This window comes from Geotrypetes seraphini, chromosome 13, assembly GCF_902459505.1.
Source record: "Geotrypetes seraphini chromosome 13, aGeoSer1.1, whole genome shotgun sequence".
NCBI lineage: Eukaryota > Metazoa > Chordata > Amphibia > Gymnophiona > Dermophiidae > Geotrypetes > Geotrypetes seraphini.
Window position 1 is genome coordinate 18,298,183 of NC_047096.1, and position 144,179 is coordinate 18,442,361.

Here is a 144,179-nt window from a genome sequence, read left to right on the forward strand (position 1 = left end):
GGTGTGCCGCAGGGCCGCCGGGCCCGGAGCTGACAGGGGGCCCGAGGCAGGGGCGCCAGTAGCTCGCCAAGGCAAAGTGAGTCGATCACCCAGGACTCACTTTGTCTTGGCGATCTAATCTATCGAGACAATAAGTCTTCTTCTGCAGTCGGAGAGGAAGTTCGGGCCAGCCAATCGCTGCCTGGCTGGGCGGAACTTCCTCTCCGATTGCAGAATTGACGTCAGGGAGAGCATGCGTCGGCGTCGGCTTTGGGGCCTGTTATCCATTGGTGGGTCCTGTTCCCCGATGGCAGCGGCAGTGGCAGTGGCTTGGGGAACGGCAGGGAGAAAGAAAGAAAGGGGGCAGGCAGGGAAACAGAAGGAAAGAAGAGAAACAGAAAAAAAGAAAGAAAGGTCAGGGAGAGAGGAAGAAAAAGTTGGGGGAGGGAATGAGGTGTGGAGGAGAGAAAGCATACAGGCTGATAGAAGGGAAGGAAGATTGGATGCACAGTCAGAAGAAGAAATCACCAGACAAGGTAGGAAAAATGATTTTATTTTAAATTTAGCAAAGTGGAGGCAGTATTACCACAGTTTTCAAAGGAATTTGCCCAAATAACTTAATAGTTAACTGGGTAAATTCCCAGAGATGAAAACTTCCCTTCACTTACTATGCACAGTTCTGAATTTATATCTGCTGTCTATATTTTACAATATGGTCACCTTTTACTAAACCGCAATAGTGGTTTTTAGCGCAGGGAGCCTATGAGCGTCAAGAGCAGCGCTGGACATTCAGCGCAGCTCCCTGCGCTAAAAACTGCTATTGTGGTTTAATAAAAAGGATGGAGGGTATATTTGTCTATTTTTGTATGCTATAAAAACCAAATACAGAGAGAGACTGAGAGCTGTTGACGAAGAGCTACGTGTGTGTCTTTCTTCCATTCCAGCCAGAATATCAGCTTTGTGTTCAGCCAAACAGGCCCAGGTTTCGCACTGAATAAAGTATTTTATAATTTTTATTTCGTAATAAAGTAATTATAAAATACTTTCTTTGTGTTTATTTGATTCCTATTCAAGAGAATTACTTTATATATAGTCAATATAGGCAGAGAGTTAAATTTTTTAACATTTTCTAATGGTGGTGTGCCTCGTGATTTTTTTCATGAAACAAGTGTGCCTTTGCCCAAAAAAGGTTGAAAAACACTGATCTAAAGTATCAACTGCAAGAGACAAGATTTCAGTGTAGTCCTCTAGGCTTTTTTTGTAGAGGGGAGAATCAATATCCAACTTGTGCCTGGAAAACATGTGCATTAAGTGTCCGGTGGTTGCGTCCACAACTGCCTTCAGCTCTCACCTCCTCCAGCACCGGACACAACTGCCTTCTTACATCAAGAAGTCACCGCCAAGAGAGGTGCCGAATTTCACGAGAGTTCACAAGATGATGTACCCACGCACAAGCTGCACGGCCTCCAATGGTTACCTTAAGTTCTGGAACGTTGTCCACCTCACTGCTGTAACCTCACGCGAGCACTTTCCTGCATCTGTACGCGATTGTCCTCTCCACTCCTGTGGGCCGCGCGTTTGAGACCACTGATCTATATCTATGCTATATGAATGTTCTGATATGTTTCATTTGTATTTTGCTGTCATTGTACCGTATCTATGTTATATGAATGTTCTTTCCGTGCTGCCTATTATGATGCATCATATTTTTATTACACAATTAGAAACATAGAAACATGATGGCAGATAAAGGCCAAATGACACATCTAGTCTGCCCATCTGCAGCATCCACTATCTCCTCCTCTTCCTTTAAGCTAAGGCTCTTTACACCTGCATTGTGATGTCATAGAGCTTTATGGTTATAGAAACACAGTAACATGATGGCAGATAAAGGCCAAATGGCTCATTCAGTCTGCCCATCCGCAGTAATCATTATCTCTTTCTCTCTCCGAGAGAACCCATGTGCCTATCCCAGTCTCTGTCTCCACCACCTCTTCTGGGAGACAGTTCCGTGCATCTCCCACCCTTTCTGTAAAAAAATATTTCCTTTGATTATTCCGGAGCATATCACCTCTTAACTTCATCCTATGCCCTCTCATTGCAGAGTTTCCTTTCAAATTAAAGAGACTCGACTCATGCACAGTTATATTATGTAGGTATTTAAACATCTCTATCATATCTCCCCTCTCTCGCCTTTCCTCCAAAGTATACAGATTGAGATCTTTAAGTCTGTCCCCATATGCCTTATGATGAAGACCACACACCATTTTAGTAGCCTTCCTCTGGACCGACTCCATCCTTTTTATATCGTTTTGAAGGTGCGGCCTCCAGAATTGAACACAATATTCTAAATGAGGTCTTATACAGAGGCATCAATACCTCCTTTTTCCTACTAGCCATACCTCTCCCTATGTCACCTAGCATTCTTCTAGCTTTCGAAGTCACCTTTTCAACCTGTTTGGCCACCTTAAGATCATCACATACCATCACATCCAAGTCCCGCTTTTCCGTCGTACACATAAGTACTTCACCCCTAAACTGTACTGTTCCCTCAGGTTTTAGTAGCCCAAATGCATGACCTTGAATTTCTTAGCATTAAATTTTAGCTGCCAAATTTCAGACCTTTCTTCAAGCTTTGCCAGGTCTTTCTTCATGTTTTTCAAGTTCAAGTTTATTAAAATTTGTTATCCCGCCTTTTCTGTAATCAAAGCGGCTTTACATAATAAAAATTGTAGGGTGCAGGGAACAAATAAACATCAGATACATTACATCATGGAAACATCAAGAGACATACTTTCCAGACTAACATGACTAAACCCTAACTAAAGAAACGGGCACATGAGGAAAGGAAAGAACTAAAATAGGGGAATACGAGAGGGTGGGGAAACAGTAAATTAAAACCCGGTAAAGAATACTGGGTACTGAAAAGATTAAAAAATTAGAAACATCCTTAAATGCATCTTTGAATAGCATAGTTTTCAAACTAGACTTAAGGTTATCTAGGGTAGTAATATCACGTAAATAATTTGGGACCGAATTCCAAAGCGATGGGGCGGTGACTGAGAAGATGTTATTTCTCATGAAGTTGGCATGATTTCAAGATGGGATTGCGAGTAAGTTTTGATTGGTTGATCTTAGAGTGCGGTTAGTGGAGTAGGGTATAAGATCTGGTGTGTCTATTACAGATTTTGGTATCATCCGCAAAGAGGCAAATCTTACCCGATAACCCTTCAGCAATATCGTTTATAAAAATGTTAAAAAGAACAGGCCCAAGAACAGAACCTTGAGGCACACCACTGGTAACATCCCTTTCTTAAGTTCAGAGCGATCTCTATTGATCGCTACTCTGCCGCCTTCCACTCAACAAGTTTTTGACTCAGCGCGTCACTTTGGGACCCATCCCGAGGACACTCAGTTTATTTATTAGCCAATTGTTCTTATGTGTGTAATTGTGCATATTTCTGATACTATATTATGTTAGTTCTATTTCCAGGATTCTATTTGCTGTCTCTAAATTTAACCTCATTTATGGTTTATGTTTGATCATTTCACTATTGGTCTGCTGTTAACAAAATTGTAAGGTTTAAGTCAAGCAGAATCCTGCTGTACACCACCCAGGGGGAATGTCTTCATAAAGGCAGTTAAGAAATCCTAATAAATACAAAGAAGTTGAGAAACTCAAGGAAGCATGCTAAGATGAATGTGAGATACCTGAGTGTGTAGAACATCTTATACGCTCCAGTGGGTACTTACAAAACTGCTCAGTGGGATACATGCATCAAAGGAGGCCCTCAGAGAACATAGCACCAACGTTTATGATCTATATCTACTCTGTCTGAATGCAGCTCCCCTTGAGCGACCAATGAAAATGTGTGAAGGTCTACACTAAGGGCTCCTTTTACGAAGGCGCGTTAGCGGGAGGGGTGGGAAAAAGGGCAGGGGAGAGACGCCACCACCACCCCGGGCACCTCTCACCCTCATATGCCACTGTAGGGGAGACCAAAGCCCATTGGCTGGATACCATCAAGAATCAAGTTTAAGTTTCAAGTTTATTAAAATATTATACCGCCAAATCAGACTTCAAGGCGGTGTACATACCATATTAAAAGTACGTGTAATTAAAAAATACAGGGTACAACAAAGGAATATCTTACAAAGACTTAACAATTCAAGACTGACGGACAAACTGGTACAGAAGGGAAGTGGTAGAACTACATTATTTATAGTGAAAGAACAAGTGGAACGGACATTAGGAAGGGAGCAGATACCACATGAATCAATCAAGTTCAAAGAGAGAGAGCGTCCTTAGCGAGACGGTTAAACATTAAAAGCGTCCTTAAATAGATAGGTTTTAAGTTTTGACTTAAAGTCTGAAATAGTCATGTCTTCTCTTAAATACTTCGGAGCGGCGCTCCACAAAGTGGGAGCGGTAATTGGAAAAAATGTATGGGCGCATTGTATTATGTCTCAAGGAAGGTACAGCAAGGAGGTTTTGGGAAATGGAGTGGAGCGTTCTTTGGTGATCATGAGGAATCAGTATTCTAATCAAGAAATCAGGGGTATTGGAAAAATGGATTTTAAATGTTAGAAGAACTTTGTAAGCTATTCTGTGTGCTATTGGACATCAGTGGGCCTTAATAAATAGCAGCGTGACATGGTCGTAATTTTTGTTCTTAAATATAACCTTAATAGCTGTGTTCTGCACGATCTGCAGGTGCCTAAGAATGACAAGGGAATGAACATCAAGCAGTTGAAAGAAGCCTTGGAAAACAGGGAAGCATGACGAGGACTGGCCTACAGTCGGACATGACGGAATGAATAGTAGTAGTAATGATGTACTTCTAGTATCTGTAGCCTTTTTTGAAGCTTCGGATTTGGTAAGCCTTCCTTCCTAATTCAATGTCTCAGTGATATTAGGATTTCCAGAACAGCCTTCACCTGTTGTAAATTATATTTAACTGATAGATCCTGTTAAGTCCACTGGTCCAGTTCTGTTTCCACTCCTCTCCTGTTGCATTGTGGAGTCCCCCAAGTATCCATACTTGACTCTATCTTTTTTTAATGTTTTCTTTTCCCTACTTGCTCTCCTTATCATTCTCTTGGTTTTATTTGCTTCGTTTACACTGATAATATCTAGCTTCTGGTACAGGTGGATTCACGATGCCTTGCATTTATTCTCAGGCATTTCCTCCTCCCTTGATAACTGATTGACTTGCTATCAATGGGTTGAAATTAAATCCTTCAAAATCTGAGTGTATGGTTCTTTGTTGGCACCAGTTGCCTTCCTCGATTTGTTCACCTTCAAAACAGGGCACCCAGTTGCGTAGTAAGGGTGGGAGGCACACAGGGTGGTGCATTTTATGGGATTTTGTCTTTCCATCTTGTTGGTTGAATTTGAAAAAAAGGTTTTAATAAAGATACTGCTAATGTTTTATTGTGTTTGTTCTGTCGAAACATGTTTTAGCATTTTTAATATGTATGCATGTAATTTTGTAAACCGCATAGTATTTATGCGGTATATAAATTTTTAAATAAATAATATAAATTCCCCCCGCCACATTCACACCATCCCTTCCCCCTCCCCTCTACAACTCCCATGTCTCACTCATGCCTTCCCTTCCCCTTACCTCTTTAAATCTTCACCAGCCTGCTGCTCATACCGGCGTTGGCTTTCCCTCTAACATTACTTCCTGGCCCTACGACCCGGAAGTGATTTCAGAAGGGGGCCAGACCAGCACAAGCTGCAGGCTGGAGAAGTTGCTTGCATCGGTGAAGATTTAAAGAGGTTCTGGGGTGGGGGGTGGGTGGAAAAAGGGAGTGAGCATGGCATGGGGGGCGGAGAGGTGCCAGCACCCCCACCAAGACAACGCCAGGGGCGGTCTGCTCCCAGTACCCTAGAAAGATTCAAAAGGAATAGAAGGGAGGAACCATTAAACAATAGAATTCAGTTAATAAAATAAAAAGAATGGGGTAAAAACAATGGAATAAAATTTAAAATAATTCATAAACTAGAAGAAAAACTTGAAAAACAAAATCAAATAAGTCTGGCAGAAGTCCAATTTCCTGAAGCAGCTCTGTTGCCTCAGCATATTTTAAATAATCCCAACGGCGAAAGTCCAGATGGGATAGATATCAGCTCGGGCTTTCCAGCTGCTGCAGCCCTGACTCATCGTTTCCAGGCAGAAGATGCACAGAGATAGAACAATCTAGCGCCGGGTTGCACTGCTCTCGGTGGGCGGCGGATGCTCATGGGCAGCTCCCAAAAAATAGAGCACTCTGCCTCTATCGGACAATCGGGAGGAGGAGTCCACGGCACGGTCCCACTCCACGGATCTGGAGACACCACCAGCTCCTCCCCAATGAAAGAGCAGATGCCGCCCCATCCTAGGCAATCATGCCTCCACTGGTCCCGCCTCCAGAAACGATCTCCCCGCAGCGAACTCCAGTCACCACACCCAGGTAGGAAGGGCCTCTGCTGAAAATGAACCGTTCCAGGCCTTTAGGTTAGTAGACAGTTATGCTGTGATTCTATAACTAATAAATAATATATGAACTGACTTCGCATTCAACACAAACCTGTCTATGAAGTGTAATCAATATGTTTTAAGTTGCTCAGAAATGTGAAACTCAACAAGGGGGGAACGCACCCCCCTAGAATGGGAACAGAGTTTACCTCCCAGTCATTGCAACTGTTTCTGTAGCGATCACACTTCAAGCCAGGATGTTAGTTAATAAAAAATTGTTACAATCCTTGAAATGATATAAAGTATAGGATTTTCTCCTTTCTTCTTATGCTTGTTTTATACTTGTCAGAACATCACTTAAGCATGATTAATAGAATCATAACTTAGCTCAAATGAGGGGTTTGGGGTCCCGACACCACCCCCTTTATCTGCCGGACGGATAATGATACTTTGATCAGAACTCAAAGATTGCAGGGCTATCTGCTGGGCCCGTGATAAATTGTGTTGGATCTTATAGGGGTTCTTTTCAAGAGAACTAATATCTCTAAGTACCAAATTCTCAAATGCTTGAATATGGGAATCCACTGACCCTGGGGGACACCATGTAGATTTAATTTTTAATGCATTGTCACTGACAGATGGCAATGCATCAGAAGTTGCTTCTTGATGAAAAAAATGTTTAAGTTTACATTTTCTTATGAACTTAAACATGGAGACTCTGGTGTCAAAAGAATAATAAGGGTTAGAGGGCACAAAAGATAATCCTTTATTTAATACAGATAGTTCTACTGTGGTTAAAGTCCTATGTGATAGGTTGAACACATTTGATGCTATGGTTGAATTCTGCTGTTTTTTGTCCTGGCTGGTCTGCGAGTGCCCAAAAATTGTCCCAAAAATTCACAAGTCCCTTCAAAATCCCCCAGGTAGACCCATTGTGTCTAACCCTTATTATTCTTTTGACACCAGAGTCTCCATGTTTAAGTTCATAAGAAAATGTAAACTTAAACATTTTTTTCATCAAGAAGCAACTTCTGATGCATTGCCATCTGTCAGTGACAATGCATTAAAAATTAAATCTACATGGTGTCCCCCAGGGTCAGTGGATTCCCATATTCAAGCATTTGAGAATTTGGTACTTAGAGATATTAGTTCTCTTGAAAAGAACCCCTATAAGATCCAACACAATTTATCACGGGCCCAGCAGATAGCCCTGCAATCTTTGAGTTCTGATCAAAGTATCATTATCCGTCCGGCAGATAAAGGGGGTGGTGTGGTTCTTCTTGATACTGAGCAATATGTGGCTGAAGCAGATCGTCAGTTGTCAGATCAAAGTTATTACACTTTATTGCAAGAAGACCCCACCCCTTTCATACAAGATGTGATATCACACCTTTTAGTTCATGCATCAGAAGCAGGGGTCATCACGGACAAGGAATTCAAATTTCTTTCATGTAAACATCCAAGAATTCCCGTCATCTATTTTGTCCCAAAAATTCACAAGTCCCTTCAAAATCCCCCAGGTAGACCCATTGTGTCAGGCATTGGTTCCATTTTAGAACCTTTATCTGCTATGCTTGATACTTACCTTAAAGACAAAGTTTCTTTAGCTTCTTCATACGTGCTTGACTCCGCCCACATGATCAATATTTTAGCGCAATACCAACAAGTTCCTCCACAAGCTACGTTAATAACGTTAGACATATCTGCCTTATATACTAATATTCCGCAGTATGCAGCAGTAACAATTATTGAAGAGGAATTGCGCACCTTGGAGCTTTCTCAAGGCAGGGTTGAATTTTTAACACAGCTGGCGCGTATAGCTTTAAATATGAACTATTTCCAGTTTGATATGAAGTACTACAAACAAATCAAGGGCACTGCCATGGGGGCTAAGATGGCACCCTCTGTGGCGTGCCTATACGTATCTAGATTTGAAGAAACTTTCTTCTACATTTCTGAATTTTGGAAGGACTTTTAATTTGGAAACGGTATATTGATGACATCTTCGCTGTATGGACAGGTCCCTCTGCAGATTTACAGATATTTCTAGCCTGGCTGAACTCATGTGATAGTAATTTACAATTTGTTATGCATACAGATTCACAACAGGTATCTTTTTTAGATATTCAAATTTGTTTACATCATGGACATTTTTCTACCACCATTTTTCGTAAGTCTACTGATAGGAACAATTTACTAGAATACAGTAGTTTCCACCCCAGACATTTAAGAAATAACATTCCAGTGGGACAATTTTTACGTCTCCGAAGACTCTGCACCACGGTCCAGGAATATATTATAAAAGCTGGTGAAATGAAATTCAGATTTCAACAAAGGGGGTATCCTCACTCAGTGATACAGAAAGCATATAAGCGAGCTTTATATGCAAATAGAACTTTATTACTGTCTTCACCATCAAAATCAGATGAGAACTCTCTAGTATGTGTCCTCCCTTATTCAGTTCGGGCGTTTGATATTAAACATATCATTAAACAACACTGGGAATTATGCAATTCCATGAGGCATTCCAACAGGTGCCCAGATTCGCGTTCTCCAAACAGCGCAACCTGAAGCAGCATTTGGTCTATTCCCAGTTCATTAAACAACCACATCCCCGCCATCTCATAAGGAAAGTGATTCTATAACTGTCAAACTCCTCCTATCCAAGATGTTTTTTGACTCGCCCGAGTGAAAATTAAAAGAAAAAAGGATAGAACCCTATGAATCAGGTAGACGAAAGGAACAAAATAAAGTAGAAACCAACAAAATAAAACTAAATAGAACAAAAAACTTAAGTTACGGAATGAAAGAGAATTATGCCAGGCACTAGGACTACCACCCGCTGACCAGCTTTCTCAAGAGGGAGAGGAGGGGAGGGTAAGTGTGGCAGGCATGGACACTGAAGCCCAGGTCTTACTCAGGCAGTTCTAGAACAGTATCATCCTCCTATGAGTTGTTTGGGCTCGTGTTTGCAGGTGTTTCCTGGTAACTCACTTCACTAGTTTTGTGGAACTGCACTCTCTTTGACCTGTGTGCCTCCTACTTTGAAAAATGTCATTTTATTAGCCTATTGGTTAACTATTTCTGATGTTATGATTGTGTACTGCCCTTTGTGTGTTTGTCTTCCTTTGTACCCCACTTTATTGTACACCACTTAGATTTTTTTATTTTTACAATTCTGTGGTATATCAAATAAAGATGACAATGATTATGGCCGTTGATAGATTAAGATGCGACAGATAGTTGTAGGGGAGAAAGAACTGAGAAACAGTGGAAATGGGGTGAGGAGAGTTTTTTCATAAATCAGTGATGATGGGAGTTGGCTCGGGTACTTGTGTAGTCCCGGCCTCTCGCAATTGAGGTTTATTTTTCTCCGTTGTTTTATACTTTATTATATTGATGGTGTGATGTCAAGAGTTTCTGTTAATGTGGTATGAATGATTCCCTGCTGCTAAAACACTATTTTCAATACGTTCCATATACATTTTGATATACACGATTGAATTCCCTTATACATCTAGTTGGACAAAAAAAAACCCAAACATTGCTCTGAAGCATGCAGGGTAATGATACTCAACTGATGCAGAGCTATCTGAAATTTGCATAGCTTCGGGCAAGACAAGTGCTCTCATCTTAAGTAGTAAATGGAAGTTAGAGGAAAAAAACAGCTGAGTCACATGAGAAAAGGAATAGGAGAATAAGAAAGGAGCCCAATTAAGATTTTTCTCACCTATCTCCCCCACACCATCAGAAGAGAGAGATCACTGGAGAAGGACATCATGTTTGGGAAGATCGAAGGAACCCGGCGAAGAGGGCGCCCTGCAACCAGATGGCTGGCCACGTTGAAACCAACCACGGGGATGAAGCTGGAGGACCTTTCTGGACTAGCACAAAAACGATTTCTTTTTAGATCTGCAATTCATCAAGTCGTTAGGACTCGAGCATGAGTCGATGGCACCTAATACCTCTCTCTCTCTCGGGTTCAGGTTCAGAAATAGTCTTCAGACCTATTACTCCAATAAGAAGATATTGTGTTTTAGTTTCATTTATTAACCTTTATTTTGAAACATTGAAGTGGAGTAACATGACAGCCACACTGCTTTAATCAGACTCAGAAAACGTTACCAGCATGTCAATTTGTTCATGTGGTGCCAAAGTTCTACATGAAGTTGCTAAGAAAAATGCGCATCGGCGGCGAAGAAGGCAAACAGGATGTTGGGCATGATAAAGAAGGGAATCACGAGTAGATCGGCGGACGTCATAATGCCGCTTTACAGAGCAATGGTCAGACCATACCTGGAGTACTGTGTCCAGCACTGGTCTCCCTACCTAAAGAAGGATGTGACCCTGCTGGAGAGGGTGCAGAGGCGAGCTACGAAGCTAGTATTAGGTTTGGAAAATTTGAGCTACAAAGAACGCCTCGGAAAACTGGGCTTATTCACTCTTGAGAAGAGAAGACTGCGAGGGGATATGATAGAGACTTATAAGATAATAAAAGGATTCGACAAAATAGAGCGAGAAGCATCGTTATTCACGTTGTCAAATGTGAATCAGACAAGAGGTCATGGACTGAAGTTGAGAGGCGACAGGTTCAGGACAAATACCAGGAAGTTCTGTTTCACGCAGCGAGTGGTTGACGCTTGGAATGCTCTCCTGGAGGAGGTTGTGACGGAGACCACCATTCTGGGTTTCAAGGGCAAGTTGGATGCACACCTTCTTGCAAATCACATTGATGGATACGGATAAACAGGTCTTCATCGGGGAACACCTGGCTTGGCCTCCGCGTGGGCGGGTCACCGGACTGGATGGACCAAAAAGGTCTGATTCGGTGAAGGCGCTTCTTATGTTCTTATGAAACAGAGAAAAAAGTTGTTTATATTTATTTATTCAATTTTCTATACTTTTCTATATATATTAATTCATTCATTCAATTTTCTCCCAGGGTGCTCAGAACAGTTTACATGAATTTATTCAGATACTGAAGCATTTTCCCCTGTCTATCCTGGCGGGCTCACAATCTATCTAATGTACCTGGGGCAATGGGAGGGGGGATTAGGTGGCTTGCCCAGGTGTAGGACAATCCAGCCATTGTGACATCACTGATGATGCTGGCTCTAAGGCATTGGTAGAATGAGATATTATGACATCACAATATCAGCTCTGATTACCTGAGGCAGAAACTTTTCACACCATTTGTTTATTCAGTTTTCTATACTGCTCTCCCAGGGGAGCTCAGAATGATTTACATGGATTTATTTAAGCACCAAAGCATTTTTCCCTGCCAGTCCCAGTGGCCTCACCATCTATCTAATGTACTTGGGGCAATGGGGAGGATTAAGTGACTTCCCAGGGTCAGAAGCAGCATGGGCTTGAACCCATAACCTCAGGGTGCTGAGGCTGTAGCTTTACCTCTGTGCCACACTCTCCAGTAGTGACAATTGTAAAATAAGATTTTGCAGAAAGGACAGTAATGAGACAATTGCCAGGTTCCAGTGCTGGTAAGTCATGTCTCTGGTCAGGCTATGTTTTTGGTTTGGAGAAAATTCTATAAATGGTGCCTAGGTTAGATCAACCTTAATGCAACCAAACCAAAGAAATTGACCCTGAGATATCCATAGAGAAGAAAATCCAGAAGAAACCAAAAAACTCTGTGGAGTGACGATGTTCCTAAAATGGACTGTGTTGAAAATTAAAAGTTCCATAAGTCAGTGTAACCAATCCACATAGAAATAAAATGATCCACATAAAAACCTTGAGGACCTAATTCGCCGAGAGCACGGGATCAACACAATCTGTGTTTCGACAAGACAGTCTTCATCAGGGGTCCCTGATAATCCTAAGGTGGTAGATATGTGGAATAAACAGCCTAAAAAATACAAATGCGTGGAACTCTGCAGAGAACGTGCTGCATAAATCAAAAGCAATATGCCACTTAGCGACCTAATTGGTGACACCTAGTAATGCCTTTCAAAAATCTGAACGCCGCTTAATTTTTTAAAATTAGTTTAATTAGTGTGGTAATTGACCACGCCATTAAAAACAAATGTTAAAAAACATTAAAAAAATAATTAAGGGCCCCTTTTATCAAACTGCGCAAGAGGTTTTTAGCGTGAGCCAGCATGGTAAATGCTCCAACGCTCATAGAATTCCTAACCACGCCCCCTTTAGGCATGTCACATAGCACATTGTGCTATGCCGCCTGCCAAGTTGTGTGTGTAACTTTCAATTAACTCCAATTAGCATCAAGTATCGACGCCAATTAGGCCTATTAATCAAGTAATCTGTGCACATACATCGGCTATGCACACCAATGCATGTACACAACTTTGGGCACCATATACAGAATTTGGGGGTTTTATATAACCTGGCTTTTCTCAAAAAATGTAAGTCTCCCTCCAATTTAGGAATCAAGGAAACTCTTATATCTTGGCATTCCAAGTCCTGTAAATTTTCTTCACACTTCTACCTCTAACCCTCTGTTGTAGTTTCTTCCAATTTCTCCTACTGTCGAGCTCTACGAACGTGGAGATGATGCGGTATACAAACCTAAGGATTAGATTAGATTAGATTAGATATATCTGCATTTGGATGTGTGCATTTGTGTGTCTATGTAAGTGTGTTCCCATACACTTATATTAGAGCCTGTAATAGTGGGGACCATGGAAACAAGCCATTATGAGTTGCTTTGAGCATGAATACTGCTGATTCTCCGTTGACATACTGGCATTGTATTGGATGACTGGATGACCAATAATAATGAAGGTATTTAATGAAATGCAGGGAAGGTGGAGTCAGGTTTATAAAGTGTATGAGGCAGTAACTGTGGTTTCATCCCTGATGTATCTCCCCCATTCACTGGCACTGGGAAGGATGTGGGACAGCAGAGCAGCAGGTGAGTCCATTTTCAGGGATCCAGGTACAGAAGGGAGGAAAAAGAAAGGCCAACAGAAAAGCTTATGAGTCAATGCCAGGAGACCAGGGGAGAGTGAGAGTGAAGACAGCACCACATGGCTGGACAACATAACGGGCAAATGTCATTCAAGGAATGCAGGTGGGACTAAGGGCTTGGGCAATGGGTTCAGCTTTAGCTCTGTAGATTGCTGCAGGCAGGCATTGGTGTAACCTTTAGCTCTTGAATGTCAGGCATGTGTGCATAAAAAGTACATGTCTTCTAAGGAGGGGTCCCAAGGTATGGAAGCAGGATTTTGAGCTCCAATATGACTCAGAAGTGCAGAAATCTTATAGCATAAGAACTTTGATTACTTGAAAGGATTTCCTTTGTGCCAAGTTCCTACTTGGACCCTTGCATGGAAGGAAGCAGTAATGACTTGGGTGGAAAGATACAGAGATTAGTCAGAGGAAAGAAAGCACAAGAGAGCCCAGAAGCTCCATCTACCCAGAACTGGACATTGTAGGGTTTACACATTACACATAACATGCTGTTAGCTCCTTCGAGGACCTCACTCTGGAAACACTTCACTTGCAGAACCAGAGGGAGCAAAAGCAACAAAATCTTATTTAGAACAGCACAGATAAGGACCACAAGAACCTGACCACTTACAAAGATCCAACAGGTTACATGTCTGGTGCACAGCAAAATCAAAACCCCAGGACAGAATTTATCTTACAGATAGCAAAAAGTGAATACAGCAGGCAGAGAACGAGGGGAGCATGGAACACATATAGATGGATAGAGAGTCAAAAAAATAGAGATACCTCAAAGAGAATTGAAGTGATTAAAAAAAAAAAAAAGGAAAATAATGGAACAGGAGAGGAAGGGCTGGGGAAGAGTGACAGAGGGATAGAGAGTGTACGAAGGGGAGAGGGAAAGTGATAAAGAAGAGAAAGTGATGGAACAGAGAAAGGGAGAGCCAGAGGAGGAGTGGAAAGGCTGGGAAAGAGGGACAGAGGGATAGAGAGGGACAGGGAAAGGGGAAGTGCTAAAGAAGGGAGTGTGATCTGTGCTAGAAATAAGAGTGATGGGTGAGTCAGGAGGGGGGGGGGGGGAGAAGAGGGAGAGTCTGAAAAGTAGATGGGTGAGTGAAATAAACAGGCAGAGGTGGAAGAGATGCCAGAGGATTTCGCTATCACATGCTGAGAACGTTGAGTTTTTTTCACCCCCAGTAGCTATTTGACGTGAGTAAACACACTGTGGGAACAGCACGGAATGCCAAAGCTTTTGCAAGGAATACAGTCCTGGGGAGAAGCAGAGTTTCAGATCTGACTACCTCAAATACATTAGTCTATATCAGTGGTTCCCAACCCTGTCCTGGAGGAACACCAGGCCAATTGGGTTTTCAGGCTAGCCCTAATGAATATGCATGAAGCAAATTTGCATGCCTATCACTTCCATCATATGCAAATCTCTCTCATGCATATTCATTAGGGCTAGCCTGAAAACCCGATTGGCCTGGTGTTCCTCCAGGACAGGGTTGGGAATCACTGGTCTATATAATGAAAGACAACCGATGGGGTGTGATTGGCTTTAGGTGAGATCTTAGACCGATGAATGTTACGCACCAAACAAGTTACTTAAGGGCAAATTCTACAAGAAGCGCCTAAAAGTTAGACGCCTACTTAGGCGCTGTTCAGCGCGATTCAAGTAAAATCGGGTGCCGTTTAATGAATCACGCTGAGCGGCACCTATTTTGGAGGCGCCCAAGAAATAGGCCAGCTCTAGGCACAACTAAAAGTTAGGCGCCCATGCGAGCGCTTAAGCACGCTTAAGAGCAGGGATTCTGTAAGAAGGCGCCTAACACCTAGCCACGCCCACACCTAACATGCATAGCGCCAATTTTTTTGAAGGCCGCCTACATTTTTAGAGGCGCCTTCTTACAGAATAGCACCTTCTTGATAGGCGCCTGTGTTTAATCAGTGCTGATTAAAAAGCTTAATTGAGCATGTTCTCCATTTTAGATAGGCGCCTATCTAGTTGGGTGCCTCTGAAATAGGTGCCTAACCTTAGGCGCTGGTTACAGAATTTGGGCCTTAATTGCAAAATATATTTATTAATTTGAAATAAGAAACAGAACACAGGACCAACCAATCCATCAAGCAAAGTAACAATGATCTCAGCCCCAACCCATTCACCCCATCCACCCATCCACCCACCCACCCACCCACCCACCCTCCCAGGGAAACAGCCTTGAACAATAATCAAATCAATTCAGCAATCTACTGCGTACAGTTGGCGTCAATGTAGCACAGAATGGTAACCAACAGCGTAAATATAAAGAGCCAGATTTAGAGTTCATATCTACAATGGCCAGACGTTCATATCCCGCCAACTGTATCATCTGTGTGCGCCAATGAGAAACAGTTGGGGGTATGCGGAGCTAGCCAACATTGAAGGATAGTTTTAAGTCCCATAAAAATAGTTTTTTGAACAAATGCAGCAGCGCCTGGATGGGTAGGCAACAAAGTAAGTTTTAACGTAAAAAGAAAGGTATTAGTTGGCACCCAGGTGCAGTTCCAGATGGATTGGGCATGCAAGCAAATGCGTTTCCAATAAGCCTGTATGCCCGGACACAGCCAAAACATATGTCCCAAAGAAGCCCTCGGGGCCGCACACTTCGGACAACAGTCAGTGGGGCTCACATGTGCCCTAAAGGCCCGAACAGGGGCAAAAAACGCCCGGACCAAAAATTTGTAATAGCGCTCCTTTTCTGCAGCAGATACCAATAGTTTCATCCCCAAGGAAAAACTCCGTTTTAGCACATCCTGCGAAATAGTAAAATGTAAGTCTTGAGTCCATTTAGAAGCCAAAGTAGCATAGTCCAACTCACCGGCCAAGTCCTGTAAAAAACGGTGATGAAAGCGCAATGGTATGGGCATTTAATGGCAAAATATATATAAGTACTGATAAATTATATTTATATATCATTTATCAGTACTTATATTCCACATAAACTGGCACATCTTAATGGACAGAACTTTTAAGTTTCAAGCTGGTAGACAGCAATCCTGGCTAGGCAACTTCATTGATAAAGCCAGATCGACCTATGGCGCTTTCCGGAAAGAAATTAAGACCGCTCTGTTCAATAGATTTATTACCGAGTTAGACAACTCCCACCTTTTTTTTTAAACCTAATACTCATCATGTTGATACTGCGTATTCTCTCTAATTGTACCTGTATTCGCTGAACGTTCATTGACTTCCTCACCAACTATATTCTGAAATTCACTGGCTATCCAGCCCCCTTCACTGTAACATGTTAATATTATATTGTAACATACAAATATTATAATTCTTACTATTCTGTACTCTATAATCACTGACTGCTCAGTGACATCTTTCCCTATTTGTACCGTAATTCGCTGATTGTACAGCTCTCTTCACTGTGAACCGCCTAGATGTCGCAAGATTATGGCAGTATAGAAAAAATAAAGTTATTATTATTATAATAATAAACTTCCCTGTATTATGACAGGGGTTGCCATACAACTTATTTTGAGGAATTGGAAAAACTTGGATCGGTTAAATTATACTTTCTGGTGGGAATCTCTATGCCACATTTTGAAAATGGAGCGTATGATGGCCATACAACAGGGACATTATAAGAAATTTATGGATGTTTGGGAGCCATTGACAGAATTCTGTAAGGAGTGATTGTTAAACTAAACTAAACTAAACCTTAGGTTTGTATACCGCACCATCTCCGCAAGCGCAGAGCTCGGCACGGTTTACAGAGGTTGAGAGGAAAGGAACTACAAAGAAGGGATATAGGAGAGGGACTGAGAAGATAGAGAGGGACAGGGTGCTAGAGAACGGGAGGTGATTAGATTTTTGAAAAGAGCCAAGTTTTCAAGTGTTTGCGGAAGGATTGGAAGGAGCTAGAATTTCTGAGCGGGGATGAGAGGTTGTTCCAGAGTTCTGTGGTTCTAAAAGGGAGAGATGTTCCAAGTTTTCCTGCGCGGGATATACCTTTTATAGATGGGAAAGATAGTTTCAGTTTTTGGGAGGATCTAGTAGAGAGCGGGTTTGAGGAATTCCAAAGGAGTGGGATAATGGGAGGAAGGACGCCATGTAGAATCTTGAAGGCTATGCAGGCATATTTATAGAGGACATTTTTGATCATACACGTCCAGAGTGCAATTGTTGGATATATATAAAGGGGGGGGGATGATATATGTATTTGTCATAAATATAATTTGATAGACGTTAAGGGCTCTTTTTACGAAGGCGCGTTACGGCCTTAACGTGCGGAATAGCGTGCGCTAAAATGCCGCACACACTAGCCGCTACCGCCTCCTCTTGAGCAGGTGGTAGTTTTTTGGCTAGCGCGTGCTAATCCGGTGCGTACGCTAAAAACGCTAGCGCACCTTCTTAAAAGGAGCCCTAAGCGTTGTTAAAGTGTAAAATGTCTGTAAAATACATTGCACTTATTTTTGGCTTTAAAATGAATAAAGATATTAAAAATAAAATAAAATAATATTACATATAGCATAAACGCTTTCATGGTCAAGAAAAACAAAATAGCTGCAGCTAGAAAAGGGTTGGGTCTGGAGAAATTATTTGAAAAACCCATTTATAAATGGTGTTTCACCTGTCCAGTAGTCTGGAGATTTTCAATCAGGAACACAGATTGTTTTAAAAATAATTAATGTGGCACGTAAAACAACATTACATTACATTAGTGATTTTCTCTTTTCCGTCAATACCTTGCGGTTCAAGGCGGATTCCATGAAAGTTCTCAGAAATTACATAAAAGTTTACAGGAATAGCATAAGAGATGTCATAAGAGTTACATAAGAATTACCAAAGAGTTGTCGAGATCTTAAGGTGCTAGGTGTTGGGTAAATAAAGGTATTTTGGCATTGGTTGGGTAGATAGAAGCATATTATAATATGCTATTAAGGGTATAGAGTGGATAGGTGGGGTTTGGGTAGGAACTGGTCTTGTTAGATAGGTTTTATGTATTTTTTGAAGAGTAGGGTTTTAGTATCTTTCTTGAAGGTTTTGTAGTATGTGGTTGGTGATTTCCCTTTTTTATTCCTAGGGCATGAGTGCTTAAATATTTGGAAGCTCCTCCCCCTACTTAGCCACACCCATTAAGACCACCCTACTTAGCCACACCCATTAAGACCTCCCCCTACTTAGCCACACCCATTAAGGTCAGGGTTATTCAGAGAGTAAATGGAGTAATAGAACTTAGGCACAGGGGTTCATCCAAGGTGAAAAAGATAATCAGCAAAAAGGGGGAATTGAAATCATACCTCCAAATATCTCTTGAATTCCAGTGATATGTTCTTAATGTCATTTTGTAATTGTAATAGTCTTGCTGCTAACGAGGAGCACTGTAGTGGTTTTCTTAAAAAAGCAAAAAAAAAAAGTAGCAGGTCAGGACCAGTGATAGATGTGGCTGCAATAAGCAAAGTCTCCAGGTTGACAATAAATGGTTCTTTGTCAAATGCTTTGATATCTGCTCCTGAAAAGGAAGTGAGACAGCAAATGAGAACTGGATTAACTAACAGGCGTTCTGCTCCAAGTGAGGCAGGAAGCTAGACAAGCAGGAAGACTTTGGAGGAAAACTAGGGATATTGATGATTGGGAAAGTTTGGAGATACGCTTAAGAGAATATTAACATTTATGTGAGAATGAGAAGCGGAATTACATCCAAGGGAAGATTAAAACAAATAGTAATGTTCCTAGGGAATTATATTTTGTTGTGCGACAATTGACTACTAAAATAGAGGGTGATATGTGCCAAACAGATCCTCCTGCAAATAATTTTGCGGAGTATTTAGAGCAGAAAGCATGTAAAATCAGTACTCTTCAAAAAGGAGTCATTGTTGCTAGAGATTTTACTAATGTTAATGAGATGCATTGGGAAAAATTTGAAGAAATCTCCGTTAAAGAAGGTAGGGAGAACGAGAGGGCACTCTCTAAAGTTGAAAGGGGATAGATTCCGTACAAACATAAGGAAGTTCTTCTTCACCCAGAGAGTGGTAGAAAACCGGAACGCTCTTCCGGAGTCTGTTATAGGGGAAAACACCCTCCAGGGATTCAAGACAAAGTTGGACAAGTTCCTGCTAAACTGGAACGTACGCAGGTGAGGCTGGACTCATTTAGAGCACTGGTCTTTGACCTAAGGGCCGCTGCGTGAGTGGACTGCTGGGCAAGATGGACCACTGGTCTGACCCAGCAGCAGCAGTTCTTATGTTCTTATGTCATATAATACAGGTGAGGCTGGACTCATTTAGAGCAGTGGTCTTTGATCTGGGGGCTGCTGTGTGAGCGGACACTGGTCTGACCCAGTAGCGGCAATTCTTATGTTAGAACAGATCGTCCGATCTCTAAAGAACACGAAGGCATGTAATGAGCCTTGCTCATCTGGGGTATTGAGCCAAATTGCTGGAAAAATAGCTCAATTCTTATTTACTTTCCTTACAAAATGGTTGGTTGCCCTTACAATAGCTCCTTTCAGTTTTGCCCACTGCTTTCCTACTTCTTCCAGATGTTCCCATCCAGACAATTCCTTGACGTAATCCCCTATCTGAACAAATTTAGTTTTTTTTTAAAAGTCTAGAACCTTTGCTTTTGACTGAGCCCTCTCTACATCTGTTTTAATACTAACTACACTATGCGGTGATCACTGGATGCCGGTACACTGTTGAAAGTGCGCAGGACATTGGTGCGCCAACAATCCCGCCCTGACATTTGCGTGCAGGACAAATGCGCACCGCTGCTTCCGCTGGTTTGAGGCCTTTCCATTTGCATTCTGAAAACTCTTTGCACTCCCGTTGGGCGGAGGTTGGGGGGAACCCTCCTAGTACACTGAAAACTCCCGTTCTCCTTCCTGTTTTTGGTCTTCAGGAGTTTTCAGTGTGTGTGTGTGTGTGTGTGGGGGGGGGGGTGCTTCCCCCCCACACCCCCTAGCGGGAGCGCAAGGAGTTGTTAGTGAAATGGGAGGTTTCTCCCCCACACCTCCCCTCAGATGCAAAGGGGAAGGCCTGAAAGTGGCGGAAGCGGCAGCGCGCATTAATCCTTCGCGCAAATGTCAGGGCGGGATTGTCAGCGCGCCTACCTATCCTGGTCAATGCATGTGCAGTCCTGGGCCAGAAGCCATGCTCTTTTGGAACCTTGCATGGGCCCTGAATCCAGGCACCAGGTATCACAAAAACTGTGATCTTGAGTTTCTCCTTCCATATCATTAGGGGCTGTGACATAGGAGCCAGTTCTGAGGGTGCTACTGGACACTGAGCACCCCCCAATAGTAAGCAATAGTATTGTGTTTGACACACCAATCTTTTGGAAATGTTGGTGTCTATGGGCTGCACCCCTAGAGCCAGTCAACCTGGGGAGTAGAAGGTGCTGCACTGTAAAATTTCTCACTGCACCTCCTGTGACAGTACAAGTTTGAGAGGATCTGCAGGAGAGCGATATAGGGTCTTTTCTGCTTTTAGACTGTTCATGAGATCAATGAGGAGAATTTGCATTTTTATGCTCACATAAGAATAGCCTTACTGGGTCAGACCCATGGTCCATCAAACCCAGTAGCCAGTTCTCATGGAGGCCAATCTAGGTCACTAGAACCTGGCCAAAACCCAAAGAGTAACAACATTCCAGCATCTCAAAGAATAGCAAGATTCCGGAACCCCAATGAGAGCAACATTCCAGAGCTGAGATTGTGATGTCATAATGCCTCATTCCACAGTACCTCAGAGCCAACCTCATCAGTGATGTTACAATGGCATTATTGTCCTCTATTTGGCTCAGTTAAGAACATACAAATAACTTTACTGGGTCAGACCAATGGTCCATCAAGCCAGTAGCCTGTTCTCACGGTGGCCAATCCAGGTCCCTAGTACCTGGCAAAAACCCAAGGAGTAGCAACATTCCATGCTACCGATCCAGGGCAAGCAGTGGCTTCCCCCATGTCTTAATAACAGACTATGGACTTTTCCTCCAGGAATCTGTCCAAACCTTTCTTAAAACAAGCTACGCTATCCATGTTTACCAGAACTTCAGGCAATGCGTTCCAGAGCTTAACTATTCTCAGAGTGAAAAAATATTTCCTCCTATTGGTTTTAAAAGTATTTCCCTGTAACTTCATCGAGTGTCCCCTAGTCTCTGTAATTTTTGATGGAGTGAAAAATCAATCCACTTGTACCCGTTCTACTCCACTCAGGATTTTGTAGCCTTCAATCATACCTCCCGTCAGCCATCTCTTTTCAAAGCTGAAGAGCCCTAACTAACCTTTTTAGTCTTTCCTCATATGAGAGGAGTTCCATCCCCTTTATCATCGTTCAGTTTCTCAAAGATTTCTGAAACCGATGCAGAATAAATGTAAACTATGAAAGTTACAATTTTCTAGAACTTTGATTCAAAATGCAAAATATTCACAAGCTGACAGTGTCGTGATGCAGCAAATACCAATGCAAAACGCAGCATAGACAACTAGTCATGCTTCCACCCAAAAGCTCAGGATTTTGTAGACTTCAATCATATCTCTCCTTAATCATCTCTTTTCCAAGTGGAAGAGTTCCATCCCCTTTATCATCTTGGTCACTCTTTGAACTTTTTCTTGTGACGCTCTATCTTTTGAGATAAGGAGACCAGAACTGAACGCAATACTCAAGATGAGGTTGCACCACTGAGCAATACAGAGGCATTATAACATTCTTAGTCTTGTTTACCATCCCTTTTCTAATAATTCCTAGCATCTTGTTTGCTTTCTTGGCTGCCACCACACATTGGGCGGAAGGTTTCAGTGTAATGTCCACGATGACACCTAGGTCTTTTTCTTGAGCGCTGACCCCCAAGGTGGACCCTAGCATCCGGTAACAGTGTTTTGGATTAATCTTCCCAATGTGCATCACTTTGCATTTGTCCAGAATTGCTACCATAGTATGTGCTTGAATGTTTGTGTGTATTTGAGTAGGTTTATATGCCATGATCTGTGCCTGTGAGATAATCAGTACTGAAAGAGTTAATTTTATGCTGGGATACTTAAACACCTCCAACTGAGGTAAGCACACACTTTGGTGTTTGTTCAGGTAAATAGGGAAGGATCATATATAACTCAGGAAAGCCAATTCTGAGTACACTTTCCCTGCTGGGAGCCTGAGGAACAGGGGTTTACGTGGCACTTATCCCAAAGCCTGCAGAGCTGTCATCAGTCCACCTGCAGCATCTTTCTCTGTGAAAACCTCTCCTTTGTAAGCAAGTGGGCATAGCAGGTGCCAGGACGAAAGAGACGTAGTGCAGCTTTTCTGCCTTGTAACAGAGAGTGCAGGCAGGTGCCCCTGCCATCCTTAGCGCTGGCATCGCTACGAGCCACAGCGGTGGGTGAGAGCTCCCTCTCCCAGCAACTCACCGGCTCCTGTGCCCCTGCCACCGTTGATGCCCGGCTGAGAAGAGACGGGGGAGGCCATCTTTCAGTGCCCGGTGCCTCCCAAGTCGGATTGGCACATCGGCTGAAACCCCACCGTTCTAGTGCTCTCCGAGCAGGTGAGAGAAGTTTTGAAAAATTTTTAAAGGAGTTTCTGTGTTTTCTTGTCCTAGTCTTGCTGGGTTTTCTCATTCCAAGCTGAGTCGTCTTATTTTGAACTTACTCTATTATATCATGGTTTGGTGTCTCATCCTATGCCAAGCTGTCTTATATCATGACGTACTGTCTCTTATGATGTGCTAGTTATATTCTGATGCATTATTTCATATCATATGCTGACTTATTCAGCGATACTCTGGCTTATATAATGGCAATCTCTTTCACTTCTTAAAACACTATCTCGCTCCATATAATACTCATTTTGTAAAGTGGAGTCTTGTTCCATCATGTGTTGCTTCAACCTGAGTTTCACTCCCTCTATGACTTCAGCGACTTGCTCTTTCTCCCTTCTCTTCCTCTCCAATCGGATCAGGAGGGCAACAATGTCCACGCAAAGGGGGCTATATGTCGTGCAGTACCTCCATAGATCAGCTCAAGCCAGCAACATTGGAAAGGGGAGGGCAAAGGGGACCTCTTTCCCAGTAGACCAGTGCAAGCACTGTGCCAGTTGTATCATCAGGATCTTGTCTTTTAAGAACTCCTCCTTAAAGAGGACACTAATGCTAGTCTCTATATTAAGGACAAGCACATTCTTGTACTCAATATATTGTGGAAAGAATATGAGCAACAGCCATAATAATAATAATTTTCCTGCACTTGGTGAGCCGGTATATTCTAATATTGAGGGAGCTAATACTGTTTTCTTTACAAGACCTGAGAAGAGCCAGGGAGCTGCCTTTTTATATAAAGAAAACATTAAAACCTAACAAACCAGAGTGGAGAAAGTTTATTCTGTGATAGATCTTGTGCATTTGTCCCTGCTGTAAAGCAGAGACAAGATAACAAATTAAATCCAAACCCTTGAAACACCACGAGGCGGAACTGGACACCAGGAACCACAGCAGACCCAACCATGAATGACATGCACGAAGTCAGTCTTCACCACTGATCCCAAGGCTGCTTTTCACAGACTAGGTTCTTCATGGGAAACGTGCTCAGATACTCAAGATGGTTGATGTCCAGAATGCCCTCCCAAGGGAGGTGGTGGAGATGAATATGGTGACAGAATTCATGAAGGCATGGGATGAACACAGAAGACCTCTAATTAGAAAACTTAAATTGTTGCATATGGGCTTGATGTGTCGAGTGGTGCTCAGCTGTGAAGAACATAAGAATTGTCGCTGCTGGGTCAGACTAGTGGTCAATCGTGCCCAGCAGTCCGCTCATGCGGCGGCCCTCTGGTCATAGACCAGCGCTCTAACAGAGACTAGCCCTACCTGCGTATGCTCCGGTTCAGCAGCACTGGGCACACTTGCACGGTCTGTGTTTAGTTTTGGATGGGCTGGAGAGGGCTTCGAGAGAAACTCCAGTAATTTGGAATGTGAGGGCCGTGCAGGGCAGACTTTTGTGGTCTGTGTCCTGCAAATGACAAGGTGGTTTGGATAGGCTGGAGTGGGCTTCGATGGTAACTCCAGTAGCTTGAAGCTAAGGACGGTGCTAGGTGGACTTCTATGATTTGTGTCCCAGAAGTGCAAAAAGAAAGACAATTTAGTCATGAATCAATAATAAGTGTGACTGTTGGGCCCAGACTGGATGGACCACTCAGGTCCTTTATCTGCTGTCATTTACTATGTTACTATAGGGCTCATTTTCAAAAAAGGAAAATGTCCACAATGTGGCACAAGGGGGCAGATGGACATTTTTTTCTCACCAAACCCTTCCAATTCGCTATTTTCAAAACCTGTTTTCTAGAAAGATTTCCATGGTGCTTGTCCGCAGTGCATCTAAATCTCAAGGAGGCATACTAGAGGTGTGGTTGGGGTGGACCTACGACGGGCTTGTGATCTGGATGTTTTGCTGCAATAATCAAACATTTTGGAAAATGTCCAGGGCACAGTTTAGATCAGTGGTCTCAAACTCGCGGCCCCCCAGGTACTATTTTGAGGCCCTCGGTATGTTTATCATAATCATAAAAGTAAAATAAAACAGTTTCTTGATCATATGTCTCTTTAGCTATAAATGACAATATTATTATTAATACTTAGTCAAAAGGAAAGATTTATAAACTATAAAGAGTTTTACCTCATGCAAAATTGTTAATTCTTTAATAAGACATTAACTATTTTTTTTGCGGCCCTCCATGTACCTACAAATTCAAAATGTGGCCCTGCAAAGGGTTTGAGTTTGAGACCACTGGTTTAGATGGTTGAGGCTAAACCTGTTTTAACAACACGTAAGCGCCAGAAAGGTGCCCAAACTGAGGGATGAAGGCATGACCCCTCCACACTCCACTAGTGGTCATTGACCCCCTTCCCTCTCTCCATAGATGCGAATGAACCAGCACATACCTGCCTGTAAGATAGTTTCAAATGTTATGGCCAGTCCTCGTAGAACAGCAAGCAGGTTCCTGGAGTAATCTGGTAGGCAGTGTCGTCAACTATAGAGATGGGAAAGCTTATATCCCTTTAACTACTATACTCAGGTTGGGCAGACTGGATGGACCATTCGGGTCTTTATCTGCTGTCATCTACTATGTTACTATGTTACTTATGGTGGACTATGTGAGCCTTCCAAAACCCACCCTAATCTCACTGTACCTCCATATAGGCATAAGGGTTATTGTTATGGCGTACAGTTGGGTTCAGTAGGTTTTGATTGGGTTTTGGAGGGCTTACCTCACAATATAAGGAGGATATTGTAAGATGATATGTACCTGGGACCTTTTATTTGAAGTCATAAGAACATAAGAATAGCCTTAATGGGTCAGACCAATGGTCCATCAAGCCCAGTAGCCCATTCTCACGGTGGCCAATCCAGGTCACTAGTACCTGGCCAAAACCCAAGGTGTAGCAATATTCCATGCTACCAATAAAGGGCAAGCAGTGGCTTCCCCCATATCTTTCTTAATATCAGACTATGGACTTTTCCTCCAACAACTTGTCCAAACCTTTCATAAACCTAGCTACGCTATCCGCTCTTACCACATCCTCTGGCAGTGCGTTCCAGATCTTAACTATTCTCTGAGTGAAAAAAAGTTTCCTCCTATTGGTTTTAAAAGTATTTCCCTGGAACTTCATCTAGTGTCCCCTAGTCTTTGTAATTTTTGAAAAATCGATCCACTTGTATCCGTTCTACTCCACTCAGGATTTTGTAGACTTCAATCCTATCTCCCCTCAGCCATCTATTTTCCAAGCTGAAGAGCCCTAACTGTTTTAGTCTTTCCTCATACGAGAGGAGTTCCATCCCCTTTACCATCTTGGTCGCTCTTCTTTGAACCTTTTCTAGCACCACTGCAGTGCCTCCTGAGGTGCTCCCACTGATATTCTGTGGCCAGTTTACTAAAGATGCTGGCCCAATGGTTTGTTTTCTGCATTTTATTTTTGGATGTGGGTTTTGGTTGTTTTGTTTCCCCGAAAATGGTTCAAAAAGATAGATGCACATCTGAATAAAAACATGGCCATTTTCAAAACAACAAGATATACGTTTTCAGTTTTGAAAATGGGCATGTTTAGTACTGGATTTTTGGTGCATCTCCTGCAAAACATCCAAACTCAGATTAGTTCATCATATTGAAAATGGCCTTCCACATTACTATGTATTCTGTGCAGTTCTAGAGCTCCCAGGAGAAAATGTTCAAAGCTAGATTTGGAACAGCTCACACTTAAGGTTTCTCGTCAACTCAATGGATAGAAAAGGTGATGGCCAGAAGGTTTCTTAGGTGTATAGGAAAAGGAATGACCAGCTGGTGAGACCTCATTTAGAGTACTGTGAGTAGAGACAGCACCTTCAAAAAGACATAAACAGGATGGAATTAGTCCAGAGAGCAGCTATTAAAATGGCCTGTGGTCTTCATCATAAAGGGTTCCTTTTTCAAAGCCGTGCTAGGGCCTTAACGTGCGGAATAGTGCGCGCTAAATTGCCACGTGCGCTAGCCGTCACCGCCTCCTTTTGAGCAGGCGGTAGATTCTCGGCTAGCGCACGCTAATCCTGTGCGTGTGCTAAAACACTTAGCGCACCTTCGTAAAAGGAGCCCAAAGTGTTTGAGGACAGACTTAAAAATTGGAGAATGACATGGGGACAAATTTTTCCTTGTCCCCGCGGGAACTCATTTTCCCATCTCGTCCCCGCAAGTTCTTTCCTGTCCCTGCCCCATTCCTGCAAGCTCAGTCCTCCTCTGCACATGTCTCAAACACTTTAAAATCATAAGTAACAACATTCTAGAGCTCAGATTGTGATGTCATAATGCCTCATTCCACCAATGCCTAAGCTCCGTCCTCATCTGCACAAGCCTCAAACACTTCGAGTCTTGTGCGGTTAAGGCAGAGCTTACAGGAGAATGGGGCAGCGACAGCGACAAAACTCACGGGGGTGGGAGGGGAAAATTGAGTTCCTGCGGGGACAGTGCCAAATTTGTCCCCATGTCATTCTCTATTAAAAATCTCAATATGTATACATTGAAAGAAAGACAGGAAAGGGCAGACATGATGGCGACATTTAAATACCTTAGTGGCATGGAAATTTCTCTCTTGCATATTTATTAAGGATATTCTGAAAACCCAACTGGCTGGTGGACTCCTGGAATAGGTTTGAGTTCCGCTGGCTTGCACTGCCCATCTTCCTCTCCTTTGAGATTCACTGTGCCCTATATGTGTTGGCATGCTCTTCTGTATATAAATATTGTCGTCGTTCCCCCCTCCCCCCCCCCCCCCCCTTTTATAAAGCTGCATTAGGATTTTTTATCGCTGGCTGCTGCGATAAAATCTCCTATGCTCTTAGAATTCCTATGAGAGCTTTAGCGCAGTGGCTGGCGATGAAAAACCCTAACACGGCTTGATAAAAGGGGGCAATTGTTAGGACCAGAAAATCTATTTGGGCACATGGGTTTGTATGTGTTTACACTATGCGTGTTCTGAAATGCTACTTCGTCTATATGCATTAATGTTACTCTGTGGATATACTGTATATCATATTTTAATATCAAAACTTTACTGTTTGATATCAAAACTTTACTGTTTGTTCTAGCACACCTCCTTCTCAGCAAATTATCATTATTATTCTTCATCCTCTTTAACAAAGCCAGACAAAGGTTGTGGGTCCTTCATGCTCCCAGTAAAGAGAAGCAAGCATGAAATCTCACTAATGCTGGCTGCAGAATGTGCTCCCTGTCCATTCCTCCTCAGACCTGGCCTTGAAGCTCTGGCATTAGAAAACCCTGTGCTCAGCCTTCAGGTCTTCTGTGAATGTCTTTGCATAGCTAATACTTTCGTTATCAGGGGTTTTAAATGAGCTGTACGCTGAGGTCTATTGGAGACTTTGCGTACTCTTTCCTCATGTGTGCAACTTGTTTGAACACAGGGCACCCAGGGTAGCCCAAAACCTTGTATGTAGAGGCTGCACAAAGCCTTCTGCGCTTTATTTTATTGGTCTTCAAGAGTAGAAGAGTGAGGGCAAGGAGACTTGTCATTCCTGAGGCTGGGGATACCCTAGTTATCTCGCCTCCCTTCCCACCTGCTTTTTTTTTTTTTTTACAGCTTCAGGGAAAGTTAATTACTCCCTGCTGTACAAACCAGAGGCTTCTACAACAGCTGTTTGCTGGTATTTTATTTCCCTACTGACAGCAAGTAGGCTGGGCACCCTTAACAAAATAAATACTCCAAACACAAAGCTGCACAGAAAAGTGTTGCTGGTGGGGGTGATGTTCATAGATGGTGATTTGATTTGGAAAGTCATGTTTGGTGTTAGGAAAAACCTTTTTGTTTCTTTCTAGAAATGGCTACAGATACACAGAGGTGGTGTTTGGGGGTTTTTTTTGCCTTCCCCTGGACTGCCACATATGAAGAGCTGTTAAGCAGCCAGGAGGCTGGATCTTTGATTATCTGGTCATTCTAACGAACCCATCTTGTGTTTCAGAATTTAAACTGGAATTTTGTGATTCCTATTGCTGGTTTTAAGAAAGATTTGGACAAGTTCCTAGACTCTAGAGGAAAAGCCCATAGTCTGTTATTGACAAAGACAGGGGGGAAGCCATTGCTTACTCTGGATTGGTAGCATGGAATATTCCTTGGGTTTTAGCAAGGTACTAGTGACCTGGATTGGCCACCATGAGAGCAGGCTACTGGGCATGATGGACCATTGGTCTGACCCAGTAAGACTATTCTTATATTCTTAAGTATTAAGTACTGGGAAATAGGGAGTTTTAGTCCCTTCACTGTGTAAGACCACTGATTCAACTCAGATTACCTCATATTATCGGTGTTTAAGGCAAATGTTTTGTATTTAATGTAGTATTCAGCTGGGTTTGTTTTTTTTTGCTGGAGTGGATTCCTGCAGTCTTTTCTGGTTGCTAATCTGCTGAGTCCTTGGCCAGTGTACACCGTTAGATGAAGTTTGGAGAATCTGAAACTATTTGTGGGGAGCTGAAAGTTCTTTTGAGAACTGAGGGTCTGGAGCCTTGGGAGTGATTTTGGGATTCTAGGAAGTTCTGTAGTGCAGTGTTGTTTCCAGTCAGTATTCCTGATATACAGCACTATCAGGCTCTGTGTGAGGAAGCTGTGAGACTGTGAGGTAATTACTGAAGAGTTTCATTATTTATGAATCAAAAATACTTGGATATATAGATAAAGCTGAGGTTGCTCAGATATTCCGTGAATGTGTGTGTTGAAACTCTGTGAAATGATTTCATATCAGAAGCATTTTGGGGGGGATTCCAGGAAGGGATAAAAAGAATTATCTGTTCTTTTGCACAAGTAGTTAGAAATACATGGCCTTAGCCTAAGAAGACACTGACTTTAGCCCGCATTCATCCAGGGAGGTTAGGGTTTTGCTTCCTTTCATTTGTGTACAGATAGGATAGTAGCAAATGTTGGCTCTTCAGAGGAGCTGCCAGTTTCAGACAGGTGATGGGATAACAACTCAGCAGTACCCAGCACAAGAAAGTGGCAATGCCAATGAAAACAGTTTTTTAAATACTTTATTTTTGTGTGCACAGATATACACTTTTTGTATTTTATTGAACTTTGGGACTGAGAAATACTTTCTGGTTTTAAAAAAGTCACCTATATACTGACTTGTCTTTTTGGATATCCTAGAACAAAGTTGGTATTAAGCTGAAAGGCATAACATATTTGTTTGAGGTTTGAATACTATTACTAACTATAATGGTATAATAAATGTAAATTTGATCACAGTGAAAGGTAAATTAGCCTTGCTATTCATTTATATATTTAAATTGAATTTACCTTGTTTAAACAACATCTGGTAACAACAATTGTTGAAAATACTTATTTAGTTTTCTTTCACCCATAATTGTTATTGTTATTTTTAGTTGCAACAAAAAAATACAAATATTTAAATGTTTAACCTCTGTGTTGGTGTGAACTGAAGGGGAAACCTATCGAAACATCTGACCGTAATTATAACATCTCATATACATAATTGTAATAATTAAATTGTAATGTCATTACATCACATCATCATTAGGGAGTTTTAAATTCTGACTGAGTATGTAGCTACTAACTATAATAGATTCTGTTTGTAGTATAGACTCTTCTTTCAAGAGAATAATCCTGCTTTCCGCTATGGAAGGAATTACTTTAGTAAGAACATTTGACTTTTAAGGATGTTTTAACCAGGGTTGCTGGATGGCTCTAGGTCAGGGAACTCCGGTCCTCGAGAGCCGTATTCCAGTCGGGTTTTCAGGATTTCCCCAATGAATATGCATGAGATCTATTTACATGCACTGTTTTCAATGCATATTCATTGGGGAAATCCTGAAAACCCAACTGGAATACGGCTCTCGAGGACTGGAGTTCCCTACCCCTGCTCTAGGTTATGAGGGACAAGCTGAGCCCTGTTGCATCTATGAACTTGTAGTTCTAGATTCAACATAAGAGCACTTTAAGCATTGCCATACTGAGGCAGACCAAAGTATCCTGTTTCCAACAATGAGCAATCCAGATCACAAGTACCTGGCAAGATCCCAAAAGAGTAAAGCGGATTTTATGCTGCTTATCCTAGAAATAAACCAGTGGATTTTGCAAAGTTCATCTTAATAATGGCTTATGAATTTTTCTTTATGAGGAGGAAGAGGACTATAGGCCAAAGGAAACAGTGGGAAAAATCTAGGGCTGGATCAAACATGACCCTGCTAACACTGGGGCTGATGTAAAACATGTTGGGAACCTGGGGTGAAACACCCCCTTGTCTGGCTGGAGCACCCCCTGCACGCTGCTGTTGACTTTGCTGGTCCCCTGCCCCTGAACAGGAAGTTGACGACAGAGGGGGCATGGCCACTGTGGGGGTTTACATGCAGGTTACGGATTGCAATTGACCCTAGTGTGGGGTTTTTTTTTCATAACAGTGCCTGGGCTCTTTATTTGGTCCTATTGAAAGTCCCATAAGCAGAGACTCAAAATTTCAGCATGTGTTACTACAGGGGGTAGGTACCCCGATCCTCAAGATCCATAACCTGATCAGGTTTTCAAGATTTCCACAATGAATATGCATGAGATAGTTCTGGAAGCAGTGCATGCACATCTAGCTCCTGAATATTCATTGTGGATATTATGAAAACCCGACTGATGAGTGGGGAGCCTCCAGGACAGATTTGGGAACCACTGGATTAGCCTGTCCTATAGGAATGGAGCTGCTCGCTGTTCTGCAGAGAAATCTGTGCTTGATTCCTGGCTGGGGCTGGGATGCTGTGGAGGCAACACTTACAATCTCTGAGTGATGGAAATTGCAATAATACTTAACTCTATCCTTTTTTGCATGACTACGGCATGATGCTGTGCTATATGGTGGGCATACGTTTTAAGGTGCAATAGTGTTTTCCGAGTCAGACCTGGAGTACCCCCTTGCCAGTCAGGTTTTCAGGATAGCCACGATAAAAATGCATTAAAGAGATTTGTATATATTTGGGGAACACTGCAATAGTCCCTTTTTTGAACAGTTTACAGTCTTATGTAGGAGTGGGCAACCCTAGCTATGAGAGTCTAAAGAAGCAGCACAGGATGAGTAGCAGGAGACCACTGGCAGATTTGGGGATGGGGGAGAAGGGACATGCTGCTTCACAACTCTGTGTGTTTCCTGGCTGGCTTTCTTCTTGCCAAATCCTTGCTCCCCTCTTTGCTCTTGGTAAAACTCTGCAACCACCTCCCAGGTCTCAACTCGGCTCCTTGAGCTGGATGTTTGTTCTTTGGCCGCTGGAGCAATATCCTGCAGGAAGCCCAGAACACAGCAGCTTAGTATGAGTGCAAGCTCCCATGGCCCGGGCTGCTAGAATACATTCTCCCAATTAGCATGAAATCTTTGAGGTTTCAAACTGTGGTCCGTGCTGGGCTTCCAGAGCTCAGGGTGAGCATGTAGCATCATAATACCTGATGTGGACTCTGCAGGCCTGGAATCTGTGAGTGCCAGGGGAAGTGCTGCAGTGCCTCTAAAGCAGTGATTCCCAACCCTGTCCTGGAGGAACACCAGGCCAATCGGGTTTTCAGGCTAGCCCTAATGAATATGCATGAGAGAGATTTGCATATGATGGAAGTGATAGGCATGCAAATTTGCTTCATGCATATTCATTAGGGCTAGCCTGAAAACCCAATTGGCCTGGTGTTCCTCCAGGACAGGGTTGGGAACCACTGCTCTAAAGGGAATGGGGGGACCAGTCCCAGAAAACAGGAATGTGCCTAGAGCCAGGGAGAGCAGAGCGGGGGGATGATTCAAGCCTGTGGTCAATAGGGAGTCACATACTGAAGATGAGTTAAATTTACAAACATTAGAATCTTTATCTGTAAAGGTGAGTGAGAAGTGGGAATCAGTAAATGGATAGGTGAGCATTACCTGCATTGGACAGCAGCTGACTAGGGAAAAGTATATTGGAGCTTGTTAGGGAGTGGAGGGAAATAGAAGGCTGGTTCAAGGGAAAATAAGAAGCAGAACAGGCTAAAAGGATTTAGGAAGTGGAACAGGAAGAGAGCTATTAAGCTCCCTGTCCCCAAATATAAAACATCAAATTACATCTATGCAGGAGGAAGACCAGGAGGCGTGAGGGGGAAGAAGAAATACAGGGAAATGAAAAGAAATGGGGGAAAAGTGTGGTGTAGATGGGCTGAGGGGACTAGGTTGAAGAAAAGTGCTATGAACGGCTCGAAGGGGGAGAGAGAGAAAGTACGATGCTGACAAGCTGCAAGGGGGAGGACCCTAACTTTCGATATGTCGACATTAGCTGCCCTGCTTGTGACATTTAGATACAGGCTGGTCACCCACTACCAGATGTACTTTGGTTTTCCCTTTCTTTATGAGGCGAAATTTGTTGCGAGCTACGAGTTAAGCACCCCCAATCATTTTCAAAAGCTGGCTCCTAGGCCCCTAACCAGAGTATGACCAACACGATCCTGTCTAAAGCAACAAGTACTCCAGTTCATCAGAGAATGTATTTAGTGCAGTCATGACAGTGGCAGACCTTGGTTAGGGGCCTAATATGTGGAATCTGGCCTATTTTCTGCATGTTTGGTAACAAGAGAATGCTGTGTGCAACATTACAGCTTGTTCTATCGGACTCCTGACAATGTCGCTCCAATGTAGTATGAGTAGATGAAAGAAGCAGGGCCTCTTTCATCTCTATCTACTTCTACAAATGAAATACTACAGCCAGAGTGTAAAATTACTAATGCTGCCTCTTGTAGTCAAGAACAACAAAAACACAAGAGGCACAGGAGATGTCTGAACCATCATGCACTTTTATGAGCATTTTTTTCAGAAGTCCAAAAGCAAGTCCTTGATATATAAAATGAATTTGGTCCCGACTAGGATCCAAGTTTCGGCGACAACGTCGCCTTCCTCAGGGGACAATGAAGAACTTCCACTTTCTTGCATGTAAAACGCTGTGGTGCGTGGGCGTCTCTGCCCGAGCACTTCTTCCTCGAGCAGAGACGCCGACGCGCCACAGCATTTTATGTGCAAGAAAGTGGAAGTCCTTCATTGTCCCCTGAGGAAGGCGATGTTGTCACCGAAACTTGGATCTTAGTCGGGACCAAATTCATTTTATATATCAAGGACTTGCTTTTGGACTTCTGAAAAAAATGCTCATAAAAGTGCATGATGGTTCAGACATCTCCTGTGCCTCATGTCTTTTTTGTTCTAGTTTAACTCCGAGTCTTGGTACCTTCTTTTCTTCCCTTTTTATGTGCCTTTTGTAGTCAAAGCATCACATCCCAAACAGCACAGTCATTTCCAGAGCTTCCAGGAGGGAGATCTTAGGCCAGTCCTGGATTTCTTCATACCTCACCCTGAGTCATTATAGGACCTGCAGCACTGAGTTCAATGGATAGCAGGGGGTGGGGTCTGCCCCAGACGCCGTCTTGGTGGGAGTGCCTGCACCTATCCTCCTGTCTGCCCCTGCTCCTTCTCCACCCCCTCCACTACCGCGTGCAAGCACCCCCTTCCCTTCCCTCGCACTTCTTTAATATTCACAGCGCATGAAGCAGCCCGAACCTGCTGCTCGCGCCAGCTTTGGCTCTTCCTCCGACATCACTTCCTAGGCGAGGGTCCAGGAAGTGATGTCAGAGGAAGAGCCGATGCTGGTGCGAGCAGCAGGTTGGGGTTGGTTTCGTGCCTCAAACATTAGAGAGGTACGAGGGAAGGGGCACGAATGTGCGCGGCAGGAGGGGGCAGGGAAGGAATAGATGGAGGTGAGAGGGGGTGGGGTGGGCGTAACATGATGGGAGTGGGTGGAATTGGGCGGGCCTGGGGGGTGAGTCTAGGGGTCTAGGGGTCCGGATTTTATATAAGTAAAATCTGGTAACCCTAAACAAAGGGGACAGGTTTCTTAGGGCTAGACGCCACTGGTTGCACATGTAGGAGGAGCACTGGTTTTGTGGAGATACAGGTGTTGGCGACACAACAGTGGCAGGGAGTAATGGGTATGCAGGCAGTGGCGCAGTGAGGGGGGCGGACCACCACAGGTGTGGTCTTTCTTGGGGCGCCGGCATCCCTCCTCCTCACCGCCTCCTTCCCCTACCACACACTCTCCCTTCCCCGTACCTTTTTAACTGTGGCGAGAGCAGCCACAAACATGCTGCCCGCGTTGGCTTCGGCGCTTTCTCTGATGTCACTTCTGGGAAAGGTCACGGGCGCGCATGAGCGTGGCAGGGGGGTGGAGAAGAGGGCAGGAGAGGGGCGCCACCACCCCGGACGCCGATCACCATCACTACATCACTGTATGCAGGGACAGGAAGTACGACTGACTTTCAATGCACAGGGTAGAGAATGACACGGGGGCAAATTTGTCCCCGTCCCCACGGGATCCATCTCCATACCTGTCCCATCTCCACAAGTTCTGTCCCTGTCCCATCCCTGCGTGCTCTGTCCTCATATGCACAAGCCTCGAACACTTAAAAGTGCTACCTATACCTATAATTTCAGCTTCAGAGAAAAACAGCCGACATGGAGTCAACAGTCTGTGTCTGCACAGCCAGAAGAATCTGTGCCTTCCCATGGCTAGTGCTCCCTGTTTAGCAAGTTGGCCTAAGGCAGCAGAGGACAGACAGTACTGCCAGTTTCTTTACTCCCATCACATGCCACTAAAGGAAATGTCTCCTCATACTGCAGGGACTGGGTAATTTTGTACCTCAGAATGAAAGAAAAAGGAAGAGTGTATTTCAGCTTAGGCAAAACGAGCTCTTCTTACAGAAGAGAAAAGTCTGAACTGAGAACGAACAGCAAGAAAACATAAGAGCATAAGAATAGCCTTACGGGGTCAAACCAATGGTCCATCAAGCCCAGTAGCTCGTTCTCACGGTGGCCAATCCAGGCCACTAGTACCTGGCCAAAACGCAAAGTGTAGCATTAGCAATATTCCATGCTACCAATCCAGGGCAAGCAGTGGCTTCCCCCCATGTCTTTCTCAATAACAGACTAAGGACTTTTCCTCCAGGAACTTGTCCAACCCTTTCTTAAAACCAGCTACGCTATCCGCTCTTACCACATCCTCTGGCAACGCTTTCCAGAGCTTAACTATTCTCTGAGTGAAAAAAAGAGGTTGTAGGTTGGACAGGAGGAGACAAATAAGAGGGAGAATAGACCCCCCCCCCCCCCGAGAAAACATTTACATTAACTGCTGTTACCACATCCTCTGGCAATGCATTCCAGGGCTTAACTATCCTCTGGACCGATTCCATCCTTTTTATTTTTTTTTTTTGAAGGTGTGTCCTCCAGAATTGTACCCAATATTCTAAATGAGGTCTCACCAAAGTCTTATACCGGGGCATCAGCACTTCCTTTCTCCTACTGGCCATACCTCTCCCTATGAAACTCAGCATCCTTCTAGCTTTTGCCGTCACCTGATATAATAGTACAACCCACGATATAATTGTACAACCCCTCAAATATACAGTTTCAAATGTCCTTTTTAAACAGTTCCTCAGAAGTACCTCTCATGAGCCATATTTTTCTGCTTCATAAGAATCAACGCACTATAATCGTCATCCATCTGTTATTTTTTTTTGAAACTTTTGAAACTGTCGTTTCTTTTGAAAAAAATCTTTCTGTAAACTTAATTCTTTTATATTTGCACTTTTTATATTTGAATTTTAGTTATAAATATAGCTACTTAGCTTATATTTATGCTGCTGCAAATGCCAACATTGGATGGGGGATGAGGTTTTTTCCCCCCCACCTGTTTCGCCCTGAGGCTTCTTCAAGAAAGTCCCCTGTAAATGAAAAATTTCATTTTACATACAGCATATTAAACTTATGGACTTAAAATGAAAACTATTATATTCAGTTTACCTTATCTATTTTACTCTGTGCCATCCAGATGCGAAGCCTGTACACCAAAGATGACGACGGCATCTATTTGCTGCAATTTAAATCTCCCTCATGCTCTACGTCATGGTTACCAACCAATCACTGTTTAGATCAGTGTCATCCACTCTATTTCCTGATTTAGTCCCGCCGGTACCATTGATTCTTATGAAGCAGAAAAATATGGCTCATGATAGGCACTTCTGAGGATTTGTTTAAAAAGGACATTTGAAACTATTGTTGGTTCTCTATATTTGAGGGGCATTTATTATACAGCATTTCTGTTATATGACTGTTTTATTGTTCGGTTAATGTAATGTAATGTAATTTATTTCTTATATACCACTACATCCGTTAGGTTCTAAGCGGTTTGAAGAAAGTATACATTAAGATTATAAATGAGAAGTAAGAAGGTACTTAAAAAATTCCCTTACTGTCCTGAAGGCTCACAATCTAACTAAAGTACCTGGAAATTAATAAAGAAGAGAAAATAAAGATGGTTGAAAAAAGAAAAATTCTATATGAACTTATAGGATGGAAATTAAACTGACAGTGAAGAACTGTATAAAAAATACATATGGAATGCAGTTAGAGAGGGTAGGTTACAATCTATGTTTACATTTCTAATACCATTTCATGTCAGTCCTATAACTACTATTTATCATTTCTATAGCGCTGAAAGGTGTACGCAGCTTTTACATTTAACATTCAATAGATGGTCCCTGCTCAGAAGAGCTTACAATCAAATTTGGACAGACAGATAGGACATCTCAGGGTTGGGGAGTTTTTGGCAGAAGGAATGATACGATGGGTATAGGTAGCTGATGGTGAGTGGGAGTTAGAAGTTGAAAGAAGCTTCAAAAAAATGGGCGCTTAGCCTGAATTTGAATGCCACCTGAGACGGAGCACGACGCATTGACTCCAGTATACCCTCTCCAATTATATTTCATTGATTGCATTCATGCTTTTATTTGGTCATTTCATTATCATTATGCTACCAATAAAATTGTAAGTTTTATGTCAAGCTGCACCTACTGTACACCACCCTGGCTGAGTATTAAATAAATAAGTTTATGTATTCATCATCATGTCACACTGAAATTTAAGCCTAAACCTCTGATTGGCCAGGACGCCTAAGGCCACACCCATAGGAGGGGCCTTGAACAACCTGGGCCAATCAGAGCCTCAGGATGCACTGGAGAGGGGAAGGCCTGCCATTTTGAAGAACGGGCCTGCTGGCTGGAGGGAGTAGGCATTCCTCTGGCCATTCCAAGGGCTAGATTTTTTTTAGAAAACGCGTAAAAAACCGACGGGCTGCTGTAGCAGCCATTAGAGTAGCGATTTTAAAAAAGTGAGTCATTCTCCCAAAAATGCTCATGCAAATGAGGTTGGCGGAGAGTAGCAAAGACTCGCTAAATTAGCATGTGTCCATCGCTAGTTTTAATTATGGGCATATGCGCAGAATAAACAAAAAACCAAAACCAAACCACAACAACAGTGGAAGAGATGCCCAGTGTCTCCCACCGACCGACACACCCCAAGGCAGTGGGAGGGATGCCCAATGTCTCCCACTGCCAACCAACACCCCCTTGGTAGCGGGAGAATTGCCCACACTCTCACGCTGCCAGGCAACCACCCCAATTCTTCCATCGATCCCCGCCCTCTCCCCCTTACCTTATTTTCAGATGGCTGGCCGGAGGGATACCTACTCTGTCCGGCCAGCAGACCCACCTCTTCAAAATTTGTTGTTTTTTTGCATTTATTCTGCGCATTAGCGATGGGCACATACAAATTTAGCGAATCTTTGCCAACCTCATTTGCACGTGTGTTTTTAAGAAAATGACTCGCTACTATAACAGTTGTCAGTTTTTAATGCAAATTTTTGAGAATCTAGTCCCGAGCGTTTAAATTCTAGTAGCTTAATTCACCTTCCCACTTCACCTACATTTCCATCTCAAAGAAGAAAGCAGTGAATTGTTGGCACGTCGCCTGTGTGCGTGACACAGTTTGTCTGCCTTGTCGCTCACTGCATGTACTGACTCACTTTTCTGGCATTGCCACCTTTCCTTGTATACATTTACAGGAACAAAAAAAAAAAAAAAGGTTTTACAGGGAAGATCAGCTTGGTTGTAACTTCTTTGAGCATTCTTGGAAGCTCACAGCTCCAAACACTGGATTCTATAACAAGGAGCAGTGAAAACTCATTAGCTGAAAAGTCTGATCTGTACTGTTGCTGTAGGATAACCAAAAAGCTGAGTCTGTCCTGATTTTAACCCATGGGCCATGCATGAACTGGTAGTTCAAGTTTTCCTGTACTAAGCTAGACTCCGTCCATTGATACAAGCAAGACTGGTTCAGCCTGCCCCCCCCCCCCCCACCCCTCATGGCATGGAGCAGTTTGGTAGCCCCTTGCTGTTAGATACTCAAAAAAGCTTAAACGCCATTTTCCTCTTATAGGGGCCTTTTTACTAGAGCAGTAAAATCTGAGATTAACGCATTATAACAAAGGATTTTTCTGTGCACGATGTCCAGATTACACAGGCCACTTTTAAAGGATTTTTTTTTTCTTTGGTGATTGTGTGCTAATATTCTCATTACCTTACCTGCAGAAACTTAACGCGGGAGCACATAAGCCCTGATGCTATAAAGTCTGCCTATAATTAGGCGTTGATATCGGCACCGATTCTATAAAAATCAGGCGCCCATTATAGAATCATGCTCAGTGTCACCTGAGCGTGCTTAGATGGTGCTCAGCATCCTAACATTTAAGCGTTGCCAATTTATGCCAGGGGTTTCTTCGCCTAATAGTTGAGTCTAACGAAACCTGATTCAGGAAGAAGCGCCTAACTCAAAAACATACCTATGATCTGCCCCCCCTAACCACACCCACTTTTAGTGTGGGTGCTTTGGGCTAGGTGTCTACTTTTTATAGAAGAGTTTTGTGAGCTAGGCACCTGCTTTCAATTAAGTCCAATTAAAGCCGATTGTGAGGCGTTGAGAACATAAGAATAGCTATACTGGGTCCGACCTGTGGTCCATCTAGCCCAGTTTCCGGTTTCCAACAGTGGCTGATCCAGGTCACTAGTACCTGGCAAAAATCCAAATAGTAGCAACATTCCATGCTACCGATCTAGGGCAAGCAACGGCTTCCCCCAAGTCTGTTTCAATGGCAGACTATGGACTTTTCCTCCAGGAACTTGTCCAGATCTTTTTAACGTTTTTCCAGTCGGTTGATTTTACATTTTTCAAGGAGCATTTTTCAGAGGTATGTTTTTTACAATGCTGGCCTTTGCGCAGGGCAGGACAATTTTTAAGTAGATGATCTTCTTCAGTAGACACTCCAGGAGGGTTGATCTAAAGCAGAGGCAGGGAACTCCGGTCCTCGAGAGCCGTATTCCAGTCGGGTTTTCAGGATTTCCCCAATGAATATGCATTGAAAGCAGTGCATGCAAATAGATCTCATGCATATTCATTGGGGAAATCCTGAAAACCCGACTGGAATACGGCTCTCGAGGACCGGAGTTCCCTACCCCTGATCTAAAGGAATTTGTCACTATTAAACCAGTAGTGTTTGTGTTCAAGCATTTTTATCATAATTATAGTTCTGTTGAAGGATAACATGTATTCCACCAATCAATATATGTTTGGCCTTCATTCACATTTTTTTTTTGTGTGTGTCTGTTTCGTTTTAGCTTCATTGCTCAATCATTTTATCACGAGCAACAACTCTTACTGTTACATTGCCACAGTAGGTCAGGTAATTTCTTGGACTTCCGTGCATCCATTAGGCACCTTCAGTAATTTATTTGGTTGAGCACCTTCACTTCAGTATTTGCACTTAGATCTCGGTTCTCATTGTCTCATTTTTATTTCCATTCCTGCTTGGATGTTTTTCCCAATTTTTCATTTCTCTTTCTTTTACATATCTGGCACTTTAGCACTTTGCAAATCGTATTGCACTCACAACACATTTGCACGGAGAACATAATGCTCTTTTCACATGCACGTACATATTTAATCAACATCGCTAACTTTTGGTCCAAATCATTTATTTCATTTTCACTCATCATTCACACAATGTGTACTTAGCACAATTCGAGTTTCAAGTTTATTTGTTATACCACATATCGTAATTTTAAGCGGTGTACAAGCTTCATAAAAATGGGGTTATACATACAATTAAAAACAGTGGACGTACAAAAGACTAACTGACATGCAACAAACAATAGGGTAGAGGGAGAACTCCATTAAATCAATAGGACAGTTGGACTATTAATGATAGGACAATAGGAAGTGGGGGAGTCCCGTCTGGAATAGTCAATTAGAGAAAATTTTCAAATTTCAAAGGCATCTTTAAATAGAAAGGATTTCAGTTTTGACTTGAAACGATCAACATAACATAACTTTATTCTTCTATACCGCCAAAATCAAAACAATTTCTAGGCGGTTTACACAGAAGAAGGCTGGACAATCAGTGAAACACAGATAGTTACAAATAGTAGACCTTACTTAGCAATATTTATTTAGTTTTCTATACTGTTCTCCCAGGGGAGCTCAAAACGGTTTACATTAATTTATTTAAGGACGCAAGCATTTTTCCCTGTCTGTCCCGGCAGGCTCACAATCTATCAAATGTACCTGGGACAATAGGGGGATTAAGTGACTTGCCCAGGGTCACAAGAAGCAGCAGGGTTTGAACCCACAACCTCAGGGTGCTGAGGCTGTAGCTTTAACCACTATGATGCTCTAGAAATCAAAATGTGGTAAAAGTGAGCCAAGTATAGGACAATCAAGCCATTGTGACATCACTGCTGAGGTTGGCTCTTAGGCATTGGTGGAATGAGGCATTATGACGTCATAATACCAGCTCTGGTTATCAGAGGCTGAAACTTGTCACACTATTTACTTATTCAATTTTCTATACCGTTCTCCCAGGAGAACTCAGAACTGTTTACATGAATTTATTTAAATACGCAACCATTTTTTCTTGTTTGTCCGTGCGGGCTCACAATCTATCTAACGTACCTGGGACAACAGGGGGATTAAGTGACTTGCCCGGGGTCACAAGGAGCAGTGTGGGTTTGAACCCAAAACCCCAGGATGCTGAGGCTGTAGCTTTAACCACTACGCCACACTCTCCCCTGATTTCCACTTTAGGAAATGAATTTGTCAAACAACGCTGATTTGATTACTTTTCGCAATGCACCATAAGACATCATGACTCCACTGATGTAATTACCCCACCAGGACTGCTGCTTACTTGCTTGGAATGCAGGGGTCCTATCCAATAGCAGAGGTTTTCTCTAATGTAGATTGGGATAGAGTTCCACAGTGAGGGGGCAGTTACAGAGAATATAGAAGATCGGGTAGAATCGTAATTTATGTGACGTAATGATGGAATCACTAAAAGTTTTTGAGATTGTGATCAAAGTGGTCTTAATGGAGTGTAAGGGATCAGAAGTCTATTAGGGTTAGGGGAGGGGGAATTCTGGGGCATTGGTGGCTAAGGACTTAAACAACTCACTCCATGCACACATTTTTTTGGCATGCTTTCACTTTCACTCAGTATTCATGTACCATTTTGTATTACAAATTAACTTTCCATGAGATCCATTTCTATTTCATAAGGACCCCTGATGAAGGCTAAAGAGCTGAAACACGGACCGTGTCGGGCCTGCCACGTGTTATCATCCGTGTGAGCTATTGGCACTTTGAGCAATGTGTGGTCTATATATGCTTTGATTTTGGACATTTATTGAGAATAAACTTTTTAATCACCAACATTTCCTGTGACTTCCAGAGCCTATGAGTGTCAGGAGCAGCGCGGGGCATTCAATGCAGCTCCCTGTGCTAAAACCCGCTATCGCAGTTTAGTAAAAGGGGAGGGGGGTATATTTGTCTATTTTTGTATAGTTGTTACAGAGGTGACATTGCATATTTTAAAGTCATCTGCCTTGACCTCTTTGAAAAAATACCCTGAATATAAATGATAATTAACATTTTCTCTGCGGTACAGTGTGCTTTGTGTTTTTTAAAATTTTATTGTTGGTAGATCATTTTGATTTGGTCATTTTAAAAGTAGCTCGCAAGCCAAAAAAGTGTGGGCCCCCCTGTGCTAGACTATTGGAGCCTAGGAGGGGGATTTAGGGTGCAAGGGAGAGAGGTGTTGGATTTAGAGGGAGGGGGAACTGCAGTTAGAGTGAGAGAGGGAACTGAGGAGGATGGAACCTGAGAAAGAAAACGGCAGGAAGGAATTTCAGGCCCCAGGATAGGAGAATAGTAGCGGTAACCATAGAAATGTTAGATGTCTGCTACTTAGCATTCTGCAAAACACAACAAATAAACTTGGCAGAATTTTGAAATATTGTGCGCAGAATGTTCAGACTTTTTGCGCAGAATTCCACCAGGGGCATCATTTGCTGCTTTTGCTGCGCACACGGTGGCAGCCATGTCACCCTGTTGTGTTAGTCATGTGTTTGCCACCCGTGCCTGCTGGTAGGATTACCAGATCATTGTTTGCGAACACCAGATCTCCTGACGTGTGTACGCGATCCTCACGGAGACGGGCAAGTGTGTGAGTCCCAAACTGCTGCCGTGAGGTTTTCTTTCGTTCAGACAAATGATCGGGTTATTTATTTGTGAAATGCTTTCTTCTGTCCCTACACAAGCTCAGTTTGACTCCCGACCCTCAGCGCCCATGTTCTTTGGCTCTGTTCCTCTCTCGGTAGGCTGCCTTCTGTTGATATTACTCAGTGTAACTGACTCACTGCTGAGTAGCCGAGCGAAACGAGTTGGGTCGAGCTAACCCCTGGCTCGTATTCCCCAGGGAGCCAAAAGCTTTCTTTCTCTCCCCTGAGATTGGTTCTTGGCTATACAGCACCCAGCTCCATCCCTTCTTCTCATAGTATTAAAAGGGACGAGATCACATGGCAACAACTCCCTGTGACAGCAATGAGGAGCCGGTTCCTTACTGAACTATAATTGCGGCCTACAGGGCTCACTCGCTGGTGCCCCCTACCTCACCTGCTTTGTCACCCCTAATGAGAGGAACAGGAACTTCCCAAGCCACAAAGCAGTATGCCCCCAAGTGTAGGGTTGCCAGATTTACCAATCGGAATATCCGGACCCCCTAGACCCGCCCCTAGGCCCAACCATTTCTGCCCATCACCGCCCTGCAATGCCCTAATTCCGCCCCCCAGTCCCGCTCTAGCCCTGCCCTCCACTGCCTGTTCTTGTCGGACCCGACACAATTTGAGATTCTGCATGGAATGTTGCTACTATGGAATCTTGATACTCTTTGGGATTCTGGAATCTTGCTATTCTTTCAAATTCTGCATGGAATGTTGCTACTATGGAATCTTGATACTCTTTGGGATTCTGGAATCTTGCTATTCTTTCAAATTCTGCATGGAATGTTGCTACTATGGAATCTTGATACTCTTTGGGATTCTGGAATCTTGCTATTCTTTCAAATTCTGCATGGAATGTTGCTACTATTAGGGTTTCTGTCAGGTACTGTGACCAAAATTGGCCACTGTTGGAAACAAGAGACTGAGTTAGATGAACCATTAGTCTGCCCCAGTATGGCTGTTCTTATGTTATGTTCTTTATCAGGGGTTTATTTTATTTCTTCCATTTGTGCATTGCACATACCTATACAAGCTCTAGGCGACATTGCAGAGGAAGGGGTTAGAAGAGGGTAGGGAGGGCTAGGGAGGGCAGGAAGGAGTGGAGAGGAGAGAAGCATGTCGAATAGTTCATAGAAATTCCTAACTTGACAGATAGGAGCATCTAAATGTAAAAAGGAATAGAAGGGAGGAACCGTTAAACAATAGAATTCAGTTAATAAAATAAAAAGAATAGGGGTAAAAACAGTGGAATAAAATTAAAAATAATTCATAAACTGGAAAAAAAAAAATCAAATAAGTCTGAGAGAAGTCCAATTTCCTAAGCAGCTCTTTTGCCTCGGCATATTTTAAATAATCCCAACGGCAAAAGTCCAGACGGGACAGATATCAGCTCGGGATTAGTAGTAGAATGGCAATTAATTGTACTGGTAGATTCAGTTCCTCCACTGTCTAGCTTGTGCAGGGTTGTCCACCGCTGAGCTTGGACAGCACCATACTTAACTGGTTAGCAGCGATATTCAGTCCACTAACTGGCTAAGTGAGTGGGTAAAATTAGGTCAGCAAAAAGGCTGTCCTAACTTTAGCCACCGAGCTAACAGCACACTGGTTTGAATATCGATCATTGCCTGGTTAACTTTTGGCTGGTGTCGCTTTAACTAGATATAGATCCATGGTGAGGCCCCACCTGGAATACTGTGTGCAATTCTGGAGGCCGCATGATCGCAAGGATGTGCTGAGACTGGAGTCGGTGCAAAGAATGGCCACCCGGATGGTCTCGGGACTCAAGGATCTACCATACGAAAAACGGCTTGACAAATTACAGCTATACTCGCTCGAGGAGCGCAGAGAGAGGGGGGACATGATCGAGACGTTCAAGTATCTTACGGGCCGCATCGAGGCGGAGGAAGATATCTTCTTTTTCAAGGGTCCCACGACAACAAGAGGGCATCCGTTGAAAATCAGGGGCGGGAAACTACGAGGTGACACCAGGAAATTCTTTTTCACTGAAAGAGTGGTTGATCGCTGGAATAGTCTTCCACTACAGGTGATTGAGGCCAGCAGCGTGCCTGATTTTAAGGCCAAATGGGATCGGCACATGGGATCTATTCACAAGGCAAAGGTAGGGGAGGGACATTAAGGTGGGCAGACTAGATGGGCCGTGGGCCCTTATCTGCCGTCTATTTCTATGTTTCTATGTTTCTATGATATGCAGTCCTATAGCGTGGACATGGCACAACATTGAATATCTGGGCAGTTTGCTGACCACTGAGCTTAGAATATTAATTTATAAAGCAGCCTTAGCACAAAGAGTATAATGCAGTCCCTTCTGGATCTCCAAAAACAGGATCTGAAAATGGCTAGTAACTAAGGGCTCCTTTTATCAAGGCTAAGGGCTCCTTTTATCAAGGCACGCTACGGACTCCTTTTATCAAGGGCTCCTATTATCAAAGCACGCTACGGGGGTTAGCGTGTTGGACATTTCATCACACGCTAACCCCTGCGGCAAGCCCAAAAACTAACGTCAATGGAGGCGTTAGCGACTAGCGCGGCAGGCGGTTTAACGCGCGGTATTCTGTGCTTTAAACCCTTACTACAGCTTGATAAAAGGAGCCCTAAAAGAGCTAGTGCTAACTTTCTATAGATAAAAAAAAGGAATTTGGGTCAGGTCCACCAACGTTTTTCACCCTTCTTTCCTGCTACATTGGGGAAATAGAAACAAGTTGAAAAGGTTCCAAGGTGGTGACTTGGCAGAACATCCACAGGAATAAGGAGGAAATATTTTTTTCACTTAACAAAGAGTTAAGCTCTGGAAATCATTGCCAGAGGATGTGATAATAGCGGTTAGTGTATCTGGTTTGCAAAAGGATTGAACAAGTTCCTGGAGGAAAAGTCCATAGTCTGCTATTAAGAGATATGGTGGATTGGTAGGATGGAATGTTGCTACTTTTTAGGGCTTCATACTGTTGCTACTATTTGGGTTTTTGCCTGGTGCTTGTGACCTTTATTGACCACTGTGGTCTGAGGGATTATGGTTATTCTCATGTTCTTAAAAGAGCTCTCCTATTCTTTGTTGTAACCTAGAGCCCCTCCAGGATGACGTATGTCACATTTCTTCTCTGACAAGAAATACTAAGAATATAAGAATAGCCTTACTGGGTCAGACCAATGGTCCATCAAGCCCAGTAGCCTGTTCTCATGGTGGACAATCCAGGTCACTAGTACCTGGTCAAAACCCAAGGTGTAGCAATATTCCATGCTACCGATCCAGGGCAAGCAGTGGCTTCTCCCATGTCTTTCTCAATAACAGACTATGGACTTTTCCTCCAGGAACTTGTCCAAACCTTTCTTAAAAATCTTACCACAACCTCTGGCAATGCGTTCCAGCGCTTAACTATTCTCTGAGTGAAAAAATATTTCCTCCTATTGGTTTTAAAAATATTTCCCCGTAACTTCATCGAGTGTCTTTGTAATTTTTGACAGAGTGAAAAGGGATGGAGTTTAGTTACTGGTTTCTGTGCATGTCTTTTTTTCTTTTCAGCTGTGCACTGGTACTTAGGCTTTGTAGTAGAAGGTTCAGTCTCAGGAGCTAACTGGTCTTGCAGTCCCTGGAAGCAGTCCGTGTGCCTAGTTCTGCTCTACAGCCATTAATATTACTCTGTGCATGGCAGGCTCTCTCAGTTCTCTGGTCTTACTCTTTTCCTGCTTATTTTTTTCTCGGTATCTTTCTCACAGGTTTTTGTTTTCGGATCACATTAATATTGCAAGCTTCTTCTGCTTCATCCTTCTCTCTCTTTCCTCCCCTTCCCCCTTCTCTCGCAGTCTAGCCTCCCCTCTCTCTGATTTTGCTCTCTCCTGTCACCATGCTCTCTCCAAGGTACTGGGACCGCTGACAGGGAGGTAGTGACCACACCTTGCTTTTGATTAAATACAACTAACAGCTGTTTATTTTGCCAGGGGCAGTAATGCTCCCTCTGGCAGCAGCCCAGTTTTGTCAACTACCTATAGCAGGCTCTACCTACGATTGCAGCAGATAAGGGACAGATGCCCACAGAAGGAGGATAGGATGAGATTCTGAGCTCCTTGGGGGGGGGGGGGGGACCGTGCTGTCCAGCCTTGTCATCATGCTACTGTATTATATTGCCAAATGTACTGTCCAATGTAACATACTGTGAATGTTAGCTTGTAACCCGTTCTGAGCTCCTGGGAGGACAGGATAGAAATTGAAATAAATAAATAAATAAATCTTTAGTAGTCTCTCTGTGGGGATAATTTTATAAACCATCCGGATGCTTTGTGGGATTTTCAAAGGACAATAGAAGTATGTAGGTGCTTTCTTTGAAAATGATCCCAGAAATAGTGCCTGCAAATTTTTCAGATAATAATAAGCACATCCTATCGATCACTGAAAAAGTATTCATGTAGTTCCAAACCCCACTGCTGGGAACACCTCTGCTAGGTCATAATGTGTAGTGAAAATTACACCATTCGTATAGAAATGGCTTTCAAAATGACCCTCTCTGTGAGTAACGTATGGGGGCTGATTCTAGTCCAGGGGTTCTCAAGCCAGTCCTCGGGGCACACGAAGCCAGTTGGGTTTTCTGACTATCCACAATGAATATGCAGGAAGTTATACCATGAAGACAATGCATGCAAATTTATCTCTTGCATATTCATTGTGGATATGTTGAAAACCCGACTGGCTTGAGAGCCCATGCACACTGTGTAAGTTCTCAAAGGAAAGTAATGTGAAGTGTTTCCCTCTGAAAATGAAAAGATGCAATGTGGGGGCATTAAAATCGCCCCAAAGGAAGGAGCATATTGCACGCCGTTTTCCACTCCTGACCTAAACATATCCACAGGAATGCCCAGAGCCATAATTATGAGGCCCTTTTACTAATCAATGCTAAAAAGTAGTCTGAACTATCTCCAGTACGGATCTTTCCAGGGCTCTATGGCCATTTTTACCACTGCTGGCTGATTTTTCTATGTAGGCCAGAGGTATCAAAGTCCCTCCTCGAGGGCCACAATCCAGTCGGGTTTTCAGAATTTCCCCAATGAATATGCACGAGATCTATTTGCATGTACTGCTTTCATTGTATGCTAATAGATCTCATGTATATTCATTGGGGAAATCCTGAAAACCCGACTGGATTGCGGCCCTCGAGGAGGGACTTTGACATCCCTGATGTAGGCAATAAATGGCTCATTCGTGTGTGGCCATTAACACATGAGTACTTACAAACCCCTATTTTGTAGGCTAATCAGTTAGTGCTTGGCAGTGGCATAGTAAGTGTGAGCGGCGCCTGGGGCGATGGATCCCCCCCACCCACCCTCTTCCCCGCTCCCCCCTGCCTCACATGCACCCCTTCCCTTTCCCCATACCTTTTTAACTTCTCCGGCATGAGCAGCATGCTCATGTTAGTGTCAGCTCACCCTCTGATGTCACTTCCTAGGCGTGGGTCCCGGAAGTGATGTCAGAGAGAGTGCCGATGCCGAAGTGGGCAGCCACCTGGCAGAGCAGTAAAAAAGATATGGGGGAAGGCAAGGAGAGGAGCGGGGGTGGGGTGGGGGGCCAGAGAGGAGGAGGGGTGGCATGCCCTTAGCAAAGCGGCACCTGGGGCAGCCCCTTACTTTGCCACTGACTGTAAGCTCTTCTGATCAGGGACCGTCTATTAAAAGTCAAAATGTGCAGCACTGCGTATGCCTTTCAGTGCTATAGAAATGATAAATAGTAGTGGTAGTATTTGGATTGTTTTTACGTGTCTAAAATTACAAGCACTATCAAACTAGCATATACTGTTGAGGAGGGAATTTTTACTAGGTAATAGCTTTGAAATTTGCCTTTTAGAGCCCCCAGGAAAGAGACTTGGGAGCACTTGTAGACAAGTCAATGAAGCCGTCTGCGCAATGTGTAGCGGCGGTGAAAAGGGCGAACAGAATGCTAAGAATTATTAAGAAGGGGATCACAAACAGATTGGAGAAGGTTATCATGCCGCTGTACCGAGCCATGGTGTGCCCCCACCTGGAATATTGCGTCCAACTCTGGTCGCCGTACATGAAAAAGGGCATAGTACTACCCGAAAGAGTCCAGAGAAGAGCGACTAAATTGGTTAAGGAGCTGGAGGAGTTGCCGTTTAATGAGAGTCTAGAGAAACTGAGCTTCTTCTCCCTTGAGAAGAGGAGACTGAGAGGGGACATGATCAAAACATTCCAGATATTGAAGGTTATTGACTTAGTAGAGAAAGACAGATTGTTCACCCTCTCCAAGGTGGACAGAGCGAGAGGGCACTCTCTAAAGTTAAAAGGGGATAGATTCCGTACAAACGTAAGGAAGTTCTTCTTCACCCAGAGAGTGGTAGAAAACTGGAACGCTCTTCCGGAGGCTGTTATTAGGGAAAACACCCTCCAGGGATTCAAGACAAAGTTAGACAAATTCCTACTGAACAAGAACATACGCAGGTAAAGCTAGACTCAATTAGGGCACTGGTCTTTGACCTAAGGGCCGCTGCGGGAGCGGACTGCTGGGCACAATGGACCACTGGTCTAACCCAGCAGCGGCAATTCGTATGTTCTTATGATCTAAGGAGACACAGAAAGATCTGAAAAGAGGCGAGAGAGGGGGGTAACCTCTGAGAGACTACAGACAGAAGGAGTAGGGGGACCAGGCTTTGAAGGATGGGGAGGAAGAACTGGAGAAGAAAAAAAAAAATGTATCTGAGGGATGGGAGAAGTGAAAAGGGGTGGAGGTGGAGGTGGCGGGTTGCAGAAAACCAAATCTAGACATCAGAAAATGCCATTTCTTGTAGATTCTCTTTCTTGTGCTTCTTTGTTTGAAGATTTACTCTTTTATGGGAGGGTGGCTTGTCTGAGTAAACACTCCCCACCTAACAATAAAGAGTTGGGTTTCTGTGCCAGCAAAGGACAGAATTAATCAAACAGTCCCACCCTCTGTGTAATGTCAGTAAAGGACTGGGCTTACGCTCCCTGTCTGTCAGTGCTGAGCAGCATACACCTTCATTACTTACAGTCTCGAGCCCTTGGGGACACAGTGGTAGCTGAGTAGCATGCACACTCAATACTTACTCAGAGCTTGGACCCTAAGGGTCCCTCTAGTGACAGCAGTGAGTAGCACACTCACTCATTATTGGAGGGGCCTTGGACCCTAAGGGTCCCTCTAGTGACAGCAATGAGTAGCACACTCACTCATTATTGAGGGGCCTTGGACCCTAAGGGTCCCTCTAGTGACAGTAGTGAGTAGCACACTCACTCATTATTGGGGGGCCTTGGACCCTAAGGGTCCCTCTAGTGACAGCAGTGAGTAGCATACTCACTCATTATTGGGGGGCCTTGGACCCTAAGGGTCCCTCTAGTGACAGCACTGAGTAGCACACTCACTCATAGTGTTCACAGACTGACTGCTACAGTGTTTTTGATAGTGCATCATTTAGATTACTGGTACAATCATCCATTTTGCCCATTCTGGATTATTGTAATATAATATATTTGGGATCTCATAAAAAGCTTCAAAAGAGATTGAGACTTATACAGAACACGGCGGTCTGTCTAATTTTTGGGTTGAAAAAATATGACCAAATTACTCCATCTTATCGACAGTTCCATTGGTTGCCTTTTGAGGCTAGAATATTGTTTAAGTTTGGTTGTACCTGTTTTAAAGTCCTGTTTGGAATGGCTCCTATTTACTTGTCTTTATGCTTTGAACGATACAAACCTAACAGAATTACTCGAGGGCAATATCTATTTGTTTTCCCGACTATCAAGCCTTGTCGTTACAAGAGATTTTTCGGTAAACTGCTCGGTTTTCAGGCAGGTAAGATGGATCTATGGCTAAGTACTATTATTTCTCAGGCCCATTCATATATGTCCTTTAGGAAACTACTAAAAACTGATTTATTCGATAAATTTGTAAACTGATGTTCCAGAATATTGACTGGTAAATTGCATATTGATCATATAGCTAGTACTTCTTTGTGGGATTTTATTGTATTTTATTCATTATAGTATAATCTTAGCACTGTTTTTTAGTACATTGTATTTTTATTCATTGATTGTATGATTTTAGTACTATATGTGAACCGCCTAGAACTATGTGGTAGGGCATCACCATAGATTCATCATTATCCTTCAATGACCACCTCAACTCCCTGATAAAAAAAATGCTTTTGCAGCCTTCACATGCTGAGGAAAGTGAGGTCCTGCTTCCACCAAAAACACTTTGCCGTCCTCGTACAATCCATTATCCTCTCCAGATTGGATTATTGCAATTCCATTTACCTAAGCTTAACAAAGAAAAGCCTCCACAGACTCCAACTAATCCAGAACACCGCGGCCAAACTTATCTTCTCAAAAAGTAAATTTGACCATGTCTCACCGCTCCTATCCAAACTCCACTGGTTGCCCGTTATTTCCAGGGTCCACTTCAAATGTGCCTGCCTAACCTTCAAGATCCTCCATGGTATCCTTCCTCCTTTTATCCCTCTATCCTGGAATTCCTCAAATCCAACCTCCACTAGATCCACGCAAAAATTAAAACTATCCTACCCCTCCTTAAAAGGCATCTCCCTTGTTGGTAAACTTGGCTCTTCCCTCCCTTTCAGAATCATTCAGCTCTGGAACAGTCTCCCTTCCCCTCTCCGCAATTTGAGCCCCCTTCAACCATTCCGTAAGCTTCTGAAGACCTGGCTCTTCTCCAAAACGTAACCCCGTCCCCTTCCTGGCACTCTCACACCTAACCTCTCTTCTCTCTTACTTATATAATTCCACTGGAGTTCCGTTCCTTCCCTAACCATGTAAACCGTGTCGAGCTCCATCTGCGGAGATGATGCGGTATATAAACCCAAGATTTAGTTTAGTTTAGTTTAGTTTAGGGCAGTATATAAAAATAAAATAATTATTATTTATTATTATTATTAAATAGAACATACACACACACACGCACATTATATTGCTCATAGACTGACTCCTCTAGGAAGATCAGAGCAGCTTTCACACTTACTATATTGCTCACAGACCAAGTCATCTAGAAACAGTCCTGAGCAGTTTGTATACTTATTACATTACTCATGGAGTCCTTTAGAGACAGTGCTAAGAAGAACATACTCATTATTTTATTCATAGACTGCGTTCTTTAGAGACAGTATTGAACAACACATTACATTACTCACGGACTGAGTCCTTCAAGGACAGCGCGTATTAACAGCACACATACTTTGGTTACTCTTCTGGCAGATTATGTTATTGCTGGTGCCAGCGTTAGCGATTTGCAGACTTAGGCAAAAATAGAATTAATAGTCACTATTTAAAAATCTTCAGGCTAATCATATGAATACTTTTTATTTTCCTCCAAACCTGTTCTGCCTGTTAATATGTATTTATTTAGCAGTAATTAGATGTAGGCTTTCAAAATTCAGTTATGGCAGCTTACAAAACTACACAGTTACCATAGGACAAGTAATAACATAAAAAAAAAAAAAAATCAAACCAGTAGCCTGGTCAAAACACAATCAGAATATCAAGAAATACAGAAATAAAAGTTACAACTTGCCATGGATACTTCCACTTTTTCATAATATATCTCGATGGCATCCTCTATAATAAAACCCTAAGCGTGCATGCGCTCTTAGGGTTTTCTGATCGCTGCCGCTGTAATGTGTCCCTCCGTGCCGAATTCCATTTTGGAACACGGAGGCAGGGAACACGCCGGCGACTCTCCCCTCCCGCCCTCACTCACCAAGTGCTGCCGACGGCGCTGCTCCTTTTCAAAGCAGCCTACTGAGGATCGCGGACGGCTGTAGCGAACCTCGCAGGTCGCTCTGCACCTCAGTAGCATGTTCCCTCTGACGTATGCGATCGCGTCAGAGGGAATGTGCTACCGAGGTGCAGAGTGGCCTGCGAGGTTCGCTACAGCTGACCACGATCCTCAGTAGGCTGCTTTAACGAAGAGGAGGGCAGACACAAACGACAAGGAAGCTGCATGCTGGACAGGGGTGCTGCTGGACAGGGGGAGCAGGCAAGGAGTGCTGCTGGACAGGGGGAGCAGGGAAGAGGGACAGGGGAGCAGGTAAGGAGAGCTGCTGGACAGGGGGAGCAGGCAAGGGGTGATGGTGGACAGCCGAGGAAAAAGAGAGACAGAAAGAAAGAAAGACAGACATACATCTATTCTAGCACCCGTTAATATAACGGGCTTATAGACTAGTAAGTATATAAGTGACTTGAGCATATAGAACAGAGTTTTACAACCTCTTCTGCTCAGCATGTAAGGGGGGCCAAATAGCGAACAGAATCTTAAGAACCATTAGGAAAGGAATAGAGAATAAAACAACAACAAATATTGGCCCCCTTTTACTAAGGTGATTAGTGTAGGCCGAAGCCCTTTAAATCCCTATGGGCTTCAGTGCAGTTGTCTCACGGTACTCCCTAATGCCACTTAGTAAAAGAGGGCCATGATAAAGGGCTCCTTTTATCAAGCCGCGCTAGCGGGGTTAACGCGCGTGACGTTTCATCATGCGTTAACCCCCGCGCTGGCCTAAAAACTACCGCCTGCTCAAGGGAGGCGGTAGCGGCTAACAGGGCTGGCGGTTTAGCGTGCGGTATTACGCGCGTTATACTGCTAGCGCGGCTTGATAAAAGGAGCCCAAAGTCTCTGGAAAAACATTATGAGCGGATGCTGAAAACGAAGAGGCGCTCTAAGACCAATGAAGATAAGAATGACATTGATACAGTTCAACTGATGATCTTAAACAATGTCAAAACATAGAATCTGGTGTCTGCAAATTGGCTTAACGAAATAAGAAAACACTCTTCTCAGCTACAGTGGCAAAATAATGCTCAGAATTTAGAAAGTTGGTTGGATGGGCTGAGAACTTTTCAGCACCCCCTTGTATGTACTATAATAAAAGTGAGCCAAGTATAGGACAATCAAGCCATTGTGACATCACTGATGAGGTTGGCTGTTATTGGTGGAATGAGGCATTATGACATCACAATCTCAGCTCTGGAATGTTGCTAGGAGAGGGTGCTGAAAAGTTCCCAGCCCAACCAAGAAGAGAAATGACGTGGATACGGTTCAATCAATGATTTGAAACAATGTCAAAAACATAGAATTTGGTTTCTGCAAATTGGCACTTAACGAAATAAAGATAACACTCTTTTCAGCTACAGTGGCAAAATAATGCTCAGAATTTAGGAAGTTGGTTGGTTGGGCTGAGAACTTTTCAGCCCCCCCCCTCATAAACAAGAGTGCATAATGATGTGTTGATTCATAATGGGCAGCATCAAACTGGAAAGACCGACCTGTGCTGTGTGATCACTGAGGGATCGCAATGTACGATGTGGTGTGAAACGTATGCTGTAAATTGAAGCGTTGCAATGGATAAAATCATGGTGTGATAAAAGTCACTGTACTGTCTTGTCTGTTTATATTCTGTTAGGTATGCAATAAAGAATGACACGGTGACAAAATTCATCACTGTTCCCGTCCCCGCGGATAACCGCGGGAAATAATCCCATGTCATTTTCTAGTGTCTATTTCAACCTCAGTCCTTCTACACCAGCATTTTTCAAAGCAAAGCTTGCGGGTCAGTGGTTGTGCCCAATTATACTCTGATTCTTCCCTCTCTCCTTAAACAATGACATGAAGATGGTTTACCACGGTTATCCGCGGGGACGGGGACTGTGATGAATTTTGTCACCGTGTCATTCTCTAGTATGCAACTTTGCACCTTGCCCAAAATGGTGAATATATATTTTACATTACATTACAGATTTCTATTCCGCCATTACCTTTCGGTTCAAAGCGGATTACAAAAAGAGTTATGGAAGAAGGGTTACAACGTTAGATCAGAGAAGGTTTCCAAGAGAGGGAAAAGTAGGATCTGGGGTTAGGGAGGGGATGGTAAGAGGGGGGTTAAGCTTTATTAAGGGATTTCTTGAAGAGTATAGTTTTTATTTCCTTTCTGAACATCTTGTAGTCTGGGGTTGTTGTCAATAGGTTGGAGACTTGGTTGTCTATCTTCGCTGCCTGAGTGGCCAGTAGTCCGTTGTATAGTTTTTTCCGTTTTACTTCTTTGATTGGGGGGTAAGTGAATGGGGTGTGTGTTTTTCTATGCCTGGTAGAGGTGGTTTGGATGAATAAATTGATAATAAATTAATTAAATTAAATAGGTATCTCTCCATGGTGGAACCACACCTTGAGTATATGCAGTTCTTAATTCTGCATCTCACAAAAGATATAGCAGAGTAAGAACGGTACAGAGAAAGGCAACCAAAATGATTAAGGGGATGGAAGGACTTTCTCATATGATGAAAGGCTCTTCAGCTTGGAGAAAAGACAACTGAAAGAAGATATCAAAGAGGTCTATAAAATACTGAGTGGAGAAGTTGACCTGAATCAATTGTTTACCCTTTTCAAAAAAAAAAAAAAAGACACTCAGTATTTTATAGACCTCTATTATATCTCCCTTCAGTCGTCTCTTCTCCAAGTTGAAGAGCCTTTCCTCATATGCCTCCTCCTTTACAAAGACGCACTAGCGTTTTTAGCATCGGCCAGGGCAGTAACAGCTCAGACGTTCATAGAAATTCTATGAGCGTCGGAGCTGTTCCCGCAGCGGCCTCTGCTAAAAACTCTAGTGCGACCTTGTAAAGGAGGAGGATGAGAAAGTCCTTCCATTCCCTTAATAAGAACATAAGAATTTGCCTCCGCTGGGTCAGACCAGAGGTCCATCGCGCCCAGCAGTCCGCACCCACGGCGGCCCATCAGGTCCATGACCTGTCATGTTATCTTGATTTAGCCCTATAGCCCCCTTGTTTTTATCTATACTCTTTCCATACTCTTATCTACCCTTATCTGTATCCCTCAATCCCCCTATCCTTCAGGAATCCATCCAATCCCTCTTTGAATTCCCGTAGCGTACTCTGCCCGACCACTTCCTCCGGGAGCGCGTTCCATGTGTCCACAACCCTCTGTGTGAAGAAGAACCTCCTGGCATTTGTTCTAAACTTCTCCCTTTCCAGTTTCTCTGAGTGCCCTCTTGTGCCTGTGGTTCCCCGTAGTTTGAAGAATCTATCCTTGTCTACCTTCTCCTTGCCCTTCATGATCTTGAAAGTTTCTATCATGTCCCCCCTAAGCCTCCTCTTTTCCAGGGAGAAGAGCCCCAGCTTGTCCAGCCTGTCAGCGTATGAACAGTCCTCCATACCATTTATCATTTTCGTAGCTCTTCTCTGGACCTTCTCAAGTATCGCCATGTCTTTCTTGAGGTACGGCGACCAATATTGGACGCAGTACTCTAGATGCGGGCGCACCAATATTGGTCGCCGTACCTCAATCTCGGAAATCTCGGAAAAGACCACGGTAAGCCACTAAAATACATGGACGCTAAACCGGCTAGAATCAGTTTCGTGACCACGTTTTGAGAATCTTCCACCTAGGAGTCTTGTTATGCAATTACACTCTGTGCCTTTTAGATTTGAGAATCAGAAAGAAGAAACTTAAAATAGCCGTTCACCAGGGTTTCCAAAAGCTCATTAAAGGTCATAGATCTCTTCCAAGAGCTGGGAATTGCCAGTGAGAATGTGCCCTGCATATATATATATATATATATATATACACACACTTGAGGAATCTTCAAAAAAAATTCCGCATTTTTATTTTTTGAAACACTATTAAATAACTCAAAAGCACTTAACTTCACTTTTCCACATAATCACCCTGTTGCCTGACTGATGAGTCACATGACATTCTATGACACACCCTCTTACTACTCCTCCCGCCCCAACCATTTTCCCGTGAAAATATGAAAGTGCAGAAACTTCTTGAAGAACCCTCGAATATTGCACTGATTATACATATCGTATTAATGGTTCCATTGTACATATGTCTTCCCCAGCCCCACTCAAGATTGCTGTTATGGGATTTAATGTTGGCTCCCCTTAAAAATCTTCATTTCTAGTGCACTTGTCAAACGGATACAACTCCCCTCTCTCTCTCCTTAACTTGCTCTCATGGGATTGTCATATGTAGGAAGAAGAGAGGAGAAGGACAAATAAAGTAAATGAATACTGACGGATAGAGGGAAGGGAGAGGAATTAAAAGCAGACAGAGGGAGGGGAGACAATGGGAGGGGAAGGAGAGAAGGGGAAATGACAAGGACAGGCAGAGGAGTTAAGCAATACAACTTAATCACTTTCCTGGGAAAGCAAAAGTTATGAAGGGATTTGTCTGCAACGCTGGAGGCTTTGCAAGCTGTTACCAGTCTTCCTTTTGTGCCTGGAGTGGGAAAGGAGATGCATGTGTGCTCATCTCTTAAGCTAATCCTCAATTAAAGGGGGGGGGGGGGGAGAAAGCAGCGCATCAGAGAGCAGCCGCAGCATCTCTCAGGGAGAGCAGGAGATGCTTGGCAGCTTTGGAAACCCCTGTTGCTAACTCGCTATTTTCCATCTCTGAAGGAAGCTGGCCCGAGGAGGAGAGCGCCAACGTAACCAGCAGCTTGAGCAAAAGTAACCTTGAGAAATAAACAGGTTCCAGTCATCTGAAAAAAAAGAAAAAAGGCTAAAAATACAGCAATCTGGGTACCTTCATCTGCTGAGTATCAAAGAGAAGGGAACTACTACTACTAATACTACTACTATGAATTATTTCTATAGTGCTACCAGACACATGCAGAGCAGCACAGAGTCACAAAGAATAAGAAAACAGTCCCTGATCAAAAGAGCTTACAATCTAAACAGGCAAGACAGACAAACAAAATGTCATGGATACAGTTAAGGGGAACGGTTAATCATCAGGCTGGGTTGGAGGGCAGAGGGGAGTACAGGACAATGAAGCCTTTGTGACATCACTGATGAGGTTGGCTCTTACTAGTGGAATGAGGCATTATGACATCACAATCTCAGCTCTGCTGCCCAAAGACAAACATGATGTCATGGATACAGTTAAGGGAATCGGTTAATTAGCTGGCTGGGTTGGAGGGCAGAGGAGTAGGGTTAAGGATTGAAAGCTATCGTACATAATTCAGTAGCACCCTGAGATGTCCAAAGTATGAATACAGCATGGAGAACTGAAGAGAGACCTCAGGGGAGGCAAAAACAGCACCTTAGGACACCCGAATTATGAATACAGCATGGAGAGCTGAAAAGAGACTTCAGGAGAGGAAATAATAGCAGCACCTTAAGAAGGAAGCAACAGATCCCTGAGACAGTCAAAATATAAATGCAGCATTGACAGCTGGAGAAAGATCTCAGGAAAGAAGATGTTCAAAAAGCAGAAGAATGATAAAAGAAAAAGTGTCATCTTTCTCTCACCCAGTGAAGCATCTGTAGAACAGCTATGCAGAAACAAGACCAGCAAATGATGGAGAGACCAGCATGCTGATACTATGGCACATGGGGTACTTTACAGTTTTAACTCCTTCAGAACATCAAGGGTTAATCATAGCCGAACAGCTTCCCTTTGGTGAAAGTTAATTACAAACTGTGTACAGACTGGCAGTGCCTTCCCAGACTGGAAGCAGGTGGGGCAACAGCGCCACCAGCTCATCTTGCTTCCTCCTTGGCTTGCTGGGCTCTCACCTGGTACTGCCAGTTCGGAACATCTGACTAAATAAATATCCACTGCAATACTTTCTTGAAGTCTGGAAGGGATTTAAGTCAGATGTCATGCAAGCTTCCTCTGCACCACGAGATGCCAAGGCTGGCCCACCTCAAAGAGTGGGATTTACTGCCAATAATGGATGAGAATGAAGGCCAAACAGTGAGGTTTTTCCAATGGAATTTCAGGAGTATAAAGCTACACACATACACCTGTCCCCTAAACAATCCCTTCTCTTTGTCCTCGGTCAATCAAATTTCCATCTTCCCTCAGCTTCAGTTACTTCTGCTAATTCTCCTAGACCACTAACCACCCTGCTACTCTCCAACTCTGCAAACCTTTTCATCGGACTGACAGCAAAGAATATGCAGTGTCTTTGACGTATACGCAGCAATCAGATTTCTAAAGAACCTCCACGCCCATTATCCCGTCTACCAAGCTCTAACATCAGCCCACTGGTTACCCATAGCCAAATGCTGCCTCTTTAAGGGCTTGACGCTAGCGTACAAGTCCTTGCACACCATGGCGCTCGGTTACATGTCAACTACGCTTCCTCCATATGTTCCAAACAGGCTGCTCTGCTCCCAGGAGGAAATAGGTCTCCAAATAGCCCTTCAAGTACAGAATGCCAGACGACGAACCTACTCACCAAGCTACTGGAATCAACTGCCCCTACAGATCAGATCCCTTGATGGACTTCTGAACTATAGGAAAGCAATAAAAACATATCTCTTCACCTAATCCTGTTTAATGCCTTATGGCTAAAAAGAAGAAATGTATACTAAATGTATGTCAAATTAGATCCTCTGTATATGTCAAGCTAGGATGAACATACTATATATTATAAGCATGGCAGATTGTAACCCGATTTGACTATATATTATGTATGTTAATCTGTAACCCGTTCTGAGTTTGGTGGGAAGAATGGGATAGAAAATGAATTTTAAAAAATGCTCCCCTCCTTTTAACAAATATCTCTCTGCTGGTTATGATCACTCCTTCCTTCAAAATCATCACCCACCCTCACTTTATTTTCCCTACTGAGTTCCTGCTATATATCCAGGCACCTTTTTCATGTCTTCAGAGCTGGCCCTAACATCGAGAGAATGTGTTTCTCACATGTGACAGCGTTTTTTGGCCCTGCTTTTCAGCCCCAATGTTCCAAGGGACACCTCTACATCTCATGGTGGGCTGGGCTGGCGCTGGGCCTCATGAAATCCACAGCCTGCTTTCAGTGCTACAGTTCTGGGATTCCGTCTAGAGAATGACACGGTGACAAAATTCATCACCATTCCCGTCCCCATGGATAACCGCGGGAAATAATCCCATGTCATTTTCTAGTGTCTATTTCAACCTCAGCCCTTCTACACCAGCATTCTTCTGAGCAAAGCTTGCGGGTCAGTGGTTGTGACCATTCATACTCTGATTCTTATGTGAGCCAAGGATAATGAAGCCATTGTGACATCACTGATGTGATTGGCTCTTAGGCACTGGTGGAATGAGGCATTATGACATCACAATATCTGCTCTGGATACCAGAGACTGTCATTCTGTAGTGTCTGTTTCAACCTCAGTCCTTCTACACTAGCATTCTTCAGAGCAAAGCTTGTGGGTCAGTGGTTGTGGCCTACTCTGATTCTTCCCTCTCTCCTTAAAGAATGACATGAAAATGGTTTCCCGTGGTTATCCACGGGGACGGGAACGGTGATGAATTTTGTCACCGTGTCATTCTCTAAAGTCTAGTATTCTGCCACTTTCCCACATCAAAACATTGGCTACAGGTCCTGGGGAACCCTATTGCTAGTCTACGTCGTTATTCTGCCTCTGACCTACAGAATACAGTTACAGATAAATCATTTATACGCTGCTGTTGACAAGAAATAGTTCATAGCGGATTACATACAAATAGGGTTACCAGATTTTCGGGAACAAAAATCCAGACACATGGCCCTGCCCCAGAGTTACACCCTGTTCCACCCCCCCAGTCCTGCACCCTCAATCTGGTCGCTTGTCGAGAGGGCATGCTCTGGTGTGACGCAATGGCATTGCGCACATGCGCGTGACATCACCGCATTGCATGCACAGAAGCCATCCCGATGTGGCTACTACCTGGAAAGCTCTTCAGAATCCGGACAAAGTGCCTGGTTTTGAAAAGTCGTCCGGACCCCTGGACATGTCCTCGAAAAGGAGGACATGTTTGAGGAAATCCGGACGTTTAGTCACCCTACATACAAAGAACTAGAATAATTAAACTGGGATATACATAAATAACAAGACATTATCCCATTATTAACTACTAAGATTGAATTTATGAAACAAAAATTTTTAAGTGCTTTTTTTAAAAAAGAGGAGGGGGTCTTTCCCTTCAATTGCATGTATCATATGCGTGATATGAGTTACTTAGTATGTCTGTGCATCATTCAAGTGTGTCATTATTACATTACATTACATTAGTGATTTCTATTCCGCCATTACCTTACGGTTCAAGGCGGATTACATCCAAACTAAAAACAAGAATTACATTTCAACTTTGAAGTAATAGAATAAACGATGAGATAAAATTTTAAGGGATAATTATGGGTTTTAGATAATGTTTGGTAATTAGAAAAAAATTAGAGAGTACTAAGGGTTTATAGAGTGTTGGATGTTGGGGGTTAGGATTGTTGTGCTGGATAGGTTTAACGTGTTTTTTGAAGAGTAAGGTTTTAATTTCTTTCTTGAAGGTTTTGTAATCTGTGGATGATGATAACAGAGTGGTGAGTTGTTTGTCCAACTTAGCTGCTTTGGAGGCTATTAGGTTGTCATAAAGTTTTTTTCATTTGATATTTTTGGATGGTGGGTAATAGAATAGTGAATGGGTTCTTCTGTGTCTGATTGAGGAGGATTGATTTAGTCTGTTATTCATTATGTTGGTCATTATTATTATTATGTTATTATTATGTTAGTCATTATGAAATAGTGGGAGGTTCGATGAGGCCTGAGTTGACAGACTGTTCATTTCTCCAATAGCCTCAGTTCTGACGGCGCCGGTTAGAACTGCCAATGCATCTCAGTCCTTCCCTGGAGCAGCCCCTGATGCCCCATTACTGAAACCTACACCCTGCATGGATGCCAAGCTGAGGTTAACTATCTTAATGCATGGCCATAGTGTCTGCGTTCCCCTTTATCCAGTGGCGTAGTAAGGGGGGGGCAGCACCTATCCTTCTCTCCGCTCCCCCGCTCCTTAATGTTCCTGGTGTGAGCAGCAACCACAACCTGCTGCTCGTGTCGGCTCTTTCTCTGATGTCACTTCCTCGACCTAGGAAGTGACATCAGAGGAAGAGCCGATGCGAGCAGCAGACTAGGGTTGCTGCTCGTGCCAGGAACATTAACGAGGTACGGGGGGAAGGGAAGGGGCGCGCATGCATGCACGGTAGGAGGGTGCGGAGAAGGAGCGGATGGGGTGGGGAGCCACCTCCTCAGGCGCCTCTCACCCTCGCTACTCCACTGCCTTTATCCGCCTTGGCGAGCATGGAGTTAGGCTGTACTGCTCCTCTCTCTCCATGGGGCTGCCCCTGCCCAATGCTGTGCCAGTGTGCGCCAGTCACAACCTGCAGCCAAGACAGGCAGGGCAGCAAAAACGTTGCCAGAACCTTCCGCTGTTCCTTCCACCATTGTTCAGGGCCAGATTTATGTATAAGCGAAACAAGCTATAGCTTAAAGCCTCACATTTCACTGCATGGAAAACTATTCAGAATACAATATACTTCTTAGCTAGGGTTACCATAAGGCTCCAGAAAAAGAAAAGAAGCATGGGTTGAGACATCCGGGTTTTACTTCCATTGAAAGCAATGGAAGTAAAATCCAGATGTCTCAGTCCATCCTCCTTTTTCTGGAGCTATATGGTAACTTCCTACTTTCTTACTCTATAGAAATTTCATACCATTAAACAATACTTCGATTTCTTTTCCTTTCGACTGCTGGTTCAATCCCTGATCTTAAGTACCTTAGACTACTGCAATATTATATACTTGGGATCTCTCAAGAAAACCATCAAACGACTGAGAGTCATCCAAAATGCTGCAGTCCGTCTCACTTATGGCCTCAAGAAATCAGACCATGTAAGCCCATATTACAAAAAACTGCACTGGCTGCCTGTGGAAGCAAGGGTCTTTTTTAAGTTTGCTTGCCTTTGCTTCAAAACCATGACAGGTTCATCCCCATCCTATCTGTCTCACCAGTTCAAATTCCCAGGCCCAACTAATACACGCAGTACCTACTTGTTTGCTTTTCCATCCCTAAAGGGCTACACCTACAAGAGATACCTAGATAGAACACTATCATTCCAAGCAGGCAAATGGAACAAATGTTTAACCAACTTCATCTCAAATGCACTTTCGTACCAAACATTTAGGAAGTCAATAAAAACTTATCTCTTTGACAAATTTCTCTGACCCCACTTCAACCTGATGTACCTCAACCTGATGTACTTCCAAAACACTTCCAGATAAACCTAACTAAACTTAGCATGCCAATGTAATTTCGAAAGTTATCTGTAATGTCGCAGTCTGTATACAGTCTCTTCCCTTGTAAACCGCTTAGAACTGTTTGTGGCATGGCAGTATATAAAAATAAAGTTATTATTATTACATAATCAAGGAGGGGGCTATTAAATGTTACAGCTTAGGGAGGCCCCCAATATGAATAAATCCAGCCCTGCCACTGCTGCCCTCCTCTATACTGATCCTTCCCTGGTCTCCGATCTCCTTGCTGTCCTCTTTGTGGCAGAGATACTAATGGCGGGGCAACTGATAGCATCTAAATGTAGGCGCACAAATGCCCGCTGATGCTCTATTCTATAAAGGAATCTGGGAATCCGGATGTTATTCGAAAATACGCACTCAGCGCCCTGCATTTTAGTGGCCATATCTGGGCGATCTTTATAGATTTAGCCCCCCTGGTCTCTCTCCAATAGCCCAAGTCTGTTTTGCCTTACAACTACTGAAGATTGGCCATGCAAATTCCTTCCTCTGGATGTCCTGTGATGCAACCAGGAACAAGGAAAAGTGAGCGTTAGGCCGTGCAGTTGATGCAATGGCTCTGGAGAAAGCTCGATTGGTTGTAAACATAGAAACATAGAATATGACGGCAGAAAAGGGCTGTAGCCCATCAAGTCTGCCCACGCTAATGACCCACTCCCAGACTTCACCCAGCTAGAGATCCCACATACATATCCCATTTCTTTTTAAAATCGAGCACGCTGCTGGCGTTAATCACCTGCAATGGAAGTTCATTCCAATGATCGACTACCCTTTCGGTGAAGAAATACTTCCTGGCGTCGCCATGAAATCGCCCGCCTTTGATTTTCAGCGGATGTCCTCTTGTGGTTGAAGGTCCTTTAAGAAAGAAGATATCGTCTTCCACCTCGATGCGGCCCGTGATATATTTAAAAGTCTCAATCATGTCCCCCCCCTCTCTCTACGTTCCTCAAGCGAGTATAGCTGCAGTTTATTCAGTCTTTCCTCATATGGAAGGTTCTTGAGTCCCGAGACCATCCTGGTGGTCATTCGCTGAACCGACTTGATTCTCCGCACATCTTTTTGATAATGTGGTCTCCAGAATTGAACACAATATTCCAGATGTAGGGTGTGATACCTTTACTAGCTCAAATTGTCCAGGTTTGTACCAGAAAGCCTGGAACAAGCAGAGAGGACAATTAGTCACAAGGAACAGAAGGCTCTTTCTGATCAAGTGCTTGTTGTAGCATTGTTCTAGGAAGTAAATTACAGAGACTGGCCTTGTTTGCTATCAGAATCCATTGTTGTGTGACCAAATAGGCTCCTTTCTTCTTATTACTGACAACAGACATCCAGAAAATTTGCTTCACGAGCTATCTGATACATGTTGCATCGACAAGGCTAGGCTTTGCCTTGCCGTCCCCTAAGCACAAGTTTTATTGATGGCCCTCAGGTTACACTTTTCTCACTCGGAGAGCAGCACATCTGAAGTGTTCCCGATGGCTTCGATGGTGCTGTAGGCTCAGCAGAGTTATAATGTTATAAATCTGTCTGTGCTCTTGCTTCTAATTAAGGCATGATGAAAAGGGTCAGGACCAGATAGTAAGCCTAGACAAAAAATACAAATGGGGAAAAAAAAAAAAAAAATCACCAAAAATGCCCTCTGGGATAAAATCTACACAGATCATTCTACATTTCTTAATTATGGTGCAGTTGTGAAGCATGGCCCGCTTTTGCCAAAGCAAAAATCTGGTGCTAAAAAAAAAAAAAGATTATGTGCATTGATTCCAAACTGATCTGCAGAACCTCCGACTTCCCCTCCTTAAATCATTTCTTTTTGCTCTACTGTGTTAATACACTAGGGGCTCCTTTTACGAAGGCGCGTTAGCGGTTTAACGTCCGTAATAGCGCGCGCTAAACTGCCGGCCGCGCTAGCCGCTACCGCCTCCTCTTGAGCAGGCGGTGGTTTTTCAGCTAGCGCGGGGGGGTTAGCGCGTGATTAAAAGTCACGCGCGCTAAAGCCGCTAAAAGGAGCCCTAGAAGTTTATTTTTTAAAGAATTATTCCCTTTTTTTAAATAAAAGATCTCTTTAGTAATTGGTTTTTGTGGGGGGGGGGGGTTAGTTCAGATCTGTTTATTGGAAAAAAAACCAATCCCTGAGCTACTTCATTTGGAATTTGCCAAAGCATTTGAAATTGAGAGTAACTGGTTTTTAAAAATTTTTTATATTTAGCTCACACCTTTTCATTGGCAGCTCAAGGTGAGTTACAATAGATACAGTAGGTGTTTCCCTGTCCCAGATGCCTTACAGTCTAATATGCTTAAGTAATAAAATACATCTTTATTCTGGTACATATAAGAGCAAATCTTCAAAGATTTCATGTCTCTGTGATTAATACAAGGGGCCGCTGAGAAATTCTCAGCCCAACCAAGAAGAGAATGATGTGGAGCCATGAAACTTCAAGTTATTACACACTTTTCTCGACACTTTTCATTTAAAAAAAAAATTTTTTTTTTATTTATAAATTTAGTGATTTACAATATCAAAAGATACCAAGGATAAAGGTTACCTACACCAAGTTTTAACAATACTTATACAACACAAACATTGCTTTTCAAGCCCGCAAAGAATGGGGAGGCATACAACTTTCCGACTAACAAAAATAAAGAAAACTAAGAATTGGTTCTTGATTCATATGAATCTTGACCATGCCATACTATATGGGAATCTTACATCCACCAATTTCTCAGTAATGAGTCATTTAGAACAATAAGGAAAAATCATTTCTGTTCTCGAGCTATTAGAAATTGTTGCAATTGAATAGGATCCCAAAATACATATTCAATGTCTTGTAATTTAACAAGACATTGACTTGGAAATTTTAGGTAAAAAGATGCCTCAAGAACTAAGACTATTGTTCTTAATTTGAAAAATTCTTTCTTTCTTAGTTGCGTAGCTCTTGAGACATCAGGAAAAATTCTGACCAAATCTCCACAAAATTTTATCAACCTATTTTTAAAGGGCTCCTTTTAGCGACACTTTTCGTTTTATTTCATATTGTTGAATGAAGTGTCGAGAAAAGTGTGGAATAACCTGCAAGTCTCATGGCTCCATATCATTCTCTTCTTGGCTGAGAGCTTTTTCAGCGGCCTCTTGTATAAAGGCAGACACTTGGCTACATACGTGGACTTTTGATTTCCTGCACCTAAGTACCTGCAGTTTGATGGCATGCCTACTACAAAACAAAAATTCGGCAAAACTTCAAATCCCCACGGCAGTAACAGAACTATTAATAATAGGACAAATCAGTATGGGCCAAAAAAGTTAAATAAATAGTACATACTTTTTAAAGCCCCAGGCAGGAAACTTATAGGTTGACCAGCACCAGGTTAATAAACCTAAATAAGTCTCAGTGAAACAAACGTCCAGTGTAAGTGCTGGGAGGGGAGAGAAGGGGGAAAAAGACGTGGTAAAAACCTGTCCCCTTGCAATCAATTCAAAAGTTCAAAACTTTGAGAATAAGCAATAGTGTCCATACAATATCCAACAAAGGGAAACTTATCTGGGTCACGAAGGGTTCCTCTCACGCCTACTTTTATCCACATAGAATACAGGAGCTCTGGGGGCATTTCCAGGATTCGACTGGAAACTACGCACTTACTTAAAGGTCAGCTGTGTTGGTGAATACTGAATTGTGCATGAATAAATTGTCAATTAAGAACCCTGCTGCAAATTTACTTCATAAAAATATTAAGGAGTTGTGTGGACATTTCATGATGCCTAATGTTCTCGCTTGACTCCAGGAACTAACCAATGACGAGTAATCTTTCAAAATACTCAATGACATCACAATGAGCTCTGCCATCCCTGAGATTTTAACCGAACCTTTTCTCTCTAACAGAAATAAAAGACACACAGAGAGGTCAATATTCAGCAGGGTGGCCACTGATTAAAAATATACAGAGAAACCCATATATCTTTTAGGTGGATTTACAACTAGACCAGGGGTGTCCAACCTGCGGCCCAAGTTCCCCATGCGGCCCCATGAAGTATTTTGTGCGGCCCCGGTTGAGGGCGATGCAGTGTTTTCCTCTGCTGCCTCTGGGTGTTTACCGTTTTGCCGGCTCCCTCCTCTGTCTTGCTGCAGTGTTTGCGCATTTGTGCGGCCCCAGAAACATTTTTTTCAGCCAATGCGGCCCAGGGAAGCCAAAAAGTTGGACACCCTTGAACTAGACTGTCTAATTTATTTATTTATTGGGATTTATCAAGTGCCTTTTCATGAAGAGATTCACCCAAAGCAGTTTACAGTACATTGAATAGTAATCAGGTACTCTTAAGTAAAAAGTAGAAAGTCAGACTACTGAATATGTGTTCCTTTGGCCTGCTACACATTCAGTCCACCTAGGGATGAAGTTATCTGGATAGTTTCAGAATATCAACACGATCTGCAACTCCTGTGCTCATTTCATTAATTAAACTGATATATTTTATAATGACCTGTACAAACAAAACGTATCTGCTCCTTGGAAGGAGATGTGGGCTTAGCACCCGATGCTTGCTGACTGCGTTAGTGCTTGTGAATATCATCCTAAGAGAGTCTAAGTTCAGGGGAGCTTTGAGAAGGTGTCCTAGGGCTTTCTACTATCTATGGTAGAATGTTGAACTAAGCTGGACAAACTTTTCATAGGTCTTAAGAAAGAGACCCACTTGCAGGAGGAGACAAATAGAAAAACAAGCATGACGAATTTATAAGACCAGTTTCCCTGTAGGAGTCTCAGCCGATAGGTTTGGAAAGGTTGAAGATCCAAGTGCGTTCTTTGCAGTCACATCCAGCTCTTTTTTGAGCTGGTCTCAGGATCACTTTCCTGCTACAGGTCCTTCATTGTGCCAACACTTGTACAAGGATAGATGGTTGGATGGAAGTTGTGCTTTGTTGTGTATGCTGTTTTGATTAAGATGTGAGATAAGTGCGTTCTGTCTATTACATGTGGTGCGTCTCTCCCAATGTACTGTACAGAATAGCCCCATTTTGATCAGAATGCTGAGATAGGCCTAGAGTTTGGTTTTGGCGCTGTGACCTTTTGCTTTCATGCTACCATTGACACACTTCATCATTTTGATGCATTCTTTAACCACTGGCTCTCTCCCTCTGATCTGATTAAGTGATCAGGCCCAGCTCCCAAAGGGCAGCCCTCAGCCCAGTGACCCAGAAGTGACCAAATGACAAGAGCCCACAGAAGAAGTATTTAACATGCTTTCTTGTGTGAGGTTCCTGGCTGTGAGTTGTCATTGGCAATTCTCCTGACTCTGTTCCCTAGTAATAGGCTTAGTTTGTCCTACACATTGTGTTGGTTCAGTCAGTGGAAGGAGAAGAATTACTGTTTATTAAAGGCCTCTTTGCATTGTCCATTTTCTTTTTTAGATCTTGAAACGGCGCTCATTAGAGGAATGGGCAGTGCTGGCCCCGGGCTGACTGCTCTGCAGCACGGACGGATTGCTTTTCAGGACTCTGTGTTGACAACTCTGGAGAAACCCATCAAGGACCCTGAGAACAGGACTTGGAGCTCTCTGGACAGTCCTAGCCCTCCTGCCACCCCAGAGCAAGCCCTGCCTACGTTCTACCTCTCCTACTTTGACATGCTCTATCCCACCGAAGACCCTAGCTGGGTAGCCAAGGGACTGCTAGAGAGCCCACACAACAGTGCCCACGGGGGCAGAAATGAGGGCCAGAAGGAGCCAGAGCAGTGCCCTGTGATTGACAGCCAGGGCTTGGGGCTGAGTCATGAATTGGACTATCATACATCATTACACCTGGAAGAGCACTCACTGGAGCAGATGCAAACCATGGTGGTAGGGGAGGTATTAAAAGACATTGAAACAGCCTGCAAACTCCTTAATATCTCTGCAGGTAGGTATCTTTCTTCCCACCTCCTCATCTCATACTTCTTGCCTTTAACTCCTATGTCTCTCTCATTGCCTGTGTTCTACCCTCCTATTCATCTCCCTGTCTTCCCATTATTGCAATTCCCTCTTTCCATCCCCTGCTCCTCTGATCTTGTGTCCTTGTGTCCTTGTTTTTTCATTCCCTGCCTCCTTCACGCCTACCTTCCATCTCTCCACGTATTTGTCTCATTTATTGACTGATGTACTTGACCACCTTTAGTCCTACTTCTCTGAGGGGCTCTAAAAATCTTGAATTATCCATCCCCGTCCAGCCTTTCACGACCTTCACCCTGTCATCCACATTCTCTTCTTTCTCACCTTCTTCCATCTTGCTCCCTCTATATTCATCTGCATGGTGCAATATCCAGCACAGGTAAGAAGATCCAAAGCTGAGGGCTCTGAATGGTGAGTCATAAACTACAAATTCCTGCTATATATATGATAAGACATACGTGTCTTGTGGGAGACCCCCTTGAGGGCAATGTCTCCAAATGCATTAGTTTAGGCATCCCATAACAATAATGAACCTCATTCCTGAGTCAGGATGTGAGGAGTATGATCTCAGTCTCTCAAATTTCCTGTTCTCTTATAAGCAGGCATGCCAAGTGTTGTACCTCAATTGCAAGCCTATCTTCTCCTCCCTCCCCTGGTTGTACTGGAGGAAAGGCTAGATGCCTCTTTTGAGAGCTGGGTTAAGAAGGAAGATACCTGAGGTGAAGGGAGGTATTAGAACTGAGGCCCAGGAAAATAGAAAAATTTATGGCGGTGGCACTCTTCCCCATTATCTCAGGATGCTGTTAAAGAGCCCTCTTACTTTTTAATACTTCACCAATACCCAACCACTACATTAGAGAGCCATGTTTCAAATAATTGGAATGGGATTTGTATATTGCCTTTTTGTGGCTTTGGCATTTCAAAGCTGACATTCAAAGCAGTGGGCACTGAAGGATTAAGTGAATTGCCCAGGGTCACAAGAAGCAGCACTGGGATTTGATCTCACAACCTCTGGGTGCAGTGAGCCACACCTTCAGTCTATCCCAGTATGGCAATTCTTATGTGAGCTGAGTATAGGACAATCAAGCCATTGTGACATCACTGATGAGGCTGGCTCTTAGGCATTGGTGGAATGAGGCATTATGACATCACAATCTGAGCTCTGGAATGTTGCTATTCTTTGTGTTTCTGCCAGGTACTTGTGACCTGGGTTGGTCACCGTTGGAACCAGGATACTGGGCTTGATGAAAGGGAAAGTGAATGGGGACTTGTATACTGCCTTTTTGTGGCTTTGGCATTTCAAAGCTGACGGCAATGGAGGATTAAGTGACTTGATCAGGGTCACAAGGAGCAGCACCAGGATTTGATCTCACAACCTCTGGGTGCAGAGGCAGAAACTCAACCAGTGAGCCACACCTTCCCACAGACTTTAAATACAAATCTTGCCCCTTTAGTGGGTGTGTTATAGTTGGTGGCTATGTGATAGAGATTAGAAAACCAATGGATCTGGCTTGATGGTTGCACCGAAGTATAAGGACCCCAGTTACCAATAGGGATTAGAGCTCTGCTAGGAGTGGATGGCCTCTAACAAGATCCCTAGTGTTCCTGGAAAGGGTTCTTGCTGAGTTAAGGCTAGAAGCCAACATATTCAGCCTTTTCAGCAGCCTCTCTGGTAAACAAAATCTATTTTGTCCCCAAAAACTGTCTTCACCCAAGGTTAGCAACTATATATCCACCCAGAGCATTCGACCCTATTAAGGACATAAAACCTAAGAGTTGCCAGACTTGGACAGACCAAAGGTCCATCAAGCCTGCTATCCTGTTTCCAACAGTGGTCAGCCCAGGTCACAAGTACCTGGCAAGATCCCAAAAGAGTATTGCCCTCCAAAACCTTATTTATCCAACCTTCTCCTCGGCGCTCGGGTTGCCGTCTGTTTTTTTGCTAAAGGTGGCCCAGCAGTTGGAAGGACCTTAAAATAAGTAATGTAAGTGCTAGTAATCCTCTGGCCATCAGCCTTACCTCCACTCCACACAGTTCTTTTCCAGGCCAGAGACAGTTCTATACCATTATACTTCCCCCACAACTTCCAGAAAAATATCAGGCATGCAAAATCATGTACAAATTTAGTCCCCGGGCAAAAATCACATAATACTTCAGGGATAATAGATCTTCCAACTCCAGTATTCAAATATCACTTTCTCCCCGAGGCTATAACAGGGGCTTGGGAAGCTGACAGTTTAGAAAAAGCTGCTCCCTCCTCCACTGCCATCACCACTGCATTTACATTATTCAAATCAGCTAAACAGTAGCTGTGATTGACAGGTGTTGAAATAGAATATTCTGTAACAGGACAGGACTGGAATAGGAAGGATCAGGGGAGATTACAGAGAGATAATGAAGAAGGGGGGGGGGAGGGAGAGATAAAGTAGAACAGGACAACCAGAGAGGGAAAGGAGAATGGCGGGAGAATGAGATTTAAAAAAAAATGAATGAAAGTGGCATAATTTAATGAACAGGAAGACACAGGAGCTCAGTACCTGCAGTACAAGCATTTTGCAGCAGGAACTCAGTGCCTGTGAATGGTCTCACAGCTGGGATAAAATGGTTTACAGTGAATAGTTACACAGCTGGGATTCAGTGGCTGTGAATGGTTTTTGCAGCTGGAGCTCAGTGCCTGAGAGGTTTCACAGGTAGAGCTCAATGCCTGTGAGCATCTCACAGCTGGAACTCAGTGCCTGTGAATGGCTTCACAGCTGGATCTCAGTGTTTGTGAACAGTTTCACAGTTGTAATGCAGTGCTTTTGAAGGGTTTCAGAGTTAGAGTTCAATGCCTGTGAACATCTCACAGCTGGAGCCCAGTGCCTATGAGCATGTCACTTCTGGAGCTCAGTGCTTGTGAGCATTTTCACAGCTGGAGCTCAGTACTTCTGCATGGTTTCACAGCTGGAACTCAGTGCCTGTGAATGGCTTCACAGCTGGAGCTCAGTATTTATGAGTGGTTTCACAGCTGGAGCTCAGTTCCTATGAGCATTTTCGCAGCTGGATTGGCCACCGTGAGAATGGACAACTGGGCTTGATGAACCATTGGTCTGACCCAGTAAAGCTAGTCTTATGTTCTTACATGAGCCAAGTATAGAACAATTAAGCCACTGTAACATCACTGATGAGGTTGGCTCTGAGGCACTATGACATCACAATCTCAGCTCTGGAATGTTGCTCTCATTGGGGTTCCAGAATCTTGCTATTCTTTGAGATGCTGGAATGTTGCTACTCCTTGGGTTTTCGCCAGGTACTAGGGACCTGGATTGACTACCATGAGAATGGGCTACTGGGCTTGATGGACAATTGGTCTGACCCAGTACGGCCATTGTTATGTTCTTACGTGAGCCATTATAACTTCAGCGATGAGGTTGGCTCTGAGGCACTGTGGAATGAGGCATTATGACATCACAATCTCAGCTCTGGAATGTTGCTCTCATTGGAGTTACGGAATCTTGCTATTCTTTGAGATGCTGGAATGTTGCTACTCCTTGGGTTTTCGCCAGGTACTAGGGACCTGGATTGACTACCATGAGAATGGGCTACTGGGCTTGATGGACAATTGGTCTGACCCAGTACGGCCATTGTTATGTTCTTACGTGAGCCATTATAACTTCAGCGATGAGGTTGGCTCTGAGGCACTGTGGAATGAGGCATTATGACATCACAATCTCAGCTCTGGAATGTTGCTCTCATTGGGGTTACGGAATCTTGCTATTCTTTGAGATGCTGGAATGTTGCTATTCTTTGGGTTTTGGCCAGGTACTAGGGACCTGGATTGGCCACCGTGAGAATGGGCTACTGGGCTTGATGGACCATTGGTCTGACCCAGTAAGGCTGTTCTTATGGAGCCCAGTGTCTATGAGCATGTCACAGCTGGAGCTTAGTACTTGCGCTTCTTCATGCAAGGAATAGGTACAGCCCATTTTGAACAGGGGCTCAATGTGGGAAATGGAATATCCAAGTTAAGATGCTCACGTTTCCCAAGTATCATACAAAAATTCTTACAAAGTTAGAGCCTTTTGTAAAATACATAGGATAGCAGAAAATGCCTGTGTTGTTAGCACACGCAGCAGAAGCAGTTATTTTTACAAAGCTGTAAGGAGAAAAAAAAAGCAGCATCTCTCTGCAGCCTCTATGTATATGTGTCGGCACTTATATATATATACTCAACCTATTTAAAAAACAAAACAAAATACATATATAAGTGATATCAATTATCAAAATAAACCACAACAGGTTTTCTCTTTCAATTTAAAGACACAAATAGTGCACAGGGGATTAAGGACATGAACTCTTCGATCCCTCACCGTAAGCCCTGGCTGGATCAAGCACTTTTAAAAAGTTGTGTTTGCCTCAGAGCAGGAGCTAAAGTCAGTGGGGATGGGCTGTCATTTTTTAACAAAAGAGAGCGAGCAGGAAATAAATATGATATTTTGGGTTGGATTCAGTAAATTGTGCCCATGTTTGGTCGCTTGAAAAGGCCATGCAACGCTATTCTACAAATGGCGCTCTGAGTTGGGTGCCATTTATAGAATAGCGTTTAGTGCAGGGGTTCGTGCCTAGTTGTGGGCATTAGGGTTTACATCAACTGAAAGCTAATATAAATTCTCATGCCTAAATTAGACACAGATTTCCTGTATTCTCTAATATGAAGGACCGCTGAAAAGTTCTCAGCCCAACCAAGGAGAGAATGATGTGAAGCCATGAAACTTACAAGTTATTCCACACTTCTCTGGGCACTTTTTGTTTCAATGAGGCAAATGCATCTAGCAAATGGACACAACTATAGGGAAACCAAGCCATTGTGACATCACCGATGAGGTTGGCTCTTAGGCACTGGTGGATTGAGGCATTATGACATCACAATAGGAGGGGCCACTGAAACGTTCTCAGCCCAACCAAGAAGAGAATGGTGTGGAGCCATGAAACTTACAAGTTATTCCACACTTTTCGTTTCAATGAGGCAAATGCTTCTAGTAAATGGACACAACTATAGGGAAACCAAGCCATTGTGACATCACCGATGAGGTTGGCTCTTAGGCATTGTGGAATGAGGCATTATGACATCACAATAGGAGGGGCCACTGAAATGTTCTCAGCCTAACCAAGAAGAGAATGATGTGGAGCCATGAAACTTACAAGTTATTCCATACTTTTCTTGACACTTTTCGTTTCAATGAGGCAAATGCTTCTAGTAAATGGACACAAGTATAAGGAAACCAAGCCATTGTGACATCACCGATGAGGTTGGCTCTTAGGCACTGGTGGATTGAGGCATTATGACATCACAATAGGAGGGGCCACTGAAACGTTCTCAGCCCAACCAAGAAGAAAATGGTGTGGAGCCATGAAACTTACAAGTTATTCCACACTTTTCGTTTCAATGAGGCAAATGCTTCTAGTAAATGGACACAAGTATAAGGAAACCAAGCCATTGTGACATCACCGATGAGGTTGGCTCTTAGGCACTGGTGGATTGAGGCATTATGACATCACAATAGGAGGGGCCACTGAAATGTTCTCAGCCCAACCAAGAAGAAAATGGTGTGGAGCCATGAAACTTACAAGTTATTCCACACTTTTCGTTTCAATGATATGAAATGAAACATTAAAAATTTAGGCACACATCTTTATAGACTAGCACTTAGCTATATGTGCACATAAATTTGAAATATTCTCAATTAGTGCCAATAATTGATTGTTAACATCTGATTATTGGTGCTAATTGCCTTATTATTCAATAAAACTATACATGCAAATTGGGTGCACACCCAAATTTGCGCACACATAATAGTGCACCATCTTTGCACACTATTTCCAAAAAAGAGCACGCTTTTTAGAATGTGTGAACCATCACGCATGCATGTCGCTATCAGGAAACAGTGCACACTCTCTCTGAACTAACACTCTATTTGCACAATATTTTGAGAGTACCCACTCTTAATGACAATAATAATGAAAATAAAGTCTAACCAAGAAACCCCCAAAAAACAAACACCACCAAACAATGCTGCAAACCACATGGGAAACCAAATGCAGCCCTACTACCGCGTTTCCCCGAAAATAAGACCTAGTGTGGTCTTATTTTCCGGGTAGGTCTTATTTTGTTCATGTACAACAATCATCTCTCCCTTTCTCTCCTCCATCCCAATTCTTCCTTTTTCTTTTCTTCCCCCCCCCCCCATATGCAGCATCTTTCCTCCCTTCTCACCCATCCCCTTGTGCAGCATCTTTCTATCCCTCCCCCCCTTCCATCCAGCAGAACCCCACTGACCCTCCCACCATGAGACTGACATACCTCCGCTCCAAGGCCTCCTAAAGCAGCAAGGGTGGAGGTTGCTGAATCGAAAGTCCGATTTTTTCAGCAAATCAGGCAGCACTAGTGTCAAGATGGAGTCAGAGAGTGTGTGTGTGGGGGGGGGGGAGGCTTCAGGGATCAATCTTAACTAGGGCTTATTTTTGGGGTAGGGCCTATATTAGGAGCATCTTTAAAAATCATGCTAGGGCTTATTTTCGGGATAGGTCTTATTTTCAGCCAAACAGGGTAGCAGCTCCAGCTCTAAATATGAGTTCTAAATCTAGCTATTCACATTTTGACTGGGAATATTGATATTGATATTCCGATAAGTGGTGCTGAATATCCACTCAAGGATAACCACTCTGCAGGTATTTCCAAAATTGACCTTGAAGTCTGGCACAACCTCATAATAAATTCATTTCATAGTGTTTGTACACCATATTCCCTGGAACTAATAATAATGAAATGCTTGATGAATGTCTTAAAAATGGTGATACTTGTACTCCAGGTTCTGTCCCTGCCAATAGAACAGTGTTGTGGCAAGCAAAGGAGACTCCCCTGTGACAGTGATCCTGTCACACTAACAGTCTCTCTGTGTTGGTTATGTTATCTGTTAGAGCAGGAGAGCTTTTGGTGCTCCCTGAGGCAGTAGCAGAAATTAGGGCCTGTTTTACAAAGCCGCGCAACAACAGCCCCGAAGCCCTTTAAATCTCTATGGGCTTCGGGGCCATTACCGCGCGGCTTTGTAAAACAGGCCCTTAGACTTATAACAGTGATTCTTTTACAGCGAGGGTTCTCAACCCAGTCCCCAGGACACACCTAGCCACTCAGATTTTCATGATAACCACAATGAATACGCATTCAGTGGCATAGTAAGGGGGCGGACAGACCACTCCGGGCGCTGTCTTCATGGTGGGCACCTGCGCTGGCATCGCTCCTCCTCTCTGCCCCTCCGCATACCTCATCGTGGGACCAGGATGTGATGTCAGAAGGTAGCCGAGACCTGCACGAGCAGCAGGTGGAATATGCTGCTCGTACCAGTGAAAATTTCAAGTGGCGAGAAGAGTGGAGAAGGGCATTCCAAGTGGCGAGCAAGAGTGTGTGGGGTGGGGGGGCACATGGTGCGATGATGCAGGATGCCACCGCCCCGGATTCTGACCTACCTCGTGTCGCTGTATACATTTGCAAGCACTACCTCCATTGTATGCAAACGTATCTCATGCATATTCATTGGGGATATCCTCAAAACCTACTGGCAAAGAGTATCCCTGGGCCTGGTTTGAGAACCCCTATGATGGAGTGATGGAGTTTATACATGACAGTGACAGACGTTACTGTGAGGACATTAATCTCATTTGGACCTAGCTTTCTGGGGGAGTATAGAATTTGTTTATGATACAAATGGTTCTTGTAACTCTGCTGGAACAATAAAACAGGGGAAACAAATCCACAGAAATCAAACAGGCAAGAGCAAAGTGGAAATGTCCAATCAGAATGGTGCACCAAAAAAGTGTCTTTCAACTCATCTGATAAATCCAATGGTCTTTATTCATCCAAAATAACTCATACATCCAAAGCAACTCAATGACCGTGTTGTTTTGTAGCTTTACAGATTCGGAGCAACGGTATGATCATTTTACTTTAGACCATTTGTTACCCAAAGACCACTTGATACCCAAAGACTCCTAAGACTCCTGATGCAGGCCGGATGGCCGAAACATGATCATGTCGAGTCATTGAGTTGCTTTGGATGTATGAGTTATTTTGGATGAATAAAGACCATTGGATTTATCAGATGAGTTGAAAGACACTTTTTTGGTGCACCATTCTGATTGGACATTTCCACTTTGCTCTTGCCACTCTGCTGGAATACACATCTCTGTGGCTCAACAGCAGAAAGAGAGAAGGACCATCATCCAGACACCTTTAATTGGACCAATAAATGAAAGATCCAAAGAAATAGTTTCAAGTTTATTTAAAATTTGATTGGTCGCCTAATCAATATATTCAAGGCTTTGCACAATTCTAAAACCAGTTTACGACGATGTACATCGAGTGGAAGCCTAGGGAAAAAGAATCCTATCGATGAAAGCCGGGGACTTATAAAGCTGAGCCTTAAGCGATAACAAACATATTTTGTAAATTATTCTATGCGACACTGGAAGCCACTGAGATTTTTTTTAAGAATCTGCCAGGGATCTTTTGTTGGCTGCTGTAATGCACCCTGTGTTATATTTCTTCACTGGCGGTTTGTTTTCATATTATTCTATTTAGTAACGTTCTAACAAAATAAAACAGCAAATGATGGCAGATAAAGACCGCCATAGCCCATGCAATCCGCCCAGAAAGGCAGCCAAGGTTGTGCCTGTGACTATGGGCTCCTTTTACGAAGGTGGTTTAGGGCCTTAACTCGCAAATGCCGCATGCGCTAGCCGCTACCGCCTCCTCTTGAGCAGGTGGTAGTTTCTTGGCTAGCGCGCGCTAATCCGGTGCGTGAGCTAAAAGCAGCCCTATGTGGGTTAGAACCCCCCCCCTTTAAAATCTTTAGGGTTATAACTGACACCTTCCTCTATGACTTTTATTTTCTTTAAAGCGTGAAAGTAATTTAAGTGTGATTGCGAGTGGAAATGTTTTATGCGTTTATTCCATCTTCCTGCCATACAGGGAACCTCTTTGTAGAGTAACTACTTACTTTGGAATACTGCTTGTTAATTAAATTGTGGTCCATCTACAGCAGTGGTCTGAAACTCGCAGCCCGCCAGGTACTATTTTGAGGCCCTCGGTATGTTTATCATAATCACAAAAGTAAAATAGAAGTTTCTTGATCATATGTTTCTTTAGCTATAAATGACAATATTATTATTAAGACTTAGCCAAAAGGAAAGATTTATAACCTATAAAGAGTTTTACCTCATGCAAAATTGTCATTTCTTTAATAAGACATTCACTATTTTTTCTGAGGCCCTTCAAGTACCTACAAATCCAAAATATGGCCCTGCAAAGGGTTTGAGTTTGAGACCACTGATCTAGAGCACTGGATTTCTAAAAGTGGCTAATCAAATTTAAGTAATCAGATAATAACAGCTTATATTTAAGAGCTTTGGATAATTCTTAGGTTAGAAGCAGAATCTGCAGAAAATTCACTTTTCTCCCAGCTTGATCCAGTTAGTAGAATTCTGTGTTTCTATACTAAACAGCATTTTTGATTTCTTTCACATCTTCCTCTGCTGCCCCACCCTGATTGTCTAGTTTGCATGGGATATGGGACACCAGGCCTCTTGAAATGTCTGCTACGAAAACCTTTATTTCCTCCCCACACTGATCTGGACCTCTTTCCCTTCCTGCTTGGTAGATCCCATGGAGTGGAGTCCCAGTAATGTCCAGAAGTGGATTTTATGGACCGAACACCAGTACCGATTGCCACAGATTGGGAAATCCTTCCAGGACTTGTCTGGGAAAGATGTGTGTGCCATGCCCGAGGAAGAGTTCCGACAGCGCTCTCCCATCTGCGGAGACGTGCTCTATGCCCACCTGGACATCTGGAAATCAGGTATCAAAGACGCCAGAAAGTAGCACGTTTCGGGAAAAGGACTTCACAGTGCAGGACCTGGTATGATGTCTGAGGGGAGCTGCAATCTCTGGGCAGAGACAATGAAGGAGAGGGCTTGGGGGATTCATAGGAAAGATTCTGGGCATAGTGACTCCTAGGTGCCAGAGAATGCATATACGATGGCTCCCTGATGAAATGATGGATGAGGATGAGGAATGAAAGTGGCTGTGCTTAATTGGTCTCTGGTGAAAGCTGAAGAGAAAGGCTTGTGAGTTTGGCAACACTTCCGCCCTCTACTCTTCAGTAATTATCAGAATAAGTCACTCTTCTCCTCCATAACTGTGAACAAGACACCCTTACACCCCATCCCTGTTGGACACACACCTCTCTCCTTTATTATGAGCATGGCACACATACCCCCTTAGACAATCACCCTAACCTCACCTCTTCTCTGTATGATGGCTGTAGTTCTACTTGTGAAGCTATGAAATTACACCCTGCACAACTTTATGTTGAGGTATTTTTCCTACGGAGCCTGTATTGAAGCAATGCAAATAAGGACTCTAAGGCCTATCTGATCTGCCCCTTCCTGCTGCTTTCTGAGCCGGACCAATGCTCTTCTCTCTCTTCACTGGGGTCCTGTTTTGTTTTGTTTTTCCAGCTGCCTGGATGAAGGAGAAGACACCTTCTGCAGATATACGTTTCTACGGTAAGATCCTCTGCTTTCCCAGCTCTCGCCTGTATTGTCATTGTCATCTGCCTGTTTTCCTCCTCTTATTTCTACCTGCTCATAGGTGCTAGGTTTAAGAGGCTTGGGGAGGTTAAGTCTCCCCAGCCGAATTGTAGCCTTCCAATCCACAGTTTCCCTCTCTCCCTCTGCCACTCATCTAAGTTCCATTGTTCTCCTGAATTGGCGGCAGCAGCAGCAAAAGGAAGGTGATGATGTGCAGTACCAGTTTCCTGTGTACACTACTTCTAGCTCAGGGATCTCAAAGTTCCTCCTTGAGGGCCGCAATCCAGTCAGGTTTTCAGGATTTCCCCAATGAATATGCATTGAAAGCAGTGCATGCACATAGATCTCATGCATATTCATTGGTGAAATCTTGAAAACCCGACTGGATTGCGGCCCTCAAGGAGGGACTTGGAGACCCCTGTTCTAGCTGTATTGGTCATGCGGCATGCCCCCCTCCGATGTAACCTTCCTGGCAGACCTAGCAGTGACGCATGCAGGAAACTGGTCCTGTGCATCTTCATGTTGCTTTTATTGCTGACTTTCGGCCTGCCCCGACTAAAGAAGGAGGTAAGAGGAAGACCAAGGGGTAGGGTTACCAAACATCCAGATTTACCCGGACATGTTCCCTTTTTAGAGAGCATGCCCGGGTGTCCAGACCCAAGGGAATGCCGGACAGGGAGGGTATTGGACTGAGGAGGGGTGGGCACACACAAAGGGATCCGTCTTGGTCCTCCTGTCCAGGATAAGGTTACCAGATTTTCCTGAAGGAAAATCCGGACCCATGGCCATGCCGCCAGGCCCGCCCCATTCCACCTGTGTCACGCCCCATTCTGCCCCCCCAGGCCTGCCCCCAGACGGCAACCATGCATGCGCGGACGTGGCACAATGACATCACGCGTCACCACGTTGTGTCCGCACATGAGCGGATGCTCTTTTCCGTTGCGATTTTGACGGGAAGCTTTTCAAAACCTGGACAAATTGCCGGGTTTTGTAAAGCTGTCCAGACCCGAAAAGGAGGACATGTCCGGCGAAATCCAGACATCTGTAACCCTAGTCCAGGATCTACTGGACAGCTCCACCACTGTCTGGTCTGGTGCCCAAATGATCTGCTATAAATGTTATTTTAATTAAGGTGAAAGTAAGTAATAAATAATAAATATTCAATGTAGGTTTTCTTTAGGTAGGGCACAAATGCTCAAACCTCCTCCACCAACATCATCGGCGATAGCTATTTCAGTCCTGCATTAAGAGTTAAATGCGGTAGTTTGCACATTCTTTCCGGAAGTGTTTTTTTGCCGATGATGTTGGTGGAGGAGATTTGAGCATTTATGCCCTACCTAAAGAAAACCTGAGGCTTTTTCTTCCGTTGAGAGTGGGCTCTCTAGTTTAACTAGTGGAGCATTTACTACATTGAATATTTATTATTTTAAATAAGGCACACGCCCTTTATAGAACAGCACTTAACAGTGAATTATTTCAGTGCCACAGTTTCATCGCTGTTCATTGAATTCCCTCCTATGTATTATTAAATATTCTTACAGTCCACTGCAAATAAACTGTAAGTCACAACTTCCCAAAGCTATCTCAAGAACGGCCAGTCAGTTTTTCAGCATATTCACAATGAACATGCATAAATTAAATCTGCATAAGTTGGATCTGCAGATTTCTCTCATGAATATTCATAATGGACATCCTGAAAACCCGAACTAGCTGTGGTCTGCCAAGGACAGATTCTGGAAGCCCTATGATAAGAACATAAGAAACGCCTTCACCGAATCAGACCTTTGGTCCATCCAGTCTGGTGACCCGCCCACGTGGAGGCCAAGCCAGGTGTTCCCCGATTAAGACCTGTTTATCCGTATCCATCAATGTGATTTGCAAGAAGGTGTGCATCCAACTTGCCCTTGAAACCCAGAATGGTGGTTTCCGTCACAACCTCCTCCGGGAGAGCATTCCAAGTGTCCACCACTCGCTGCGTGAAACAGAACTTCCTGGTATTTGTCCTGAGCCTGTCGCCTCTCAACTTCAGTCCATGGCCTCTTGTCTGATTCACATTTGACAACGTGAATAACGATGCTTCTCGCTCTATTTTGTCGAATCCTTTTATTACTTTATAAGTCTCTATCATATCCCCTCGCAGTCTTCTCTTCTCAAGGGTGAATAAGCCCAGTTTTCTGAGGCGTTCTTTGTAGCTCAAATTTTCCATACCTTCTACTAGCTTCGTACTCGCCTCTGCAACCTCTCCAGCAGGGTCACATCCTTCTTTAGGTAGGGAGATCAGTGCTGGACACAGTACTCCAGGTGTGGTCTGACCATTGCTCTGTAAGTTATTACATTGACCATTGCTCTGTAAGTTATTACATCTGCTTAATACTCTCCCTTACTGCTAGAGCTATAATCCTGCCACTGTCCCGGATTAATAATTCTCACAGAACTCCAAGGCAATACACTAAACCTACTCTAATTGATTCGTAATACTCCAACAGCACTTTAAAAACACCTGTCAGCCACAGAGGAAGACTTTGATCTTCGGCTGCTTTTGAAAAGGTTATCATAACTCTGCCACGCTCCAGGTCTGTGCAGTACATTATAAAAATTAAATCATTTATCCACCCACGCAAGATATCATCCCGTGTAGCAGCAAGCTTGCGCCTTTTAAACAGGTCTGCTCTTTGTTCAGTGCTGTCAGCTGCATTCTTGTTTAGATAGAAATGACATCAGTGGTATGTGAAACATGACAAAGGCTTTACTCCACAAAGAAAGAGACTTCTTTAATCATATAGGGACAGTTTCTGTATAGGATGCTCACATTAGGTGCCACATGGCACCCTAATCGAGGATGCCTAGCGATGCTTAACTTCAGAATGTGCGCGCGTCTTTTTTTTTAATTGGTGTGTTAATTGGCTGCACTAGTTTCCAGTCAATGAAAAAAAAAAATTAACCAATTAGGAGTTCGGTGCCGCACTCTTAGAACCTGTAGCGACACCTAATGACGCCTACCTGAAATGTAGACATGGTTAGGGGTGGAGAATAGGCACGGTTGACCCGGTACACCGAGAAATCCGCGCAGGACAATAGTGCCCCGACAATTGTGCGCACGGACATGTGCGCGCACGACAACCATTGCGGCCCGTGACTGAATCTGCCATAAGTGGTTATCTGGAAGGCCCTGATTTGCTCAGACTCCTCAGGCCCCGTCCCGTCCCCTTATTTTCCGTTTTTTGCTTTGGTTTGTTTGACTTTTATTTATTAACATTTAAAGTAGACTAACTTAGCAGTCACAATGGGGTCCTTTTACTAAGGTGCGTTAACCGATTTAGCGCGTGCTAAAGGATATTCTGTGGGCGCCTTAGCATTTAGCGTGCGCTAAATCGGTTAGCGTGCCTTAGCAAAAGGACCCCGATATGACTTTCAAGTTTATTTAAAATTTCTTATACCGCCCAATCAAGCCTTCTAGGCGGTGTACAAAAACGCTAAAACAATGTGCTTAATAAAATACATTTTAAACATAAACAAACCGGGAGTAACAATTATTAAAGACGTTGACAAACGGGAACAAAAGGGAAGGAAGGGATAGAACTACAATTGATAGAGAGAAGGAGAACATGCAAGGGGTAAAATAACAAAAGGGAAAGGGGGCTTGCAATGCTTTTCTCTTCACTGAGTATATAGTGAAATATTATAATTGTTCAAAATTAAAGGGGGGGAGGAGTTACTAATGTGCCATAAAAATCGGAATTTTATTGCGGTTTAATCTACCTAAAATCTACCTCACAATCTGTGATTCTGTTCCCTCAAAGGATCGGGCCTCTAACATGCAGTTAGTTCAGTGCTCCCAGGGAGCCATTTTAAGGGGCCAGAGCACTAGAAATACGTTTTGTTTATAGGTGGTATATAAATGTTTTAAATAAATAATAAATAGCAGTAGGAAACTAATTTTCTCCACACCCCTACCCCCTACCCTCATGAAAGGCTTTCCACCCCTCCAAATAGACCTCCCACCCCCCAAAAGCATTCTTCATAACCTTAGTCCAAGCCCTTTCCCTTCCTCCAGAACCCAATCAGTGATTCCCCTCAAAGATCTCTCTCCTGAAAGATCCACCTGCACCCCTCCCAAAGACCTGCCCACACCATGTAGACCAATATACTATATTGCAAACTGTGTGCCTTGGCAGAGTCCAGGTGTGCCCCGAGATGCCGGTGAAGAGGAGAGATACCAGGAGAGGTACTCTTGTGGTGAGAGGCACGTCCTGTAGTCAGTCAGCCGGCACCTGGCTTCTCCTCCTCGCTGGTGCTTCTGCTCCTTTGCTAGTTTGCATGGCATTTTAATATTAATGACCTATTTACATGGCCAGATTGGAGAATGAGTGATCACCTGAAAAAACACACAGTGAGCCATTTTGTGCATTGGGTCAGCAAATACGATCAGTCACTAAACCCGTCAAACCGGTTTAGCCACGATCGGAGACTTTAGTTCATCTAGCCCTCAGTTGTCATCCTCTCTAGTTCCTTACCGCTTTGGTCAAGGACAAAGTTGAGCTTCACTCTCTTGTCATGTATATCTAAGCTCTCAAACTTATTTCTACTACTGCCTTCTTTATCCACCCCAAGCATATTTAAATTCTATGCCATTGTTGATCTCCACCAGCTCTGGGTGTAATGTCAAGAGACAAAAAGGAGGAAGACAAGGCCTAGAAAAGTCCAAAATTCTGTCATAATTCATACAGCCACCAAAATCAGTGAGGCTGTTGTTGGCTCATTGATGTATCAGCACTGAATCGGAAGCCAAGGACAGGCCTCAATGACGAGACGAGAACACACAATGAAGGAGTCATGAGGACAAGATGTCAAAAGATCAGCCAGGGGTGTATAGTTCAAAAACAACTTTATTGAAGAATATGCCGAAACACTGCCAGTGTCGAGTCTTTGAGCTATTCATCAATAAAGTTGTTTTTGAACTATACACCCCTGACTTATCTTTTGACATCTTGTCCACACGACTCCTTCGTTGTGTGGGCTCATTGATGTATGGCATGTAACTATAAAAAATTCCGTTTACTGACGAATTACTCAGATTGATTCAGTTTGCTCCAGAAGTACATTTTGATTTCTTTTTTTTTATTTCTTTATTAATTTACATTTGTTACATTAATAACAAATTACAAGAAAATAAATTTAAGAAACATTAAAAAAAACACAAGAAAAGGAAAGGAAATAAATTCTTAAATCATCATATAGTCTACGTCCGTTTCATAAGAGGACTATGAAAATAGAATAGGAAAAAAAAAAAAACCAACTCAAAATATTCATTCAGGTCAAGCAATAAACTTTTTAATCACTTTTTATCTTGAACCAACACATTAATTTCTAAATCTTTCTCTAACACAGGTTTATCTTTCAGAAATAACTCCAATTGAGATGGATCCACAAATACGTATCTATTATTCCCAAAGGAAACTAAACATTTACAGGGGAATCTAAGGAAGAAGTAGCTCCCACAGCCAAAACCTTAGGTTTTAGCTGAAGGAACTGTTTTCTCCTAGATTGTGTCTTCTTGGCAACATCAGAAAACACTGTAGAGTTTCCGTTTTAGGCCTTGGATTATTTTAGTAGTCTTTTTTTTTCTCAAGTGTGAATACTGTACGGAACTTACTGGAGAAGGGAGAAAGAATACCACAGATGTGGTTTGCTGAAATTTTCCACAGTCCTTTTCTGGCTGACTGTTTGGTTTCCTTCTTTTTCAGGAAATGATGAGAACTGGACGGACAGTGAAGCTGACTCTTCCTGCTCAGGGCAGCCGATTCATCTATGGCAGTTCCTAAAGGAACTTTTACTGAAGCCTCATAGCTATGGACGCTTCATCCGTTGGCTCAATAAAGAGAAAGGTAAAAAATATGTTTTCAAGGACTGTGCTGTTGTCACTAAGAATAATTTTCTAAGAATGATATTATTTTTGATTTTGGTCACTGTGGGGCTTAAATGGGAAATCAAAGCTGTCACTCATTCCTCCCCTGTATTGATCCCCTTCTTCCGTGCAGGATAGCAAACATTGGACCTATTGTAACAGATACATAAAAGGGCCAAAATTATCACAAGTGTTAAACCCATGAGCTGTAGCAGCACAGTAATCTTCAAGCTCCAGGTACCTACCTCAGTCCCTTAATATTTGGTAATTCAGCCCTTCTTTGTGTTTTCTTGCTCATGAAATATTTCTCTATTCTGTTTCTTAGCTTAAAACATTGTGTAAATGAGGCCGAAGCGCCTTTTGCAGTGGGATTCTCTCTGGTTTTTTATTTCATTTCCAGGAGCTTGACTCAATTTATCCAGAGCTTCATTTGAGCAAGCAGCAGTATTTCTCGTGTTTCCTGGTATATGGAATCCTGCAATTTGCACTACAAGATCTCAGACAAACTAAAACTCCTGGCTCACAACTCACTTTTTCTCATGTAGTACTCTCTCTGTCCCATACCAGAAAAGATGTTTCTCTTCCATCCAGAGCTTACTGCTGTCCCCCCACACACCTGCCCCCCCCCCCCCAGAGACTTAGTTAGGTGGAGTGCAAGGGGAGCAACTGCTCCCCCAAATAGATTTTGAATAAAATGGCGCCTCTATGGCTCACTCCTTCAGCTTCATACTGAGGCCTATTTTATAAAAGTTCTGCTCCCCCCTGACATCAAAACCGGGCTACACTTCTGCTCCCTCTCCCCAATGCTCCCTGCAGGGTTCCCTTTGTCCTACACTGGAACGAGGCTGTCTTCATCCTTCTGACTCCAGTGCTTCCACCATAACACAGACTCTCTTCCAGTTCATCCAATCTCCCGGGTCCTCCTGCCATGGGCCTCTTATGTTCTCTCTCGAAATCTCTTTCCCTTTGAAGGCACCCCAGTCAGGGGAACGCCTCTTTGTGGTAAGAATGGAAATGTTTGTTACATTAATTTGAAAATGCAAACATAGGAACAGCTCATCAGGAAGCAGTTAAGCCCGTGCCCCAGGGCTTGGACTTGGATAGAGGATTCCTTCCTGCCAGGCTGGATTCCAAAGCACTGATGGCACAGGTGCAAAGATGGGAGAGGAGATGGGAGAGGACAGTGCCACAACAGCCTTTCCAAAAAAATATCAGTTACAGTTCCCAGCTCTTGTCACAAATACCTCATAAAGCAAATTAACTGCTTCCAGTTAATGTGGCACAAGAAGAAAACACTTAGCTCAGTCTTTTTTTTTTTTAGTCGAGGCAACTCTGGATTTTAATAATCCGAGGGAGAGCTGCCAAACATCTTCCCATTCAGGGCAATGACACGGCTGACCAGTGTGTGCAAGTGACATTCATCCCTACCAGCCCACTGGTACTATTATTATGAGGGCAGGGTCTGGGGCAGAGCTTGGGCAGGGGTACTCGGTTGATATTTATTAGAATTGGGGTACTTGGCTTGAAGAAGGTGACACTAAGCGTGATTCTAGATAGATTTTATAAAATCAAGGCAAAGTAAAGACCCCCTCCCCCCCCCCCCCCCGAGTTCACTGACTCTGTCACACACTCACAAAGTTCAGAATAAAACCATACATATCTGCATCCGGAACATCAGCACTTGGCATAAGAAAACCTAGTAGAGCTGCACAGAGGTGGCTTAAGTAGTCTGGGGGATGGGCTAGTGAGCCATAGAGAGGAGGACCCAGTCCCATAAGCCACTCTAACCACTACATTTATGGTGGAACATGCGAGTCCACAAAAAAAAAAAACCCAAAATCTTACTGTACTACCATATAAAACTAACACAACATAAATATATACAAAATTACAATAATGTATGCAAATATGGATGAATATGTACCTACTTTTACATATCTTATATAAAAGATTATAAAATTCATCAGTTAAAACAACTCTGCAAAATCCACGTTTTTAAATAGTTTTTTTTTAACGAATGATGGCGAATCACTCTAAAGTTTATGGGAATCTCATTCCATACTTTAGGACCCATATAACCCAAAAATATAATTCAAGGTAGATACTAGTCTGATTTTACTTGGCAACTGAAGAAGATGTTGTGATGAGTTTCATAGGATGCCAACACCTCTTTTAAATAAGCCATCAATGGTAAAGAAGGAATGGGAATAACTGAAAGATGAGTGCCATATATACATATATCTATATATCAGGGGTCTCAAAGTCCCTCCTTGAGGGCCGCAATCCAGTCGGGTTTTCAGAATTTCCCCAATGAATATGCACTGAAAGCAGTGCATGCACATATATCTCATGCATATTCATTGGGGAAATCCTGAAAACCCTACTGGATTGTGGCCCTCAAAGAGGGACTTTGAGACCACTGATATATAGATATATATATAGATAGATAGATATATTCATTATTTTTATTTAGCTCTCTACAATATTTATGGGGTTGATTTTTTTTTTGGGGGGGGGCAATCTTCTTGAAAAAGGGCCTTCTTGAATTATAAAACATTACGTCCTGGAATAAGAGGGTCAGTTCCCTTTCCTGTTCAAAAGCATTGGAAGAAGTGAATTATCTTGGGATGAAGGCAGCAGCTTCTCTACCACCTATAGAAACCTGGCAACTGTGCATATACATATTCCAGAAAGCCTTCAGAGCTCATTATAGACTACTGGATGTCCCATGACAAGACGTACCCATGGTAATGCCATTCTCTTTCCAATAATGACATTAAATGGCAGTTAAATTAACCCCAGTTTTTGTCTGATCTTGCATTTTTTCTTGAAGAAGTTTTGAAAGCTCTTTATACTTAACCTTTTCCTGTTATTCAGCAAATCAGGCTAGTGTTGTGCTCAGAGGTCCATTGATAGATCTAAAGTACATACATAACACAGACAGCCAACAAGTGGACTTGTGGAAGGAGCTCCACTGATTCATTTAAAGCACTGGTTCCCACCAGGTCAGTTGGGTTTTCAGGATAGCCCCAATGAATATGCATGGAGCAGATTTGCATGCCTGGCACCTCCATTATATGCAGATCTCTCTCATCCATATTCATTAGGGCTATCCCAAAAATCCGACTTGGCTAGTGGTCCTCCAGGACAGGGTTGGGAACCATTGATTCTAAAGCATGCACACAATCAGACCGCTGACAAGGGGAATTGTGGAAAGAGAATTTATGAAACAGTCAATATGGCTGTAATAAAATCTGAAAAAAAAGTTCCTTTGTCTTTCCCCCAGAATTAACTCTATTAGCATGAAAGAAAAATATAAACAAATAAAGGAGACCTAAGAATAAGACCCAAACAGGATGTGGTAAAGATCCAGAAGCCAAGAAGTAGACATTATGTAGAATTTCATGCTCAAAGAAGTTATAATAGACACTGCCACAGCATTATGACAGACACTGGCTACCAATAAAAGCAAGAACACAATTCAAACTCTACTGTCTCATTTTCAAAGTAACCCATGGCACGGCACCCAATTACCTAATTAATCGTTTCCATCACTATCAACCACCAAGAAGAAGGAGAACACAGAACCTTTTCACCTATCCACCACTCAACGGAACTTGTCGTAAGAAACTATACGACAACCTCCTGGGGACACAGGCAGCTAAAATAGACTCTGACATCTCAAAATTACTGACCAAAACAACAGACATAAAAGAGTTCCGCAAAGAAATAAAAACACTACTGTTCAAAAAATATCTCCCATCACTCTAACCACCACCCAATGAGTTCCCAACCAACAACTTCGGAAACACCCATCTATACTATCTCTTTGTCTGTGACCTAAAATGTAATGTAACTCTTCTACTTTACACCCGATTTAAACGATCGAGTTGCCATGTATTACCTCTGCAAAATACACTATCTTCTGTTATATGTAATAACTTATGTGACAAGTATTATCTTCTGTGAACTTGAAGTATCATAACTCTTTACTGTTACTGTAATATACTCCTATCCTGAAATGTAATTCTACTGGAAATGTCCAGATATCTTCTATAATGTAATCCGCCTAGAACCGCAAGGCACAGGCGGAATAGAAATCCCTAATGTAATGTAATGTAATGTACTCTTCCTGAAAGTAGCATAAATGAAGACTATCCTGTTGACATCTCTGGACTATAATTTTTTTTGCCCAAGACCCCTCTGATCTCTCTCTCCGTGGTTTCTCTCCTAGGTATCTTCAAGATTGAGGATTCTGCTCAGGTAGCTCGACTGTGGGGCATCCGGAAGAACCGCCCAGCCATGAACTACGACAAGCTGAGCCGCTCCATTCGGCAGTACTACAAGAAGGGGATCATCCGGAAACCAGACATCTCTCAGCGCCTGGTCTACCAGTTTGTACACCCCGTCTGAGGCACTGCCGGCTGAGGGGGGGGGGGGGCAGCAGCAGCAAAGGACTGACCTAAGGGGAGGCCGTGGGACCCCAGCCACAATCCAACAAGAACAAAAAAAATGAGAATCAGAGCTTTAAGGAAGAGAGTCTTGGATTGTGTAACATGAGAATCCCAAGAGTCTACCCGATAGGCCTCAGCAACAAGGAATGCCTTAATGTGAAGGAAAGAGAATATGAGCGGCAAGCAAACAGCTACCAAAGTATAGTGAATAGAATGGCTTTTAAATCTAGTAACTTAAGTTAATCTTGAAACCGAAGCATGTGCATTAATTGTAATCGTCCTTTCTGTCCAGCAGCCCGAGAGAGAGGAGGAAGCAGAGGACTGGTGAGCAATGATGGGAGAAATGAATTCAGAGGAATCTATGGAATATCTTAGTCAGCTAGAAAGTCTTAGGGCTCCTTTTACTAAGCTGCGTTAGGGCATTAACACGTGGAATAGCGCACGCTAAGTGGCCCCATGCGCTAGAAGCTAACGCCAGTATTCAGCTTGCGTTAGTTCTAGCCGCGTAGCGTACTAAAACCGCTAGCGCCCCTTAGTAAAAGGAGCCCTTAGTGAACCTATGGGAAGCTCCATAGAAAGGAATGGAACTTCAGTGGTGTTCCTGCAGAAACCAGGAATTCTTCAGCATTGTCTTAAGTGGTCTTGCTGAAGTTTTCCAGGTCTGACTGGGCTTAGCATTTCCGTTGCTGCCACACAGCATGACTGGGCGCACAAGGTTTTCATGCTCAAAGCGTAGCCAGTTTTCAAAAGATAAAGAAATAGGGAGGCAGCTGAGGACTGAAGAGGTCTCCTAAGGGGTCTTTTTTCCTCTCAGGACTCTGCTGCCATGAAGGACCCCCTGAAGGGAGGTGTGCCTGCTTCCATGTTCTAGTGACCTTGCCCTGCCCCAAGAAAAAATAACTGTACACAAGGCAAGACCACAGACTGGCTGCGTTTTCAGACAAAGTTCATATCAGTAATGGTCAAAGGAGGCCCCAGTGAAATAATCTTAGAAGGATTCCATTAAAATTAGCCTTAATTTTACCAGGCTGAGCCCATCACACGTAAACCTTTCTTTAAAAGAGGGAAAGAGTAAAAACAAAACAAAAATTAAAGAATTAGGAAAGGACACAGAACTGAGAAATACCAGTAGGTGGTGAGGACCGACTCCTGAGTCTCCTGAAGAGAAGCAAGTGTGAAGCAGTGTTTTTCACATCACTGCTGACATTTCTCAGCTCAGTGGGGGATTATGAACATCTGTATAGACGGATGGGAAGGATCAAAAGAGCATACGTGAATGAGGGTTTAACTTTATTTAGTAAAAATATTTTTTGTTTGACAGAGGGCAAGAATAAAATATGTTCAGTACTCACTTTCTATCCATACATGATCCTGAGGAGTTTAGAGGTTACACCCTGAAACCAGATTAATTCTGTTCTGGATTGATCAGCGACTTCCCTCGTACTGTGGCAATGTCTCTCAGAGAATGTTTGTATACTGCCATGTTGAATTCTTTAGTCACTGCCTGTCTGTTCCTGTACTCCTGAGTGACCACCTTTATACAACTGTAATGTCTTTCATTGACTGCTCTTTGTACTGGCAAAATTTTCAGTCACTGACTGTCTATGTACCACTGTAACATCTCTCACTCACAGACCTTGCACTACTGCTCTTAGTTTCAAAATTTGTTTATCCGCCTATTGAATTTCTAAGTGGAGTATATATAATTTTTTTTAAAAAAAGTATTACATAAAATATAACTGAACAGACATACTGAGACAAAAGGGAGGGGGGGTAGAACTACATCAAATTATAGAATGGTGACAGGTCAAAACCGCGCAAGATAATCACGCGCGGACAACTCAGCGCTAAGACAGTAGCGCGCAAACACAATTGTGCGCAACACAATTCAGCGCAACGGCAACTGAAGAGTACACAGTCATGGGAACCCATCTGTAGGAGTGATTCAGGTGAAGGACGGTTGTGAACTGAGCGTCATGAAATTGGATGGTTATACATCAAAAGCGTCCCTAATTAAAAAAAAAGGTTTTTAGATTTAATTTAAAGTGGTTTAATATGGTTTCTTCCCGTAGGTGGATTGGCATTGCGCTCCATAGTGAGGGTGCGATCACTGAAAAAATTGTAGAACGCATTGTATTAATATGGCGTAAAGAGGGAATAGTCAGCAGATGCTGAGTATTAGATCTCAGCGATCCCTTTGAAGCATAGGGTATGAGAAGCCTATCCATGAATTGCGATGACTGCCTTTATACTGCCAAAGTGACTGCTCTTATACTGCCTTAGTCACTCTCAGTGACTGTTCATCTCTGTTCCAAGTTTCCCCGAGTGACTGCTCTTATATCATAACTGTAATGTCTCCCATTGACAGCCCTTGTACTGCTGCTGTGTTTCTTGGTGACTGTTTTTGGACTGCCAATGTTTCTCTCATGATTGCTCTTGTATCACTCTAATGTCCCTCACTGAGAGTTCTTGTACTGCTGCCGTGCCTCAGTGACTGCCGTTGCACGGCTGTAATGTCTCTTGGGGACTGTTGCTGTTGGATCTCAGTCTGGTCTGTTCCTATTTGCTGTAAGGTTTGTACGAAGGCAGACTCTTGCAGGATTTTCTCAGCTGCCTTTCTATGCATCTCAACTAGTGATTCGTTGGTGAAAACACCTTAAAATAAACCAATAAAGAACCTTTCTGGAGATAATGAATTTGAAGCTTACAGGGCTACTGAGGCCTCATGCTCATCATCAGTTCTCAAAGTCCCTGAGTCCTCCAGAAAAGGGAAAATCTCAGGGGACCTAATGTATTTCAGTCCAAACAGGTGGGAAGGAGCAGTGCCAGGAACTGTCCAGCAATCTGATTGATTGGGTCATAGCAGGAGAAAGAAGGGCCATGACTTGTGAGCTGTGTAGGGCTCACCTGGGCTGCCCTGACAAAGGACAATGGGACTCCTGGAGCTCTGTGCCCCAGTCCAGTGCACCCTGACACTAGAGAGGGCTGGAACAAGAAAGCATGGGACTGTGGGAAGAAAGACTAGCTTAAGCACAATAAACATATGAAAACTAATGCCACACAGGGTGCCAGCAGCCATTTCAGTCCTGGATTTTATGTGGGGGCAATTTCTCCAACTGGGTTAGTTTTGTACATACTATGACAGGAACACTTTATTTGACCAGTGTAAGAATTATCCACAAAGATGCTGCAGAGATGCCAATTACCCAGGTCCAGGCTGGAGATGTCGGGACAGTCCTGGATTTCTGATCACCCCCTTTCTGGTGCATTAAGGGACTTGCAGCACTGATTTCAATGTGTAGGATCAGGAACTACAAATCCCACGCTGCTTTGGGATGCAAGTTTAAGACTAGGAGTGTCTCACAATCACCAGCTGAGAACTGGATAACTTGACATCTCTGACGCTGTAAAAGAGCTCAGAGATGCACAGAAAACCTGACATCTCCTGGTCATTTAACTGCCTTTGAGAGATGAAAATGGCTTTGGAAGGCCCAGGCTATCACTCTATGCTCCCTCCTCTAATTGAAGATATTGTGGTAGCCTCTGCCAATGGGATTTACACTTCTTTTTTTTTTTTTTTGGGGGGGGGAGGATTGTGACAGACTCCCCAGTGTTAATAATGTTTGTTTTGTATTCTGTCTAGATGCTTATCTTTTGTCCGTTGAACTTGCCCATTTTTAATTCTCAAATATTATCTTGAAGATATATGACAATTGTATTATACTGAAAACTAGGGAGAAAAAAATGATCCTGACATTGAAAAGGGAAACAGTGTGAGCTGGGAGGCCCGCACATATCCTGCCTTTGATTACATTTTCTAGTGGAGCTGATGTAAAGTGATAGAACCCTGATAAAATATTTTATTACTGTTTGCAAGACCAAAGATTCTAGCTCCACCATTATGTGGCAAATACTGGAACAAATGTATGTACTGGAAAAGAAGAAATAAAGTTTAAATTAGCGATGGAAGTACTGTCTGAGTCTCAGAAGTTATTGGCCACCTTGCTCCAAAAGACTGAAGCAAGCGGTTACTGTGATATAACCTAGAAGAATAATGGGGACGCGTGGAGGGATGGGTTGGGCGTCCATATGATACTAGAAGCAGGACAGGATTAATTCTTCGAGGCCCCTAAGCACCCAAGTACACTGGGCCCCCCTGGCCCTGCCCCGCCCTCGCCCCACCATGCCCCGCCCCATTTATCTGTTTTCTTATCTACTTCTTTATTTCCACCTGGATTTCTTTCTTTTTTTAAATTCAAAACAAAGATTAGCATACCAGTGCACAGTTTTTCTTCTATGCCACCCCCAAACATCTCTGAACAAATTCTTCTTCCTTCCCTACCCACCTACTTACCCAGGACATTAACTCTGAACCCTTTCAATACGTATATAAAAGTGTTCAAATATATTGTAAAGCAGTAATACTATCCGAAATATAAGTCTATACTAATAATCAGGTTTACAACGCCTCTCAACTGCCTCACTCTACGTCAACCAACTGTAACCCATATGTATAAACAACCAAATCTGTAACTCCTCTAGTACGTTCCACTCCAGGTATGTTAACTTGTAACGAAACAACAAGGCAAGCAGTCCACCAAAGAATCCAACATGAAAAAAAAACGATTGGCAGAAAATAAGGAGATTCAATTCAAGGTGCTCCCAAGAACCATGCCTGATGCATTTCGCCAAACAAGGCTAGTCAACGCTAACAGAAAACCATGTCTTTCATACACACGGAACACAGATACACCCTCACTCAATATGGAGTGAGCCCTATCTTCATGCGAAGCAGTGTCGGGCCAGCAGCAATCTAAACAGGCTGCTTAGCCTTGTCCGTTGGGAATTTCACTCTACCGCATTGCTGAGTAAAATCCCTGACGGACAAGGCCAAGCAGCCTGTTCAGAGTGCTGCCGGCCCGACGCTGCTTCGCATGAAGGTAGGGCTCGTTCGTGGTCAGTGGGGAGGGAAGGATGGAGGGTCAGTGGGGGGTTTGACTGCGCAGTGGGGATCGAAGGGTGCTCAAGGGTTCTGCTGCACAAAGGATGGGAGAGAGGGAAGGACAGAAGCTGGGCAAGGCTGCACGAGGGAGGGGAGGAAAGATACTGCACATGTGGGGGAGAGAAAAGAAAGAAGAAGAATTGGGGTGAAGGAGAGGAAGGGAGAGACAGTCATGTGCATACCCCAAAAATAAGACCTAGTGACTTCTGTGGGCCCCAAGTAAATATAAGACACTGTCTTATTTTCGGGGCAACATGGTAGGTAAAACATATTAAATAGAAAACATACATATCAATAAAACTAATAAAGGCAGGGAGGGCAAAAACAAACCAGAGCCACATACAACCAGGGAAATGCTGTTAAAATTGTTTTGTTGTTATTCAAGCTAGTTTTTCTAATTTTTTTACATAAGGATAATTAAACTGTAAATGAACCAAAACTGTTCAGAAAAGAAATACTTGATAGAAACAATCAAGTTACCTCAAGTGCAGGCAGACCCAAGCCGCGACAGCAGTCGGGAGGGTGCAGGTGACCACGAGCGGCGAAGGCAGAGAAAGGCGGGAGCACAGCAACTTAAAGCATGGCGGCCACATGACTTGAGGCACTGTGAATCAGCTGATGCAGCGGCAGTAGACAGCGTAGTCGTGGCGGCCGCGAGACTTGAGGTCAGCGTCGTCCGGGAGGTTCGTTTTCAGAAGGGTCCGGCATGGCAGCATTTCTCACAAGCTTCCGGCGGCTGCTCCGAAGTTTTCTCTCTGCCGCAACTTCCTGTTTCCGACAGGGCAGATCGCTGCAGAGAGGGAAAGCTTTGGGGCAGCCGCCGGCAGCTTGTGAGAACGGCTGCCATGTCGGCCCCTTCTGAAAAGGAAAATTTAGCTTTTTAATAGAGCACTTTGGACCATGGGGCCCCCTGGATCTGTGGGGCCCAGGGCAGCTGCCCTGTTTGCTCCCTATAACGCCAGCCCTGGGGCCCCCCTGACAATGTCGGGCCCTAGGCACGTGCCTTGTGGGCCTATTGGTTAATCCGGCCCTGACTAGAAGGCAGCATTTTATGTGGAAAAGAGATCTATAAAGACAAGAAGTTGGGATGAGGAAAGTGCTTGGAGGGTATGTGAAAAAATGTTATTGGGGGTTTTTTGTTTTAACTTATTTGTTTTATTTATTAAAAAAAAAATTATAGCCCACATATACCTATGCGGATTACTTCCTTAATAATTTAAGACCAGCACTTGAGAAGCAATGGTTTAATTTCAAATTCTGAGCCCCTCTCTGTCATACCCTTTCTGATGTAGAAGCAAGGGGATGAGGGTCCCTATTGAAGATACAGGTGTGGGAGGTAGATGCACTGGAATGGAGTGGGCCACGGCGGTGGAAACGAGTGTCTGTGACAGAATGTAAGCATTCCTGGGACAAACAGGGCAGTGACACCATCGTGCTCACCAGCCATCTCATGGCTGATCAAATGTAAGATGCTGAGTTACTCTAATATGCTGGGCCCATTACAGAATGAGATCTCACAGTGAAGCATCAGAGCACCAGCAAGGAAACCGCCACTTATAGAATTGCCATTTTAGCTGAGTTCCCATCATCACTGTACATCACGGCATATGTCCAAGTAAAAATGTGTGGGTCAATATTCAAACACTGGCTGCTGTGTTTACATTGTCACGTGTATTCAGTTGTCATCTGCAAAAGCAGCAGCACTGACTATATGTATTCAGTGGTGATTGGCACTAGCTACGGTACGAGGGGCCGCTGAGAAATTCTCAGCCCAATCAAGAAGAGAATGATGTGGAGCCATGAAACTTACACGTTATTCCACGCTTTTGCTTCAGTGAGGCAAATGCATCTAGTACATGGGCACAAGTATAGGGAAACCGAGCCATTGTGACATCACCGATGAGGCTGGCTCTTAGGCACTGGTGGAATGAGACATTATGACATCACAATAGGAAGGACTGCTGAAACGTTCTCAGTCCAACCAAGAAGAGAATGATGTGCAGCCTTGAAACTTACAAGTTATTCCACACTTTTCTTGACACTTTTCATTTCATTTCATATCATTGAAATGAAGTGTCGAGAAAAGTGTGGAATAACTTGTAAGTTTCATGGCTCCACATCATTCTCTTCTTGGTTGGCCCCTTGTATTGTGATGTCATAATGCCTCATTCCACCAGTGCCTAAGAGCCAACCTCATCGGTGATGTCACAATGGCTTGGTTTCCCTATATTTGGCCATTTGCTAGATGCATTTGCCTCATTGAAATGAAAAGTGTCAAGAAAAGTATGGAATAACTTGTAAGTTTCATGGCTCCACATCATTCTTTCCTTGGTTGGGCTAAGAACTTTTCAGTGGCTCCTTATATTATTATTGCATTCTTGTGAGTAGAGGAATGGAGAGATTGCTCTGGGAAGAACTGAGTCAGAGGGCAGGAGAGAGCAGAGTGAGTATTGCTTATAAAAACAATGGAAGGCTAAGATTCAGAGTGGACTAGCACAGGAATCTTGAATTTAATCAGGACTCTCGTATGCAAGATTTTGGTGTTCAACTGGAGGTGAACGAAGTGCAGTTTTTATAATCTCTGCCAATTACAAAGGATTTGAGAGGTTTTTCTTACTGCGATTTTATCCAATTTGTATATGCAGCGATTAATTCTTGTATTGATTGCTGGAACGCTCTTCCAGAATCTGTCATAGGGGAACACACTCTCCAGGGATTCAAGGCAAAGTTAGACAAGTCCCTGCTGAACAAGGACATGCGCTGGTAGGGCTAGTCTCAGTTAGGGCGTTGGTCTTTGACCAGAGGGCCGCCACGTGAGCGGACTGCTGGGCATGATGGACACTGGTCTGACCCAGCAGCGGCAATTCTTATGTTCTTAAATAATATTGATTATTGAAGCCTATAATATATATATATACGGTTTATATAATTTACCATATATTATTTACAATTTCTCTGTGTTGACTGATCTCCATTGACTTCCAGTCTCTCAAAGGAACTGTTCGAAGGTTTTGAAGTTAGCACTCACATGCTATGGGTTCTAATTATCTTTTGACTAAGTTGAGTTGGTATGTTCTATACTTGCGTTCACTTGGTGTATGGACTTTGATGGTTCCAGGGCTATCTGTTGCCTGGTCAATGTTGATGCATATGTTTACCTTTTATGTGGGTGTCCCTGGCTTATGGAATTGGCTTTCTGTGGGTTTGTGTTAGGTTACTGTCTCTTGTGTTTTCTCATACGTAGAACTCTGGTGTCTCTTTCTACAACTTTTGAGGGATATTGCCTGTTTTTGAGAGAAATGGGTTGAGACTGATAAAATGGATCTCTCTAAAGAGGTGTTTTAAGAGGAATTATTCATGTTATTTTGGTTTGTTATATTGTTTCGAGTGGGATTATGTATGTTTTTTGTAACCATCCCAAGACTCATGTATGGCAGATGAAATTAAATGTAGGGAAATGCAAAGTCATGCATATAGGGAGAAAAAACCCAATGTTCAGCTACCAAATGGGGGGATTAGTATTAGAGGAAAGTAACCTTGAAAGAGATTTGGGTGTACTGGTGGATACAACAATGAAGTCAACGGCGCAATGCGCAGCAGCCGCGAAGAAGGCAAACAGAATGTTGGGTATTATTAAAAATGGTATTACGACCAGAACAAAAGAAGTCATCCTGCCGTTGTATCGGGCAATGGTGCGCCCGCACCTGGAGTACTGTGTTCAGTATTGGTCACCGTACCTTAAGAAGGATATGGCAATACTTGAGAGGGTCCAGAGGAGAGCGACACGAATGATTAAGGGCATGGAAAACCTTTCATACACTGAAAGATTGGAGAGGCTGGAGCTCTTCTCCCTGGAAAAGCGGAGACTCAGAGGAGACATGATAGAAACCTACAAGATCATGAAGGGCATAGAGAAAGTAGAGAGAGATAGATTCTTCAAATTTTCAAAACATAAAAGAAGAAGAGGGCATTCGGAAAAATTGGAAGGGGATAGATTCAAAACAAATGCTAGGAAGTTTTTCTTTACTCAGCGGGTGGTGGATACCTGGAATGCGCTTCCAGAGGACGTAATAGGGCAGAGTACGGTACTGGGGTTTAAGAAAGGATTGGACAATTTCCTGTTGGAAAAGGGGATAGAGGGGTATAGATAGAGGATTACTGCACAGGTCCTGGACCTGTTGGGCCGCCGCGTGAGCGGACTGCTGGGCGCGATGGACCTCGGGTCTGACCCGGCAGAGGCATTGCTTATGTTCTTATGGATGAGCTATAAAATTAAATACATGCATACACATCTGGGTTTTAGAAGATGGGTGAAAGGTCAGGAGCCTATGCCCCATTCCTAATCCCCCCCCCACACTGCCTCTGAGCCACCCAAAAATGGCCCCCAAATCCACCTCCCGCTGACCACCCCTGATAAAAACCCTGGTAATCTAGTGACCTAGCCTAGCCAGGCCAGAACCCCTAGCTAAACAGCCCTTTCTCCACTTGGCCATGTGGGCCTGGACCCCCCGGTACTCCAGGATGCACTGGGCAGGGTGCCACCATTTTGAAGAGGCGGGCCCTGAGGCAGGACGGAGTAGGAATCCCTCCTGCTAGTCTTCAGAAAAGGTGCAGGGTGAGTCTGGGAGGGTATGAGGGTAGTCCTGGCCCAAATAGCCAGACTGGGGGTGGGACTGTTGAGCTGGGGGGCCCACAAGACCACCAGGAGTTTTGTTGGGAGAGGGCTTGGTGGGAGGGGGGAATCAAGGGTCATTTTAGGCCAACTTGGGTGCAGCGGAGGGGATTGGATTGATCATTAGTCCACCAGGGCCATTTGGGGGGTCTCAGGGGTGGTGGGGGATCAGGTTGGTCACTGGGCCACCAGGGCAAATGTGTTGTGTCTTTGGGGGAGGTCAGGGGGTCCACTGGACCACCAGGGATATCTCTTTTTGGTTGGGGGAAGGTTCAGGAGGGGTCCATTGGACCCCAGGGATTTTTTGCAGGTCTGAGCCTTACTTTCCTGTCAGTGCCTGAGCTAATTGGCATTCAGGCATCATAGAGGGGGAGACTGGGGACCTCGGCAAGAAGGGAGTGGGCATCCCTTCTGCCAATTTTGTACAGGGTGTGGGGATGGGCAGCAGCTGATGAGAGGGGGGTGTTGATGGGAGGGGGAACATTTCTCTCTGCAGCTCTCCTTGACAATCAATCAGGACGCGGGAAGACCTGCAGCTCAGTTGATCAAGACAGGGAGAGCATCTTTTTCAGAAGGGAGGAGCTGAGCTTAGCGATTGCTCTTCTGAGCAGATGCCAGGCATAGTTCTTCCCACTCTTTACTGGTAATTCTCTGCACAAATAGCGTGCATATAAATTGCATGCTATCATGCTGAGAATCATCCGTAAAATAAACATCGCTCCCACTATGGCCAGATTTTACTGGTGAGTTTTGAGAATCTGGCCCTCTTTCGTTAAATGCCACTGCAAACCTAGACTGGTTATAACTGCTGTATACCGCCTTGGGTGAATCTTCATAAAAGTGATTAGTGGAGTACCATAGGGCTCAGTCTTGGGCCCAATCCTATTCAACATCTTTATAAGAGACTTGGCAGAAGGGCTTCGAGGTAAAATAACATTATTCGCCGATGACGCCAAACTGAGTAATGTAGTGGGCAAATGCACAACAGACGAAGATTCAGTGCCCGACAACATGATGCACGACCTACTCCTACTGGAGCGATGGTCTAGGACATGGCAACTCAACTTCAATGCCAAAAAATGCAAAGTTATGCACCTGGGCAGCCAGAATCCATGCAAGTCTTATACCCTTAATGGCGAGATCCTAGCAAAAACGGTAGCAGAACGAGACTTGGGGGTAATCGTCAGTGAGGACATGAAGTCTGCCAATCAAGTGGAGCAGGCTTCGTCCAAGGCAAGACAAATCATGGGCTGCATACGAAGGGGTTTCGTCAGTCGTAAGGCGGAAGTCATTATGCCATTGTATAGATCCATGGTGAGGCCCCACCTGGAATACTGTGTGCAATTCTGGAGGCCGCATTATCGCAAGGATGTGCTGAGACTGGAGTCGGTGCAAAGAATGGCCACCCGGATGGTCTCGGGACTCAAGGATCTACCATACGAAAAACGGCTTGACAAATTACAGCTATACTCGCTCGAGGAGCGCAGAGAGAGGGGGGACATGATCGAGACGTTCAAGTATCTTACGGGCCGCATCGAGGCGGAGGAAGATATCTTCTTTTTCAAGGGTCCCACGACAACAAGAGGGCATCCGTTGAAAATCAGGGGCGGGAAACTACGAGGTGACACCAGGAAATTCTTTTTCACTGAAAGAGTGGTTGATCGCTGGAATAGTCTTCCACTACAGGTGATTGAGGCCAGCAGCGTGCCTGATTTTAAGGCCAAATGGGATCGGCACATGGGATCTATTCACAGGGCAAAGGTAGGGGAGGGACATTAAGGTGGGCAGACTAGATGGGCCGTGGGCCCTTATCTGCCGTCTATTTCTATGTTTCTATGTAATAAATAAATGACAGAGGGCTATGGACTTGCATTCAAGGAGTTCTCTTGGCCAATGTGTTAACTTTTGGTCAGATCTCTCAGTCTTGTTTTGAATTTTTATTTAGTTAACTCTCTGCTTCTAGTTGCCTGGTGATGTTTATCTTTCCTCTAGGTGTGTTTGTCTGTTTTTTTTAGCTTGATGACAGCGGGCTGTGTGTGCATATATATATATACAGAGATTGAAGTGAATTCTTCAGAAGGATGGCCTAGGCACTAGGTGTTCTCTGTGAACTGGAAAGAGAAGCGTGTTGTTCTGTGCAGCTTCAGACTGTCCCGTCTTTCCTCGGCCTTTGTGTCGTTGTTGACCTGTGGCAGCGAGACAGGGTGGGTGGAGTTCCATGCATTTCCCACGAGAGCGCTCCTACTCCACCTTCAAGTGGAAAAGAGAGCTTGAGCCTCTGTGATTCTAAGCCTGCATGGTCTGGCCTTTGAAAAGCTCCTTGCTCACTGTTTGTTCAGGGTGCCATTGGTGAAAGCACCTTCTTCCCACGATGCCTGGGAAAGGGGGGAGGGGCCTCTGCTTATGACATCGTAGCTTGGAATCTCTTAGAAGCAGCAAAGGCTGAGGGCAGAAGCTTAAGCATGTTTTTTATATGTTAATTTTGCCCTGACATGACTTCCTACTTTCATGATGTTCACATCCCTCCTCCTCCTCACTAGGGAGCCATCATGCTCAGCCCTCTCCTTATTCCCCTATGTCTTTTATCAGGGAATCATTATGCAAAGCTTTTCTCCCTCTACCTGTTCACCTGACGCTCATCAGGGACCCATCACATACAGCCTCACTCTTTCCTCTCCAGAATCGGTCATATAGCCTTTCTCCTTATTCCCTCCCACCCAGCTCTTATCAGGGAGCTTATGCGAAACCTCAGATCAGTGTTTCTCAACTCAGTCCTGGAGTACCCCCTTGTCAGTCAGGTTTTCATGACAGCCACAATGAATGTGCTTTTAAAGAACAGCCTTGAAACTCAATCGTGATCTCCCTCTAGATAGGAAGTATCTATAACTGAGGTGACCAGGTTACCCGTTCCAGAAGGAAGACTTTTTGGCCAGTCCTGGTTTTAAAATTACATCCCAAAGCAGTGTAGTATTTGTAGGCCATGATTCCGTCTCTTGCAATCAGTGCTGCAGGTCCCATTATGCACCAAATGAGATTGGTGGAAATCCAAGACTGGTCGAAACGCTCCCTTTTGGAATGGGTAACCTGGTCACCCTATCTATAACAGTCATCCTCTTACTCTGTAACATCACTAGAATTTCTCCCCTCCATTCAGACCGTACTATGAAGATCCTTATCACCTCCTCACCCCCCCCCCCCTCCTTCCCTTGTAGCTCTAGTTGAAGTTGCTGCTTGCAGCGGTCAACAAAATGCTTTTTGCGACCCCCATCGGCTCTCCCTCTGACATCACTTCCTATGCGCGGCACCAGGAAGAGAGCCAGTAGGAGAGCCAATGGGGTCGCAAAGAGCACAATGTTATCCGCCGCGAACAACTTCAATCAGAGGTATGGGGAAGGGGGCGCATGTATGGAGGGGAGGAATGGGAAGAGACAGGCGGGGCAGAGAGAAGGAGGGGGGCCGGCAACTCCACCAACATGGTGCCCGAGGCGGACCGCCCACCTCACCCCTGTTCACAATTCAGCTGCATGACTTACCTCCCCCAAGCTTGTCTCAGGGTCCCAATATGGTTCTCCTGCTACTTCTGCATAAGGGTCGGGGGCATGGATTTGATATACCACCTCTTGTGTGGTACAACCAAAGCAGTTTACGTTTGCTGTATTTAGGAACTTTCTTTGACCCTAGTGGGCTCACGTTCTATATTTGATACTTGGGCAGTGGAGGGTTAAGTGATTTGTGCACGATCTCAAGAGGCTGCAGTGGGAATCCAACCCAGTTCCCCAGCTTCTCAGCACCACTGCACTAAGCATTTAGGCTGTTCCTCCAATTCAAATACCTCACATCTCTTCCCTTTTTCCTCCCTTGCACTCCTAATTCTCCCAAATCTGCCTTGAGCAGATTGCTTTTATCTATAGCCTCTTCTGCCATTGCCACATCTCTTGGCCACACTTTCCACCTGGATGCTTGGAATAGCCTTCCCGAACAGGTGCACCAAGCTCCTTCTCTTACTAGCTTCAGATCCCATCTAAAAACACATCTTTCTCAGTCTACTGTTAATGCTAAAATCCCAGTTCTCCCAGATCATTAACTTTTTAGTTTAACCATTCTTTAAAAATGCATTTGTATACGTCTTGTCTGTATGTCTTGCTCGGAGGATTAGCTCTATACAGTAGGAACTGTCCTTCATAGATGACCATTCAGCTCTTGTGGCTTTTGTACATGGCCCTGCTTTTCAGCTGCTATTGACTCAAGCACATGAGGTCCCACAGTGAGTCTCTCGCCATTGCCTCCATGGTCTGCTCTGTGTATGTCTTGTCCTGCTTTTTAAATAACCACTAGCAACCACAGGAGTCCTTTCAGGGAATCTCTATTTCATGAGTTATTGCTACATGATGGCAAAGTGGATGGAACTCCTCTCGTATGAAGAAAGACTAAAAAGGTTAGGGCTCTTCAGCTCGGAAAAGAGACGGCTGAGGGGAGATATGATTGAAGTCTACAAAACCCTGAGTGGAGTAGAAGGGGTACAAGTGGATCGATTTTTCATTCCATCAAAAATTACAAAGACTAGGGACATTCAATGAAGTTACAAGGAAATACTTTTAAAACCAATAGGAGGAAATATTTTTTCACTCAGAGAATAGTTAAGCTCTGGAATGCATTGCCAGAGGTTGTAGTAGGAGTTTTAAGAAAGGTTTGGACAAGTTCCTGGAGAAAAAGTCCATAGTCTACTATTGAGAAAGACATGGGGGAAGCCACTGCTTTCCCTGGATCGGTAGCATGGAATGTTGCTACTCCTGGGTTTTGGCCAGGTACTAGGGACCTGAATTGGATTGATGGACCATTGGTCTGACCCAGTAAGGCTATTCTTATGGACAGGACTTTTTGCTAGCAAACATACAGTTTAAAAGTTGTGAGAACAGCTCACATCCTTGTTTCTCCCCTCTAATGGGAGCAGATGGGGCAGTTGAAGAGGTGCAGGGTTTCTGGATCTATAATGTCACAGCTTAGAGCTGAAACTTCACCTACAGTATCTAAGGTCTGCATTAGAAATAACTTTCCTTTCTGTAGAGAAAGTTTGCTCATGCGGGGCTGGGTAAACAGTGCTGTGTGTCGGACCTTTGTGGGGAGTGAAACACAGGAACAATAGGGTCAAGAAGTATTGTGCCTGAGACTTCCCTGACATTAGCAGGAAGGTGGGGCTGCAACTCTCTCACTCTCCTCTGTTTATTTAACTAATGAAGGTGGCTTAAGCTTAACCAACCAACCCAACTCCAGGACAATTAAGGGGTAGGGAAAGAAACCTCAAATAAGCAAAGCTCAATCACCACATTTGGTGCCTCTATTGACTCTTCTCTGCCCTGATTTTTCCTCCTTACAATTCACCTCATCTCTCCTCTCTGCAATTCCACATTCCTAGTTCTATCAAATCCTAGTCTCACTTTTTTGCCCCCGCTGCAAATATCTCTGTTCTCCATCACATCTACTAAAAGTGAAAAGCAGCCTCTACCGTAGTCAATATTTTCATTCAGTCAGGGTCTGACGAGAGAGACGAGGAATAAACTTGACTTTTGGGGGGGAAGAGGTAAACGCGGACCTCGCGGATCTAAAACCGCATGTCCTTAAACATCTGAGGTCCATGCATTGACAAGCCCGCCTTTTAGCTTGTTTTACCCAGACCCTTATTCCACCGCTTTCCCTGCAGCTCAGGCCCCCGGCTCTGCCTTCCCTAATGGCTAAGGAGGGAGGAGGCGCCCGATCGTCCCTTCCTCCAGATCTTTCCCTCCGCGCTGATTCTGAGAGCCCCTGTGATATGACACTAGATGGCAAATTGCTGGGTTGGGGGGGTTGCATCTGACCTCACGGATCTGAACTGCACAATGCACTTCCTTAAAAATCTGAGGTCGGCGCCACTTGTAGCCTCTGGCTCTGACAGACCTCTATGACATTTTAGTCGCTGACGGATCCTAATGCTTTTCCGTCCCTATGCTGAGAGTAAAAGTGGCACCGACCTCAGGGCAAAAGTTTGGCCGCTAGTCTCAACATATGGAGGGAAAAGCATTAGGATCCGTCAGAGCTAAAATGTCATAGAGGTCTGTCAGAGCCAGAAACTACAAGTGGCACGGACCTCAGATTTTTAAGGACGTGCGGTTTTAGATCCGTGAGGTCCGCGTTTTACCCCTTCCCACTTTTGGGTGAAACAACCCCATTAGCCTTCAAGGCAAACTTTTGTGTCTCCACCTGAAAACACCCAGCATCGAATCTCCTCATTCTATAATCTCATGGGCACATTTTCACCCAGCGTGCAAAATTGTCTGCGCAGATTATAGAATAGTGCCAGCTGTGTACATATGAAATGGAGGCTAACAACCAAGAGTTAGAAATTATTGGACTTAGTTGGCCCTAATTTGCACTTAAGCACTGTTCTGTAATGTTAGCCACTGAATTCTATAGTGAGAAACCATGAAAAAGTGTGTGGGCATGGACAGGGCAGGAGCATGCCAATTAAGTTACATACGTGGCATGTACAGTAACGGCTGCATTTAGCTGTGGGCTTTTACACCCATAATATAAAGTGTACAAAGTTATGCGCCAAACTGCAGACTCACAGTACGTGTCTGAAAATTACTGACAGAACAAAGTAGAGATAAATTACTGTGCCCAATTATTGGCCCTGAAGCAGCGGATTAAAGCATGTTCCGCGAAACGCTGGCCGCATCGGTTCCGGTTCTGGTTCCGGCTGCTTGCTAGATGGCACATATGGGAAAAAATATTGATTAAGATAAGTAATCACCTGTTAGTTCTTTTCAAACTGTTGGGGGTGGTGGACTTTAGACATTTTTGAACAGACTAAGTGATTGAATATTAAGCAATTGAGAAAAAAGAAAAAATATAAAACAACTAAAACAGTAAAATGACTAACTAGTAAATCAGGTTTTTGGCCAATGACTGGATTATGGAGCAAAAACATATTGTAACTACGCTGATAACACTAGTCAATGAAAAGATTTTGCGTAGTGCTCCAACTCCGAGGCCTTTTTCCCTGAAGAATAATTGATTAACATATTATATGAATGTTAAATGAACCCCTCCAACTGAGTGGATTATATGATATTTAAGTCATACTGGTTATTTATACCACTCGGGTAGACAGATTTGAGATACTGAAGCATAAAATCAACCCCAAGATTGAACCATGCTGACTTTCAGTAGAGTACAATCTTGAGAAGGATGTGGATTCAGGTTCTACTTTTAGCCTCATCTCAGAAAAGATACATTGAGTGCTCTGGTCAAAAGCACCAGCATGGAAATTGCTGGATACTGACTCATGACTTGACTGTTCATTGTGTCACATGCCAAATTTTGCTCTGATATTGGTTAGCCGAGGATACTATAAGCAGACAAATTATTGGGTTGACTGTCACTCCCAAGTAGCCCAAGGTTGAATCGTCTCTACTGATGAATTTGCCCACTATTGGCCATCCCTCCTCAATGACATGAAGGGTCAATCAGCTGCTAGTGTGTGGCTGCATCAGTGAAGGTGACACTTGTGCCCTGGAGTTAAAACATCAGCAGCATGGAAAACTGGCACCTTGCTCTCTGACATGGTGCCTCGGGTGACCTTCATCTTGTCACCTCATCCAATGGCCTCCTTGACTATAAACCTCTTTGGAATAAAGTTGTTCGAAACACAGGGAGTAGACCAAGGAGAAAAAGGCTCACATGCATTAGACCCATCAGTGACACATATCAAAATGGGGGAAAAAAAAGCAACATTTCATCCTTACTGAGATTAAAACTAGACTGAATGCAACTTTTCACAAGACGCTCGTCAGGGTCCTTCAGAGCCCACTATGTTCCCAAATTATCCAACATCCATTGTTTCATTGGGCAAATGAGATGGAGACATGCACATCTACAATGACTGCGTAATTACAAACTATTAAATCTGATAGCATATCCATATCCTGTATCATCTATAGAAACACTGGTGTTGACAGTCTTCGGAAGGATCATTTTGACCAGAGTGACTTTGAACCAGGCTTATTAAATGAAATGAAAGAGGTACAGATGAACTACTCCACAAGCAGTGAACAGCACAGTTTGGCATAGAAAATACACCAGGAACATTTCAACAATTCATGGTCACAATTCTATTCAGTTTGAAAGGCATCTTTCCATACTTTGAGGACATCTTGTTTGTGAGAGATGCTCTACCTTCTTGCATACTGTCCTACACCTAAAAATGGAAACCTTTTCTTTTGATGTGTCCAACATAGAGTGCTTAGGCTCTGTGCCTTAATAAAACTGTTTCCCTGAATTCAAAACTTACATCTGCTCCAAGACTAGAATCACTATGACTCTCGTTTTCAAAGCAGCAGATGGATGTTTTTTTAGGGGGGCATTTTGATTTTCAAAAGGCAGAAGTTGGACTTCCTACACTGCAGTTCATTCAAACTGCAAGGGGGGTGGGGGGAGGGTCGTGAGCGTATTTAGGATGGGACTAGAAATGGGTCCATGTTTAGGATGCCCAAGCAACCTGGGTGCACTGACCCATTATTCTAGAACATTGCATGCAACATTTTGGAATGCTCTTGACCCACCCATAGCCTCATCCCTTTTGGGTTGTGCACTATGGGATTTAGATGTCCAGCATAATTGAATAGCACGCACAAATCCTAATCAGAGCCAATTAACATCAATACACTTCCCCCTCCGTATTCGCGGTGGTTAGGGGCAGAGCCGGCCCATGAATATTAAAAAAACGTGAATAATATTCAGGCTGGTTCTGCTCCTAACCCCTGCTTCCCCTGGCTATTTTAAGCCCTGAAAGCCCCCCCTTAAACCTTACCTGGTGGACTAGCGGGTTTTAAGGCAGGAGTGATCTTCCCATGCTCCTGCCCCATGCAGATCGCTCACAGGAAATGGCTGCCTTGAGCTCCCGTAGTCTCTCAAGCCATTTCCTGTGAGCGATCTGCATGGGGCAGGAGCTTGGGAAGATCGCTCCTGCCCCGAAAACCCGCTACACTACCAGGTAAGGCTTAAGGGGGGGGGGGACGGGACTTAAAATAGCCTGAAAAATGAAAATGCATTTTTTTGGTTTAAAACCGCAAATAAGTGAATCTGTAGATACGGAATTCGCGAATACGGAGGGGGGAAGTGCAATTGGTTTTTAGCGTCCATGTATGATTAACAGCTCGTTAGACAATTAAGCTGGGCACATATCACAGGAGTATGCCCAAATTTGAGCCATGTACATAGAGTTTGAGGTGTGGGAGGGGACAGCATTAGAGAGAGCGGAAATGTACGTACCTGTGTGTTTTGTTTTGGAGTTTATACAGCAGAAATCACTTGTTATACAATAAGAAAGCAAAGCAGTCTGCATATGAATAAAATAATACTTTATATTTATTTGCTTTTCTGGTTTCATTCTCATTTTTTTTGTTGTTATTTTTGCATTTCTTTCAGAGAAAGAAAGCTGGAGGCTGGCGTGACACAGAACAGAGGGCTGCACAAGACGTTTCACATTGCATATTTTAACACTGGTATTTACAAGCAGAGCCCCTCCTTCCAGGGACAGTGCACGCTCAGACGCCCCCCAACTCCTTGCAGTCTTCCTGTGGCCAGTACATATTAAGCTACCCCCCAACTTCTCCAGGGGACACTTGCTCCCCCCTCTCTAGCTTCTTTTATGGACAGTGCCCACAGAGCTCTCGACCCTCCTTTAGTCCCCAAGCACACTGCACATTTGTCCAGGTGTGCAGCATGCTTTACACGTGGAAAACTGTTCTTATAAACCTACACAATGGAATACATGCTCAGGCAGAATTTAAGCACAGCTGGGATGCAGAGGCATAGCTAGGTGGAGTGCAAGAGGAGTGACCTCCCCCCCCCCCCATTTTGAATAAAATATCATCTGATGCCTATTTTACAAAAGGTCTGCTCCCCCCGACATCAAAACCTGGCTACGCTTCTGCTAGGATGTTTTTGGTTTTTTTAAGAATACATATGTACATATCAAGGGAGTATTATCCAGTCTGTGACAGTGGGTTCATAGACAACGGCATGAAAGACAAAAGCGCGCACCGACAATTGAGCGCAGCGCGGAGGTGCACGCCGCACAAAATTACAGTTTTTAGGGGCTCCGACGGGGGGGGGGGGGTTTGTTGGGGAACCACCCCAGTTTACTTAATAGACATCGTGCCGGCGTTATGGGGGATTTGAGGGGTTGCAACCCTCCACATTTTACTGTAAACTGAACTTTTTCCCTAAAAACAGGGAAAAAGTTAAGTTTTCAGTAAAATGTGGGGGGTTACAACCCCCCACACCGCGGCGCGATGTCTATTAAGTAAAGTGGGGGGGTTCCCCCCACACACCCCCGTTGGAGCCCTAAAAACAATAATTTAGAGCGGCGCGCGCCTCCGCGCTGTGCTCAATTGTCTGGGCACGCCTTTGTCGCGGCGCGCTTTTGACCTGACACCGTCACAGTGTTTTGTAAGCTGCTTCCAGCTGCAAACAGAACTGACCCTGGATATTCAATGGCAGGGCAATGTGTGAAGGGTTGCCAGATTTTCCTAGCCCCGCCTAGTTACGCCCAGCCCCAGCCCCAGCCCCCCTCCCCACTGCCTGCACGCGCAGACTTTCTCCCTGCCCGACACAGCTGCTCAAAACCCGGACAAAGTGCTGGGTTTTGAAAAGCCATCCGGACCCCTGGGCATGTCCTCAAAAGGACGGCATGTCCGGGGAAATCCGGACGTCTGGTAACCCTTAATGTGTGGCTTCCTGGCATTGACTATCCCAGTATGTGCGCTGACCCGAAAGTTAACTGGACGCTGGCCAATATTCAGACCAGTCAGTGGCATAGCTAGGACTCAATGGGCCCTTGGCGGGAAGACCAAGATGCCCCCCACCCCCATTCTGACTCCTGAGTCCAACACACCTTCATCTGCACTCAGCTACTTACCTGCCCACAGGGTACGCCACAGCTACAGAATCAGAGGCAGCACTAAAGGCTGCCTTCTCTGGCCAGCAGGACCTTTCCTTTGCTGCATCCCGCCCACAGGAAGTTGCATCAGTGCAGTGGGGCACAGCAGAGAAAAAGTCCAGCCGGCCAGAGACAGCCTTTAGCACTGTCTCTAACACTGCAGCTGTGGAGGACCCAGTGGGTATGCAAGTAGCTGAGATGGGGGGTGGAGGACCTGAGCACGCAGAAGGGAGGGATCAGCTGCAAGCACCCCCTACCATTGGGCAGTCCTAATGCCAGGCTCGCTCAATGGTAGCTATGCCTCTGGAAACCAGTACCTGGTTAACTCAGCACAGAAAGGGACCTTTTGCTAAAGCTTAGTGCACCTTACTACCCCACTGCGGAATCGGGTCTCCTTCCAACTATTCTGCAAGCACCTGAAAACTAGTCTTTTCACAGAAACATAATGCTCTCCTCCCCCCCCCTTTACACTACCTCCAAACTCAACATGTTATACTTTCCTTTATTAAACTCTTGTAAACCGTACCGAGCTCTATATTCATGGAGCGGATGTGGTATATAAACTTAAAGTTTAGTTTAGTTTAGCTAAATGCTACTAAGCCCATAGGCATAAAATGGGCTTCTTTGAATTTAGCATGCACTAAGATTCAGTAAAAAGGACCCCGATGTTAGAATAGCCTTTGTCTGTCCTACGTTTTGCACTTACTTAGCCAGTTCACAGACAGAATTGCACCACTAACCGACTACGTGATGGTTGTGCCTAAGTTCTGCCCTCCGGGCCGCCCCTGACCTAGCCAGAGAAGGGCCAGTAAGTGGAGACATTCAATGGCAGTGCCCGGTTGCTGAATAGAGGTGGCTGGCCAGCTCCCCAGCACAGTGGGGTTTAACCAGGCAGAACTCTTTCCTGCCCGGTTAAAATCTTTTGCAATCGACCCCACTGAGTAGACAGTAGACACACATCTTGAAACCTTCTTTGGAACAGGTGTCAATTAGTGTGAGAGAATTCATGCACTAGTGGATGAGCTCTGAAAGCCCCTTTTTATAAAAGTGTCTGTTGCCTTTCTAAAAAATAAAAATAAAGCACAATCCCCGTATCGGGACACTGAACCTCTCCAAAATAAAGAGCCTGTGCTACAAAATAATTGGTGTCAAGAAACCATCACTAAAGAAACGGTGGCGTCCGATGCAGGCTTTATTAAAACAAGAAGGTAATCCACAATTTTTTTAAAACAATGAAATTCATCCACAACTTTTAGTCAATGAAGAGGTCTTCTTCATCGACTAAAAATTGTGGATGAATTTCATTGGTTTACCCTCAAACTAGAGCATCCTGGCGGCAGCAGCAATCCACACCCACTGCCTGCACCCAGCCTAGAGCCTTCCCTCTGCTGTGTACAGCCCAGCCAGAAACAGAGGGTAGAGGAAGGCTATGGGCTTGTTGCAGGCAGCATGTGTGAAGCGCTGGTGCTCCAGAAAGAGATGCCGGAGAGGAATTTTGGCATCTTTTATCATTGGTGTCCCAAGTCAATGCCCCACCTTATCCATAGGGTGAGCCGGACCTGATAAATAAACCAGTGTCTTTCATATTCCCTTCCACTATGTGCATCTAATTCCCTGCCCTCCAGTGGCATTATCCTATGATACTGTGATATTTGGAACGGAAATGAGAGCAAAGAGTCAGATTTCTGCAAATAACAATAAATTACTACTTATGACTGGTGTTGCCATTCAGCAAATTATATATAATTGGAAGGATTGGAGGAGATTAAATTACAACTTCTGGTGGAATTCTTTATGTCATATCTACAAAATGGAAAGGTTTATTGCATTACAACGGGGATATTTTAAGAAATTTCAAGATGTGTGGAAACCATCAACAAAATATTGTAAAGATTAATTGAAAGTGTTTCCCTTATCAATTTAAGGTGTAGGGAAGGGGGAATTCTCTTAATACATGTTTTATAGGATAATGGAATATATGGGCGGGAGGGATGGGAAAGGGGAAGAGATAAGAATTTATATGATGTACCAATGATTATTTGTAAGTGATGTACTTATTGTTAATGTGAATGAATATATTTAACACTTAATGTAATTTTGAAAATGAATAAAGAATTTAAAAAAAAAAAAATTCCCTGCCCTCCAATCTAGAGCATATCACATCTCTAGAGAAAATGAGGTGATGGGTGAGCAGTGGGAGGGATAGGTGAACAGTAACCTGCAGGGAAAGTAGAAATGGAGAAGACCCTAGAAAACAAAGGTCAACAAAAGTAAAGGAATTCCAAAAAGTCTGCAGTGAAAGTCACCCAGTCAGAAAACCAAAGGAAAACTGCAGAACAAATATACTTGATGCCGGCAGTTTAGTTAGACAAACTAACATTGTTTCAAAAGAAACGGGGACCCAACACGGTCCGTGTTTCGATTAACACATCTTCCTCAGGGGTCCGGCCTTCCTTTTAGAAAATAAAACAAAACGATAGAACTGTAACAACATGAGAGAAAATCTGGTGCCTGTGTTAGTGTACGCATCAAAGTAGTGGTCGTAGAGAGGATCGTCTTAGCGCTATGCTGAGAGCGAAGATGTGTTAAATCGCAACACGGACCGTGTTGGGTCCCTGTTTCTTTTGAAACAACGTTCGTTTGTCTGCATCAAGTACATTTCTTCTGCAGAAGACCCTGGAAAAATCAGAAAAGAGGGAGCACAAAGAATGAGAGTGAGAGTAGGTGGGTGATCTGCCCTCTCCTATTCAAAACCCCAGAACTACTCAGTCTGCATGGAAGGAAATTCAGTGACATTTCTGTTTTTTAATGGGGCCCTATATTTGCTATGCATACTAGCCTGCAAGTACTCCGTCTAGTCACTAGGTGGCAGCCAGGTGTACACACTGTGCTGTAGTTACTCTGACTTTATCTCTATAGAATCTCTATTGGATTCTACAAAGGCCACTCCAAGTTGAGTGCCCTAATTTGCAGGGGTGGGGGGTGGGAAAGAAGATCTCATATGTACATATTAACTAATTAGTCAATTAGGTGCCAGCAATCAATTATTGAGGTTAATTGGCACTAATTAAGAGTTACACGTACATCTGTCCTATTTTATAACATGGGAGCCTAAATTTTATAGTGTGCAACTCCAAAGGGAGTGTGGCCATGGGAGGGGCATGAGCAGATGAGAGACGTTCCGAGAAATTAGGTGCCATATTATAGAATTCTTGGATATCAGCAGGCATTAAGTTCTTGTACCCAAAGTTGGGCACACATTAATTAGGGCACCCAACTTGGAGTTGGACCTTTGTAGAATCCAACAGAGATTCTATAGAGATAGAATCAAAGAGTAACTACAGCATAGCGCAGTTTATGTACACCCGTCTGCCGCTCTTAGCTCCCGAGCAAAGCCACATTAATAAGACATTCAAAGGAGCAAACATGGTGGGTGCTCAGTACCCCCAATATTGAGCACACTCATTCACTGTGCCCAGGGAGGGGTATTTTGTATTGTGTTTGGCACCCCCAATTCATTCTGAAATGCTGACACCTATGACGACTTTTCTCTGTCCTTGCTTCTGGAGACAGAAATGGGGAAAGGATATACCAGATGACAACAGAATTGAAAGTGATACTTCCCAAACCAACATCTATCTGTCTCTGAAACTCTATTTGGAAACTGCTTTGGGAAAACTCACCAGACAACAGCTGCTAGCCAAGTGTACACAAAGACAACTCAGGCAATATCAATTTCTAGTGATTACTCAGCTAGACAATTCTCGTGTATTTGAGAGTTTTTAAAGTTATTGGAAACTGGGATGTCAAGTTTCCTAATTTAATTTCATTCCCCTTATGCAAACTTCTAGTAGCAATAGTTAAAAAAACAAAACAAAACATTATTTATTCTGTCCTGTCCCAAAAAATGAGTCAGTTTGAATGCATCTGTGCAGATCTGTATGACATGTCAGTCACATACCCTAAGTTCCTGACAGTTGGAGGTCAGCATCTGCTCAGCTATGGAAACATCTGGAGCCTTGTCTCTGTAATGTGTCTGAAGATGAAAAGTGACTGTAACTAGTAAACTGGGCAGATGTTGAGATGGAAGTCACTAAGCACTAGAATGCATAGAGGTCTTGATAGATGGTTCCAGAAAGTGCGCAGAATCTTAAAGCAGTATAAGAGTGTATCTTGCAAGAGGGAGAGCCCAGTACTGACTAAAATGGATGCATCTCTCTTCTAGAAATCAAATATAGATTAAGGAAATATTTAACAACCATGATTTCAACAGCTATTAGGAATCAACAGTCTGTGTACAGAAATCATTCAGTGTTTAGCCACAATAATACATTCACAATATATATTTATAAGTATATTATACTGTATATCTCTCTCTTTATATATAGATCTCTTTAAATTACACAGTCATGTACAAAATGGTGCACTGCAGGTACAATGGTGCCTTTTGATGGTTAGCAAGCCTGCATCAACTGAAGAGAAGCACCAGATGAGACATGTTGGTGACATCACATCCAGTCACATGATTTAAAATTCAGGAAGGGTGTTCTGGATAATTCACACAAGAACAGCCGGAAGTGATGTCCAGTCTACTAGGGGAAGGTGATCTGACCACCTTCTGGAGAAGACAAAGGGTGGAAGAGGTGATTAAGAAGGAGGACTTCCCAATTTTTTTAGAAGAACCAGAAACTGTTTGTTGGTCAATGCTTAAATGATCAAGGGAAAGCGTGATGCACAAAGACAGAGAGGCTCCAACTTTTCACAGAGCAGGTTCACTGCAATTGTCTCCCCTCTTTTTCATTTTCTTTTACAACTTTATTTCCCTCTCTATGCCCACAAATTAACCTCTTTTTTTTTTTTTGCTTTGTATTGCACTTTTTGGTCAGAAGCTTCAAACATGCCAAGGAGATCAGAATTAACAGTGAGGAGATAGATGGAGCCATTCCAGCCCTCAAGACATTACTGAGGACTTCAGCATAAAAAAGTAACATCCTAAACAAAATATATTGCAAGGTTTCTGGCACACTCAATCGGATTCTGGAAAAGAAGGAGTTGATCTTGAAAATGATTTAAGCAGCCAGGACAGGCCTAGTTAAATATTGCTCCATCAGCTATCCATTGATATTCAGCAACTGGGCCATACTGCCGAATGTTGGCTCGGCCACCCCAACACAATCGGGAAAGTGCTGGATGGAGTCAGAAGGTACGCACATTCCAGTGATAGCCCATGTCGATGCCCACATACCTAACTTAAAAATAAAATCAGAAGATATGTATACATTTCCTCAAACAAAGCGCTTGAATAGTAATAATCAAATCTCTCTTATACTAACTGCAACATGTAGTATATATTCAGAGACCTGACAACCACATGGGATAATAATCCCAAAATAAGTCTCACCAACCAATCACTGCATATACATGCCTTAATAAATCTTAATTAAAATAATCAGTATATGCTCAATAAATGGAAAAACGTCAAACTAGATCTCCAAAAACTGGCTTAACAAAGTCCCAACATGGACCGTGCTTGTTTCCTGCTTCAGGAAACCAAACTCAGGACTTTATAAATTTGTCAAAAGAAGGTCCCTATAAATCAAAAAAATACTCTTGTTACTCAAACAAGTTGTTGCTGCATTACACAGTCGCTCATGCTTGTCTTAACGGCAACAGAACCAGGCGGTACCTGCTCGTGTATCGTATTCTTTTCGATCCATATTCATCCAAAATCAAATGCTTGTAACCGCCAGCACACGCCGCAGTGTTAAAACTGGAAATGCCCCACGTGACGACAAATAATGTGGAACAGAAGGAAGGGCCATTGGGGGAACCCAAGAATGAAACAAACTAACAAGAGTAAAATTCTGAGCCCAACTGTGAACTGGAACTCAAGTTAAGAAAGCCCTCCATTCAACGTCATTATTGAGCCCAAAAGCGGTTATAGTATTCAACTTCTAAAATCCAGCAGTGCTCTTTCTTCCATAATGTTGCTGCAGAATTACCCCCCCCCCTTCTTTCAAATGTCGGAGCTTCCAAAACCGTGAACTGTAAATCCTCTGAATCATGCCGATGTTCAACCCAATGTTGAACCAGCGGCGCATCTGTGATTCGATTACCGATTATGACAAATGTTCCACAATTCTCGTCTTAATTGCCCTTGAAGTACATCATATCCTATACAAGACAAATGACATGGACAATGGACAATGTATAACATTCTAATGGGTTCACAGCTGTTGGCTCCTTCTCATGACCCATCGAAATAAAACCATTTTGACACAATTCACACACACACCTTACATTTACCGCATCATTTTACTATTCTTATGGAAAATTGTACGAGTACTGTTAGGAACATAAACACAAAAATTCAGAGTAATGCCCCACCATTTCACCACAACTATCAGCATACCAGTGCATCCCTGCAAACATGACATGTAGTTGGAATCGTGCACTTTGTTTAGGAAATTGAACTTTCCATGTTTCCATTACTAAGAACAGAAAACAGCCATTGCAGAAGCAGACAAGCAACCATCACCACATTCTTAGATTACAACCATCAACCTGTTTATGATCCCCGCCCTGGAGACATTCTCCCTGATCCTCCATGCAACCACCTCTCCCTGTTTTGTCACCCTTCTTACTTTGCCATTCTTTCCCCTGTGATTCCCCCCCAAATCACTTTTCCATTGCTTAGGTGCTTCCTCTCACCTCCTCCTGCTCTCCGCTGTGTTCCAGAGCATTCTGTTCCAGTCTTGCTGTCATTGGCTCACCACTTGCTGAATTTTCATTGGGTCAGTTGGGGCACAATAGACCAATCACAAAGGACCTCAGAATCCCTGAGGTCCTTTGTGATTGGCCCGTTGTGCTGCAGCACAACCAATGAAAGAAAATCAGGACGTTTGCCAGCACTGCAATGTGGAGAGGAGAAAGCTGCATTCCTACTTCTCTCTAACCAATAGTAATTCCCTGTGCTAGCCTCTCCTTCCATGTCCTGCTTCGGGGTCTCTCCCAAAAAAATTGTGCAAATTTTAAACATTAACGATGGCGAGTTGGGAAGCAAGGCAGTCTGAACTAAGATAGATAGGTAGACTGATAGATAGGACCCTGAAGCCGTCGGCACAATGCGCAGCAGCGGCAAATAAGGCAAATAGAATGTTGGGCATGATAAAGAAAGGAATCTCGAGTAGATCGGAGAAAGTTATGCCGCTTTATAGGGCAATGGTCAGACCCCACTTGGAATACTGCGTCCAACATTGGTCTCCCTACCTAAAGAAGGATATAAAACTGCTGGAGAGGGTGCAGAGACGAGCAACTAAACTAGTGAAGGGTATGGAGAAACTGGAATATGAGGATCGACTTAACACTGGGATTGTTCTCCCTTGAGAAAAGGAGACTGCGTGGGGATATGATCGAGACCTTCAAAATACTGAAAGGAATCGACAAAATAGAGCAGAGAAGATTATTTACATTGTCCAATTTGACACGGACAAGAGGACATGAAATGAAGCTAAGGGGGGGCAAGTTCAGGACTAATATCAGGAAGTTCTGCTTCACACAGAGAGTGGTTGACATCTGGAATACTCTCCCAGGGGAGATTATTGCGGAATCGACAGTCCTAGGCTTCAAAAGCAAACTAGATGCATATCTCCTTGAGAGAGGCATATAAAGATATGGTTGGATATAAAATAAGCCAGGTGTATACCTAGCAGGGCCTCCGCGTGTGCGGATCGCCGGACTTGATGGACCGAAGGTCTGATCCGGAGATGGCGCTTCTTATGTTCTTAAGAGATTGGTACGCTTCTAGTGTTTACTGACATGAAGGCAGAACCTGGGGCAGCCCGCCCCCCACTCCCCTGATAGGGGCTCCAACATGGCAGCTGTTCTCACAAGCTGCCGGTGGCTCCCCAAAGTTTTCCCTCTGCCACAACTTCCCGTTTCTGACAGGGCGGATTGCTGCAGAGGGACAGCTTTAGGGCAGCCGCCGGCAGTTTGTAAGAACAACTGCCATTTCAGGGCCCCTCTGAAAAGGAACATGTAGCATTTAAGAGAGTTGTTTTAAGTTCGGACTGCGGAGGCCCCCTGAATCTGTGGGGCCCAGGGCAGCTGCCCTGTTCGATTCCCCCTAAGGCCCCACTCATAGTTTCAGGCCCTAGGCACGTGTCTCCTGGGCCTACTCTTTAATCCGGCCCTGGTCACGTAGGCAGTTCAAGTTAACACCGTGGCATGTGCTAGCGGTTACAAGCATTTGATTTTGGATGAATATGGATCGAAAAGAATATGATCCATGAGCAGATACCTCCTGGTTCTGTTGTATTAAGATACTTACGAGGGACTGTGTAATGCAGCAACAACTTGTTTGAGTAACAAGAGTATTTTTTAATTTATAGGGACCTTCTTTTGACAAGTTTATGAAGTCCTGAGTTGGAGATTAGTTTGACATTTTTCAATTTATTGAGCATATGCAGATTATTTCAATCAAGATTTATTAAGGCGTATGTATGCAATGATTGGGTGGTGAGGCTTATTTTGGGATTATTATCCCATGTGGCCTTCAGGTCTCTGAGCATATATTACACATTGCAATTGGTATAAGGGGGGTTTTGATTACTATTCAAGCGCTTTGTGTGAGGTAATTTATATATTATCTTCTGATTTATTTTTTAATTTTTCCTTTCATGCTGTATGAAGACAATTTTTTTTACCTTTTTGTGTTTTGACTTTGTGCACATACCTAAGTGGTAGGTATGGGCAGGTAGGTAGGTATGCAGAGAAAGCAAGCCTCTTTTCTTTGCCCAGTTAGATATGTGGGTACTATAAGCTGGCACCTGCCTAACTTCCATGTCCACTGAGAATCCAAATATTTAGTACAGTACCTAAACATGGTTGACATTGAATATCCAGGTCTAATTCATCCCACAGTGGACTGTGGCTTTAAAACTGCTGACCGCCATGGATTGAATATCACCCCTAAATATCTTTTAAATCTCACACCACTGGACTCCCCAAAGAAAAAAAAAAATTCCATTGTTACATCCTAAGACAGAATACTCTGAATTTGTACTACATGACCAGAGACCTCAAAGAGATAGAAGACCCTAGCCTACCATATCCTACATTGTTGGGAGACCCCCAACAAGAAGAAGAAAAATGTCATTTGCAGAGAGACAGAGGTTCCCAGGCCATGCCTCTCAAGCCACATGCTACTATTGACTCAAAATAATATGAACAGTCCCCCCTGTCATACCCTAAGCTATAGGGGCTCCACCAAGAAGAAGGTCCCTGGACAAGCCCCAAAGTGGAAGGAGATTTCAGAATGTACCTGTTGTGTTCCAATGTGTTGGAAGATAGCAGAGAATTTGCAGAAGCTTATCATTGCTGTAGAGTGAAATGAAATTATAAATAATCAGTGCTAGGAGTTATTAATAGTTGGTTACTTCTTAGAAGCAGCCATATACAATATATATTGCTGTTGGGTGAACTGTATGCAGAGAGGTTAAGACATGCATGCAGGTGGGAAAATGTGGTCCTTTGTTTTCTCTACGACGTTTACAGGCCTTGGTGGCCTCCAAGACATTTAGAGTGTGTGTATGCATGTGTGCTTGAGGAGAGAAAAGGAAAGGATGCAGGTGCTGGTCTTCATTCACTTTTTGAGGTTTGCAGAAAGGGAAGGGGAACATACTGTGAAACAGATCAGATCACTTACCCTAACTCTTTTGGGACACTCTACTCTCTCGGGATATTTGCTCACACTTTAGGAATGCTCTCTATCCCTCTTTCAGAAAGTTGTCTTCACAGACTCAGGAAGCTCCCCTTAAAACTCCTGAAAAATTCTTCTAAACTCAACTGGAATGCCCCCTATTCTTTCAAAATATTCTTCTCTCGGAACAGTAAATTTGACTCAATTAATTCTCTAGCCCAGGAAAAGTCAAATTGTAATCCTGGATTCAAAAAGGTGTGGGCCACAAGATGAAACCCTGTTAAAAGAAGTGTGAGCAAATCCCAAGACTTTCAGATGTGTCTTAAGATAAGATCAAATTCTGAGTGCTGGTTGTGGCTCCATTTGAAGATCTGAGGAGGTCTGGTGCTCTAGCACTACAGTATAAGAGCCATGGGTAAGAGACTTTAAAAGCTGTGCACTGGAGCTGGCTAGACTATCACTTTTCAAAGAGGTCAGATACAAAAAGATTGGGAAGCACTGTGTCAGTCCTTCACTGTGCTTGCAGTGAAATATGGGAATCAGGCAGCCCCCCCCCCCAATAATGTTACAACAAGTCCAGTCCAATCCCTCTGTGCTCAGGGCATGATCCTTAATATATGTGGTGCTCCATTATAATAAACAACATCATTAATTTCAGTTCTGTACCTTTAAAGATCCGAGTCTGGTCACGTCCTATCCATAATACGTAATCCCCTCTGGGTATGAATGCTGCTGTTATAGGTTACACATTAGGTGGAACAGGAATCAGAACAAAGTCAGTTTCAATTAGAGATAGGGGTCTTTGATATTTTTTGTCATAACTGTGACAGGTCATTTCTCAGAGTGCAAACCAGAAAGAACCACCAGATTGATAAAACCTGGACCACAGGTTTTCCTGCTGAGAAGTAACATACAAAAAGCTGCGTCACCCAACTTCGGCCAATCGGAGCATACCCGTCATCCATTCGTTCACAATAAAAATAAATCCTTCAACACAACCAATCAGAATGCTTGCATGACCAAGAGAGAATGCATTTCCCCAGGAACTGAGGTAGATCTCTCTGGCAGGAGTGTGGGATGCGAGGCACAGCACTAACTTATGGTTTCACAGATGCATCTTAAATTAAATTACATAAAATACACTGTCCTATGAGGAAACCTTTACAAAAGATAACCTGGACTGGACGATCAGCAAACCCCTTCGGATGCTCTGTGTGACACCATATGGGTCTGGCTGAAAGAGATGAAGAAAGCTACAGAGAAGAGGAGGAGCAAAAACTGGTTGCATACATCAGGCTATGGGATTAGATACCCTCCACATAATTGGCTGGATATAGACCAAACTGCCCGTTGTCCAGGCGGCCTTTGCACCATCCCTGTTCATCCTCCTCGCCTAATTTGGTCAGTTCATCACCTGTGCAGATTTAAAGAGAAAGACCAGTAACTGAAGGAGTAGTGGTGACTTTTTGGTTAGACAAAGGATAGATCTATGGGGGTCCATTTTTTTTTTGGGGGGGGGTAAATATTTTTTATTGTTAAGTTTTCAAAAAGTATACTAACAAACACTTCATAACACAGGAAACAAGTGCACAGGAAACAAGTGCAAAGCAATCCCTACCCACCCAACTCTCTCCCCCACCACCTCACAGATCCACTACGTGGGTCCATTTTAATGTGGATCTATTTTAATTTGCATATGAATACAGTGAAAGCTTCATGCTGAGGCAAGAGGATGGAGGCTCACCGAGGTCTGAATTTTTATTCAGCCAGGCTGATGCATTCAGCATCTACAGCATTAATCATTTTTGGAGTTTTCCTTCAAGAGGTGGGAGATTTTCATTAGAATGCCTAAATGCAAAGTCCATGAACATTTTTCAGTCTGTGGACCTAGCAGGCAATTTTTGGAGAACTACATAAATACCTTTTCTTTGAGAATTTGCTAAACGTGAGTATATGGACACAAAAATCCTACTGTCAGTGTCAGCTTTGTAATCCACTTTATATTAAAGATAGGCAGAATATAAGTGAAATTAAATATAAAGATAAAGATCTCTGTAGAATAATTTTCTGAAAGAGGAATAAAGTGTAGGCACATATTTGAAAATGTTATTCTGTACACAAATTTTACTCCTCCCAAGCACATCCTAGGAATGCTACTTGTTAGGATGGGAAAAGTGTGTATACTGTGAACACCATGTGTATTTTTTAGATGCTCTTGTCATTTTCAGAAAGTTCAATTTATCTGAGCATATGATTTATAAAATTGTCTTAAGTTTCTTGCGGCGCCCAATGTGGGGCTTATACAAAAATTTCAGCCTGCATATACTCTATTGTAATGATTCAGCTAGAAAGAAATTGCAATATCAATTATTATAAACCAGTGAGATAGCTAGACAGTCAATTTTGGGTGTGCTTGAGTTCAAAGTGGATGGGCCTGAGCCTAAAGTGGGCATCTCTCTTTCCTTCCCTTCCCACCCCTCTGCTGCCTGTGCAGTCTCTCCCTTTCCCCCCACTTACCAAGTGCACATCGAGCCCTGCCTGTCCGCACCTTTTGAACTGGGATTGCAGTGGGTGGTGAGTCACCCTTCCCCGGAGACAGAGTGCTGAGCTGTGTGGAGGCGCAGCGCTCCTGCGAGTGGGACTGCCACTGCAGCATCAACTATGGCAAGCTCTTCCTTGGCCTGTGCTTCATGGGTAAGTGATGAGCCATTATATCCCAAATGCTCACTATGCCACCATAGGAGACTGGGTGGGGCCTGAGTCGAAATGGGGCAGATAGGACCCACTAGTAACTATGTCCCTCTAATAATTGTTATTTATCCATAATCTAAGGTCTGAGCTCTTGCAGCATGTGTAACAATTTACTAAGCTAATAGAGAATGGACTTTATGGTTTCCCTAATTTTGGGTCCTGTGACTAATGAAGGCAGTTTACAAAGATATCTACCTAGTTAAGGAGTCCTTTTACAAAGCTGTGGTAGAAAGTGGCCTTGGTGTGTACTTAAGCAGGTCTTTCTCACATACTAAGGCCTCTTCTTCTGCAGCTAGAAAATGGCTGATTTTTCATTTTCCAAATTAGTGGTCATGTGATAATATTGCCATTAGCGCTTGGCCATTAAAAAGCAGTGCATGAGCCCTTACTGCCACTTATTTTGTAGGCAGTAAAAGTTTACGTACTAATCTTATGCTCTCAGTAAGCAATACCGATGTGATTAGCGCAGACACACCTACTCTTCACCCCCAGATATGCCCCCTGCCAAAAAACTACTTTTTAGCACATGGGTAGCAAACACATATATGGGACACCTCAGTGTGCACCTTGATAAGCCCTTTTAAGCAGCACTAAGCACGCATTAGAGCTTACTACAGCTTAGTAAAAGGACCACTATGTATTTAGCCTGCTAGAGCCACAATGGTGAAAAGTATCTTGTAGAGCAGCTAAATCTAACCACCTGTCATTGAATGGCTAGATACAATCCCTCTGTATGTAGGCATCTCCTGGGCTTAGCTTGGACAATGGCGAAAATTACATAAGTCTATTGAATATTTCAATAGATATATATATAGATATATATATATATACATACTCGTAGCGTCCACTGTGTGGTCTTATCCACAGAAATACCAAGGCAAGTATGGAGGTATTTTTACAACTGCATATGCGTTACCAGATTCTCAAGAGAAGACTACTTAGGTAGTTTCCTTCTGAAATTTCCTTAAGGAGGCTTTGTGAAAATTAACCCCCATATGTGTTGGCAGATTCAAGGAGCAAATACAGCGATGTACACACTCCATCTCTCAGAGCCCCAACCTCATCTATACTTTACCTGCTTTAAAGCTCAGTTCATCCTGTTCCTGTCCATCATAATCATAGAGGGCCCGTACACGGATTGCCTTTGCAGCCTCCTCCTCGAATGGGTTAGCACCACCATTGGACTCACTGGCATTTAATGGAGTTCCGCTTTCATCATCTGACCATTCGGCAGCATATGGTTGACCACGCTCATAGCTGCTTACACTTTAAACAAAAACCAGCAGAATTCACGTGTTAGAAGGTAAGAGACCAAGACAGCTGAGAAATAAGGAAACCAGGAAACTGGAGGACAAATCAAAAGAGGAAGAAGTGAAAACCAGAGGGCCAAGGAGAATGAGATATAAAATAAATTAATTAATTAAAAAAACACAAGGTCTGATTTTTGAAAGAAAATTTTTCATGGGCATTAATTGATAAAAATTCATTAATAAATCAAGAGTCCAAACTGAAAGAGAGAGATAGACAGAGGATGAAAAAGACAGAGGAGAAGAAAGCCAGGGGAGGAAGATGCATTTCATGATATATAGTGCAAGTTAGATAAGATGTTGTTCCCCCATTGCCATATGTATCAATTTGGCTCCAATTGGCTATGGGGGAGTGGAGAGGAGGAAGAGAAAAAGACCCTTAGGGATGAGTTGGCAAGGGATGAGACCTTGTCTTCCGTGAGATGGCCTTTCAAACATCCTTTCAAACCTACTCCCTTAAGAGATACAAACATAAGACAATGACAATTCTATAGTATTCTGTGTTGCCTGTTTACCTTTAAGAAGACAGAACCATTGGGATACTACTTAGACCATAGCAGTCAACTTTCCAATATGATTGGGAGTGCTAAACCTAATGGAACTACCATCCCTGGACTCAATCGAAGAGTTTGCTCAATACTGGGGGGGGAGGGGGGAGTTAGCACTCAAAGAGCTGGCTCCTGTAGCTTAGACCGTGTAGTGCTTGAGAAAGACAGAATGGCCATGAAAAAGAGAAAAACACATATACCATGACACTACTAGGAAGAGATCTATCTTGTCTAGTGGGAAATCCAGGCCTAATCTTCTTCTCTTCACTCATCTCCCCCCTTTTGCCCCATTACCACACCCACCCAGCTCCTTCATCACAATGACAACTCAAGGCAAGCAGTCTACTCACCTTCCACGGTCTCCACCTGGTGTTGTTGGCTCTCCAGATCCAGTGATATTGGTCAGAACAACCCCCTCGCCAGCCTTCTTTGGCTTTTCTTTTCTGGTTATTGTATGTGTGAGCTCTGGGTTCCACTCCTAAGAATCATCAAAAGAAATCCTGCAAAGATTGAGCCCAGAGTTCTTATATACATTTCCCTTTGCTACCCAGGGCCCATAGGCCATACCTGACCTGTGGAAGGTAGAAGAAAAGCAGCCACAAGAATCAGGAGTGCGTTATTTGCACATTCCAGACTGTTTATTGCTCTGGGAAGAAGAATCAGATAAGGGGGGAGTGAAGAAAGGAAGCTGAGATAACGGGGCAAAGGAAGAAACCAGAAAGAGGGAAGGAGTCTAAAGGGGATGTAGCAAGAGAAGAAACCAGAAAAAGAGAAGGGAAAGAACAAAGAAACCTGAAGGCGATGGGGCAACGAAAATAACTAGAAAGAGGACAAGAGGAAGGAATTGGAAAAGAACAAATGGGGAAAGGTGGAGGAAGAAAACCCTAGAATTGGAAGGGGGAGAGAGATAAAATAGAAGCCCAAAAGAGGGAAGAAGGGGGAATGAAGCAAACCTGATAGGGAAGACATGTCATGTGACAGGAGGACAGGAGAATAAGAGAGGAAGGTAGAATGGGTGGAAGGAAGGCGAGACTGAAAGGAAGGGGAAGAGTGAGATGGAAGAGGAGCATGAAACGGTTGATGGAAGAAAGTTAGAAAGTTGGATCAAGTCAAAAAATAAAAATCAGACTACAAATGACAAAGCAGGGGTTTAACAGTAGTATACAACACTGAGCCCTGCAGAGATCTTGCTGGTCACCTTTTTGCTCAGGAAGTCAAACAAGGCATTGCCCTCCAAAGCTATGGGTCTGACTACAAACTATACCAGCCTCCCATGGAATGGTGACATACCTCAAGCTGTGGCCAGTTCATGTGCATGCCAGGTCCAAACGTGCTACGGAACCACTTCAGGTCTTCCTGGACGTCTGCAGCACGGATGGCATGTTCCAGCTCCCGGTACACTGTGATGTAACTGCAGAACATAGCAAATAAGGGCCGAATGAACCATGATACCACACATCCGAAGAAAAAGGTCTGGGCTGTAGGATGGCCACAGGAGAGCGAGTCACAGCCCCATCCATTCACAAGTATGGCGTTTTACAAAAGCTGCTCAGAGCCAGTGACATAGCTATAGGTGAGCCAGACCCCATCTGATTTGGGCTGAGGCCCACCCAGAACTGGTACTCCCTTACTATGGCTGGCCAGACTGGGAAGCTGGCAACAGTATCCCCAAGCCTCCCCTCCAGCCCCCAACCCTGCTAGCACAGGAATTTCTGTTTAGTTTTGGGGGAGCCAGAGATTGCGGCTAGAGATGAACCATGGGGGCCCATGCATACCCTAAATCAGCTGTCTGGCTATGCCATTGGCTTAGACCCCTGCTTATGACCTCTCTAGATAAGCCAGGCACACTGTTCAAATTGCATCCTGCCCTGATCCGTCACTGGAAGGTCGCCCATGAGTGGAGATGCCTTGCGTATCCTCAAGGTCTTGCAACTCAGAGGAAGCAAACATCAGCAGTTATTCTGGGGGCTCTGTGTTCTCCAGTGACAACAAAATTCCAGACACAAAATCTCCTTACAGCTATGTGGCTACTGTACGTTTCCTGAAGGTTAAAAGATGCAGCAATGATATAACTAAAACGGCAAAGCTGCGTGCAAGCCTCAGTACTGAAGTTGGGCAGTTTCTTCCTCTGTGATCTCAGAGAAGGAAGAAAAGTCAGAATAGATGACGGAGGGACAAGAGGGTGGGACCAGACAGGAGAAGCTTCCTGAGCTGTTTAGGTGAACGATGAAGGGGAGGTGCGAGACTGAAGTTCAGGAGAGTGGACAGGAGAGAGGGATGTGAATTTGCAGTGAATTCAAGGGCAATCTTGCAGACCTTGTCATGGAAGTAATCAGCCATAGTTTGGGGAGAAAGAGAAGGAGGGGTCGGAAGTGTGGGCGCTTTGAGGAGAGAGTTAAGCATTGCAAAGAGTCGACGGGAGGTTGGAAGAAAGGGAGTTAGTTAGTTGGATGCAGTAGTCTTGTATTAGTCTAGTGCAGGGGTAGGCAATTCCAGTCCTCGAGAGCCGGAACCAGGTCAGGTTTTCAGGATATCCACAATGACTATGTATGAGATGGATTTGCATGCACTGCCTCCTTGAGATGCAAATTTATTGTGGATATCCTGAAAACCTGACCTGGCTCCGGCTCTCGAGGACCGGAATTGCCTACCCCTGGACTAGTATTAGCAGAACAGCGTGTTCAAGTCTCATTGGAGTAGCAGGTCAGGATTGAGGTGCGTTGCAAAGCTGAGGGTGTGTTTGGGGGGGGGGAGGGGGAAGTCTTAGTTCTGGACAAGGAGGACTGAGGTACATTGGCTTTGCTGAGGGGTTATGTTTGGGAAGAGCTGTCTTAGAAACTGAAACAGAAGGAAGTGCTTCATTTAAAAGAAAAACCAAACAAACCCAGAAATGTAAGCAGCAAGAAAATCCTGAGGCGAATGGCCCAATGGTTGGAGCAGGAGGCTGCAAACTAGGGGAGCCAAGGCTAAAATTTTTGCGATACCTTTTATTATTCTCACAATAACAAACATTTACATGTAACTGAATATTATGCATGAGAAAACAGAAACTTCATTATTGAACTTTTAAGGAAAGATGTGTGTGCAAAAAAAAAAAAAAAAAAGTACGTTTTATTAGGCCTTTTTCCATGTCATAATACCCTATATGTCATGTTTGTCTGTTCAAGTTAGACCATAAGCTTTTCTAAGCAGGGACCGTCTGTTAAATATCAAAATGTACAGCGCTGCGTACGCCTCACAGCGCTACAGAAGTGATAAATAGTAGGGGTAGGAGACCTTGTGATTTTGAGCCAGTCAGGTAACACTCCATTATCTCAAGAACAAAATTACACTATAAGCCCTTTGGGGACAGGAAAAATACCTCGTGGAGCTGAATATAGCTCACCTTGACCTACAACGTGAGCTACATCTAGAATCTCTTTCCCCTAACATCCACAAATAAGTGGTGGCTTATAAGGCATTAAAAGGAGTAACAGCACCACCTGGTGATGGTGTGAATGAATAACAAATGTTGTTCTGGAGTACTACTATTTATCACATCTATAGCCCCTAAAGGGGTTACACAGCGCTGTATATTTTGACATTACATAGATGGTCCCTGCTCAGAAGAGCTTACTAAACTAAACTAAACTTTAAGTTTGTATACCGCATCAACTCCATAAAGATAGAGCTGGACATGGTTTACAGGTAATTCAATAAATGAGGGAAGGACATAATAAGAAATTAGAGGTTATGAAGAGGATAGCTAGCTTTACATTTTAAATAGATAGCTTTGCGTTTTGGAGAAAAGCCAGGTTTTCAAATGCTTTCGGAATAATTGGAATGAGCCTAGGTTCCACAGCGGGGCAGGGAGGTTATTCCAAAGCTCAGTGAATTTGAAGAAAAGGGATTTCCCTAATTTACCTGCATACATGACACCTTTTAATGAGGGGAAAGGTAGTTTGAGTATGTGGGCGGATCTGGTAGTGGCAGGTCTTGAAGAATTCCAGGATAGTGGGATTAGGGGAGGAAGAATGCCATGTAGGATCTTGAAAATTAAGCAGGTACATTTAAAGTGAATCCTAGAAATCACCGGAAGCCAGTGAAGTTTTGACAGAAGCGGGGAAATATGATCAAATTTGCTTTTTGCGAAGATCAACCTAGCCGCAGTGTTCCGAATCTGCTGAAGTCTTTGAAGTTTTTTCTTGATTAGACTTAGAGATAGATGGAATTACAATAGTCCAGTCTGGAAAGAATGATTGATTGTACAAGGACAGCAAAATGTTGTTGGCGGAAGCAGGATCTCACTTTCCTCAACATGTGAAGACTAAAAAAACATTTTTTTTTTACCAGAGAGTCGAGAGGATCATTAAAGGAACGTGTAGAGTCAATAATGATGCCCAAAACTTTGCTTGAGAATTCGATCTGCAGTGAGGGACCAGAAGGTAGGATACAATCTAACCTGGACAGACAGACATGACATATAGGGTTGGGAAAGCAGAACTCAAGGTGAGAAGAGTTAAAAGCAGTCTCGAAGAGGTGGAGGTATCTCTGATGTCCTATGATTAAGGTGATTGTATAGCTCCATGTAAAAAAAACAAGAACAATCTGATCCACTCCTGGCTTCACCCCATTGCAGAAAGGGAGATGAAGTGTTGTTTTGTCTTGGCTATCCTCCAAGCATGCGATGGAGCATAACTAGAACTATCATAGCCTGAATCTTTTTGACAGGGATTAAGATAATCACCCTCCCTAGAGTTACCATATGGCACCAGAAAAAAAGAGGATGGATAGAGATATCCGGGTTTTACTTCCACTGAAAGCAATCAAAGTAAAACCTGGATGTCTCAATCCGTCCTTGTTTTTCTGGAGCCAGGGTAGCTCCCCATAAAAAGGTTACAAAGAAGTATCTAGGTTGCTAGGTACTTGGGACCTGGATTGGCCATTGTTGGAACCAGGATACTGGGCTCGATGGACATTCAGTCTCTCCCGTTACAGCAGTTCTTATGTGAGCCAAATATAGGACAATCAAGTCTTTGCGACATCACCGATTAGGCTGAATTTTAGGCAATGGAGGAATGAGGCATTATGACATCACAATCTCAGCTCCGGAATGTTGCTACTCTTTGGGCTTCTGACCAACGTTGGATCAGCAGTTCGCTGCTAAAAGATAAGTGTTGCTGATGCATATTAAAGATTTTTAAGATATATAATCAACTGATGAACATTATGGCATTGAACTGATAATATTACATTAGATTCATTAATTGGGAAGAAGCTCCATTAGTTTATCATCATATACACAATTTTTAATGCAATATAATAAAATTAAAGAAAGATAGTAGTCAATTAATTAAGGGAAGGGAAGGAGGTTTTGGTATAAATGATTATTTGAAACTGAACAGAATACGGACCTGGGATAACATATGTTATGGGAGGTCCTATGCACTGAAATCTGTTTACATTGTATGATATACCACCCTCCTAGTGTATTCGTTGAGGGTTTCTGTGATTAACTAAAGGTTCCTGTATAAATGATATATATACAGAATGGTGAATTTGATTATAAAAGATGAAATAAATTTTAAAAGTACTTTTGTGACTAATTTTAAACAATGAATAATAAATTAAATAATTTCCTATAGCCCTATACACTAAGGTCATTTTTAGCCTGGGTAGGAATTTTTTTGAAAAAGATCCATGTTTTTTGTTTTTGACTCTTTGGGATTCTGTCAGGTACTTGGGACCTGGGTTGGTCACTGTTGGAACCAGGATACTAGGCTTCATGGACCTTCAGTCTGTCCCAGTATGGCAATTCTTACAGTATGTCCTTATCTGATCACAGAGAAAAGGATCAGAATACAAGGCAGAATGTGCCATGGAGAGAGAACATGTGTTGAAGGAGTCTGTTTGCCCTGACACAGTGCACGAAGCATAGCTATGTCGGCAACTGGCTCTCCTGCACTATCTACAAGATAAGTACAGTCAAACCTCGGTTTGCAAGTAACGCAGTTTGTGAGTGTTTTGCAAGACGAGCAAAACATTTTCACAAATCGTGACTCGCAAACCAAGCGTTGACTTGATTTGCGAGTCCCCCGCCCGCGAACTGGCATTGCCCCCCCCTGCCCACAAAGAGTCCTGATAAAAGCAAAAGAAATGTTAAATGTAGGATTTGAGTTTTGTCATCTATTTAGTATCATGGAAGGCAGCTTAGTTTTTAGTCATACACTATTCTAAAACAAACCTATCATCCTCTCATAAGCTTTTATTGGTGATGGCACGGAGAAGTAGCGTACAGAAAAGCCCATACTGGCTTCAGCAAATATGGGGTGTCTCAAAGACAGAAGCACAGAAAAGGTCTCTCAGGGGAGACATTGAATATACTATAGGAACCTTCAAAAAGATATAAAAGGTTTGGAGTCGGTCCAGGAGTAGGCTTCTAAAATGGTGCATGGTCTTCATCATAAGGCATATGGGGACAGACTTAAAGATCTCAATATGTATACATTGGAGGAAAGGCGGGAGAGGGGAGACACGATAGAGACGTTTAAATACCTACGTAGTGTAAATGCGCATGAGTCGAGTCTCTCTGGAATGAGAGGACATAGGATGAAGTTGAGAGGTGATAGGCTCAGGAGTAATCTAAGAAAATACTTTACAGAAAGGGCGGTAGATGTGTGGAACAGTCTCCTGGAAGAAGGGGTGGAGTCAGAATTCAAGGGATAGGACGTGGGGGTCTCTTAGAGAAAGAAAGATAATGGTTACTGTAGATGGGCAGACTGGATGGGCCATTTGGCTTTTATCTGTCATCAAGCTTCTACCTTTCTAAACCATAGCATAGAGGGTGACTCTCAAAGACAGAGGCACAGAAAAGGTCCTATAGAAACATCAGCACAGAGGGCATCTCTCAGAGTCAGAGCCCTGGAAAGGGCACACAGGAGATCTCTTGAGATGGTCTCTTTGATGCTGTTATACAAAGGACTTCTCAAATGCAGTAGTACACAGAGGGTGTCTCTTAGTGAAGCACCAAGAAGAAAGAGTATTAGATGCACCTACAGCAAGGTCAGGAACAGAGGCATGGAGAGTCAGGAACAGAGGGATGGAGAGTCTCTTGAGTGACAGCCTGGAGAGGTGCCTATCTGGGAAAAAGGTATGAGCTTCACCCCTCATGTATCTACTAGCTTACAAATCTACACGTGATGCAATATGAAACCCCCAACCTGATACCTTATCAGGGGTGTCAAAGTTGGTCCTCGAGGGCCGCAATCCAGTCGGGTTTTCAGGATTCCCCCAATGAATATGCACGAGATCTATCTGCATGCACTGCTTTCACTGTATGCTAATAGATCTCATGCATATTCATTGGGGAGATCCTGAAAACCCGACTGGATTGCGGCCCTCGAGGACCGACTGACACCTGTGCATGGACTCCCCCAACCTCGGCACACTATGTACCTGCTGCTCTCGGCCAGGTTCAGGTGACGCTTTATGTCCAGCAGCACTTCTTTCAGGAAGCCAAGTCTCTTCTCTTCAAACTGCTGACACTGCTCGAAGACCTGCTCCATGCTCTCCATGTACTGAGGAGTACATCGGCTTAACTCATCCAGAACCTTCTCATACCGCTCCTGGGTCTGCAGAGGAATGAGGGAGGATGCAAACAGATAAGACAGGTAACAGGCAGCATACAAATCAAGCTTTTCCTCACAAAGAAGCTCTAAATCATGACATTCCCTGCCCAGAATTAGTGTGATTTCTCCCTAAGAAGCTCCTAAGGGTTAAGGAAGGAAATAGCCAAATTGCATTTGCTGCAGAATCTTCTAAGGTGGATTTCCTGCTCTGGAGGTCCTTTCTGAATGTGTTGCTTGGGACCTTGGGATCTGGACATGTACTCTTTTTAGAGGACATGTTCGGGTACCCGGAGGGACTTCCAACACCCAGCAGTTTGTCTGGATTACAGAAGTCCCAGATGTGGGGGCAGCATGTGGAGGACCTCCACGCATGCATGTGGACGTCAGCGTGATGATGTCATACGAATGCGCACATGCACGCAACATCACGTTGACATCCGCGGAGGTCCTCCACATGCTGCCCCCAACACCACAGAGGTTTATGTGGGGGCGTGGCCACGCATCTGGGATTTCAGCTTACAAAATCTGGTAAATCCTATTTTAATAGGAACTTAGACACTACGGCCTAACACGCAAGCATGGGTAAATCTTCTTACCTTTTGGACATCCTGTTTGCATTTGTCCACCTTGTCCTGCAGCTTTTTGTGCTGGTCTGGAGTAGCATTCTGTTCGTTTTTGGTATTTGCTTCCCGTGACATGGCCAGCTTTTCCTCTTTGCAGGCCATGTGATATGCCTTTTTTGCAGCTTCAACCTATACAGTAGGCAGAGAAAGATATTGCATTAATCTCCCCCGACAGAGTGTACAGCTCTCCACCTGAGCTGATGAGCAGTGGCCCTACATTCATAGCTCTTTGATAGTCCTCTTTTTTCCTTCTTTCCTTCTGCCAAATCGCCCTCTAGATCCCATATATATAGTGACAGTTCTTTCTCTGGTTGCCGCAAATTGCTGTCAAAATGATGCCATCTGCCCCCGGGGCTCTCCTCTTGCTGCATACCGTCAAATATTTCTTTTAATGAACTACCTATGAATCTGTCACCTGGAAGTTTTCTGTCCTTGTACAAACAGCAGCTGAACTGGGAATGCGTTCACTCAACCTGACAGAAAACATAACAAAGCAGGAAGCACAGGCCCTTAACATCGAAGGCAAAGCCAGACACCCAATTTTGGATGAGCCTGAGCCTAAAGTGGGTGGGCATGATAACCCCCCTCCACCACTGCTGTCCCTCCTCCCCGCCCAACCTCTCTCCTTCCACCCATGAAATTGGGGGGGGAGGGGGTCATGTAACTCCACTTCCCTCCTGTGGTACTTTTAAATCCTTTAGGTCTTCAATGGTAATGAGCACCAACTCACCCTCCCCCCCCTTGCTCACATTGTTAAAGGTACTGGGGGGAAAGGGGTCAGGGGAGTGGAGTTAGGTGATTCCCAAATCTCCTGGATGGAGAGATACCAGGAGTCTTCAGCTGGCAGGGCTTGGTGATCCCCACCACACTGCTGCTGTGCAGCTTTTTGGACCCGAGTCCAAAGTCATGGTTACGCCACTGCTCTACATATACCCACCCTCCCCTTTTACATAACCGTAGTGCGGTTTTTAGCACTAGCCACGGCAGTAACAGCTCCGATACTCATAGGAATTGTATGAGCATCGGAGCTGTTACCACCACAGCCAGTGCTAAAAAACGCACTACAGTTTTGTAAAAGGTTGGGAATAAGGAAATTGTTTCTCTTTCCTACCTCACAGGCAAAAAAAATTATATGTCCTCTCTCTCATTCATGTCACTTCAGTGTGGTGCTAAGTTGCTTCCCCCTACTCATCATTAAAATGTCCCCATAAAGCTGACCTTTCTGGTGTAATATTTGACTTTTCTGATAGGCCCAAAATTACTGGGTTGGCTACATCAAGTCCAGGGCATGGCAGAATGTGGAGAGCTGATGTAGATCAAATGCATGGTACTGAGGCATAAACATGGGAATCAGTGCTGACTTATCTCCTTCACCACCGAGAAACTCCCATTACAACTCAGAACAAATTAAGATGAACGTCTGACCCAAGTCAGGTAAACACCTGAGTCATGCCAAGGGATTTAAAGCCTCCATCTGTACATCACAGCACCAGTTAAAGTTGCACTCTGATGCATCACAAAAGAAATTCCCATACAACTCAGAACAAATTACGATGAACATGTGACCCAAGTCAGGTAAACGCCTGAGTCAAGCCAAGGGATCTAAAGCCTCCATATGTACGTCACAGCACCAGTTATTAAAGTTGCAATGCAGAAGCTGAACTCTTGATGCATCACAAAATGATGAAGACCAGACCCAAAATTAGGTTAAGGACTTCACAAGAGCAGAAACGAGCAGATTAGTTCAACCATATTCTCTTTGGACACAAGACTCAGGTTAAAAATTAACTCCTTGAATGCCTGTAATAAAATCAAATATAAGTCACAGACACTGCTCCCTCTAAGCTGAGCGGGAGTCCTCCAACTGCATTGCTGCCAGTGGGGGATGGTGCTTCAATATTGTTTATTCAATCACTATGGACAGGCAGGTTCCCTGGACTCCTGTCCTGCAGAACTTGCCTTCCCTCACTATTGAAAATGTGATAGTAAAACAGCGCCCCCCCCACTGGCAGGTGGAGGACTCCTGCTCAGTTTAGAGAAAACAAGTTTATCTGTGCTGTGACGTATTAAAACTTTGATTGATCGCTTATCATTACTTGTAGGTGATGGACAGTCTAAAAGTAGCTATTCAGAGTGAGTAGAAGTGTTAAGTAAGGAGCACTTGATTTATTACAGGGTATCATTCTTCCACCCAAAATATAATACTCTCCTGCATGCCTCGCTAGGTGGGAATTAAGTGGTTTCGTGCAGTAGAAGGGACCTCAAGATTTTAAGCCAATAGTATTCACTTCAGGTTCTCGAGATTGGTTTTTCAGGACATTCCAAAGGAGTATGCATGAGTTTATCAAGTTTCAAGTTTATTATGCAATTTGATTAATCGCCTATTCTACATTCTAGGCGATATACAAACAATAATGAATAAATAAAAACTTGGGGTAATTATTACAAAGACAAATAATATTACATAATTACAAAAACTTACAATCTTGAAACACTAGGAAAACTATATTTAAAGGATTACATTCTGTATCAAATTCTATATTTCAGGATTACAACAATAGGGAGGGAATAAAAGCACAAATAAGAAAATAAAAGGTTAAGAAGAAATGTAAAGTTATTTATTAACTAAAAACGTCATTGAAAAGGAAACTTTTAAGCTTAGTCTTGAAATTAGCTAAGTTCTTTTCTTCTCTTATATAGATAGGGAGATTATTCCAAGATTGTGGGGCGGTCACTGAAAAAATAGTAAGCCGTCTAGTGTTAATAACTTTCAATGAGGGAATAGCCAATAGATGTTGATCCTGAGATCTCAGTGTGAGCTAGATTTGGATGCAAATTTACCTTGTGCATATTCATTAGGGATATCCTGAAAACCTGAACTATTGGCTCTCAGGACTAGAAATGAATGCCAATGCTATACCCTGAGTCTATCCAGAAAGATGCAGTCTAGGAGAGAGGAACAATTCAGCTTGACATCAAAATGTCTCAGGAGGTTTGCCTTTAGAATGCACCTTCATTTGTCCAGTACAGGGGCCAATTCTCAAAGCCTTTGTGTGAAAACAGTAAAGATATTAGAGTAGCACCCTTCCTGCTGCAGAAACACCACACTGTTTGCTCTCTTTTTTGAGAACTTTTGTGTAGCTAGTTCCATTTCGTGCTGGGGGAACCTTATTTTATTTGTTTGATTTTCTATATTACCAGGTTTTTTTGGATCACTTAAAAAATACGACCACATCACAGAGGCATACCACAACTCACACTGGCTCCCAATACAAGCAAGAGTACACTTCAAATTCTATCGCCTACTCTTCAAAGCTTTAAAGGGAGACAGCCCAACCTACTAACTCAATCCACCTCAACCAGACACAGGAGAACCCACTCACTCTTCACACACCCGCCAACCAAAAATGTCAAACGAAGAAAACTATACGACAACCACCAGAGCAGCAAAATTAGACAGACAACTCACCAATCTGCTGTCTTCGATCACAGATTACAAAACCTTCATAAAAGAAACAAAAACTCTACTCTTTAAAAAAATACATAAAACCTATTTAACACAACCAGATCCATCCCAAGCTCCACTACTATACTGTCTACTCCTTATCAAATCTAAAATGTTTAAATTACCCAACATGTATTACCTAATTTCACGACAATTCTTATGTAATCCGTCTACACATCTTGTAACTTCATGGCAACTTTTATGTAATCCGCCTTGAACCGCAAGGTAATGGTGGAATAGAAATCAGTTAAGTAATGTAATGTAATGTAATCTTCCTCTCAACTAGAGAGTTGCACAGGGACAGAAATCCCACCCATCCCCGCCCGTCCCCGCCAGGATCTTCTCAGTCCACACCCATCCCCGCAAGGAATTACCTCCCTCCCGCCCGTCCCCATAAAAAGCAGCAATTACTTCTGACAGAATCATCAATTCCACAGTTTCTTTTGTGTTTGCGCTGCTGTTTTCCTTGTGGAATCTCTTTGGTGGAACCCTTTTTTTGTTTTCTGTTCAGATAATTAACTTATAAACCCCCTCTTTTACTAAGGCTGACGTGCCCGTTATATTATATGGACGAACCCTGCTTCCAAAGCCTTCCATCCCCATGGGAGTCCCGTTGGCTAGAGGGGGGTCCCCTTGGGAGTCCCGTGGGTTAGGGAGGGATTCCCGCGGGATTCCCATGATCCCCGTTCCCGTGCAGACCTCTACTCTCAACTCGAGTTAGGTGTTGCAGGGACAGTCTTACCAGGGAGCACAGAGCATTACACCCCCTGGAATTCTCTTAATCTACACTAGGGGCCAGATTCTATAACAATGCATGCACACAAAAATTTATAGAACAGAGCCAATTGTTCATCTAATTTAATTGTTCAATTAGGTGCCAACTGGCCTTAAGTATCAATAATAGCCATTATGTGTCATTAATTGATGCTCTTACACACATAACCGCACTTAGGTGCTATTTTATAAACTTGGCGCCTAAATGCTATAGTGTATGCTTACAAAGGGGGCGTGTGCGTAGGTGGGGCAAGGGCGTATCATGCACTTGTACATTTAAGTTATAGACTACTATCACTTATGCATACAATTGTCTACTTTAAGTGCAGCCATTTACACTAGCTTTTGACATGGCATAAATGCTCGCACCCAAAGTTAGACACATGCATGCCGACATACGCTCTACTTTATAACGGCAATTTTGCACGCAATTGCTGTTTCAGAATTGGCCCTTAGCGCCCATATTTTTCACATCTGATTTTTGGCACACTTTCTTGACTCTACCCCTAGATGTCCCCATTGAGCAATGGCTGAGATTCTGCAGACACCTGGCCTGGAAAACAAATACTGTACACTTCTTCCTCTGCATTTGCAGTTTCAGCATTCGCGGTTTCGATTATTTGCAGTTTTATAGCTTGCTGGCTCCTCCCCCTCCCCCAATTACATCAGCTTGCATAGAGAAATCGCCGATTTCAAGTGTTTACAGAGAAAATTGCTGATTCTCAGCACTTTCTTCACCGTGTTTTGCCTCTCCTTCAGGAACAGGCCAGGTCTCCCACCATGTTATTCACGGTTTCCCCATATTCACGATGGTTTTTAATAGAAAATAACGAATATCATGAAAAAGTTATTTGCGGTTTTTCTGTATTCACAGGTCTGTCAATCCCCTATCACAGCGAATACGGAGGAAGAAGTGTTCAGTATCTGTCTTCAAAATACACCTGCCACTGGGCTTTAGGCTAGACCATGTTATGCCTATTTTATTTTTTTTTAACTTTGTTTATTAGGAAAGGAATTGAATCGGGCACTAAGACGCTATACAAGGATTTGTGGAGAAATCTCACAGCATGGGAACTGTTATGCCTATTTTTTTTTTTTTTTATATTTTTGTTAAATTTCAGTGCAAGTAGAAAAGAGATACAAATGCCATACATGAAAATACAAGAAAGTACACAATCAAATAGAACCCACCATACCCACCCAACCATCCCTTCACCCTCCCTACCCCACCCCCACCCAACCTTAGCAATCAATCATTATCCAAAATGTGATCCCGTTCCAGTGCGTCACAAACCAAGATGAATTTTATACATTTAATAAATGACTTTGTGCCCTAGAAGTTAAAGTGGACCAAAATGACTCCCACCGAGAGCAAAACACCCATCCAGGTAGGGTTTCCAAAGAGATCAATAACATTTTCATTTCAACCCCCTTTTCACAGGGTTACCATATAATTCTTTGTCTGTAGGAAGAAGACAAGTCAATCCCAGTTCTTAATTTACTGCATTTGTGGCGCTACATGATGTTCCACCTACATAGCACAACATTAAAAAAAGTTCTGTGGGAACAGACATCACACACTAGACACACACATAACAATAAGAAAGGTTTATTGACAGAGTAAATAAAAGACAAAAAGAAAGAAAATGAAACCACACCCTCAGTCACTCCAACAAAGCTGAGGGGGTGGAAACGGTGCCAGAGGCGGTTTGGCCTCACTCCTTCAGGGCCTATTGGTGCCGAAAACCTGGGGATCCTCCTTTTCACTTCTTTCTCTTTGTGCTGGTCTTAAGAACTAGAGCAATGGTTCCCCAACCTGTCCTGGGGACTCCCCAGAACAGTCAGGTTTTCAGGATATCCACGAGAGAGATTTGCATGCACTGCCTCCAATGCATGCAAATCTCTCTCATGAATATTCATTGTGGATATCCTGAAAACCTGACAGGCTGGGGAGCCCCCAGAACAGGTCTGGGAACCGCTGAACTAGAGTGTCATTCTGAGGCTTCAAAACAAGCAAGCCTACCAGAACAGGAACATAGGCCTAGATTCACTAAACTCAATCGTGTTCCGATTAATTTGTGATCGTTCCCTGACCCGATTCACTAACCTTCTGCCCAATCAATCTCCCACCCGATCCAATCCGCCCATGCAAATGAGGGGAAACGGCATGCATAAGTAGGAAGCCATCGATTCACTAAGCAGAAGAAGAAACACCGATTGGGTTTGCCGATCCAAAATGAAGCGACTCCCGAGGACCAGTTGCTTACTGTCCTTGTCTACTCTCCTGCTCTCTGCCGCCCTGAAATCCCAGTATCGAGATTACAACCCCAACCATCAAAATAAAAAAGTATAAAACTGTAAAATATCTATACATATGCATACGAACTCCCTTATATTCTGCAAAAAGCGTATTCTGTTCCATAATCTGGCTTCACAAACAGCGTAAGGGGAGTAAATTTTGGTAAAGCAGCAGCTTGTGGGGGTTTTGGCCAAAGGAAATGTCTTATTTCAGAAAGCGTGTATGATTGGGCATAAATGTATTATGCAATTTTGGTTACAGAAAGAATCTCCAAGTTTCTGGCATTGGAGGAACCAGTTGCATCGTTTATTTTTATTTGAAAGTGGGGAGGTTCGGCGATCGTCTAGAAGAGCTCGTCTTTTTATGGAAGTTTGGGATCCTTATATTCAAAATCTTTTACCAAGAGCAAGAAGTTTAATTTTCAATGATTTATGATGAAGCTAAGGTTATCGAAATTACATTCCAGATCTTTATATTATTTCTTTATTTTTGTCAACTTTCATCTGGGGAGGGGGGTTTCATTTGGAGGGAAGGGTAGGGGGGAAGGGAATGGAATCAAGGGGGTGTAGAAAGGAATGGATTAGTTCATATGGAAATTTAATTTGGAGGAATGATATAAATATGTATGGAAATATTATTATTGTGAATCTAATTGTAATGAATATCTCTTTGTATTATATTATTGTATTTTACTTGACTAGTCTTTAAGCCCGTTAGATTAACGGGTGCTAGAAAATATGTGTGTGTGTCTGTCTTTTTTTCTCTCTCTCTCCTTAGCCGCTTTCTTTCTTTCTGCCTTTCTTTTTCCTTGGCTGTCCATCACCACCCCTTGCCTGCTCCCCCTGTCCATTTTCCCTTCCTTTTACCTCCACTGTGTCCACCACCACCCCTTCACTGCTCTCCTTATGCAGCAGCAGCCCTTCTCCCTTTGTTTTACCTCCCCCCTGTCCAGCAGCACCTCTTTCCTTCTCCCTCTGTCCAACATTAGTCCTCCGTTCCTTTTTCTTCACCTCCCCTGTCCATCAGCATCTCTTTCCTTCTCCCCCTGTCCAGCAGTAGGCATCCCTTCCTTTTTTATCCTCCCTCCTCCTTCTTATCCCTATGATACTCTTACCTTGCTCTGCCCCTGATCAGAGGTTCCCGACAGCTGCCCAGTTGCACCCATTGGAAAAGTTCCCACTGCCGCATCCCGCACCCCTCCTGACGCGGCTCCCGCTGTCCTTTCTGTCTGTCTCTGTCCCTGGCCCCCTTTGCCTGTCTGTCTTTCTGTGTATCTCCCTGACCCTGTGTCTTTCTTCTTTCCTTTCTGTCTCCCTTCCTCCCTCTGTCTGTCTGTCCAAAGCAGCATTCCATCCCCCTCCCCCCACACCAGTTCCCTGTGCACCTGCCCCTGTGTCTTTCTTATTTTCTTTGTGTTTCCCTTCCTCTCTCTGTCTGTCCAAAGCAGCATTCCATCCCCCTCCATTTCCCTCCCCCCACACCAGTTCCCTGAGCACCTGCCCCTGTGTATTTCTTATTTTCTTTGTGTTTCTCTTCCTCTCTCTGTCTGTCTGTCCGTCCAAAGCAGCATTCCCTTCCCCTCCATTTCCCTCCCCCCCCCCACCAGTTCCCTGTGCAGCAGCATTAGCGTTTCCTCTACCCGCCCCTGTCCCTTCCCCTTCCCCTTCCCGCGGGCCGGACTACAAAGGTGGTGATTCCAGCAGCGCTTTTATCAGTCTCCACACGCTGCTTCGGGCCCTTCTGCCCTGATTTACTCTGGCACGTCCCTGATGACATCATCAGAGACGCGGCAGAGCAAATCAGGGCAGTAGAAGGGCCCGAAGCAGCGTGTGGAGACTGATGTACACGCTGCTTGAATCGTCATTCGGACCCGCGGGAAGAGAAGGGGGTGGGCGGCAAAGGAGAAACGGAGATCGGCGGCGGCGACAGGAGAAACGGATAACGTCGTCTGGCTGCGGTCCGGCTTGTGGAGGCGATCGGGTGGTGACGTATTCGCGCGCATGCGCACTCCTTCGGCCACAGACCTACACCGCACGGAACACGAAAATAGGACTGCGCATGCGCGAGTTAGCCTTTTATTATATAGGATTCCTTCAATAAAATTGTTATAAATTAAGAAGTGCTGTGTAACTCCAAGACTAGGTACTATCATTGTACAGCTCAATAAGGCAATCACCAATATCACATGTTGTCTATGTTTTCAGAGCTCCTTATGTGATCAGAAGGGCAGTGCAACAGAGGTATTCAAAGAGGCATGAGGAAAGAGGAAAGACCAAAGAGGCTGGGGCTCTTCAGCTTGAAAAAGAGATGGTCGAGGAGGGATATGATTGAGGTCTACAAAATCCTGAGTGGTATGCAATGGGGAAGAGTGAATCCATTTTTCACCCTTTCAAAAAGTACAAAAAACAGGGGTTCACTCAGTGGTTTCTCTGGGAGCCCTCTATACCAAACAGCAATAGTTTTAAAAACAAAGAAGAATTTAACCCCCCCCCAAAAAAAAAAAACCAACCTCAAAGAATAGTTAAGCACTGGAACTCGTTGCCAAAGGATATGATTATAGGGGTTAGTGGAGCTGGGTTTAAGAAACGTTTGGACAAGTTCCTGGAGGAAAAGTCCATAGCGTGCTATTGAAACAGATATGGGGGAAGCCACTGCTTGCTCTGGATCGGCAGCATGGAATCTTGCTACTATTTGAGTTTCCAACTTGGATTGGCCACCATTGGAAACAGGAAACTGGACTAGATATACATTAGACTGACCCAATATGGCTGGTCTTCTGTATGGTAAAAATGAAGGGAATGATGGACTTCTTTCTGATTTGGCCTAGCTAAGAAGAATTTGTCTTTGAATGGCCCTTTTCTTTGATGAACTTTGGAGGAGACACCAAACCTTGTACAGAAGAGCTGGCATCAGGCCTTCTGACATCTGCAGGGAACACAGTTGGACTCTTTCTTCTCTTATCACCTGAACCAAGAATCTAACTGTTCATTTCTTGAGGTCACCTTACTTCTATTGTACTCGACTCCGACCTTAATATGATCCTTTCTCCTACGTTACTTGTATCCTCAACTCTTATGCACGATTTTTTAGTTAACTTCTGTTAACCGCATCGAACTTCATGGTGTATTGCAGTACACAAATAAAATATTATGTTATGTGTATGCTATATTATGTTATTCTGAGAAGGGCTTGGTCCCAAAAGGCAAATAACGACATTGATTTGATTTATACCATTATTTTAAAATGATCTATGTTGGTAAACATCTTTATAATCTGGACAGTCTGGGGCACAATAAAGTTCTATCTTCTACATTTTATATTCTGGGCACTATTTTTGGTGCTGTGTATACAGACCATTTCTCTAATCATAGCAAATTGAATTTTCTCTCTCTTGAAGAGGAATTTATGGTACCTCAGATTGCTCCTATGCAGGGATCCTTCCTATCTGCTTTCTTTCTTGTGCCCTCCCTCTCCCTTTCTTCTCCCCCATCTTCCCCCAGCCTGGCCTGTACCTCTTTCATCTTCTTGGCCCAGGGCTTCTGGGCCTTGCGGAAGCCCTCCTCTGCCTCTCGGGTCTCCTTGAAGCCACCCATCATCTGCTTGTGATAGGCTTCCTTTTGCCAGTTCTTCACTTTCTCCATGTCTTCATTCAGAAGGTTGTTCTTCACATCATGGTGTAGTTCGCTCACCTTCTCTGCCTCTGTCATCATGGCACTCCAGGCCTTCTCCAAGCTGCCATATTGTGGACCTGTGGATAAAAGCACCAGCACACGATCAGAACCACAGCAAGCCACTGAAAACCAGAAAGGCTCAGGTACAAGACTGGGAACGTGGCCATTTGATATTCTGTCTCTCTGTGGTTACAATCAAAGTGATTTATATATTATATACAAGTGCTCGTTTTGCACCTGGGGCAATAGAGGGTTAAGTCACTTGTCCAGGCCAGAGTCACAAGGAGTTGCAGTGGGAACTGAACCCAGTTGCCCAGGTTCTTAGCCCATTGTACTAACCATTAGGCTATTCCTCCATA

The 144,179-nt window shown here is 43.6% G+C and overlaps 2 protein-coding genes and 1 long non-coding RNA gene across 7 annotated transcripts in view; 1 reads left to right on the forward strand and 2 right to left on the reverse strand.

Annotated features, from left to right (window-relative positions):
• The first annotated feature begins 4,760 nt into the window (after positions 1-4,760).
• On the forward strand, positions 4,761-94,352 carry SPDEF (SAM pointed domain containing ETS transcription factor). 3 transcript variants are annotated; one of them, XM_033919409.1, is made up of 6 exons: positions 4,761-4,856; positions 68,886-69,371; positions 79,094-79,291; positions 79,953-80,000; positions 85,769-85,909; positions 90,164-94,352. In XM_033919409.1, the coding sequence occupies exons 2-6, from the start codon at positions 68,912-68,914 to the stop codon at positions 90,340-90,342; spliced, it is 1,026 nt and encodes a 341-aa protein (XP_033775300.1). In that variant the 5' UTR covers positions 4,761-4,856; positions 68,886-68,911; the 3' UTR covers positions 90,343-94,352. The 3 variants fall into 3 exon arrangements, with proteins under 3 accessions (XP_033775300.1, XP_033775299.1, XP_033775301.1); XM_033919408.1 differs by lacking the exon at positions 4,761-4,856 and adding an exon at positions 22,514-22,896; XM_033919410.1 differs by lacking the exon at positions 4,761-4,856 and adding an exon at positions 29,387-29,500.
• Positions 94,353-114,016: 19,664 nt separating this feature from the next.
• LOC117347843 lies at positions 114,017-118,249 on the reverse strand. The gene is made up of 2 exons (XR_004536855.1): positions 117,936-118,249; positions 114,017-117,864 (listed from the first exon to the last, which is right to left on the reverse strand). It is a non-coding gene; the product is annotated as an uncharacterized LOC117347843 (long non-coding RNA).
• A 2,391-nt stretch (positions 118,250-120,640) lies between these two features.
• PACSIN1 (protein kinase C and casein kinase substrate in neurons 1) overlaps positions 120,641-144,179 on the reverse strand; it is a 101,761-nt gene continuing 78,222 nt past the window's right edge. For all 3 annotated transcript variants that reach the window (XM_033919132.1, XM_033919130.1, XM_033919131.1), the window contains 7 exons: positions 143,662-143,897; positions 133,545-133,700; positions 132,776-132,951; positions 126,632-126,752; positions 125,692-125,819; positions 124,562-124,752; positions 120,641-122,149 (listed from right to left, as the gene is read on the reverse strand). In XM_033919132.1, coding sequence (XP_033775023.1) covers positions 122,040-122,149; positions 124,562-124,752; positions 125,692-125,819; positions 126,632-126,752; positions 132,776-132,951; positions 133,545-133,700; positions 143,662-143,897 — 1,118 coding nt within the window. In that variant the 3' untranslated portion in view covers positions 120,641-122,039. The remainder of the gene's footprint in view (positions 122,150-124,561; positions 124,753-125,691; positions 125,820-126,631; positions 126,753-132,775; positions 132,952-133,544; positions 133,701-143,661; positions 143,898-144,179) is intronic.

Bases quoted from the DNA above. Each gene is read 5' to 3' on its own strand.
- SPDEF (XM_033919409.1), top strand. From the start codon at position 68,912: ATGGGCAGTGCTGGCCCCGGGCTGACTGCTCTGCAGCACGGACGGATT. The intron at 69,372-79,093 runs GTAGGTATCTTT...CCTGCTTGGTAG, and splicing joins ACTCCTTAATATCTCTGCAG to ATCCCATGGAGTGGAGTCCC. The intron at 79,292-79,952 runs GTATCAAAGACG...TTGTTTTTCCAG, and splicing joins CCTGGACATCTGGAAATCAG to CTGCCTGGATGAAGGAGAAG.